Source organism: Coregonus clupeaformis, chromosome 25 (genome assembly GCF_020615455.1).
Source record: "Coregonus clupeaformis isolate EN_2021a chromosome 25, ASM2061545v1, whole genome shotgun sequence".
Lineage (NCBI taxonomy): Eukaryota > Metazoa > Chordata > Actinopteri > Salmoniformes > Salmonidae > Coregonus > Coregonus clupeaformis.
Genome location: NC_059216.1, coordinates 505,055 through 649,233, shown reverse-complemented (window position 1 = coordinate 649,233; position 144,179 = coordinate 505,055). Strand labels below are relative to the sequence as shown.

General features: G+C 43.6%; 3 protein-coding genes across 4 annotated transcripts in view; 1 reads left to right on the top strand and 2 right to left on the bottom strand.

Annotated features, from left to right (window-relative positions):
* Nucleotides 1-29,543: 29,543 nt before the first annotated feature.
* On the top strand, nt 29,544-41,460 carry LOC121538763 (C-C chemokine receptor type 6-like). Its single transcript, XM_041846923.1, has 4 exons — nt 29,544-29,722; nt 39,845-40,198; nt 40,342-40,752; nt 40,870-41,460. Exons 2-4 carry the CDS (start codon nt 39,854-39,856, stop codon nt 41,248-41,250), a joined length of 1,137 nt encoding a protein of 378 aa, XP_041702857.1. The 5' UTR covers nt 29,544-29,722; nt 39,845-39,853; the 3' UTR covers nt 41,251-41,460.
* Nucleotides 41,461-47,967: 6,507 nt separating this feature from the next.
* zgc:113142 (uncharacterized protein LOC503524 homolog) lies at nt 47,968-102,101 on the bottom strand. 2 transcript variants are annotated; one of them, XM_041846925.2, is made up of 5 exons: nt 101,985-102,101; nt 53,946-54,404; nt 49,291-49,443; nt 49,034-49,164; nt 47,968-48,535 (listed from the first exon to the last, which is right to left on the bottom strand). In XM_041846925.2, exons 2-5 carry the CDS (start codon nt 54,373-54,375, stop codon nt 48,170-48,172), a joined length of 1,080 nt encoding a protein of 359 aa, XP_041702859.2. In that variant the 5' UTR covers nt 54,376-54,404; nt 101,985-102,101; the 3' UTR covers nt 47,968-48,169. The 2 variants fall into 2 exon arrangements, with proteins under 2 accessions (XP_041702859.2, XP_041702858.2); XM_041846924.2 differs by lacking the exon at nt 101,985-102,101 and adding an exon at nt 99,690-99,758.
* A 39,790-nt stretch (nt 102,102-141,891) lies between these two features.
* LOC121539146 (peroxidasin-like) overlaps nt 141,892-144,179 on the bottom strand; it is an 87,334-nt gene continuing 85,046 nt past the window's right edge. The window contains exons 22-23 of the mRNA XM_041847426.1: nt 143,243-143,356; nt 141,892-142,156 (exon numbers count right to left, since the gene is read on the bottom strand). Coding sequence (XP_041703360.1) covers nt 141,989-142,156; nt 143,243-143,356 — 282 coding nt within the window. The 3' untranslated portion in view covers nt 141,892-141,988. The remainder of the gene's footprint in view (nt 142,157-143,242; nt 143,357-144,179) is intronic.

Here is a 144,179-nt window from a genome sequence, read left to right as displayed (position 1 = left end):
AAACTTGCGCTGGTTCTGGACCTCCGTCAGACCGGTAGAAAGGTTCCGAACTGCCAACGCGATCTCCTGTAGCTCCGTGCTATGATGGCCCAACATCTTCTCCTGATGGGTAATGGCATGGCGAACAGAGTCCAGGTCCGCTGGGTTCATTACTGGCCGGATCGTTCTGTCACGGTTTACTAAGCCAGAACCCAGAAGCAGACCAGGACAAGGTAAGTGGAAACAAAGGTGAGTGTTTATTTAACTGATCCACGAGTGATGCTGAATAATCCAGGGAACAGAGCGGGCGGCGTGGATGAGTTGTTGAGGGTGCAGTAGTTGGTCCAATGATGGCTCGGCAGCCGCCGACCATCAGGCAGAGGTTGGGTGAAGGTTCCGGACGAGTGACTGCAGGTAGAACAAAAACGGAGGTAAGCATACAACAAGCAAACAAGGTGCAAAACAACAAAACTAATGCTCTAAGCTCTAAGACTGATCCGCTGATAAACATACTGTTCATGGCTAACGATCCGGCAGGGAATGGATGTTAGGACAGAGCCTAAGAAGGGTGATGATCAGGACCAGGTGTGCAGATTGCTGATGGGATGCAGGTGCGGAAATCAAGAGAGCTCCCGCCTAGCAACGTTGCCCGGCAACCAGGCAGGGAGCGTTCCAGAACCCTCGGGAAACTGGAGATCCCGAGCAGAAAAACTAATCCCCAGACAGAAACCGACTCAGACTGCAGGGATCGTTACAAGTTCTTCACAAAGTTGGATCTCAGGAGCGCGTACAATCTGGTGCGCATTAGGGAGGGGGACGAATGGAAGACCGCATTTAGCACCACCTCGGGTCATTACGAGTATCTCGTCATGCCATACAGGTTAATGAATGCTCCTTCAGTTTTCCAATCCTTTGTTGACGAGATTTTCCGGGACATGCATGGGCAGGGTGTGGTAGTATACATCGACGACATCCTAGTGTACTCTTCCACCCGAGCCGAGCATGTAGCCCTGGTGCGCCGAGTGTTGAGAAGACTGTTGGAGCATGACTTGTATGTCAAGGCAGAGAAATGCCTGTTCTTCCAGGAGTCCGTCTCATTTTTGGGTTACCGGTTGTCCGCGTCTGGTGTGGAGATAGAGGTAGACCGTGTGTCGGCCGTGCGTAATTGGCAAACTCCAACTACTGTCAAAGAGGTGCAGCAGTTCTTGGGTTTTGCTAATTACTACCGGAGGTTTATCCGGGGCTTTGGACAGGTAGCAGCTCCCATTACGTCCTTGCTAAAGGGGGGTCCGGTTCGGTTGCAGTGGTCAGCTGAGGCGGACAGGGCATTTGCCAAACTGAAGAACCTGTTCACCTCGGCCCCGGTGCTGGCGCATCCGGATCCCTCTTTACCATTCCAAGTAGAGGTAGACACGTCCGAGGCCGGCATTGGGGCAGTCCTGTCACAACGGTCCGGCACGCCACCTAAGCTCCGCCCCTGTGCGTTCTACTCCAAGAAGCTCAGCTCGGCGGAGCGAAACTATGACGTTGGGGACAGGGAGCTGTTAGCTGTAGTCCAGGCCCTAAAGGTGTGGAGGCATTGGCTTGAGGGGGCTCAACACCCTTTCCTCATTCTGACTGATCACCGTAACCTGGAGTACATCAGGGCAGCTAGGAGATTGAACCCTCGTCAGGCTAGGTGGAACATGTTCCTGACCCGGTTTGTTTTTAAGATCACATACATCCCAGGGTCCCAGAACGGTAAGGCAGACGCCCTGTCCCGGCTGTATGACACAGAGGAGAGGTCCATTGAGCCTACTTCCATACTGCCGGAGTCTTGTTTGGTGGCACCGGTGGTGTGGGAGGTCGATGCGGAAATCGAGCGGGCACTGCGTACCGACCCTACTCCCCCCGAGTGTCCTGTGGGGCGGACGTATGTCCCGCTCGAGGTTCGTGATCGCCTGATTTATTGGGCTCATACATCACCCTCCTCTGGACATCCAGGTATTGGCCGGACAGTGCACTGCCTTAGCGTGAAATATTGGTGGCCAACGTTAGCTAGGGATGTGAGGGTTTATGTCTCCTCCTGCTCGGTGTGCGCCCAGTGTAAGGCGCCTAGACATTTGCCCAGGGGTAAGTTACATCCCCTGCCCGTTCCACAACGACCATGGTCCCACCTATCGGTGGATTTTGTGACCGACCTACCCCCCTCCCAGGGAATACCACCATTTTGGTCGTTGTGGATCGGTTTTCCAAGGCCTGTCGTCTCCTCCCAATGCCGGGTCTCCCTACTGCCCTACAGACCGCTGAGGCCCTATTTACCCATGTGTTCCGGCACTATGGGGTCCCCGAGGATATTGTGTCTGACCGAGGTCCCCAGTTCACCTCCAGAGTTTGGGGGGCGTTCATGGAACGCTTGGGGGTCTCGGTAAGCCTTACCTCGGGGTACCACCCAGAGAGCAATGGGCAGGTTGAACGTGTCAACCAGGATGTGGGTAGGTTTTGAGGTCCTATTGCCGGGACCGGCCGGAGGAGTGGTCTAGGTTCATCCCCTGGGCAGAGATGGCCCAGAACTCTCTCCGCCACTCCTCCACCAATCTAACACCTTTCCAGTGTGTTTTAGGTTATCAGCCGGCCTGGCACCATGGCACGAGAGCCAGATCGAGGCCCCTGCGGTGGACGAGTGGATTCGGCGCTCGGAGGAGACGTGGGACGCTGCCCATGTCCATCTGCAGCGTGCCATCCGTCAACAAAAGGCGCGCGCCGATCGCCACCGCAGTGAGGGACCGGTGTACGCACCGGGAGATCGAGTCTGGCTCTCGACTCGAAACCTGCCCCTCCGCCTGCCCTGCCGGAAGCTGGGTCGGCGGTTTGTGGGGCCCTTCAAAGTCCTGAGAAGATTGAACGAGGTGTGTTACAGGTTACAACTACCTATTGAGTACAAAAATATTAACCCCTCATTCCATGTGTCTCTTCTCAGGCCGGTGGTAGCTGGCCCACTCCAAGAAGATGAGATAGGAGAGACCCCTCCGCCCCCTTTGGACATCGAGGGGGCCCCGGCGTACAGGGTCCGGACCATCTTGGACTCGAGGCGCCGGATGAGTGGTCTCCAGTATCTCGTGGAGTGGGAGGGGTACGGTCCGGAGGAACGGTGCTGGGTGCCCAGGAGGGACATCCTCGATCCATCCCTCCTGACTGAGTTCCACCGTGGGCATCCCACGCGCCCGGGTCCGCGTCCTCCTGGCCGTCCCCGAGGCCGGGGTCGGCGCACGGCTGGAGCCGCGCGTCAAGGGGGGGGTACTGTCACGGATTCTGCCGAGACTGCTCCTCCTCCTGGTTCGGGCAGGCTTCGGCGTTCGCCGTCCCCGGAGTACTAGCTGCCACCGCTCTATGTTTCTTGGTGTGATTGCTTTCGTCTGTCTTTTACACCTGTGTCCATTTGTGTGTTGATTACTTGTCCTATAAGTTCCTTGTTTTGCTTAGGCTAGATTGTGTGTTGTTTTTTGCCTGTCCGTTGTGCTGCGTGTTTTGTTCCTGTTTTCGTGTCATTTTGTTTTACGCACTGTTTGCGTATTTACTCGCCTCTGTTTTTTGTTGAGGCCGTTCTCTGTATTTTGCCATTTGGATTACTTCAGTAAACTTTGTTGGACTAGCTTCGGTGTCCTGCGCCTGACTTCCACACACCCTACACCTCAGCCCTTGACAGATTTGAAAGCGCTTGAGACTGAGGGTATTGAAGTTCCCTTCTTCAGTGGTCGTATACATGGCAGTATTGTCCAAGTAACTGGAGATAATCTTGGTATACATTGCCTGTTTGGTTTTGGGGAATCATTTAGTGCTCGTTATTGTTGCTGTTTGTGCCTCACTGAGGAAGTGGATTTTCAAACTGTGTTCTCTAAGGATGACACAAGAGTGACTTTACGAACAAAACACATGCACTCAGACCATTGTCAAACTATTCAGTCAAACCCAACACTACCTCATGTGTACAGTGTGAAGCATACTTGCTTATTGAGCTCTCTACAGTACTTCAATACTACAGAAAAAATGTCTGTTGATGCATGACATTTTAGGAGTTGCACAATTTGGAGGTAAAACTTGTGTTACAGTATATACACACAAGCCAACTTTGTGACTGCTAAAGATGTGTCCGGTAGAGTTCATTCATTTAACTATGGCTACACAGAGAGGAGGAATCGTCCACCTGCAGTCAAATTGGATGTTGGGAGCAATGATTTGGGTCTAAATGCTATTCAGTCTTAGTCTTCTCTGTAATTTGCCATTGATATTTGGTGATCTGGTACTGAAAGATGATAAATACTGGCAGCTGCTTCTGTTACTACTACAAATTGTCAATATTGTGTTTTCTCCTATAGTAACAGAGGGCATGACTATCTATCTGAAGCACTTCATTGCTGAACATCATAGGCTTTTCAAGTATTTGTTTCCTGATAGAAATCTGTTACCGAAACATCACTTCATGATACATTTTCCTCGTTGTATAAGGAATATTGGGCCCATTCTTCACTCGTGGTGTATGCGCTACGAGGCAAAACATAATTTATTTTAAAAACAACTGAAGAGTTTTAAGAATGTCACTATGGTCATATAATTTGGAAATGTTCAGCCAGGATAGACTAGCTATAGGTCCAGGAAAGATGTCAAGGCTCAGTGACCTGAAAGAAGGCCATGAGATTGCTGCCAAGTTGAATGTCTCAGTGCACACAAATGTTTTTTCAGTTAAATGGGTAAAGCACCATGGTACAGAATATCGTCTTGATTTGGTCATATGTGGTGAAGTAGTCATTGAAATGCCAGTATTCTACTAAATTAAGGCTATTGTTCTGAAAGAGGAAATTGTTTTTTTGGTTGGGTCAGCTCTTGAAACCTTATGTTTTGATGATCATTTGTATGCATTTAAAGTTGTTTTGAAACGAAGTCCACCATGCAAGGCATTTCATGTAAATGACATCATGTACCACAAACCTTTTGATTTGCTCATGTCATATGGAGCAAGGGATTTTTTTGACTACATTGTCCCCTACTGTCACTTGATAACAGTTTAAGTCAGGGCTGAGACTTATGGTTAGGTTGTTAGAAACATATTTGTTTTTAATGTAAATGTCATCATTTTCCAACAAACCTATTGATTTGCTGATGTCATATGGAGCAAGGGATTCTTTTGACTACATTGTACTGTCACTTGATAACAGTTTAAGCCAGTGCTGAGACTTATGGTTTGGTCATAATAAACATATTTCAATGTTGAAACAGCTTTGCTTGAGTTTATTGTGAAATTCCAAGTGCTTTTACAAAATATAATTTCCATTTATATGGGGGAAGATTAAATAAATGAACACTGAATAGAGTAAACACATTTTTACTCTAATATGAGTCACCCTAGATCAACACTAGTGAGTGTCACTATAACACTCAAAGTGTTGATTACCTCTTAGTGTTACATTTTATCAACACCGGCCAGTGTAGTGCAGTGTTAACTTTTTGCACTCCTCAGTGTTAAATCAACACTAGAAAATGTAACACTTTGATCAGTGTACTTTTTACTCTGTGTAGAGTGGGGCCATACAGTGGGGGAAAAGGTATTTAGTGAGCCACCAATTGTGCAAGTTCTTCCACTTAAAAAGATGAGAGAGGCCTGTAATTTTCATCATAGGTACACGTCAACTATGACAGACAATATGAGAAAAAAAAATCCTGAAAATCACATTGTAGGATTTGTTATGAATTTATTTGCAAATTATGGTGGAAAATAATTATTTGGTCAATAACAAAAGTTTCTCAATACGTTGTTATATACCCTTTGTTGGCAATGACACAGGTCAAACATTTTCTGTAAGTCTTCACAAGGTTTTCACACACTGTTGCTGGTATTTTGGCCCATTCCTCCATGCAGATCTCCTCTAGAGCAGTGATGTTTTGGGGCTGTCGCTGGGCAACACGGACTTTCAACTCCCTCCAAAGATTTTCTATGGGGTTGAGATCTGGAGACTGGCTAGGCCACTCCAGGACCTTGAAATGCTTCTTACGAAGCCACTCCTTTGTTGCCCGGGCGGCGTGTTTGGGATCATTGTCATGCTGAAAGACCCAGCCACGTTTCATCTTCAATGCCCTTGCTGATGGAAGGAGGTTTTCACTCAAAATCTCACGATTCATGGCCCCATTCATTCTTTCCTTTACACGGATCAGTCGTCCTGGTCCCTTTGCAGAAAAACAGCCCCAAAGCATGATGTTTCCACCCCCATGCTTCACAGTAGGTATGGTGTTCTTTGGATGCAACTCAGCATTCTTTGTCCTCCTTTACCAAAAAGTTCTATTTTGGTTTCATCTGACCATTTGACATTCTCCCAATCCTCTTCTGGATCATCCAAATGCACTCTAGCAAACTTCAGACGGGCCTGGACATGTACTGGCTTAAGCATGGGGACACGTCTGGCACTGCAGGATTTGAGTCCCTGGCGGCGTAGTGTGTTACTGATGGTAGGCTTTGTTACTTTGGTCCCAGCTCTCTGCAGGTCATTCACTAGGTCCCCCCGTGTGGTTCTGTGATTTTTGCTCACCGTTCTTGTGATCATTTTGACCCCACAGGGTGAGATCTTACGTGGAGCCCCAGATCGAGGGAGATTATCAGTGGTCTTGTATGTCTTCCATTTCCTAATAATTGCTCCCACAGTTGATTTCTTCAAACCAAGCTGCTTACCTATTGCAGATTCAGTCTTCCCAGCCTGGTGCAGGTCTACAATTTTGTTTCTGGTGTCCTTTGACAGCTCTTTGGTCTTGGCCATAGTGGAGTTTGGAGTGTGACTGTTTGAGGTTGTGGACAGGTGTATTTTATACTGATAACAAGTTCAAACAGGTGCCATTAATACAGGTAACGAGTGGAGGACAGAGGAGCCTCTTAAAGAAGAAGTTACAGGTCTGTGAGAGCCAGAAATCTTTCTTGTTTGTAGGTGACCAAATACTTATTTTCCACCATAATTTGCAAATAAATTCATTAAAAATCCTACAATGTGATTTTCTGGATTTTTTTTTCTCAATTTGTCTGTCATAGTTGACGTGTACCTATGATGAAAATTACAGGCCTATCTCATATTTTTAAGTGGGAGAACTTGCACAATTGGTGGCTGACTAAATACTTTTTCCCCCCACTGTATGTACTCATTGACAGTGTTAAATGTAACACTTAAAGTGTTGATTTAACACTTTCATATTTACTGTGTACCAGACTCACGCTTCTAAATATGTTTAAAACTATCGAAAAACATTTCCTCAACCCCATTCCTCAGCTTTCCAAACAAAGTAGCAGAGTAAGGCTGTTTAAAATTAGACTGCACATTTAAATCCTCCAAACATTTAAGAACAAACAAAAAAACTATACAATACAGCTTAACAATTTGCTTTCCATTTTTTTTTTCACCTCTTTTACTCCCCATATCACACCTTGCAGCTGCTGCTGCCGCTTGCAGGTAAATTCCCCATTATATCTCACAGAAGGATGACCCAAACTTCAGATCAAACTTGTCTGCCTTCAACAGTTAACAAAGCCTGTGCAAGACCGAACTAGACGAGCAGGAACTAGACACCTCACTGGTTTACCTGTACAATCTGCCACAGGGGAAAAGATCCACTCTGCTCTAATGTTTAAAATGACATGAATACATCAAAACACATTCTGTCTACAAACACACGTGACCATAAAGGATTATCTGAGTTTAACTTGAGAAACATATGTCTGGTCTGGTGGTGTTTTGTTACAGTGTTAGCTATAGTGTTACCTGGAACTACCATAGAGTTGTTATGCATTGTAGGTCTGACTGGAATACATGATTACCCTGGAGTCGGGATTGTAATCTTCGTAAATACTTGAGGAGCTCACTTTATCTTTACAAAAGTACAAATATGAGAGTGCAGATGGAGAATTACACCCTAACTGCATATTACCTAGACTGGTCCCAGATCTCTTTGTACTATCTTGCCAACTCCTTGTGACTCATTGTCTGGCATGAAAATTCCATTAAGAGTTGGCAAGATAGCGCACCCAGCCCAATCATTTCAGCTAGGCATATATCTGTTGAAATCCAGTAGCCAATCCTAACTACATTGCTAACATACACGCACAACAATTAGCTATTGTTACACTGTGCAGCTCATGGTGCAATCACACATTATTTGATAAAGTACACTGTAAAGGGGTTGCCATGAAATTGACAGTAATTTACAGACAGCTCAGTGTCAAGTAAAATTATGTATTTCATATTACAGTACACCTACTGTAATATACATATGGTATCAAAGCAAGTACTGTGTAATGACACACAGTACAATACCGTAAAATGTACTGTATCAGGCCTATTCTGTCAAAACGTAAATGCTACCATGATCGGAATGAATGGATGGATGAATGAAATTCATTGAGGGGAGGGGTTTGTGTTTCACAGTATTTTACTGTAATTACAAGGGATTGGTGCAAGCAGCTTGGCTGCTAGGTAAAGCGTTTACATATTACAGCATATTAATGAATATATGGTGTTTTATATCACTTGCACTTCTAGAGGCCTTAACAAAGGCTTCCAAACTGGCAGCAACTACAAGGCAAAACAGACCAAAAGGACGTGTCAAATTGCTCAACCATTTAAAGGTTGAAGACTTGCTGCTATGCAATCTGTCCCCTATGTATTTTAAATTGATGGGGCACTATAACCACATAGGAGTTAAATTGGTACAGCACTCTCACTAACGGGTGCAACAAATATAGCCTCAATAGTGATCCAATTGACATTTTAGTCATTCAATATATGTTAATGAGCCAGAAACAACAATACGATGCACCCACTAGTGGTCAAAAGGTTTTTGGTGCTCCAAAGATACCGTACGGTACTGTATTCTGTGGGGTGGAATACAAGGGGCCAGGGTTGTGGTCTAGAAGCACAGTTTAGACTGCTCCTACAGTCTCGCTTCTGTACTGCAGTTTAACTGACACACGGCACAGAAAGACAATTTCCATAGATGGCCACATAGAGAAGTCAGATTAAACATTCCTAATAAGACACTTTAGTCATCACCTATGTGCACAAAACATCCACTGAATTATAAAAATTGTCACCGAGGCCGATTTCCTTTCCATCAAATCAAATCAAATTTTATTGGTCACATGCGCCGAATACAACAGGTGCAGACATTACAGTGAAATGCTTACTTACAGCCCTTAACCAACAGTGCATTTATTTTTAACAAAAAAAAAAAAAAAAAAAAAAAGTGTTGAGAAAAAAAGAGCAGAAGTAAAAAAAAAAGTAACAGTAGGGAGGATATATATACAGGGGGGTACCGTTGCAGAGTCAATGTGCGGGGGCACCGGCTAGTTGAGGTAGTTGAGGTAATATGTACATGTGGGTAGAGTTAAAGTGACTATGCATAAATAATTAACAGAGTAGCAGCAGCGTAAAAAGGATGGGGTGGGGGGGCAGTGCAAATAGTCCGGGTAGCCATGATTAGCTGTTCAGGAGTCTTATGGCTTGGGGGTAGAAGCTGTTGAGAAGTCTTTTGGACCTAGACTTGGCACTCCGGTACCGCTTGCCGTGCGGTAGCAGAGAGAACAGTCTATGACTAGGGTGGCTGGAGTCTTTGACAATTTTGAGGGCCTTCCTCTGACACCGCCTGGTATAGAGGTCCTGGATGGCAGGAAGCTTGGCCCCAGTGATGTACTGGGCCATCACTCACAGCTGAAGATAACATTTTATATTCATCCAATGTCTGCCATGTTTTGGATGACGTGATGACATCGTCACTGCTCGCACTGCCCCCTGTGTGCACTGAATGCTAGTGCGCAAGCGAAGTTGGGCTGGGTAAACAGGATGAAACCCGGATATAGACAGTCCATGAATCGGTGTATGTGAACGCGAGTAGATTACGTTGAAAATAACGGTCGGACGTCTTGGACGCAGTCTCCAGTTCTTTATACCTCAGTGGTGGAATAACAGCACCATTTGAAACACAGCAATTATTTCCCCACCCACCACATTTTCCCACAATGCACCATAATTTACAGTATACTGCAGTAACATGTGAGAATTTTACTGTTGATAACACCCAAAATTACTGTATAAATTACAGTTTTCCGTTTCAGTGTAGCCAGTTCTGATATTGCTTAAGATATAAGACAAAGACAGTGGCATAAAGATTAGGCCATCAGTCAGTTGAGGATCTGGGATAAACCTAATCTATTCTTAATCACATCTCTGATTGTACATAACTTATTTCTCAGTAAAATCCCCAATAATTGATTATAGAGGGCTTTTAGGGTAGGCAAATCATACCGTTGAAATCAGTCTATATATTGATTTGTTGTCAGAAGTATAACTCTCCCTGAGATGAGGTGCCTGTATCATAGCCTAAATGCTGGCCTGCATTTGAATTCCAAGTAGGTGCTGACAGGTATCAATGCAGGTAGGCTGCAGGGTAAGACACGAATGGATGGCATGAAGCATTGGGGGCAAATTAGGATAGGTAGGCCCATTCATTTTGTGTCTTACCTTTAACCACATAATCTAGGCTACCTATAGTGCCTTCAGAGAGTATTCACACCCCTTCACTTTTTCCACATTTTGTTGTGACAGCCTGCATTTAAAATGGATTACATACTGATATGATGTTTTTTATAGTGTAATGATGTCATGTCATAGTATCGTGGGGAACAGGTTAGAGTTACTAGATAAGTGGTTAGGAGACAGACAGTCTACATTCCATTATGTCAAAGGAGATTACTGATGTTTAGGGTAATACCAACAGAGAAAGGGAGTGCTATGATGGTTGCCAGATGTATGTGAAAGGGAGTATAACAAGAGTATAAATGAGGTTAGATTTGTATGTGTGGGCAGTTCAACTGACGAAGGGCAAAGCCATGTCCGTTTGTTAGATGAACCCACGAGCACGTGATCCAATAAATACTTGGTATAAAATCTCCACATAATGTCTAAGTAAATTCTTACATCTTGAACTTCTCAATACCAGAAACTCATCATAACAGATTGCCGTCTTCACGAACAGGATGCAGTCTACAGCTCAACTAACAGGTAAGCAGACTTTAATGTTTTGGGATTATGTCAAAATCTGCTTATCTGTGGTAAAGCTGAACTGTAACGAACGTTTAAAATTCAATATTTTTAAAGGGGGACGATGAGTTGTATTGAGTTATGTAATGAGATGTAAGGAGTTAATTACATTTGACGATAATAGGGTGCTATTATTCTAAACAGGGTTTGGTCTGAGTAAAGGACCAAACATAAAACAGAAGTAGTAGAGTGGGTTTTAACAACATTGGGTGTAGGCTCTTTTATTATGATAAGTTAGATTCGTGTCCTAAAGTAAGGTAGATGGGTTATGTCAGTCCCGTGACGACAGGATAGACATTAGAAAGATGCGAGGTTCGAGTCCTCAGCGATAAACGTCTTTGGTAGACGAACGTAGAAAGATGCGAGGTTCGAGTTCTCAGCGATAAATGTCCTTGGTAGACATGATGAGATTATACAGTGTACGACATCACAAATGTTTAAGGACATTAAGGATATGGTTTGAGGCCATGTATGTAGGCCTACGGTTGAAGGTTACAGTCCTTAGTGCAGCGTTGTGAGGTTCGAGTCCCCAAAAGAGCAGAAATAAAGGTTTGAGTCCTTTATTGTGATGTTTAACTCATAATGGTTAAAAAAAACATTATAAATGAGTGGGTTTGAGGCCCTTTTTGAATTAATATTTTGATGAATTACTCAAAATGGCCAGGAGTTGGAGCCAATGCAATGTAACATATTGAATAATAGCACCAAAATGGCAGAAATAGGCAAACAACATGTTAATACAGATGGGGATTTTATTTAAGTATTTAATTACTAATGATTGCATGAACTAATAAGTAATTAATGACCAGCTTAGTAGAGCGATATCTGGAAAAACAGTCACCAGTAAACGTAAAGCAGAGCTTCATTTAAACTCGAAGCGAGATACAGGAAGTGATACATTTATTACAGGCAAATCAGCAGTTAAGAATAAGTATTTTGTAAAAGTAATGTCAAGTTAAGTAATTGAACGGGACAAAATGGGCGATATTATGAACAAAGTGCAGTAGGTAATTTGAATCTGAAGGGTAAAAAATAAGTTGAGTATAATAATTTGATATAAGTTTGGATAAGAAGTTACGATATATAACTTAATTCATAGAATAATCAAGGAGTGGTATGGATATTGACGTTATTTTAGAGAGCAATTTAGGCTTTATTTTCTGGACAGGCAGAGCAGTGTCCGGGAAATTACAGTCTATTTATTTAATTTTTTTTGGTTCCGCTGGGAAAATGTTTGTAGAGATTTGTGTCGGTTAAGAATGGTTAAAAACACTACGAAGGGATTATTTGATGTGAGTATCTAGAAGTTTCTAACGTTCTATAATAGGAGTTGTGATGATTTGGAAATGGTAATGACAAAATCATAATTAGAGTGCCATGTCTGTATTAAACATGCTCACCCAAACGTAGACATACGTAATGGGTGGGAAAGTAATTAATATGGGTTTTCTAAGTTTATACCGTTGTTGGATCATGTGATAGTGGAATAAACTGACCATAAGTAATGTTGTTTTAGACGTAATGTATAATATAGTACAAAGCCAATATAGGGTTCAATTGAACTAATTATTTACATTTACATTTTAGTCATTTAGCAGACGCTCTTATCCAGAGCGACTTACAGTTAGTGAGTGCATACATTATTATGATATATATATTTTTTTCATACTGGCCCCCGTTGCAAGCTCTATGAACTGAGCTACATCCCTGCCGGCCATTCCCTCCCCTACCCTGGACGACGCTGGGCCAATTGTGCGCCGCCCCATGGGTCTCCCGGTCGTGGCCGGCTACGACAGAGCCTGGATTCGAACCAGGATCTCTAGTGGCACAGCTAGCCTTAGACCACTGCGCCACTCGGGAAGTGGCGCAGTGGTAATTATCATGGCAGAGCTAACGTAGTAAAGTGATGGAACTTCATTTTGTATCAGAGGGTAAGATGAGAAATCATTGTAATGGCGCTATTGGTGGAATTTATTTATCATTTCAATGGCATGGAGTAACAATCTGCATTTATGAGTGTAAATTCCACTGCTGATGTGTTGATTGAATGGGTACGACGGAGTATTTGGTTTGGTGATGTTGAATGTATGATTTGAAGCGTGTGTGGTTTAAATAGCAGGACTCTTGTAGCTCGGTTGGTGGAGAATGGTGCTTGCAACGCCAGGGTTGTGTGTTCGATTCCCAAGGAGGGCTAGTATAACTTTTTAAAAAATTTATGAGCTCACTAATTGTGGGTCGCTCGGGATAGGAGCGTCTGCTAAATGACTAAAATGTAAAAATGTTAATGGGTATGGAGAGAAGAGTGCGTGGTAGTAATTTTTTTGGGCCATTGAATAAGGTTTTGCTAAATTAAACGAGTGAGAATGGTGGAATATGTCTATAAATAAATTGGATCGTGATAAATGGATTTCAATATATGATGGTAAACTACAGCAAGTGTTTGGTGTTACTTGTAGCCTACTTAGAAAGGATAGTTGACTAGATCTCATTCATTCTGATAATGGCGGAGTGATGGTTTCATTGTGTGGCTATGATCTTAGTTGATTACAGGGAAATTGAATGTAGTTTAGGATGCACAGAAAAGCGAATGTCTTATATTCATGGGAAGTGAAGCAAGGGAAGTAAGACAATTATATATATATATATATATTTTTTTTTACTAGGGATAATGTAGCTTTGTTGGAAGTATTATGGACATACTATCATAATAAATAAACTGAACATACATGACGTTACTAGAGCAATTTAGGATGGTTAATGTTGTTACGTTAGTTTTTAAACCCTGTGATAGAGGTTAATGTAGAACACTGTTTGAGAGTGTGTTATTTGGTCTGCTAGTAAAAAATGGTAGAATTTCCATGTTTTTTTCTGCGGGTGTTAGCAACTGGGTCTCGCTGAAACGTGAGAAAGCTGTAAGGAACATAATGGGTTAAGTTAGGTGTACAAGGATCAATGGTTGCTGTGGAGAAGGAAGTCATAGGGGGTTGAATGTTATCGGTGTGAAATGGCTAGCTAGTTAGTGGTGCGTACTAGTAACGTTTAAAGTGATGACGTAACTTGCTATGCGACATGGAAGTAGTTGTTTAACTTGCTTTGCAAGGACCGCAGATTTTGTGGAGCGACGAGTAATGGTGTTTCGATGGTGAATGTTGTGGATATGTGTAGAGGGTCCCTGGTTCATACCCAGAGAGGGATAGAAAGCAAAGCTTTTACATTGTGGATATTGACATAGATTAATAGGTGACTTCATAAACATTTTGTGAAAGGGATTGTCTTACCGACACATAGTAAATAGTATAACATAGTAATTAAAGTTGCATAGCTTTGAATTGGATGTTTTATTTGTTTTGACTATAACTTCACAGTAATTTGTCATCTTTTGAGGTACCGTTATAAGGAAAATTAGCGGTAGAGTATGATAGATATTGTAGATGGTTTAAAAAGTAAGTAAGTTAATTGGGTGATGAGACAGGTTGACTTGATGCTGAATTGGATTGTTTAATAGAAGTAATTATTTATATTTAGGTGAATGAGAATATGTTATTAGGTAGTATTGCTTTGTGGAGACGATTTACTAATGAAGAACATGTCTAGATAGTTGAATAAGGAACGATATTTGATAATTGATAATTCTTATTATTACATTATATAGTTTGTTTAAACAGTGGTGAGTTATGACGACGGTTCATTACTTCTGATAACGATAATCTGTTTATAGTACGTTGAACGATGGGAGATAGTTGTTTGTGGGTTTTGGATTATGAAACAATAGGTTAATATTTTAAAACATCAATGCAACAGTTTGCGATGATTAAATTACTAGAAAGGGGTTATAGGTTTATAGTAGAAGGTGTAGTTAACTTAATAAACGTGGTAGTATCCAGTGTTTTGTGAGGGGGGCGTTTTTTTCTCCAGGATTGATGGAAGTCTCCTATAGCATTATGATAAGGGGAGAGTAGGAGACAACGTAGCGAACAAATTTTAAATAGATGCCTGGGATAAAATATCAAGTCTTACACAAAGTAAGTGAGGGTATTGGCTAATGAATTAAATATGACATTTACAGGGGTGACAGGAACAATGGCAAAGGACACAGATTTTTTTTTTTGTTGATTATGTAAACGATAATGGATCATTTGATATTGGATAATAAGGAGCAGATTTGGGGTTTAATAATTATTGTGAGAATTAAAGAGGATATGATCTGAAGGTTAATCAATTAAACAATCATTGTATACTTGAAGAAATTGGAGTGGTTTTAATATTGTGAAAGGTTTTATATAATATTTTTATGGTGTAGTTATGAGGAATTAGTTTGATATAAACGATTATTGATGAGATAGGACTGTGTATAGCTGTATCATGTTTTGTGTGTACTTACTATTTTTGGATTATTGATTGTAATTGAATGTTAACAACATGTATAATTTCTATTCCAGGAGCAAGGGGATTTCCTTATCTCATTGGAATATTGCCCAGGGCTAGGGTGGAACAGTTAGTAAAATTAGGTAGTCTTATTTTTAGGTCGTAAAAGGGAGCTACTAAATTAAGTATGGCCTGGCTATTTTTGTTTGTTGTTTTTAAATTGGGTTTTTCATATAAAACACAACACACCTAGTATGATGTTTATAAAGGGTTGTTATTTTGAGTGTTAGGAGTTTCAACAGGTTAAAGGTGATATGTCTTAAAGGAGCACACACAGTGGATTTTATGAAGTATTTTATTTTTTGACTGAGTTTTGGGTATACATGATTTCTTATGAGAATAAATGTCATGAGGATTTAATCTACACTTGGGGTACATAACATTTATGAAAGGTTTTGAATGTTGGTAATGTTTAGTATACTTTTGGATGGAACAATTCATTGAATGATTTCAATGACCTCTGCAATCTGTCCTGGCTTTATAGTGTGACTTGATCACCCGCACTGTAAATCCTAGAGGCATGCTGAATTGGGGGTTAGTTATGATAAGGATAAATGTGAAGAAGTTTATAATTTGGTAATAATATATATGAATCGAACCATAAAATAACTAAAGAGAGAGGAAGCTATCCTGAATGGGGGATGCCTGTTGCTAGTTAAGTGTACTAATCTTGGATTACTTTACGGGATAGAAGTAAGTTGAGGTATTATCCAATGTTGTTATTTTAATTTCATTTAAATTAGGGTTTAATAAACAATGTTGGTGTTTTGTTTTTGAAAGCATGAATCACGTTGTGACTCGTGTTCAAAAAAGGGGGTAGTATTGATGGTATGAGGATTTATTGGTATATTTGCATATTGTATTAAGAATATGAGCAGTAGTAAGTAATGTGTTATGGGTTAGATTAAATGTTTTAGGGGAAATGTATTTGTGGTATAAGGCAGAATTTAGAGGAGGCCTTTCTATGACATTAGTGACTATAACAAGCTGCAAGAATGTGCACTTCCTAATCTAAAAGGCTTATCAGGACTGATAAGAAGACAGGATGAAGTAGCATGCTGTGTCTCAACTAACAATGTTATGCAGACTTTCTTTCGAAAAGGTGAAGGCTTCTCTGCCAGACCTACCAGGAGAATCTGGACATTTTCTGCGACTTGGAGACTATGTGGTGGTAAAGGATTAAGGAAGTCATTGATGGACAACACCCAAGTGGGAAGGTTAGTAATAGATGTTGATGGCTACCTTGATGGAGGGGCAAGTAAGAGAGAGATTCCTAGATCTGTATGTACCATTGTAGGACTTTTCTAACGCAGAGGAGGAAGATGGCACTGCTTCGGTGGAGCATTGTTTTGTTTTGTTTGTGTGTTTTTGGAAGCAGGGAATATTGGTACGCTGATAGAAGGACACAATCCACAGAGAGATGGTGATGAATGGAGAAGGACTCTGCATGATCATAGAACTAGTGAAGGATGAAGGTTCATGCATCATCACACAGTCTACACCAACGGAGGTATGGATAGAGGGGAGATTGAACAGGTATCAGGTCAACCACTGCAACAGATGGCTACGAGGAAACTGACGATTAGAGATGAGGATACTGTTGATGACAATTATCAGGTGATGGAGGACGATGTTTGAAGAATGATACTGATGAGATGTGGGTTATGGCTGATTACCTCAGTGGAGGAACAGAGCTATAGACCTCCAAAAATTTCCAGATTTTCCAGATTTTTCAGGAATCAACTGGCTGTCATTTCATTCGGTTATATGTATTTAAAAGGTTTATCTAATAGAAATTGGGAAGTATATTAGGAATTGGTATTAGGAATAATTGTTAAAGCATAATAATTTGTCATATGGTGAATGTTTATATGGAGTTATTGGTTTAGAAATTAAATCAATTAAACTGTTGTGTTTTTGTCTTCTAGTGAGGTAAATACAGATGGTATCTTGATGCATAATAAGGGATAATTTGGCATAGAATGGTGTGTACCTATAAATAAATAAAAGTAAAATTATGAACCGGCTGAAGATGAATATCAGAGGCGTTGAAGAAGTTTTAGTAAAATACCACTTCTACATGCAACTGGTCTACAACAACCAATCGAATACATCAAAGGATTTTATCATGTTTTTATATCGAAGGAGTTGGAAAGGAGTTCACCATTGAGTGAGAATGGAGAAAGATCTGTTCAAATGCAACATTTATCATGTTGTTGGTATAATGGTTGGCAAATGGACATGACATTGAAGTTGTGGAGTTGGTGGTGAATCGAATGAGACATTGTAGTTGTGACATTGTAATGGGAAAGTCATTTTGAAATATGAAGCTGTCTGAAGAACATAATGAAGAGACGCAAGAAGATTTAAGTGCCGGGAGGAATAAAGGGGTTGCTTGTTGATAATAAAATTGGATTTATCTAAATTTGATAATTTGGGTAGTAGGTATATACACTACTAAATTAATAGTATTAAGAATGCATTGAGATAATGATCTGTATTTATTATCAGGATGAGGAAAATCATAATTGAATTATGGATGTTTATAATGTATGATAATATAAGTGTACAATGAATGTTGTAATGGGTGATAAAGTTGAAGGTTTTAATTTTCATTGATAAGGATAAAGTGAATCAATAAGGTTTGTCATTTTAAATTGGTTGAGTTAAGTACAGTGGGGAAAACAAGTATTTAGTCAGCCACCAATTGTGCAAGTTCTCCCACTTAAAAAGATGAGAGAGGCCTGTAATTTTCATCATAGGTACACGTCAACTATGACAGACAAAATGAGAAAAAAAATTCCAGAAAATCACATTGTAGGATTTTTGATGAATTCATTTGCAAATTATGGTGGAAAATAAGTATTTGGTCAATAACAAAAGTTTCTCAATACTTTGTTATATACCCTTTGTTGGCAATGACACAGGTCAAACGTTTTCTGTAAGTCTTCACAAGGTTTTCACACACTGTTGCTGGTATTTTGGCCCATTCCTCCATGCAAATCTCCTCTAGAGCAGTGATGTTTTGGGGCTGTCGCTGGGCAACACGGACTTTCAACTCCCTCCAAAGATTTTCTATGGGGTTGAGATCTGGAGACTGGCTAGGCCACTCCAGGACCTTGAAATGCTTCTTACGAAGCCACTCCTTCGTTGCCCGGGCGGTGTGTTTGGGATCATTGTCATGCTGAAAGACCCAGCCACTTTTCATCTTCAATGCCCTTGCTGATGGAAGGAGGTTTTCACTCAAAATATCACGATACATGGCCCCATTCATTCTTTCCTTTACACGGATCAGTCGTCCTGGTCCCTTTGCAGAAAAACAGCCCCAAAGCATGATGTTTCCACCCCCATGCTTCACATTAGGTATGGTGTTCTTTGGATGCAACTCAGCATTCTTTGTCCTCCAAACACGACGAGTTGAGTTTTCACCAAAAAGTTATATTTTGGTTTCATCTGACCATATGACATTCTCCCAATCCTCTTCTGGATCATCCAAATGCACTCTAGCAAACTTCAGACGGGCCTGGACATGTACTGGCTTAAGCAGGGGGGACACGTCTGGCACTGCAGGATTTGAGTCCCTGGCGGCGTAGTGTGTTACTGATGGTAGGCTTTGTTACTTTGGTCCCAGCTCTCTGCAGGTCATTCACTAGGTCCCCCGTGTGGTTCTGGGATTTTTGCTCACCGTTCTTGTGATCATTTTGACCCCACGGGGTGAGATCTTGCGTGGAGCCCCAGATCGAGGGAGATTATCAGTGGTCTTGTATGTCTTCCATTTCCTAATAATTGCTCCCACAGTTGATTTCTTCAAACCAAGCTGCTTACCTATTGCAGATTCAGTCTTCCCAGCCTGGTGCAGGTCTACAACTTTGTTTCTGGTGTCCTTTGACAGCTCTTTGGTCTTGGCCATAGTGGAGTTTGGAGTGTGACTGTTTGAGGTTGTGGACAGGTGTCTTTTATACTGATAACAAGTTCAAACAGGTGCCATTAATACAGGTAACGAGTGGAGGACAGAGGAGCCTCTTAAAGAAGAAGTTACAGGTCTGTGAGAGCCAGAAATCTTGCTTGTTTGTAGGTGACCAAATACTTATTTTCCACCATAATTTGCAAATAAATTCATTAAAAATCCTACAATGTGATTTTCTGGATTTTGTTTCTCAATTTGTCTGTCATAGTTGACGTGTACCTATGATGAAAATTACAGGCCTCTCTCATCTTTTTAAGTGGGAGAACTTGCACAATTGGTGGCTGACTAAATACTTTTTTTCCCCACTGTAATTTGGTTAGTTATAATTCATAATATGAATGACTGATTTAAGTAAATTATTATTATGTATAAGTATAGAAATGTTTTATATAGATATTATGGGTTAAAACAGTGATACATTAAGGTAATGTCTTAGGATACATTTATATGATTTATGTTGAATAGACATTGTTGAATCATACTGTTTGAAACATGGAAGTTAAGGTGAGGATTGTGAATGAAATCATTAGTATGTTGATTAATTCAGTTACAGTATTAATATATTAGTCATATATTAGTCATTATATACATTGGAAGTAAAAAATACTAAAAGCAGACATTGAATAACCCTTTGAGCATGGTTGTCACGGAATCAGCCGAGGCTGCCCCTCCTCCTTGCTCGGGCAGGCTTCGGCGTTCGTCGTCCCCGGAGTACTAGCTGCCACCGATCTATGTTTCGGTGTTTGTCTAGTTTGTCCTGATTGTTTTCACCTGTTTCCCATTATGTTATATTGTATTCCCTTTATAACCCCCTGTCTCTCATTGCTTATTGTGTGTGATTGTTTTCCGTCAGGTCGGCAGTGCTGGTTGTATGCGTTTATTGTTCCTCCCTGTTTGGAGTTTTGTTTTGTACTTTCTTTACTGTGTTGAGTAAAGTACGTTCTGCCAGTAGTTCGGTGTCCTGCTCGGCACCGCCATGGAACAGGTGGTGAGCACTATTGGGCGATGGGAAAGAGAGGGTCTGCCTACGCCTTCTCCAACGATACCACCACCATCGGCGATGCCCATCGCTTCACCTCCGGGGTCCAGTGGGATTCGGCTCTCGCTCCCGAGGGCTTATGATGGCACAGCGGCCGGGTGTCAGGGTTTCCTGCTCCAGGTTGAACTCTACCTAGCAACCATCCACCCGTTGCCCGCGGGATACGAGAGCGTGTCCGCCCTCATCTCCTGTCTGTCCGGCAAGGCGCTGGAGTGGGCAAATGCCGAGTGGGGGGGAATAGACGCCGCTACTGTCAACTATGCGGAGTTCACCCGCCGCTTCAGGGCAGTATTCGATCATCCACCAGAGGGTAAAGCGGCGGGTGAGCGTCTATTCCACCTTAGACAGGGGAGGAGGAGCGCACAGGAGTTCGCGCTGGACTTCCGGACGCTGGCTGCCAACGCGGGATGGAATGAGAGGGCCCTTATCGACCACTACAGATGCAGCCTGAGGGAGGACGTGCGTCGGGAATTGGCATGCAGGGACACCAACCTCAGCTTCGACCAACTGGTGGACATGTCCATTCGCCTGGATACCCTGTTGGCTACCCGCGGACGTCCGGATTCAGGGCCGTCCATTCCATCCCCCAGCACTTCCGAGCCGACCCCTATGGAGCTCGGAGGTGCTGGTGCTAGGGAGACCAGGAGAGAGACCAGGAGGGAGGCCGTCCCCTGCACCAACTGTGGCCGCAGAGGACACACTGCTGGTCGGTGCTGGGGAGGGTCTCCTAGGAATCGAGGCGGTAGGCAGCGCACTGATGAGTCATTCCAGGTGAGTAGGCACCCAACTCACCCAGAGCTCTCTGTTGCGCATATGTGTATTAAAGTTGTGTTTCTCAAGGTTTCTCCTCACTCCCAGCATAAGGCGCTAGTAGATTCAGGCGCATCTTGGAATTTTATCGATCGGCAATTCACCTATAAGTTAGGGATTCCTATTGTACCTGTTGATGTGCCCTTCCCCATCCATGCCCTAGATAGCCGCCCTTTGGGGTCAGGATTGATTAGGGAAGTCACAGCGCCGCTCAGGATGAAAACGCAGGAGGGTCATGAGGAGGTACTACGTTTGTATTTGATTGATTCTCCTGCGCTTCCCGTGGTGTTGGGGCTTCCCTGGTTAACATCTCATGACCCCAACATTTCATGAGAACAGAGGGCTCTCAAGGGATGGTCTGATCAGTGTTTCGGGCGGTGTGTAGATGTTTCCGTAGGGGCAACGACGGTGGAAAGCCCGAACCAAGTTCCCACCATGCACATTCCACCTGAGTATGCCGATTTGGCACTCGCCTTCTGTAAAAAGAAGGCGACTCAATTACCACCTCATCGACAGGGGGATTATGCGATAGACCTCCAAGTAGGCGCTGCGCTTCCGCGTAGTCATGTGTATCCTCTGTCTCAGGAGGAGACGGCGGCTATGGAGACATACGTCACCGAATCTCTGAGACAGGGATACATACGGCCGTCCACTTCCCCTGCGTCCTCGAGTTTCTTTTTTGTGAAGAAGAAGGATGGAGGTTTACGCCCGTGTATTGATTACCGTGGTCTCAATCAGATCACCATCAAATACAGCTATCCTCTCCCTCTGATTGCTAGTATGACGGAGTCATTACACGGGGCGCGATTCTTCACAAAATTGGATCTCAGGAGCGCGTACAACCTGGTGCGCATTAGGGAGGGGGAGATGAGTGGAAGACAGCATTCAGTACCACCTCGGGTCACTATGAGTACCTCGTCATGCCATACGGTTTAATGAATGCTCCTTCAGTCTTCCAATCATTTGTGGACGAGATTTTCCGGGACTTGCATGGACAGGGTGTAGTGGTGTATATTGATGACATTCTAATATACTCCGCTACACGAGCCGAGCATGTGTCCCTGGTGCGTCGAGTGCTTGGTAGACTGTTAGAGCATGACCTGTATGCGAAGGCGGAGAAATGTCTGTTCTTCCAGGAGTCCATCTCCTTCCTGGGACATCGGTTGTCCGCGTCAGGGGTGGAGATGGAGATTGACCGCGTTTCTGCCGTGCGTAATTGGCAGACTCCCACCACGGTGAAGGAAGTGCAGCGGTTCTTGGGTTTTGCCAATTACTACCGGAGGTTTATCCGGGGCTTTGGACAGGTAGCAGCTCCCATTACCTCCCTGCTAAAGGGGGGTCCGGCGCGTCTGCAGTGGTCGGCTGAGGCGGACAGGGCGTTTAGACATCTGAAGGACCTGTTTACCTCGGCTCCGGTGCTGGCACATCCGGATCCCTCTTTGGCGTTCCAAGTTGAGTTGGATGCGTCCGAGGCTGGGATTGGCGCTGTGCTGTCTCAGTGCTCGGATACGCCACCAAAACTCTGCCCCTGTGCTTTCTATTCTAAGAAGCTCAGTCCGGCGGAGCGCAATTATGACGTGGGGGACAGGGAGCTGTTGGCTGTGGTTCAGGCCCTGAAGGTGTGGAGGCATTGGCTTGAGGGGGCTAAACACCCTTTTCTCATTCTGACTGACCATCGTAACCTGGAGTACATCCAGGCAGCGAGGAGGCTGAACCCTTGCCAGGCAAGGTGGTCTATGTTTTTTTCCCGATTTGTATTTAAGCTCACCTATAGACCAGGGTCACAGAACGCTAAGGCAGACGCCCTGTCCCGACTATATGAGAGGTCCATTGAGCCCACTCCCATACTCCCAGAGTCTTGTCTGGTGGCACCGGTGGTGTGGGAGGTTGATGCGGACATCGAGCGGGCGTTACGTACCGATCCTACTCCCCCACAGTGTCCAGAGGGTCGGAGGTACGTGCCGCTCGAGGTTCGCGATCGATTGATATATTGGGCTCACATGTCACCCTCCTCTGGTCATCCTGGTATTGGTCGGACCACTTTAGCTAAGGACGTGAGGGTTTATGTTTCCTCCTGCTCGGTGTGCGCCCAGTGTAAGGCGCCTAGACACCTGCCTAGAGGGAAGTTACAACCCCTACCCGTTCCACAACGGCCGTGGTCTCACCTATCGTTGGATTTTGTCACAGACCTTCCCCCCTCCCAGGGGAACACGACGATCTTGGTCGTTGTGGATCGGTTTTCGAAGGCCTGCCGTCTCATTCCTATGCCAGGTCTCCCTACTGCCCTACAAACTGCTGACGCCCTGTTCGCACACGTTTTCCGGCACTACGGGGTGCCTGAGGATGTAGTGTCTGATCGGGGTCCCCAGTTCACCTCTAGAGTCTGGGGGTCTCTATTAGCCTTACCTCAGGTTTTCACCCCGAGAGTAATGGACAGGTGGAGAGAGTGAACCAGGATGTGGGTAGGTTTCTGAGGTCCTATTGCCAGGACCGGCAGGAGGAGTGGTCAGGATATATTCCCTGGGCAGAGATAGCCCAAAACTCACTCCGCCACTCCTCCACTAACCTTACGCCTTTCCAGTGTGTGCTGGGTTATCAGCCGGTCCTATCACCTTGGCATCAGAGCCAGATCGAAGCCCCTGCGGTGGACGAGTGGTTTCGGCGCTCAGAAGAAACCTGGAACGCTGCGCATGTCCATCTGCAGCGGGCTATCAGGCGGTAAAAGGCGAGCGCCGATTGCCACCGCAGTGAGGCTCCGGTGTATGCACCGGGAGATCGGGTCTGGCTCTCGACCCGAAACCTGCTCCTTCGCCTGCCCTGCCGGAAGCTGGGTCGGCGGTTTGTGGGGCCATTTAAAGTCCTGAGGAGATTGAACGAGGTATGCTATAGGTTACAACTGCCCATTAATTACCTCATTAACCCCTCGTTCCATGTCTCTCCTCAGGCCGGTGGTGGCTGGTCCACTCCAGGAGAGTGAGATACGAGAGGCTCCTCCGCCCCCGTTGGACATCAAGGGGGCTCCGGCGTACTCAGTCCGTTCCATCTTGGATTCGAGGCGTCGGATGGGGGGCCTGCAGTACCTCGTGGAGTGGGAGGGGTACGGTCCGGAGGAACGGTGCTGGGTCCCTAGGAGGGACATCCTAGATTCCTCCATGTTGAGGGACTTCCACCGGAGTCATCCGACTCGCCCTGCTCCGCGTCCTCCTGGCCGTCCCCGAGGCCGGGGTCGGCGCACGGCTGGGGCCGCGCGTCAAGGGGGGGTACTGTCACTGCCCCTCCTCCTTGCTCGGGCAGGCTTCGGCGTTCATTGTCCCCAGAGTACTAGCTGCCACCGATCTATGTTTCTGTGTTTGTCTAGTTTGTCCTGATTGTTTTCACCTGTTTCCCATTATTACATTTACATTTTAGTCATTTAGCAGACGCTCTTATCCAGAGCGACTTACAGTTAGTGAATACATATTTTTTTTTATACTGCCCCCCCATGGGAATCGAACCCACAACCCTGGCGTTGCAAACGCCATGCTCTATCAACTGAGCTACATCCCTGCCGGCCATTCCCTCCCCTACCCTGAACAACGCTGGGCCAATTGTGCGCCGCCCATGAGTCTCCCGGTCGCGGCCGGCTGCGACAGAGCCTGGATTCGAACCAGGATCTCTAGTGGCACAGTTAGCACTGCGATGCAGTGCCTTAGACCACTGCGCCACTCTCAATAACCTGTCTCTCATTGGTTATTGTGTGTGATTGTTTTCCGTCAGGTCGGCAGTGCTGGTTGTATGCGTTTATTGTTCCTCCCTGTTTGGAGTTTTGTTTTGTACTTTCTTTACTGTGTTGAGTAAAGTACATTCTGCCAGTAGTTCGGTGTCCTGCGCTTGACTTCGTTTCCCGCATACACGTCACCTTGACAATGGTAAAGTTATTAATTACTCTTTGGATGGTGTATCAATACAGCCAGTCACTACAAAGATACAGTCGTCCTTCCTAACTCAGTTGCCGGAGAGGAAGGAAACTGCTCAGGGATTTCACCATGAGGCCAATGATGACTTTAAAACAATTACAGAGTTTATTGGCTGTGATAGGAGAAAACTGAGGATGGATCAACAACATTGTAGTTACTCCACAATACTAACCTGATTTACAGAGTGAAAAGAAGGAAGCCTGTACAGAATTAAAATATTCCAAAACATGCATCCTGTTTGCAACAAGGCACTAAATTAATACTGCAAAAAATTTTTTGAAAAACAATTAACTTTTTGTCCTGAATACAAAGTGTTATGTTTGGGGCAAATCCAATACAACACATTACTGAGTACCACTCAATATTTTAAAGTATAGTGGGGGCTGCATCATGTTATGGGTATGCTTGTAATCGTTAAGGATTGGGGAGTTTTTCAGGATAATAAATAAACGGAATGGAGCTAAGCACAGGCAAAATCCTAGAGGAAAACCTGGTTCAGTCTGCTTTCCACCAGACACTGAGAGATGAATTCACCTTTCAGCTGGACAATAACCTAAAACACAAGACCAAATCTACACTGGAGTTGCTTACCAAGAAGACAGTGAATGTTCCTGAGTGCCCGAGTTACAGTTTTGACTTAAAGCTACTTGAAAATCTATAGCAAGACCTGAAAATGGTTGTCTAGCCATGATCACCAACCAATTTGACAGAGCTTGAAGAATTTTGAAAAAAAGTATGGGCAAATGTTGCACAATTCAGGTGCGGAAAGCTCTTCGAGACTCACAGCTGTAATCGCTGCCAAAGTATTGACTCAGGGATGTGAATACTTATGTAAATGAGATATTTTTGTATTTCATTTTCAGTACATCTGAAAGAAATTCTACAAAGATGTTTTCACTGTCATTATGGGGTATTGTGTGCAGATGGGTGAGAAAAACAAATCCATTTAATCAATTTTGAATTCAGGCTGTAACAACAAAATGGGGAATAAGTCAAGGGGTATGAAAAAGTTCTGAAGGCACTAAATGGTGTAGCCTGGTAAACAAATCAAGGTGATAATAGGCCTACCCCAGTGCGCACAAATTTCCATAAGGTAAATAAAGGTTTAATTTACATGTTACTGCTGAAGCTGTCGAGCTCGTCTGCACCGTTATAGAACAGTGGGTCGTCGATGCTCCCTGCCTCCTTTGAGCGTTTCTCCCTGAGCTGCAAGGACAAGAACCGTTTCTTTTTCTTTTTCTTCTCACTTGCTGGGCTCCTATGTAGAATATCACCGGGCAGCGTCCCATCCCGGGGGCTGACAGGTCCGGGACTCGACGGTAACGTTGCTGATCTCGGGCCTGGGCTCACAGGCTCTCCTTCTACATATGAAGTTGCATCTTTAAATGTATGCTTTTCCCCGTCCTTGTATTCTTTATCCGGTGACTTTGTTTTATGAAACATATTCTTTATTTTAAATGTTCCAGATTTACTCATGGTTGTCCGAAATACTGCTTTTTTAAAAAGTCAATACATTTAATTGAAAAAAAACTATACTAAATAAGCAACAAAAAAAGGTAATTGAACCCGATCCATGCAGACTATTTGTAGACTACAGTGATTGAAAAAGCGCATACCAAGTGCCCAAGCGCGCGTTTCCATATGCTCAGCGATCAAGATCCTCTACCTGTCTCAGTGGAATGCCTAAATGTTTCAACTCCCTCACTGCAGTGTCGTCTTCCGGGTCCTAACAGAGTTCACGCACACAGGTAGTCTTGGTTCACTTTCAGAGCCACCTGCAGCTACAGGTAAAATGTGTTCATATCTGTCCACAGTGATATATAACATAACAATTATAATGACGAGTCATTTTCATAGATAAGTCACACATTGTTCATACAGAGTTGTATCCACTTTTCTGCACAGCCTGGCCTCAGAGCCCCTATTAATCATCTAGTAAATTACTTGAAACAGTAGAGGTTGGACGGGTGGGTGTAATCCGCGACAGTTTAGCAATCTAAAGGTTGTATGTTCGAGTAACGTCTGGGACAACTGTAGCATTTTAGCTAACCCTTCCACTAACACTTATTATACATTTATAAAACAGGTGGTCCTAATCCTGGACGCTGATTGGTTAAAACCGTATTCCAGCAGGTGTCTAATCCACAAATTACCACCTGGTAAAGCTATGACGTTGAAATACCTATTTACTCTGTTCCATCAACCCAACCAGACAATTTATACACTTGATCTCCACTGTAAAAAGCATCTAGACATTATCTCCCATTTCTTTTAGACTAGCAATTGGTTTTCAATAGAGATTTGTATACAACTTGCGGTCTGTCTCTGACATTTGCAACATTGAAATTCGATCTCATAGTCCCATAGTAATGAACGTGCAGGGGTTGGGATGAGACAGACAGGCAGGCAGGCACCTTTTCTCAACCATTTGAAATCATGAATCATGAAATAAATGTCAATAGGTAAAATGAAATGCAGCTAGTTTGCAGTCTTTCCAGCTTCAGTTTGAAGTGATTGTGTTAGCTGTGTTGTTAGCTAGCTCCTCTGAACAACAGTGTCCTGACCAGAGCGCACATTTTCTATGCCAGGTGAAATCGCGCATCATTAGCTAATTTTTATGAATGTATCCAAATAAATGACACTAGAAAATAAATGCAAATGCAGCTACTTTGCTGTTATTCTGGCTGCACTGTTTGACGTGACTGTAAATTAGCCATAGTTGGCTAGCTAGCAAGCAAGCAAGGGATAAGAACGTTGCCAGCCAGTATGGCAATAGAACATTTAGAACCAACAACTGGGTCATGTCCATAGATACACAACAAAAATACCTAACGACTGGGTCACGTCTCTGGCAACCGAACCGATAGAACGAACGTCCAGCGGCTTGGGTAGCAACCCTAGATTTGTGTCAGGACTATATCTCGTGGAAGGATGAAATAGTATGAATAAATTAATTAAACAATTAAACTAACAACACCCATGCCAATATATCCTCCAAACACCAGCTTCTCGGGCATTATCATTTAATTAACCCAATTCACATAACCTGCTACGTAAATTCACCTAACATTTGTCGTTTTAGTTCCCCTAACCACCAAAGTAAACTCTCCCCTTAATTCTCCTTGGTTGTTATAGTGCAACAAGCAACCTGGTCTCAGATAAAGACGTGCAATACTATATATCCTCCAAGATGTATGATAAATTACACCATTCAATTCGTATGCTATTGTATGACCGGGTAAGACGTACGATAATATACGTCCTCTAATTCTTATGATATCGTTCAACTGCTATTCCATTCATAATGTGACCTAATTTAACATTTACTAAATGGAATGTCACAGATTTACAACCCTGCAGGGTGCTGGCACTCAATATTGCAAATAGTGGGATAAACTATTTTTGGCCATACACCTTTTGTCCTTTACTTGTAGGCCAATGCCAATACAATATCTAAAGATTCAATTTATAAAGGATGTTTTTGTTTGGCAAAAAGAAAATGGTATACTTTGTGTCTCACATTTTATTTTTTTATCGTTATGCTATATCCAAACAGGGTTAAGTGGGAATTGTGTGGCATAAAAGCCTAATTACTGGGCAAAACCTGTCTCAATAGTTGTAAAAGCGGCACACATTTTAGGCATGTTAGCCCTCCCTGCTGGCCATATTGGGGAAGTTCAAGTTCAAATTAATTTACAGTAATTCATTCACAAGGCCCCCATCCCTATTCACTTTTGGAAAGGATTTAATAAGTATAAGTAATGTGATAAACTCCACTGAGCCCATCAGAGGAAAAGGTGGAGCTTTTGCCATAGTGCTTATTCCCATCATATCCTTTCAGATGCTGTGTCTAGGGTGTTGGGCTAGGGGTCCATGTTTGCATGTATGTAAATTCATCTCATTTTAAACATGACCAGTGCTTTATGTGTATGCTCAAACTGTAAAAGTTTGATTTTAATATGAAGCTGGGAATGTCCTAGGGATGCCATACTGTGTACTTTATTTCAGAGTGTGTTACATAAAAGCCTGTGTGTATCTTTGAACACAGGTGGGATTTAGATGTGCATGAGACAAGACCGAAAGAGGAGAGATGAGATAAGCAACGATCAGATAAGCTAGGCAGAAGCTGTTAGCTGTGACACTGTGGGGTTTCCACCTCCCAGGAAATACACAATCAACCACACTGAACCTCTGTGTCCACCTCCCCCCCCCCCCACACACACACACACAAACAAACAGTAACTTCAGTCTGCCAAGAGAGTCAGGTAGCCTGTTGTTGTAGATGCTATAACTGGAGTACTCTCAATTCAAGCTCATATTCTAGGCCAGCCTTTGTCTGATTTGATGTGGAAGACTTTATTTTGGGGTTAACCTGACTAGAAAGTACTTCATCAATTGTTTTGTATCCCGGCAACCTGTTCTCTCAAGGACTTGTCTACAGGTATGGGCTGATAATTCATTGTGTATTTAAAATAATGTAGTTCTCAGTAACATCTGAAAATAAAAATGTCTGGCAATGAATCTGGCGCGTCAAAACTCTGGCAAACCAAGGCAGTAGTATTTAGATTTCAAGCAGGGTTGAGTAGGTTACTTTCTAAATGTAATCAGTTACAGTTACTATGTAGTTAGCTGTCCAAAATTGTAATCAGTAACGTAACTTTTGGATTACCCAAACTCAGTAACATAATCTGATTACTTTCAGTTACTTTTGGATGACTTTCCCCTTAAGAGGCATTAGAAGACTAAAAAGGATCCATAAAACACATTTGGTGAGTCATCATAGTGGTCTCTGACTTGTGGTCTGATACGATCGAACAAACTTTAAAAAAAGGTCCAATGCAGGCGTTTTTATCTCAATATCAAAACATTTCCGGTACTTTGGTTAGATGACATGAAAATAGAGCTCTTTGGCCATGCACATCAAAATCCACAAAGAAATGGTTAATTGGCCACAGAATCAACATTTTGGAATGGCCACCTCAGTCTCCAGACTTGAAACCCATTGAAAACCTGTGGTTTGAATTGAAGAGGGCAGTCCATAAGCGCAGATGGAGGGTGTCAAGGATCTGGAAGGATTATGTATGGAGGAATGGTCTAAGAATCCGGCCCAATGTGTTCTCCAATTCATCAAACATTTTATTTGAAAGGCTCAGTGCTGTTATTCTTGTAGTTTTGAAAGGTATTGAAAACAGGGGTGTCAATAATTTTGACCGCTACCTTGTTGAGAATAAAACTATTACACATTTTTTAATTTTTTTAGGGGTAGATTAGCTTTGATATTGAAGATAGATTGTGGCTTCCATTAATGTAATTGTCTGTATCATTTCCAATCCCCCATATTTTTTTTCTAAACACACACTACCAGTCAAAAGTTTGGACAAACCTACTCATTCAACGGTTTTTCTTTATTTGTAGTATTTATTACTTCGTAGAATAATAGTGAAGACATCAAAACTATGAAATAACACGTATGTAATCATGTAGTACCCAAGAAAGTGTTAAACAAATCAAAATATATTTTATATTTGAGATTCTTCAAATAGCCTTGATAACAGCTTTGTGGCACTCTCAACCAGCTTCATGAGGTAGTCACCTGGAATGCGTTTCAATTAACAGGTGTGCCTTCTTAAATGTTAATTTGTGGAATTTCTTTCCTTCTTAATGCGTTTGAGCCAATCACTTGTGTTGTGACAAGGTGTGTGTGTGTGTGTGGGGGGGATATACAGAAGATAGCCCTATTTGGTAAAAGACCAAGTCCATATTATGGCCAGAACAGCTAAAATAATCAAAGAGTAACGAAAGTCCATCATTACTTTAAGACACGGTCAGTCAATACGGAACATTTCAAGAACTTTGAAAGTTTCTTCAAGTGCAGTCGCAAAAAACATCAAGCGCTATGCTGAAACTGGCTCGCATGAGGACTGCCACAGGAATGGAAGACCCAGAGTTACCTCTGCTGCAGAGGATAAGTTCATTAGAGTTACCAGCCTCAGAAATTGCAGCCCAAATAAATGCTTCACAAAGTTGAAGTCACAGACACATCTCAACATCAACTGGGGACTGTGTGAATCAGGCCTTCATCAAATCAAATCAAATTTGATTGGCCACATGCGCCGAATACAACAGGTGCAGACATTACAGTGAAATGCTTACTTACAGCCCTTAACCAACAGTGCATTTATTTTAAAATAAAAAAGTAAAATAAAACAACAAAAAAAGTGTTGAGAAAAAAAGAGCAGAAGTAAAATAAAATAACAGTAGGGAGGCTATATATACACAGGGGTACCGGTGCAGAGTCAATGTGCAGGGGCCGGCTAGTTGAGGAAGTTGAAGTAATATGTACATGTGTGTAGAGTTAAAGTGACTATGCATAAATAATTAACAGAGTAGCAGCAGCGTAAAAAGATGGGGTGGGGGGGCAGTGCAAATAGTCTGGGTAGCCATGATTAGCTGTTCAGGAGTCTTATGGCTTGGGGGTAGAAGCTGTTGAGAAGTATTTTGGACCTAGACTTGGTGCTCCGGTACTGCTTGCCGTGCGGTAGCAGAGAGAACAGTCTATGACTTGGGTGGCTGGAGTCTTTGACCATTTTTTGGGCCTTCCGACACCGCCTAGTATATAGGTCCTGGATGGCAGGAAGCTTGGCCAGAGTGATGTACTGGGCCGTACGCACTACCCTCTGTAGCGCCTTACGGTCGGTTGGCGAGCAGTTGCCATACCAGGCGGTGATGCAACCGGTCAGGATGCTCTCGATGGTGCAGCTGTATAACATTTTTAGGATCTGGGGACCCATGCCAAATCTTTTCAGTCTCCTGAGGGCGAAAAGGTGTTGTCGTACCCTCTTCACGACTGTCTTGGTGTGTTTGGGCCATGATACACTGCTCAAAAAAATAAAGGGAACACTTACACAACACAATGTAACTCCAAGTCAATCGCACTTCTGTGAAATCAAACTGTCCACTTAGGAAGCAACACTGATTGACAATAAATGTCACATGCTGTTGTGCAAATGGAATAGACAACAGGTGGAAATTATAGGCAATTAGCAAGACACCCCCAATAAAGGACTGGTTTTGCAGTTGGTGACCACAGACCACTTCTCAGTTCCTATGCTTCCTGGCTGATGTTTTGGTCACTTTTGAATGCTGGCGGTGCTTTCACTCTAGTGGTAGCATGAGACGGAGTCTACAACCCACACAAGTGGCTCAGATAGTGCAGCTCATCCAGGATGGCACATCAATGCGAGCTGTGGCAAGAAGGTTTGCTGTGTCTGTCAGCGTAGTGTCCAGAGCATGGAGGCACTACCAGGAGACAGGCCAGTACATCAGGAGACGTGGAGGAGGCCGTAGGAGGGCAACAACCCAGCAGCAGGACTGCTACCTCCACCTTTGTGCAAGGAGGAGCAGGAGGAGCACTGCCAGAGCCCTGCAAAATGACCTCCAGCAGGCCACAAATGTGCATGTGTCTGCTCAAACGGTCAGAAACAGACTCCATGAGGGTGGTATGAGGGCCCGACGTCCACAGGTGGGGGTTGTGCTTACAGCCCAACACCGTGTAGGACGTTTGGCATTTGCCAGAGAACACCAAGATTGGCAAATTCGCCACTGGCGCCCTGTGCTCTTCACAGATGAAAGCAGGTTCACACTGAGCACGTGACAGATGTGACAGAGTCCGGAGACGCCTTGGAGAACGTTCTGCTGCCTGCAACATCCTCCAGCATGACCGGTTTGGCGGTGGGTCAGTCATGGTGTGGGGTGGCATTTCTTTGGGGGGCCGCACAGCCCTCCATGTGCTCGCCAGAGGTAGCCTGACTGCCATTAGGTACCGAGATGAGATCCTCAGACCCCTTGTGAGACCATATGCTGGTGCGGTTGGCCCTGGGTTCCTCCTAATGCAAGACAATGCTAGACCTCATGTGGCTGGAGTGTGTCAGCAGTTCCTGCAAGAGGAAGGCATTGATGCTATGGACCGCCCGTTACCCAGACCTGAATCCAATTGAGCACTTCTGGGACATCATGTCTCGCTCCATCCACCAACGCCACGTTGCACCACAGACTGTCCAGGAGTTGGCGGATGCTTTAGTCCAGGTCTGGGAGGAGATCCCTCAGGAGACCATCCGCCACCTCATCAGGAGCATGCCCAGGCGTTGTAGGGAGGTCATACAGGCACGTGGAGGCCACACACACTACGGAGCCTCATTTTGACTTGTTTTAAGGACATTACATCAAAGTTGGATCAGCCTGTAGTGTGGATTTCCACTTTAATTTTGAGGGTGACTCCAAATCCAGACCTCCATGGGTTGATAAATTTGATTTCCATTGATAATTTTTGTGTGATTTTGTTGTCAGCACATTCAACTATGTAAATATTTTTTTTTTTATAAGATTATTTCATTCATTCAGATCTGGGATGTGTTATTTTAGTGTTCCCTTAATTTTTTTGAGCAGTGTAGTTTGATACATTCTATTGGTTGCAAGAATTTTGTATAATAATTTAAATTGAAATATTTAGTTTTGAATCCTGCGTCATTTTATGTGCCATGGAATCGGTACATCGAAAATCTATTCCCAACTATTTTGCAATCTATATGGCACAGCTTTAAATGTTTTGTTCCTGAAATGAAACTGGTATACTTTTTTATTTTATTACAATTTTCTTTAGCCAATTTTGGTATTTAACGCAGGGCCGACAGACAAGTTCCTTACTTTCTCCCCCTTCAATTTGCCTCTTCCATTTTTTCGGTAATGTTGCAATTAATTTGTTGTAATTTTGAGTAGAGCAGACATTGCCATATATTTTTGTTTGCTGCATGTGTGACATAACTATTACATGTTAATGAAAATCTCTCTGAGCAAACGATTAGTATAAAATAATACAATTTCCCAAAACATTTTTGCATACAATAAAGCTCAGAATTTGAATGATTTATTTTAAACAGTCATTTTTGCTCATCTTTATCAAGGGTGTCAATCATTTCAGACCCCACTGTATATATAATATGGTGTAGTTCAATGTTTTACAGGCTTGAACTCTTTTCAATAATGTTTATCGTCCTTATCAAACAGAAGTGAAACCATAGTACTCATAGTGTTGACTCCTGATAATAGTCTGTGAGCTGATTCTCAATGTGCTTATCTTTGATTACGACCAGCAGGCTCCACTAGCACCACTTTTACCGCTTTTAGTCACATGCCCTGTACAATGTGTCTTAGTATCTCCAGCCCTGGGTCTGAAGGATCTGGGGCCGGTTTCTCAAAAGCATCTTAAGGCTAAGTTCATCGTTAAAACCATAGGAACCTATGGTCCTAAGATGAATGTAGCCTTAAGATGCTTTTGTGCTTTAGATCAGACAAAACACAGTTGTTACTCACCTACACAGGCCTTGATGTACTCTCAGTCACAACAGAACATGGGGTCATTCACAACCAGCAGATGTTCTCAAGCTCTGACATGTTCGTTTCACAGTAAATAGGGTTGCCACTCTGCAGCTGAACACATTCACTGCTTGGCCTCAAAGACGTAACATGGTAAATGTACATATATGACACTCAAATTAGTATACGTTAAGTTTGATATGGTTACATAAGACATCAAAAGGAGGGAGGATGGCTGGGCATATAACTTGAGCGTCTAGGAAATCAAAGGTTGCGTGTTCAAATCACATCATTTTAGCTAATTAGCAAATACTTACTACATTTTAGCTACTTAGCATGTTAGCTAACCTTTCCCCTTATCTTAACCCCTAACCTTTACCTGAACACCTAGCCTAGCTAAAGTTCGCCACCTAGCTAACATTAGCCACAACCAGGGGCGCAAATTTGGTTTTAGAAGTGGGGGGGACATAACCTGGCAGGGGGTCTAAAGCTAATTTCCTGCATTTCTACACAATGTAATATGACCCTTTTGGAGTCACTTTTATTGTAAATAAGAATAGAATATGTTTCTAAACACTTCTACATGAATGTGGATGCTACCATGATTATGGATAATCTGAATGAATTGTGAATAATGATGAGTGAGAAAGTTAGACGTACAAATATCATACCTCCCAAAAAATGCTAACCTCCCCTGTTATTGAAATGGTGAGAGGTTAGCATGTCTTGGGGGTATGATATTTGTGCGTCTGTAACTTTCTCACTCATCACTATTAATGATCCATTCAGGATTTTACATAATCATGGTAGCATTCACATTCGTGTAGAAGCGCCAAAATAAGAACATTTGCTTCACTGTCCCAATAATTCCGTAGGGCACTGTAATTCATATCATAGGCCTAATATTACTGTAGAGCTCTTTTTATTTGAACACAATATACACAAACGTATGTGAACACCCCTTCAAATTAGTGGATTTGGCTATTTCAGCCACACCCATATAAAATCGATCTACAGTGCTATGAAAAAGTATTTGCCCCCTTTCTAATTTTCTGTCACGTTCGTCATATAAAAAGGACCAAGGCGCAGCGTTGCGAGCGAACATATTACTATTTATTTAAACGTTCACACGAACAAAACAATAAACAACGAAAACGTGACGTCTAATGGTACAACACGAAACCACACTAACAAAATCCCACAAACACAAGGTGAACACAGACAGTTTAAATATGGCTCCCAATCAGAGATAACGAGCCGACAGCTGACACTCGTTACCTCCGATTGGGAGTCATTTGACCAAATAAGGGAAACACAAAACCAATGACCACCCAACCAAAATAAAACACAACCAAAACGAACACACCCTGGCTCAAAATACAAAGTCCCGGAGCCAGAGCGTGACAGTACCCCCCCCTAAAGGCGCGGACTGCGACCGCGCCTCAAAACCCCAAATAGGGGAGGGCTGGGTGGGTGTTGCTCCTCGGAGGCGGCTCCGGCTCCGGGCTTGACCACCACCCTACTTCAATCCCTGCATAATGGCCCCGATCCGATCTGACCCAGCTGGCTGGATCAGGACTGACGACGCGCACCCCTGGCTTAGCGCGTGAGGCAGGAACGGACCGGACCTGGCTGACGATACGCACCCTAGGCTTGGTGCGTGGAGCCGGAACGGACCTCACCAGGCTGATGACTCGCATCCCTGGCTTGGTGCGAGTAGCAGGAATGGGCTGGACCGGGCTGATGACTCGCACCCTTGGCTTGGTGCGAGTAGCAGGAACAGGCCGGACCAGGCTGACGACTCGCACCCTTGGCTTGGTGCGTGGAGCCGGAACGGACCTCACCAGGCTGACGACTCGCATCCCTGGTTTGGTGCGAGTAGCAGGAACGGGCTGGACCAGGCTGACGACTCGCACCCTTGGCTTGGTGCGAGTAGCAGGAACAGGCCGGACCAGGCTGACGACTCGCACCCTTGGCTTGGTGCGAGTAGCAGGAACGGGCTGGACCAGGCCGACGACTCGCATCCCTGGTTTGGTGCGAGTAGCAGGAACGGGCTGGACCAGGCTGACGACTCGCACCCCTGGCTTGGTGCGAGTAGCAGGAACGGGTTGAACCAGGCTGGCGACTCGCACCCCTGGTTTGGTGCGAGTAGCAGGAACAGGCCGGGTCGGGCTGACGACGCACACCGTAGGCTTTGTGCGTGGAGCAGGGACAGGCTGGGCTGGGCTGGCGACGCACACCGTAGGCTTTGTGCGTGGAGCAGGAACAGGCCGGGCTGGGCTGGCGACGCACACCGTAGGCTTTGTGCGTGGAGCAGGAAGAAGCCGGGCTGGGCTGGCGAAGCGCGCCTCAGACTCGGTGCGGAGCGCAGGAACGGGCCGGGCTGGGCTGGCGACGCGCACCACAGACTCGGTGCGGAGCGTAGGAACGGGCCGGGCTGGGCTGTCGACGCACACCGTAGGTTTGGTGCGGGGAGCAGGAATAGACCGGACCGTACTGGGGACACACACCACTGGCTCTACACCGGGATCTGGAACGGGCCGGACCGGACTGGCAACACACGCCAGTACCTCTCGCCGTGCCTCTACACCTACCATCCCCTCTTCTACCAGTGGCCCCCGTAACCTGGCGGCCTCCTCTGCAACCCCGCTGGACCGCTCCATAGCGGCCTCCTGCTGCCCCGACGTCGTGAGCCCCCCCCTAAAAATTTTCTGGGGGTCTCTCCAGGCCTCCAACATTCTCTCCCACCTCTCGCTCCTCTGTCTCCAACCCTCCTCACTCAACTCCTCAATGGGCTTGACCCAGTCGAAGCTGCCACGGAGATCATTTGGCGATGGCCCTTGGACACGCTGCTTGGTCTGGTCTTGGTGGGATTTTCTGTCACGTTCGTCATATAAAAAGGACCAAGGCGCAGCGTTGCGAGCGAACATATTACTATTTATTTAAACGTTCACACGAACAAAACAATAAACAACGAAAACGTGACGTCTAATGGTACAACACGAAACCACACGAACAAAATCCCACAAACACAAGGTGAACACAGACAGTTTAAATATGGCTCCCAATCAGAGATAACGAGCCGACAGCTGACACTCGTTACCTCCGATTGGGAGTCATTTGACCAAATAAGGGAAACACAAAACCAATGACCACCCAACCAAAATAAAACACAACCAAAACGAACACACCCTGGCTCAAAATACAAAGTCCCGGAGCCAGAGCGTGACAGTTTCTCTACTTTTGCATATTTGTGATACTGAATGTTATCAGATCTTCAATCAAAACCTAATATTAGATAAAGGGAACAAATAACACAACAATTACATATTTATTTCATAAACAAAGTTATGCAACACCCAATTCCCTTGTGTGAAAAAGTAATTGCCCCCTTACACTCAATAACTGGTTGTGCCACCTTTAGCTGCAATGACTCCAACCAAATGCTTCCTGTAGTTGTTGATCAGTCACTCACATCGCTGTGGAGGAATTTTGGCCCACTCTTCCATGCAGAACTGCTTTAACTCAGTGATGTGTGGGTTTTCAAGCATGAACTGCTCGTTTCAAGTCCTGCCACAACATCTCAATTGGGATTAGGTCTGGACTTTGACTAGGCCATTCCAAAACTTCCAATTTGTTGCTTTTTAGCAATTTTCATGTAGACTTGATTGTGTGTTTTGGATCATTGTCTTGCTGCATGACCCAGCTGCGCTTCAGCTTCAGCTCACAGACGGATGGTCTGACATTCTCCTGTAGAATTCTCTGATACAGAGCAGAATTAATGGTTCCTTCTATTAAGGCAAGTTGTCCAGGTCCTGAGGCAGCAAAGCATCCCCAAAGCATCACACCACCACCACCATGCTTGACCTTTGGTATGATGCTCTTACTGTGGAATGTAGTGTTTGGTTTTCGCCAGGCATAATGGGACCCATCTCATCCAAAAAGTTGACTCAAGTTTGCCAAAAAGCACCTGGATGATCATCAAGACTCTTGGAAGAACGTTCTATGGACAGATGATTCAAAAGTATAACTTTTTGGACGACATGGTTCCAGTAATGCCTGGCGAAAACCAAACTCTGCATTCCACAGTAAGAACATCATACCAAAGGTCAAGCATGGTGGTGGTGGTGTGATGGTTTGGGGATGCTTTGCTGCCTCAGGACCTGGACGACTTGCCTTAATAGAAGGAACCATTAATTCTGCTCTGTATCAGAATTCTACAGGAGAATGTCAAACCATCCGTCACTGTGGAGTTGTCAACCGTGATGGAAAGGTCTTTGAGCGGGCAGGCCTTCTCCGGGAGGAAGAGCAGTTCCATCTTGTCGAGGTTGAGCTTGAGGTGGTGGGCCGACATCCAAGTTGAGATATCTGTCAGGCATGCAGAGATGTGTGTCACCTGGGTGTCAGAAGGAGGGAAGGAGAAAAGTAGTTGAGTGTCATCCGCATAGCAATGATAGGAGAGACCATGTGAGGATATGACGGAGCCAAGTGACTTGGTGTATAAAGAGAAGAGGAGAGGGCCTCTTTGAAGTCAGAGGGGACGCAGACAGTGGTCAAGGATGAGTTGATGAGGGAAGTGAGAAGGTCTCCAGAGATGGTCTGGAGAAAGGAGGAGGGGATGGGGTCGAATGGGCAGGTTGTCGGCCGGTCAGACCTCACTAGTCGCAGGATGTCATCTGTAGAGAGAGGGGAGAAAGAGGCTGTCTCATCATTGTTGGTAATCAAGCCTACTACTGTTGTGTCGTCTGCAAACTTGATGATTGAGTTGGAGGCGTGCTTGGCCACGCAGTCATGGGTGAACAGGGAGTACAGGAGGGGGCTGAGCATGCACCCTTGTGGGGCCCCAGTGTTGAGGATCAGCGAAGTGGAGATGTTGTTTCCTACCTTAACCACCTGGGGGCGGCCCGTCAGGAATCCAGGACCCAGTTGCACAGGGCGGGGTTCAGACCCAGGGCCTCGAGCTTAATGATGAGCTTGGAGGGTACTATTGTGTTGAATGCTGAGCTATAGTCAATGTGTAAAATAAGAAATGCCACATTGTAGCTACAGGCTTACAATAGTTCACAAATACTGTGATGTTTATCTCTTTTTTTTGTCATGGACTTGATTGTACAACATGAAAGAGTAATTTAATGACTAAATCATGATAGAAGGCTACTATTTTCTACAGCAAGATATTTTTTCTCCACAGGTGATAAACATGGAGGTGATGAATGAGACATGCACAGATGCATATGATTATTATGACAACCCAGAAGACTGCACTAAAGATTATCCAGATGATAACGAATATATCTGTAACCTGAATCCCAACCGTGATATGGAGATAGTCATACAGACCTTCGTCCATTCCATCATCTGTGCATTCGGTCTCTGCGGCAATGCATTGGTGATAGTCACATATGCCTTCTACAAGAAAGCCAAGACCATGACGGACGTGTACCTTCTGAACGTGGCGGTGGCAGACCTGCTGTTCATCGTGGCCCTGCCTCTCATCATTTACAATGAGCAGCATTACTGGAGCATGGGCTCAGTGGCCTGCAAGGTACGAAGTTTTCACAGTTCCTAATGAAGTTCCCAATACAGGTTCTAAAGTTCAAAAGTTGGTCATGTTACTGTGAAGTGAAAGTCACATTTCCACATTGCATGGACAATAATGTTTTTCTTCTTTTTATTTTAATTTCTAAGGTTTTGCGAGGAGCCTACAGCATCAACCTGTACAGTGGCATGCTCCTGCTGGCCTGCATCAGTGGAGACCGCTACATCTCCATCGTCCAGGCCAGGCGCTACTTTGGCCTCCACTCCCGGACCCTGATCTACAGCCGCCTAATCTGCACAGCCATCTGGGCTCTGGCCATAGCCCTGTCCGTCCCCACAGTCATCTACAACGAGCGGGTTGAGGAGACCATCTGGCCGGAAGAGACTATAACCGTGTGCCAGGCGCAGTTTGAAAGTAACAGGACTGCCCGGTTGATTAAGGTGCTGGTGCCTAGCCTGCAGGTGGCCATGGGGTTCTTCCTGCCCCTCCTGGTCATGGTCCTCTGCTATGCCAGCATCGTCTGGACCCTACTGAGGGCCCAAAGCAACCAGAGACAGAAGGTTCAGTCATAGTTCCAGTCATAGAATTAGAATGTTTAATTCTAAGAATATATTTGTGTCCAAGTTAATGTTTCTTATAGGGCCAATTAAGTTGATCTCATCTTATCTTCTCTTCAGGCGGTGCGTGTGGTCCTAGCCGTGGTGGTGGTCTTCATCGTGTGCCACCTGCCCTACAACGTGGCACTGCTCTATCATACGGTGGCGCTGTTCCAGCAAAGGGAGTGTGAGGTAGAGAAGGTCATCCTCACCACCCTCACCATCACCAGGAGCCTGGCCTACCTCCACTGCTGCCTCAACCCCATCCTGTACGCCTTCATCGGGGTCAAGTTCAGGAGCCACTTCAGGAAGATCCTGGAGGACCTGTGGTGCCTGGGCAGGAAGTACATCTACCCCTCTAGACGCTCCTCACGCATGACCTCTAACCTCTATATCCCAGCACACAAGTCCACCAACGGATCCAACAAATCCAACGAGAATGGCTCGTCGTTTACCATGTGAAGATGGGAGTAGGTAGAGATTGCCTCCAATTACTATGGGTGATGATAACATAGTTAGTCAGGAAATCCAGTGGTGAGTATTTGTTTGCTACTGTAGCTACATAATTTCCTACAGTATTTGCTGTATTAGTCCAAATGAATGCTCATCGCTACTGTATATTGAAATTGCTCTAATTACAGAAAATTGCTTACGGTTGTGAGTGTGACTAAATAAAAGCAGGCCATTCTACCTGAGAATTGTTGCTTGGACACTGTCTCGTTGGCCTAACGTTATATCCTAATTTGACTTTGGTGCAGGTCATGTTCTTCACATTACCGTCTCTGATAAACACATACTATATCAAATAAAATGAAAGTATATTTGTCACATGCACAGGATACAGAAGGTGTAGTGAAATGGTTACTTGCATAGCGGAGTCTTTTGTTTAGACAAGTAGCTAGCTAGCTAAACAATTAACCATAATCCCAACTCATAACGTTACTACCCTGCATGAAGATGCAGGTAGCTAGCCAACCAGTTTCAATGTTAGCTAGCTAGCTAACATTAGGCTATAACTAGCAATGCAAATGGCTCTGAGATACGAATAATATTACTACATAGATCATACATGTAACGTTAACTAGCGAGCCAGCCTGCTAACATTAGCCAGCTAGCTAAGAATATGTTTTAACTTGAAATGAAAACGACTTTCTAACAAAATTAGAAACGTATAATATCTGAAAATGTAGCTAGCTAGACTCTTACCCGTATACATGGATGGACGCTTCTCCCTCTCTGTCACAGATGCCATGGTTGCCCTTAGTTTGAAGATGTAATCCGGAGACAGGTGTTTTATACAACAGCCTTCTGTGTGTTTTCTTTTCGACTCCCTCTGCATATTTGCAATCAAACGCCAGAATGTTCTATCATACTCTAATTCCACCGGGCATTCCACTGATTTCAAAACTCAGTCCTCCAGAAAGCGGAGCAACACTTTTGCAGTTCTACTATGTGATATCTTTCAAAAAAGGTTTACCTACACATACTGACCAGCTCATGTTATAGACAGAAGCAAGCTACATGGCAGACCAATCCGAACTCATCTATCAGCATGTCCAGCCCATCCATTATCTTAGCCAATCATGGCTAGCGGGAAGGTTCCTGTCTTTTTCCGTGGCTAAACCAACTAGGCTCGTAATTTAACAATTGTATTTGTATTTACAGATGGCATACAAGTTTGTTATTAAGGCACATGAAAGTTGACATGAACTAGAAGGTATTTCTGCCAAAAAACTGTTTTTTTTTCAAGTTTACGTTCAAATGCCTTTCCTGTGCAGTAGTGATGCGCGACATATGCCTAGTTTCCTGATACAAGTCACATTTTTGGGACCAGGGATGTACAGTACTTGATGTCAAATTCATACGGTGCCAGCTTGGCAACCCATCTCTGCTCACAAGCATTGAGCTTCGCTTTTGTCAGGATGTATGTCAAGGGATTGTTATCCGTCCAATTCGGTGAACTGCTGCCCCCATAGCCAATGACGGAACTTGTCGCAGATAGCCCATTTCATGGCAAAGAACTCAAGCCTGTGTGCAGGATAACTCGTCTGGGCATAACTGAGTGACTTGCTCGCGAAGGCTATTGGCCTCGCTGTAGATCCCCCTTTTTGTACCTGGGATTGCACAACACCTAGGCCATTGCTGGACACCTCCACAGTTGGAAGGGTTAATTGAAGTTGGGGTGAGCCAACAAGACCTTATCCAGCAAGGCTTGCGTTAGCTGGAGGAAGACCTGCTTGCACTCTGTTGTCCAGTCAGCTGCCTTCAATTTCCTGACAGGTGAGCGTCGCTTCTTCATCTTGCAGCGTGGAGCCTTGTGCCCAGTTGTCAACCAAAAGTGAGGCTTTGCGATGGTCGAGCAGTATTCAATTAACTGTTGGTAATACACCACCATCCCGAGGAATGACTTGAGTTTATTCTGAGGGGATGTCAGTTCCATCTTCCATCAGGTCAACTTCCATCATGCCTGCAATGGCCTTCACTTTCTCAGGATCTGTAGCTACGCCATCCGCACTGATGATGTGCCACAAGAACATCACAGACCTCTGCAAAAAGTGACACTTTCGGGTCGAGCTTCAAATTGTGAGCCTTAAGACGTTCAAAGACCATTTCCAGTCGCTGCAGAGCCAGGTCTTCAGTGGGCGCCTAGACCAAGATAAAGGTAACACAGCAGGCTAAGAAAGTTCTGATCTCCGAAGATGTTTAGCATCATCCTCATGAATGTTGCAGGACTGTTACATAACCCCTGTGACATACGGTTGTATACATACAATCCAAATGGCGATGTAAATGCTGTGAATCTCCGGTCATCCTTATGCATTTCCACATTGTAGTAGCCAGAGGTAAGGTCCATTGTCGAGAAAAAGGCATTTCCACCTAAAGCAGCCAGCGCGTCAGCCTGGTGAGGGGCTGGGTGAGCGTCTTTGATGGTGCAACATGCAGAAATCAGTAGCGCTGCTATAGACGACATAGAAAAGGAGAGAAATTCAAATGAATGGCCTCATGTATTATTGCTTAATTGAAATTGCTATGGGTTTTTAAAAGAATTACATTATTTTGTATATTTTGTATTGTGAAATGTTGAATTATTCCTCTGTGTTTATCAATGCCAATTTCGCAGCATTATAGGCTTTTTTTGGTCAAAATGTAGCAAAGCATTACTAAAACATAAAACATGTAACTGGATGCAACCTAATACAAATACTGTATGTTAGGTCTCTAAATTAAATGTATGCCTAGGACAGATTTATCTCACAAAAAATTTAAATAAGCATTCACTAACATTTCCATGGGATGATTTGCATATACTAGTCTTTTCAGCAAAAGTAACTTGGTGCCTGAGGGAGCTTTTCCAACAGAAAGACCAGACATGGAAGAAGGGTGTGATCTTATTGGGTGATAGGAAGGAATAAATCCCTAATTGATCCCTGTGCCATACATATCATTACAGCCTTGGCATACAGTGTACTGTTTTTATCATAACAAGCACAGTACTCCGATCCCTTCCACATTTCCAATATCACTACAAGACACATTAAGACCTTTCTCTTTATTCTACTAACATCCTGTTTTTGATTCAACCACCAAGGTTATTTAGGAGCTTTTCAGGGAAAGGGGACATTTCAACAACATAGTTTTGGTTTGTGCAAAATTATAGGAGCGAAAGTAAAGACTGCAGTTATCCACATGAAAGTGTTTGTGTTGAGCATAGTTAAAAAGTATACAGTGGGGCAAAAAAGTATTTAGTCAGCCACCAATTGTGCAAGTTCTCCCACTTAAAAAGATGAGAGAGGCCTGTAATTTTCATCATAGGTACACGTCAACTATGACAGACAAATTGAGAAAAAAAAATCCAGAAAATCCCATTGTAGGATGTTTTATGAATTTATTTGCAAATTATGGTGGAAAATAAGTATTTGGTCACCTACAAACAAGCAAGATTTCTGGCTCTCACAGACCTGTAACAACTTCTTTAAGAAGCTCCTCTGTCCTCCACTCGTTACCTGTATTAATGGCACCTGTTTGAACTTATCAGTATAAAAGACACCTGTCCACAACCTCAAACAGTCACACTCCAAACTCCACTATGGCCAAGACCAAAGAGCTGTCAAAGGACACCAGAAACAAAATTGTAGACCTGCACCAGGCTGGGAAGACTGAATCTGCAATAGGTAAGCAGCTTAGTTTGAAGAAATCAACTGTGGGAGCAATTATTAGGAAATGGAAGACATACAAGACCACTGATAATCTCCCTCAATCTGGGGCTCCACGCAAGATCTCACCCCGTGGGGTCAAAATGATCACAAGAACGGTGAGCAAAAATCCCAGAACCACACGGGGGGACCTAGTGAATGACCTACAGAGAGCTGGGACCAAAGTAACAAAGCCTACCATCAGTAACACACTACGCCGCCAGGGACTCAAATCCTGCAGTGCCTGACGTGTCCCCCTGCTTAAGCCAGTACATGTCCAGGCCCGTCTGAAGTGCATTTGGATGATCCAGAAGAGGATTGGGAGAATGTCATATGGTCAGATGAAACCAAAATATAACTTTTTGGTAAAAACTCAACTCGTCATGTTTGGAGGACAAAGAATGCTGAGTTGCATCCAAAGAACACCATACCTACTGTGAAGCATGGTGGTGGAAACATCATGCTTTGGGGCTGTTTTTCTGCAAAGGGACCAGGACGACTGATCCGTGTAAAGGAAAGAATGAATGGGGCCATGTATCGTGAGATTTTGAGTGAAAACCTCCTTCCATCAGCAAGGGCATTGAAGATGAAACGTGGTTCGGTCTTTCAGCATGACAATGATCCCAAACACACCGCCCGGGCAACGAAGGAGTGGCTTCGTAAGAAGCATTTCAAGGTCCTGGAGTGGCCTCCAGATCTCAACCCCATAGAAAATCTTTGGAGGGAGTTGAAAGTCTGTGTTGCCCAGCGACAGCCCCAAAACATCACTGCTCTAGAGGAGATCTGCATGGAGGAATGGGTCAAAATACCAGCAACAGTGTGTGAAAACCTTGTGAAGACTTACAGAAAACGTTTGACCTGTGTCATTGCCAACAAAGGGTATATAACAAAGTATTGAGAAACTTTTGTTATTGACCAAATACTTATTTTCCACCATCATTTGCCAATAAATTCATAAAAAATCCTACAATGTGATTTTCTGGATTTTCTTTTCTCATTTTGTCTGTCATAGTTGATGTGTACCTATGATGAAAATTACAGGCCTCTCTCATCTTTTTAAGTGGGAGAACTTGCACAATTGGTGGCTGACTAAATACTTTTTTTCCCCCACTGTATATTAAAAGACGCATCTTCCTGACCACCTCCAGAGATAGTCAAACTCGCATTGTGTCTGCACATCTTACAAGTGTAGACTGCTCTGGACAGTGAATGAATTTAAATCATCATTATCCTGCCCTCTAAAATAATTGACAGGTGACACCATTGACTTATAGCATCAATATGTGTCTTAAAATAAATACAGATGTTGAAAGAATATCTGTCAAACAATTTGCATACAGGGAGGGTCCAGGATATCTGGTCACAATGCGGACACAGTGGACAGATGACACATTTATGTACCGTGTAGATGCAACGGCTACAATGTGGATAAGATCAGGACAAAGGACTGTCGTGATGTGACTTTCATTTTCACTCTATTAAATGAATCATGTAACAATTATCTCATTAGGATTTTGGGGCACCAGGGAAGAAGTTGTTTAACGAGTTACCATCTCCCGAATTAAACTCTTAGAAGATATATAGATATATAAACTACCAATCAAAAGTTAGGACACACCTACTCATTCAAGGGTTTTTCTTTCTTTCTTTTTATTTTTTACATTGTAGAACAACAGTGAAGACATAAAAACTATGAAATAACACATATGAAATCATGTAGTAAGCAAAAAAGTGTAACAAATCAAAATATATTTCATATTTGAGATTCTTCAAATATCCACCCTTTGCCTTGATGACAGCTTTGCACACTCTTGGCATTCTCTCAACCAGCTTCATGAGGTAGTCACCTGGAATGCATTTCAATTAACAGGTGTGCCTTCTTAAAAGTTGTGGAATTTATTTTCTTCTTAATGCGTTTGAGACAATCAGTTATGTTGTGACAAGGTAGGGGGGGTATACAGAAAATAGCCCTATTTGGTAAAATACCAAGTCCATATTATGGCAAGAACAGCTCAAATAAGCAAAGAGAAACGACAGTCCATCATTACTTTAAGACATGAAGGTCAGTCAATAAGGAACATTTCAAGAACTTTGAAAGTTTCTTCAAGTGCAGTCGCAAAAACCATCAAGCGCTACAATGAAACTGGCTCTCATGAGGACCACCACAGGAATGGAAGACCCAGAGTTACCTCTGCTGCAGAGGAAAAGTTCATTAGAGTTACCAGCCTCAGAAATTGCAGCCCAAATAAATGCTTCACAGAATTCAAGTAACAGACACATCTCAAAATCAACTGTTCACAGGGGACTGTCTGAATCAGGCTTTCATGGTCGAATTGCTACAAAGAAACCACTACTAAAGGACACCAATAATAAGAGACCTGCTTGGGCCAAGAAACACGAGCAATGGATATTAGACCGGTGGAAATGAGACGCGGTGTGGGTAAACGGATGATCTCCGCATGTGTAGTTCCCACCATAAAGCATGGAGGATGTTTTATGGTGTGGGGGTGCTTTGCTGGTGACACTGTGATTTATTTAGAATTCAAGGCACACTTAACCAGCATGGCTACCACAGCATTCTGCCGCGATACGCCATCCCATCTGGTTTGGGCTTAGTGGGACTATCATTTGTTTTTCAACAGGACAATGACCCAACACACCTCCAGGCTGTGTAAGGGCTATTTTACCAAGAAGGGCTTACTGAAGAGCTCAGTGACTTTCAACGTGGCACCGTCATAGGATGCCAGCTTTCCAACAAGTCAGTTTGCAAAATGTCTGCCCTGCTAGAGCTGCCCCGGTCAACTGTAAGTGCTGTTATTGTGAAGTGGACAAGTTTAGGAGAAACAACGGCTCAGCCGCGAAGTGGTAGGCCCGACGAGCTCACAGAACAGGACCAGCGAGTGCTGACGCACATAGCGTGTAAAAATAATCTGTCCTCGGTTGCAACACTCACTACCAAGTTCCAAACTGCCTCTGGAAGCAATGTCAGCACAATAACTGTTTGTCAGGAGCTTCATGAAATAGGTTTCCATGGCCGTGCAGCCGCACACAAGCCTAAGAATTTGGGACACATGCAAGTGTGTAACACAAAATAAGTGAGAAGCGTGACGTAAAAATATTGCACATTAGAACATAACACAAAGCCATACACTTTTTCTACTGTCACTCCAGCTTAATACAGGTATTCTCTATTTGGAATAAAGCATTGCTTTTCTTTTGTTGTACATGGGACTGAGGTAGAAAACTGCATCAGTGACACATGTCGGCAGATAGGGAAAGGCATAGAAGAACAACATATCCAGCTTAGAGACCAACAGGTACCTGCGTTTAGGTCTGTCCGCTGTGAGGGCGTCCACCATAGCGTCTATGACCAGGCTGCTGTCCTGGTTGCCAGCCATACATGTGGACATGTGGTAGTCATTGGCCAGGTCCACATACTGTCTGTTGAACATCTGTTGATGCTCCTCGTCCAGTTTCTCCCAGATTTCTGTCCCTGTTCTCCTCCTCAGGATGTTGGTAGCAGGACCAAAGTTACCTGGCTGGATGATGCTCACCTGAGATCATCAACACAACGTTAAAGGTGCACTCTGCAGTTCAAACAATAAGCAGTCACACCGCCAGTATTTTGGTGAAGACCTGAGGGATTGGGCTGGAGAAATGTAACCTTTCTCAAATTCATAAACAGAGCTATGGATGCAAGGATTGGCCATCCATGATATCAAAGTTATAGATTTAACCATGTTTTGAAGTTATACAGTGTTTGTTTACAATTACTTTGTAACCACAAAGTAGTAAAACAAACGTATATTTTGGGGTCTGATGGGGGTACCACAGTTGAACTACGCTCATGAGGCATTTATGAGTTATATTCTTCAACAATAAATGGGTATACTCTATATCATTAACTTAAAATGTCCAAAATGGATATAGCAATCACAGATTGACGCTTTGAGGAATGTGTTGGTTACAATCAATGTAAAAAAAATCAACAAGATTATTAAAAGACACACACACACACAGTAAGTATCATGATTACCAAGACTTTTCTTTACCTTTACTCCAAAACCGGCCATCTCTACCCGTAAGCAGTCTGCAAACGCCTCCAGTCCTCTCTTGGACATACTGTAGGCCCCCATGGTTAGACAGTTGAACGCAAAGATGCTTGAGACATACACCATCCGTCCTACGGAAATCAATGAACATTACACATTTTAGAACACTGTGGAGTAATATGAACATTGAATGTTATAAATCAAGAACTGTGATCACCATTATGAAATGGTGATGGTAAAATAATTATTAAACGTACCTTTTGAGGCACGAACCAATGGGAGGAAAGCAATGGAGGTCCTGATGCTGCCAAATAAGTTGACCTCAGCCATATTGCGATAATCATCAACGGTGTTCCACTCCGTCTCTGACCAGTCTGAGATGCCAGCATTATTCACAACTGCCCATAGCCCTTCAAACGAAACAAATCAACTTACATTAACAATGTGTGTGAAACTTGTTAATCAGTTTTGTCATTAGTGTCTCACATTTCAGCCTGGAGTCAGACATATGCGTGTTCGAGTTGCGTCGGGGGACAACTATAGCATTTTAGCTAACCCTTACCCATACCCGTCGCTATGGGCGGGCCATAGGGGGCCGGGCCCACCCCCTTTAAATGCTTGTGCCCCCCCCCCCCCACTTGAGGGAATTTATTATTAAATATACATACTGTAGGCTAATAATAATTGTGCCCTGCCCTCCCATGCATTTCATATGCCCCCCTTAAGACTGAGGTCTGGCGACGGGTCTGCCCTTACCCTAACCTAGAGCTGGGCCAATAAACCTAAAATTACAGACACCACCTTCCTCTTACCGAAGCATTTTGCGTATGCTGGTAATTTTGCTATACAACGTTCCTGTAGAGTGTTCTAAAACCATTATTTGGTCATCAGTAATAGCCTACGCATCATGTTGATTCCTGCTATGAAGGTATCTGCCTGTCCCTGTTTCGCTGTTGGCTACTCACTCCCTCTCCCCACTGTGCGCACGGAGGAGGGAGAGATGCATTCTGAGAAGCACAAGCATATGACCGTTGTTCCAAATGCAATTGCGGGAAAAATACAGTTTTCAAAGCAACTACTGTTGTTACAGTTAGAGAGGACAGTCACAGCTTTGTTTGAGTATATATATTTATTTATCACCTCTTAAAACTGCAATATGTAGCTTCAAACAGCTGAAAGTACAATATTGTTTGTTATGGAAAATGTATTTCACAGCGGTTTAGACAGTACAATGATTCTCTACGCTATACTTGCTTGTTTTGTCACAAACTGAAATTGGGCGAACTACTCTATTTTAGCAACAAGGAAATGGCGGAGTGATTTCTGCATAGTGCTATTGGAGTAGGCTGTAGTATGGTTTTGATACGCCCGCGGAGCAGAGCGCGCGATTTGCAGTGAATAGGCCTACTTCAAGTAGCCTAGGCCTAGTGCTGGAAAGTTTTTGTAGGACATTAGCCTACATTTACTGATAGATTAAAATGAATAAATTAGCCTACATGGCTATATAGCAAAAATAGCATATTTAAAGTCAGCAAACTAGCTAGGTGTTTTGAGTTCCCACTACCTCAGGTGGTGAATAATATTGCCTACAGGGCCAATATGCACAAAGATGTCTCCAAATTCTCTGAAGAGCCAAAAATAAATCTGATAATTCTGGATCATTTTTGACAGGTTGCACATCACAATAGCAATCATGCATTCCCTGTATACAGTGGGGGAAAAAAGTATTTAGTCAGCCACCAATTGTGCAGGTTCTCCCACTTAGAAAGATGAGAGAGGCCTGTAATCTTCATCATAGGTACACGTCAACTATGACAGACAAAATGAGGAAAAAAAATCCAGAAAATCACATTGTAGGATTTGTAATGAATTTATTTGCAAATTATGGTGGAAAATAAGTATTTGGTCAATAACAAAAGTTTCTCAATACTTTGTTATATACCCTTTGTTGGCAATGACACAGGTCAAACGTTTTCTGTAAGTCTTCACAAGGTTTTCACACACTGTTGCTGGTATTTTGGCCCATTCCTCCATGCAGATCTCCTCTAGAGCAGTGATGTTTTGGGGCTGTCGCTGGGCAACACAGACTTTCAACTCCCTCCAAAGATTTTCTATGGGGTTGAGATCTGGAGACTGGCTAGGCCACTCCAGGACCTTGAAATGCTTCTTACGAAGCCACTCCTTTGTTGCCCGGGCGGTGTGTTTGGGATCATTGTCATGCTGAAAGACCCAGCCACGTTTCATCTGCAATGCCCTTGCTGATGGAAGGAGGTTTTCACTCAAAATTTCACGATACATGGCCCCATTCATTCTTTCCTTTACACGGATCAGTCGTCCTGGTCCCTTTGCAGAAAAACAGCCCCAAAGCATGATGTTTCCACCCCCATGCTTCACATTAGGTATGGTGTTCTTTGGATGCAACTCAGCATTCTTTGTCCTCCACACACGACGAGTTGAGTTTTTACCAAAAAGTTCTATTTTGGTTTCATCTGACCATATGACATTCTCCCAATCCTCTTCTGGATCATCCAAATGCACTCTAGCAAACTTCAGACGGGCCTGGACATGTACTGGCTTAAGCAGGGGGACACGTCTTGCACCGCAGGATTTGAGTCCCTAGCGGCGTAGTGTGTTACTGATGGTAGGCTTTGTTACTTTGGTCCCAGCTCTCTGCAGGTCATTCACTAGGTCGCCCCGTGTGGTTCTGGGATTTTTGCTCACCGTTCTTGTGATCATTTTGACCCCACGGGGTGACATCTTGCGTGGAGCCCCAGATCGAGGGAGATTATCAGTGGTCTTGTATATCTTCCATTTCCTAATAATTGCTCCCACAGTTGATTTCTTCAAACCAAGCTGCTTACCTATTGCAGATTCAGTCTTCCCAGCCTGGTGCAGGTCTACAATTTTGTTTCTGGTGTCCTTTGACAGCTCTTTGGTCTTGGCCATAGTGGAGTGTGACTGTTTGAGGTTGTGGACAGGTGTCTTTTATACTGATAACAAATTCAAACAGGTGCCATTAATACAGGTAACGAGTGGAGGACAGAGGAGCCTCTTAAAGAAGAAGTTACAGGTCTGTGAGAGCCAGAAATCTTGCTTGTTTGTAGGTGACCAAATACTTATTTTCCACCATAATTTGCAAATAAATTCATAAAAAATCCTACAATGTGATTTTCTGGATTTTTTTTTCTCAATTTGTCTGTCATAGTTGACGTGTACCTATGATGAAAATTACAGGCCTCTCTCATCTTTTTAAGTGGGAGAACTTGCACAATTGGTGGCTGACTAAATACTTTTTTTCCCCACTGTATGTGTGATGAAATAGCCTATATATGATTCAAAGAGTAAGCTAACATCTCCATTGTCTTACTTGGCACTGTAGAAAAAAATATTCTAGAGCCCTGCAGATTAACTGTCCATTAAAACAAATTTGTATCATTGTATTTACAGTTATTGAGCAAAATAGTTACATTTGTCGCATTACTTTTTGTCCATATTATCATCCACCTCTAGCACCTCCCCAAAAATAATTTATCGGAATTTATTCCAGATTTATCATTATCGCAAAACATAGGTCAACATATCAGGATATGGATTTTTGTCCGTGTCACCCAGCTCTACCGTAACCCTAATTCTAACCTTAACCCAATTCACCTAACCGTGATATCTAGCAATCCAAAGGTTGCGTGTTTGAGTGACACTATAAGTCCTCTAATTCGTATGATATTGTAAGACCGCTATTCCATTCATAATGTTACCTAACTTAATTTAATATATCATGCTAAATGGAGGTATGTACAAAATCCTAGAAATTGCCCTGAGCCCAGGTTGCACATTTGATGTTTTAGTTGACAACAGGTGCTTTTGAGATGGAAAAGGTTGACTTTTAATGTTAATAACAGTCAATGCATCATTAATAAAGCCCTGGAGAAAGAAAAAAAAAAAGGACTCGGAAGAGCAGGAACATCAACCTCTGAATAGTCTTAGTCATGGGTCAGCAACAGGTGGCCCGCAGGCCAAAAACAGACCCCAATGAATTTCTTTAAGGTAAAGAAAAGTGGCTAAAATCACCAGGAATTGAGCCAAAATGTGTTCAATTTAAGAAATCTGTTCTAAAGTATTCCCACAAATAAAATAAAAAAAGAGACGTGATCTTGTATGACATGATTCTTTTCAAATAAAATGTGTTATTGGGCTTAGTTGTGATCAATTTGCAGTGTACAATTATTATAATTAGGCTATTTTCCGCCCATGACTATCCACAATCTAGTTTCCTACCCCTGCTTCAATCTGGAGTGCCAGTTTGCTCAGGGCGTTCGTAAATTCAGAGCGTTGTCAGATTGTCCGTTCATAAATTCAGAGTGTTTCCCTCTCGGAGCGTTCAGAGATTACACTGGACGCTCTGGCGGAGGAGTAGGGTTGATCCGAGAATTCTTACCTTACAACGGTAGTCAACGTTGGCTAGCTTGCAAGCTACTTCCAGAAACAAATGAGAGAACACCTCACTCTGACCATTTTACTCCTCCTAGGAGAGCTGGTTAGGCTGTTTTCATTTTATCTTGAGCGTTGGTGACTAACTGTGTTGCTGGCAACAATTTAATTACGCTTTTTTGACGACGTTTACTGACACCGGCCATATTCAACTGGTGTTTTGCGTTCGTAAATTCATCAATTATTCTGCGCTCTGGCACACTCAGACGAGTGTGCTCTGAAATCAGAGTAGATAGCCAGAGCGAATTTACGAACGCACCCTTAGTCTTAAGAGTTTATTTTGAAAAGGACATTAGATCAATTATTGCGTTATTAGATCAATTATGTGTCGCTAACCTCCTACCCAGACTAACTGTGCATAGAATGAAGGAGCAATAATGCAGCCCCGAAAAAACTTAAGTAGCCTACTTGTAACAAAGCTCACCTTTCTCTGGCAGGTTTGATTGGACGACAGTCCTTGCCTGTGTCACATCTTCATTTTTAGTGACGTCTAGTTTGAGAATGTTCATGTTGATGGAGCTCTCTCTGTGCAGAGTTTGGGCACCGTCTCCGTTGGGAAACAGACAACCGGCAAAGACCACAAACCCCCGAGCATCCAGCCCCCGGGCAAGATGATGACCGAATCCGCTGTCACAGCCCGTTATCAGTACCGCACGGCCCGCTCCTATCACCCCTTGGTTCCTGCGGCGGCGTGACAAGAGCATGATGGCCAGGAGAAAGATTGCACAAACGGATGAGACAATGATTCTTCCAAAGGGGAAGGAAGTGAGAGCAGCCGTATCCATGCCAACGATGTTTAGAAGGTTTCCAATAATGCTTCCCATCATTGCAAACGTGTCAGCAACAGCGTCCATTCTCAACCAGGGGTGTAGGCTATTTATTCCTGAAAGACAAAAAAAATGTTTTTTGTGCAAAGAATGTTGGGATGTTCTCTATGCTTTAGGACAGGGATGTCAAACAAACAAACAAAACGTGCTTGTGTTTCTAGCTCCAACAGTGCAGTAATACCTAGCAATAAAAAAAGAATACACATAATCCCCAAAAATTCAGAAATATCAGAATGAACTATATATATATATATATATATATATATATATAATAAAATAATGGTGTGTATAGACAGTATATGAATAGAAAAGATGCACAGCAGTAGTTATATAGGATGAGTCATGACTAGAATACCGTATATCCATATGAAGTGGGTAAAACAGTATGTAAACATTAATAGAGTGACCAGTGTTCAATGACGATGTACATAGGGCAACAATCTCGAAGGTGCCGTGTAGAGTACCGGGTGGTAGCTGGCTAGTAACAGTGACTGAGGTTCATGGCAGGGTACTGGGCGGAGGCCAGCTAGTGGTGGCTGTTTAACAGTCTGATGGCCTGGAGATAGAAGCCGTTTATCTCTCGGCCCCAGCTTTGATGCACCTGTACCGCCTCCGCCTTCTAGATGGTAGCGGGGTGAACAGGCCGTGGCTCGGGTGGCTGAGGTCCGGGGGAGTTGAGTTCGGGATACATGGTTTGGCCCATTGGAGTCCACTCCTGGCCATCCAGGCCAGATCACTGCCTCTGATTGGCCAGTGGAGGTCACCGTAAATTTTCAGGAGCCAGAATTTATGAGCCCTTTATGACCCCTTTGCCTACAGCGACTGGACATAGCCTACCCTTTAAAGTAGATCAGTTGACAAAGAGTAAGAATACCACAGCAGTCCTATAATGCATATTATAAACTGGGTGGTTCGAGCCCTGAAAGCTGATTGGTTATCAGCCATGGTATATCAGACCATATACCACAGGTACGACAAATCATTTATTTTTACTGCTCTAATTAAGTTGGTAACCAGTTTATAATAGCAATAAGGCACCTCGGGGGTTTGTGGTATATGGCCAATATACCACGGCTAAGGGCTGTATCCAGGCACTTAGCCGTGGTATATTGGCCATATACCACACCTCCTCGGGCCTTATTGCTTAAAATATAATTTAACATTGTGCCAAGACTATAGATGTTATTTTACCAAATAGCGTCATCATGTGGTCTACTTTTTCCTGTGAAAAATCGCACAATGAATAGGCACTTCAGATAATTACTTAGAAAACACACTGCATCTTGCGCATGGTGGATCAACAAAGTGGTTATCTGCTAGACTCTGAGAAAGCCTGTTCTAGCAGTAATCGCCTGTGAAAAACCAGTTAGAGATACTTGGAAGGGGCCGATAACAAGCCAGTGAAAGGTCATTTCTTATGGTGGGGTATCTTTCACCAATGTTTACAATGCTGGCCTTCTGCGAACATGAGGCCATTTCAATGTAAAAGGACCCATAAAAACCAACGAAGTTCATAGGAGCATGTCAAATCTGGTGTCAAATGAAAGCTAAGAGTCTATATTTGAAAAATGTCCTATCCTAAATATTAGGAATAAGCAAAGACTTTGATTTCTGTTCAAACAGATAGAAAAGGGGTCTTGGAAAACATCTACCAGAAAATGTATTAAAGTATTAGAAATACATAAAAACAGAATAATGTTATAAAATACCCCTGCCAACTAATATCAACATATATTTAGTTTTGGAGAAATTATTTGCCTTGTGTAAGATTAAGAAACATTGCCCTGTGCCTTGAAATTCCGTTACCAAAAACACATATCTTTAAGATGCATATGTTCTAATATCTCTCCCTCATGAGGAGGGAGGATAATGAAAGTTCACAGAAGTAATAAGTAAAGGTGTTTTTACTGATATCTATTTGGTTTATGAATCATTAAGAGATTAAAACTTGAAATTCTGTTCCCAAATTGGTAGCGGAACTTCCCAAAAATCTGTAACAGAATTACTGCAATTGAACTGGCTACAATAGGAAATCATAGTAGTCAAATACCACAGTTGGATCACTTGCTACAGTCCTCCCTTCCACTGACATATGGTTACGTTCAACTCATAACGGTTGTCTTTCTCTTTCTGACACCTACCCATGGGCCCCCTCTCTTTACATTTACTGTAACCAGCATCCTTACCCACTAAGCACCGACCGACACCGGACATCCATGGACGTTGAAAAGTAATTGGTTTGGTGAGTCCAAATTTTAGGTTTTTGGTATGGTCCAGACCAGCTTTAATTTCAACGTCGATAGATGCTGATTTGGACCTTGGGTCTTGATTTGGCCCAATCATAGACGTCTATGTTTCACAAGTTTGGACATCAAAGTACAGCACAGCACAGAACAGTAGAGCTCAGTAGAGTAGAGTAAAGTACATTATAACGTACTCAACTCGTGTTCTCTACTGAACTATATATTTTACTTTACTGTGCTCTCTACACTTGTGAAACATAGACGTCTATGATTGGTTCAGATTTGGTCCGGTCCAACCAATTTTGGTTTTGTTTGGAGGCAGAGCTCATTAAAATAACAGCTAGTGTGTATCCATAATGATGTCTGTTTGTGTAGTACAGATCAGGGACCCACTTCCTGTAGTTCAATAACCAAAATACAATTTTTCAAAGTCAATATGTCATGTCATAGCAGACACCCCATTCTTTCTGGAGACATATTTGAATCTTCATTCGGAGCAGATATTTAAAACAGAGTTTTTGGAAAACATGGTCAAAAAATGAGGGAGATTTTACCAAACTTTGCATCTGCACATACATTTTTAAATGAAAAATCGGAGTCTCAGCGCAATTCTGTTACCATGGAATTGCCCATGAACTTGTGTTGGGTTTAGGGTGCTCTCGATATTATGGCAATGTGATGTTTTGTCAAGTTGTTACGTTCCCAAAAGACAAACTCAAAATGTTGCTCACAACAAAGGGAACTAACAAAGAAAATCACTTTAAACAACCAAAACAAAAACAGAAAGGGGTTCTGAAAGGCACCCATGTGGGTGCCCACTGAAAGTTGGCAAAGCCCCTAGTAAGGGGTTCTAAAAGACATCCACCATGGATGCCCACTAGGTTTGCCTCCGAAAAGACAAACTAATAGAAAAACCCACAACAACTTAGGATAGGGAGTAAAAAGAATATGGAGCAAAACAATCAAGGAAAACACCAAAACTCAGGCTACTTTCAAACAAATAGATTGAGCTCGAAATCGCACCACAGCTGACGTAATGTGCAGCTCTCCCCAACATCTATCAAGCTCAATTGGAGCACTGGGCCAGCCACTCTTAAATAGCATCTGGGCCAACACAGGTGAAACACCTCCCACTAACAAGATGGCAACCAGCACAGGTGTAACACATACTGACTGACAAGGTGACACCAATCAGTGCGCCCTAAGTGCTAAAGTCCAACCTCAAAACATAAATGGAAAAACCAAAGCCTGTAACAGTGTCTAACTGAAATGTGCACAAATGCAGTTTTACTTATTTGGCATTGCATGAATCTATTAAAGGCAGAATATAACATATTTACTAAAACACTATATTTATAAGTATTTCTGTGATTGAGTACCTTCACACCCCTTGACTTTTTCCACATTGTTGTTACAGACTGAATTTAAAATTGATTAAATTGAGATTTTGTGTCACTGATCTACACACAATGACCCATAATGTCAAAGTGGAATTATGTTTTAAAAAATGTTTACAAATTAATTAAATGAAAAGCTGAAATGTCTTGAGTAAATAAGTATTCAACCATTTTGTTATGGCAAGCCTAAATAATAAAATGTGCTTAATAAGTCACATAATAAGTTGCATGGACTCACTCTGTGTGCAATAATAGTGTTTAACATGATTTTTAAATGACTACCCCATCTCTGTAGCCCACACATACAATTATCTGTAAGTTAAGTCGAGAAGTGAATTTCAACCACAAAGACCAGGGAGGTTTTCCCATGGCTCACAAAGGGAACCTATTGGTAGATAAGTAAAAAAAATACAGACATTGAATATCCCTTTGAGCATGGTGCGGTTATTAATTTTACACTTTGGCTGGTGTATCAATACACCAAGTCACTACAAAGATACAGGCGCCCTTCCAAAATCAGTTCCTGAGAGGAAGGAAACTCAGGGATTTCACCATGAAGCCAATGGTGAATTTAAAACAGTTAGAGTTTAATGGCTGTCATACAAGACAACTGAGGATGTATCAACATTGTAATTACTCCACAACACTAACATAAAAAAAGAAAGTAGCCTGTACAGAACATAAATATTCCAAAACATGCATCCTGTTTGCAATAAGGCACTAAAGTAATACTGCAAAACGTGTCAAAGAATTCAACTTTTTGTCCTGAATACAAAGCATTATGTTTGAGGCAAATCCAACACATCACTGAGTACCACTCTTCATATTTTCAAGCATGGTAGTGGCTGCACCCTGTTATGGGTATGCTTGTCATCGGCAAGGACTAGGGAGTTATGTAGGATAAAGAGCTAAGAACATGCAAAATCCTAGAGGAAACCCTGGTTCAGTCTGCTTTCCAAAAGACACTGGGAGACAAATTCACCTTTCAGCAGGACAATAACCTAAAACACAAGACCATAAATACACTGGAGTTGCTTTCAAATATGGCATTGAATGTTCCTAAGTGGCCTAGTAACAGTTTTGACTTAAATTGGCTTGAAGATCTATGGCAAGACTTTAAAATGGCTGTTTAGCAATGATCAAAAACCAACTTGACAGAGCTTGAATAATTTTTAAAAGAATAAATGGGCAACAATTGTACAATCCAGGTGTGCAAAGCTCTAAAAAGAGACTTACCCAGAAAGACTCACAGCTTTAATTGCTGCCAAAGGTGACTAACATGTATTGACTCAGGGGTTGAATACTTAGTGTTTTATTTTCCATTAATAAAAAATAAATAATCTCCTTCATTTTGAGTATTTTCTGTAGTTCGTTGACAAAAAAAGACAATTAAATCCATTGTACTCCCACTTTGTAACAAAATATGGAAAAACTCAAATTAACCAAATGAATGAGCACAGCTAAAATGATTAAGAGCCAGGCGTTAACTCATATCAAATTAAAGTTTATTGGTCGCATACACAGATTTGCAGATGTTATCGCAGGTGCAGAGAAATGCTTGTTTCTCTAGCTCCAACAGTGCAGTAATATAAAAAACAACACACATATTATCCCAAAAAATGTATAAATATCAGAACTAGCAATAGAGTCTGGAAAATATACACTGAACAAAAATATTAAACGCAACAATAAACATTTGAGTTAAAGTTCATTAGGAAATCAGTCATTTTAAATAAATAAATTAGGCCCTTACCATGACCCCACCGCCACCATAGGGCACTCTGTTCACAACGTTGACATCAGCAAACCGCTTGCCCACACGATGCCATACACGCTGTCTGCCATCTGCCCAGTACAGTTGAAACTGGGATTCATCCATGAAGAGCACACTTCTACAGTGTGCCAGTGGCGATAAAAGGTGAGAATTTTCCCACTGAAGTCGGTTACGATGCTGAACTGCAGTCAGGTCAAGATCCTGGTGAGGCCGTTGAGCACACAGATGAGCTTCCCCGAGACGGTTTCTGACAGTTTGTGCAGAAATTCTTTGGTTGTGCAAACCCACAGTTTCATCAGCTGTCCGGGTTGCTGGTCTCAAGATGATCCCGCAGGTGAAGAAGCCGGATGTGGAGGTCCTGGGTTAGCGTGGTTACAGGTGGTCTGCGGTTGTGAGGCTGGTTGGATGTACTGCCAAATTCTCTAAAACAACGTTGGAGGCAGCTTATGGTAGAGAAATTAACATTCAATTCTCTGGCAAGAGCTCTGGTGGACATCCCTGCAGTCAGCATGCCAATTGCACGCTCCCTCAAAACTTGAGACATCTGTAGCATTTTGTTGTGTGACAAAACTGCAGTGGCCTTTTATTTTCCCCAGTACAAGGTGCACCTGTGTAATGATCATGCCGTTTAATCAGCTTCTTGATATGCCACACCTGTCAGGTGGATGGATTATCTTGGCAAATGAGAAATGCTCACTAACAGGGATGTAAACAAATTTGTGCACAAAATTTAAGAGAAATACGCTTTTTGTGCATATGGAACATTTGTGATATTTTATTACAGCTCATGAAACATGGGACCAACACTTTACATGTTGCGTTTATATTTTTGTTCAGTGTACATATGAAGTGGGTAAAACAGTATGTAAACAGACTCCGACTGATACAGATGATTTATGCTTTTCACCACTTGGACTGTTAAGTGTGGAAAGCGACCTGTTGAAGTCGATAAATGACAAACTGGGCATACTGAGTTGGTCAGTAATGATGTAAAAGAGTTGAAGGCGAGTCTGGAAATGAGTGATGGAAAAGTTGCGATAATGGAGAGAGATACAAAAAAACTAAAAGGGACAGTCACTAGGATGGAAACGGACGTTAAGGAACTTAAAAAGGAGAACAACTTTCTGAAAGAAGCCTTACTAGATATACAAACTAGATCGATGAGAGAAAATCTAGTACTTACGGGTATCCAGGAAAAGGAGGGAGAGATTACAGAAAGAATAGTGAGGGACTTCTTTCTTACAGCGCTGCAGATTCCACTCGAGGCTGTCGATAAAATCCAACCCGAACATGTACACCGTTTCGGACACAGGCGGCAGAGATATGAGCATCCAATCGTTGCTAAATTTGCCTTTTTTAAGGACTTGCTTGCACGAAAATAGGCATGAATGATCAGTTCCCGAGGGAGATTGCAGAACGGTGTTCTGTACCCAATCTTCAAGGAAAACAAATTAAAAGGGAAGCGTGTTGCTCTCGTTTTTGATAAACTGTATATTGACAACCAAATGTTCCGCGACACAATGACTACTCCATGGCTAGTCTGAAAGTTCTAATAGAGGAGTCGAATAATGGAACACCCAATACTAGTCATGGTAGGGATTGTAATAATAAAACATATTTATAGTAGGTATAGTCATTTATAGAGGGATAAGACAGTATTACAAGAAAAGATAACAAGCTAAATAATACATCTTCAAATACAATTAAATTAGAACACAAGTACTCAATCTACATAGTGGAGAGAAAAACATAGCAAACAGAATACCTAGAAGGCACAGTGTGGGGATAGGTGTGGATGGAAGGCGTGGTGTGCGTTTTGGGGTTTGAATAAGTGTTGCGTTAAGTGAGAGAGAAAGGAAATGGTTGCATATCCCAGAACCAACATGTGTCTGTGAGCAGGGGTTGTGAGAGAGAGCTTTCAATTTTGTGCAGATGAAGGATATACATTTTAAAGTATAGTATACATCTAATATATTTTTTATTGTCCTATCATGATGGAACGATCCCCAACCCTATATCCTAGACACCCACCTGAGCGACCCATACACCAAAGAGAAGTCCCCATCTGTTTTATGGACCTGCTGTGAGTTTCCTATATGCAGCCAAAACAGGAAAATAAATGCGGTCAGAGACCTACTTGAGCAGCACCACCCCCTCAAGATTCTGAGCCTGCCTGGCAGGGTTGGTCCTACAAAGCTAGAGCCCCCTGATGGGAGAGCATTATATACAAGGAAATTCTCAAAGCTTCTAATGAGAACCTTGACGACCTTTTACCTAGCCGGTGGGGATTCCGGTGGGGTACCCACACCCAGGTAGTGGCAGTGCTGGCAACACTGGCTGCAGTAACCCATGGGGAGGGGGGGTCACACTCATACAATCAGAGAGGGGGCTTATCATTGTGGCCCAGTTGGCACAAAATAATCAAAGGTCTGACAGCACGGAGATGCTTTGGAAAAATGGTTACAACGGGGGACCAGAGTGTTTGTGTCTCAGGTGAAGAGGGTGGATCTGATCTCCATCACCTAGGACTTGACATAGATTAATCAAATCTCACATTGTTTTCAATTTCTGCTCAATCTTGCATGCTTTCTCAATCAGCTGTAACTGTATATGCATTCGTAAATCAGTTCCTTTCTTGAGTTGGGTTCTGGGATGTAACAACCGTTGAGCATCTGATTTTATGGTTGATTGTGGAGGAAATGGGTTGAGTGTGTTAGAGTATGTGCGTGTGTGTTTATCCCACATCTGTTGCAAGGGAGTTAGGATATTAGGGAGAATATAGGATGAACCACAATTGTTAGCTAAAATAATAATTGCTTGTCAAAAATGAAATGTAATACAATGGCAATCCGGGTTATATGTAAAAATCCTACGCATGAACTGCCGACATTATTACGCATATTAATTGATAATGATGGAAAATAAGATATGCAAGCTATTTAAATAAGTATATTTTGATAGATAGATAGATGACAGCATTGGAAATGCTTTTGGTGGTTAACCTGCTCAACTTGGGATGGGGAGGGACTTTAGCGGGGGAATTAGTGGAGAACAATTGGAGGGTTACTTAGTAGCAATGCAAATATCATGGTACAGCTATATTGACACTCAATCATTACGGTATTTTTTATTGGTAAATTTACAAACATATATAATGATAAATAGACTTGAAACTTGTATCTCATTATGGTGTATGGTGAAATAAGTATAGCCAGTTATAATTGTAATGGCTTAGCAGATAACAAAAGAAGAACAATATTTACATGGCTCAAAGAGAAGGAATATAATATCTATTGTTTACAGGAATCTCATTCAACAATTCTAGATGAAGTTGCATGTAAAAAGGAATGAGGGGGGAGAAATATACTTCTCCCATGGGCAAAGAAACTCAAAAGGGGTGATGATATTAATTAATAGTAATTTCGATCAGAATGTGCAAATTGTTCAAATAGATACACAAGGTAGATGGATTATTTTAAATATGTTATTCGACCATAAACAGATATGGCTCATTAACCTTTATGGACCAAATAATGATCCACACTTCTTTGACAACATATATAATAAATTATCAACCCTGCAAGCAATTCAAGACAATATTATTATGGTGGGGGATTATAATACTGTTTTATTAAGCTCAATGGACCGTAAAGGAAATCACACCACAAACAATCACCCACATGCTCTTAAGGAAATTGTGAATGTCATGGATACATTAGAACTACACTGCTCAAAAAAATAAAGGGAACACTTAAACAACACAATGTAACTCCAAGTCAATCACACTTCTGTGAAATCAAACTGTCCACTTAGGAAGCAACACTGATTGACAATACATTTCACATGCTGTTGTGCAAATGGAATAGACAATAGGTGGAAATTATAGGCAATTAGCAAGACACCCCCAATAAAGGACTGGTTTTGCAGGTGGTGACCACAGACCACTTCTCAGTTCCTATGCTTCCTGGCTGATGTTTTGGTCACTTTTGAATGCTGGCGGTGCTTTCACTCTAGTGGTAGCATGAGACGGAGTCTACAACCCACACAAGTGGCTCAGGTAGTGCAGCTCATCCAGGATGGCACATCAATGCGAGCTGTGGCAAGAAGGTTTGCTGTGTCTGTCAGCGTAGTGTCCAGAGCATGGAGGCGCTACCAGGAGACAGGCCAGTACATCAGGAGACGTGGAGGAGGCCGTAGGAGGGCAACTACCCAGCAGCAGGACTGCTACCTCCGCCTTTGTGCAAGGAGGAGCAGGAAGAGCACTGCCAGAGCCCTGCAAAATGACCTCCAGCAGGCCACAAATGTGCATGTGTCTGCTCAAACGGTCAGAAACAGACTCCATGAGGGTGGTATGAGGGCCCGACGTCCACAGGTGGGGGTTGTGCTTACAGCCCAACACCGTGCAGGACGTTTGGCATTTGCCAGAGAACACCAAGTTTGGCAAATTCGCCACTGGCGCCCTGTGCTCTTCACAGATGAAAGCAGGTTCACACTGAGCACATGTGACAGACGTGAGAGTCTGGAGACGCCGTGGAGAACGTTCTGCTGCCTGCAACATCTTCCAGCATCACCGGTTTGGCGGGGGGTCAGTCATGGTGTGGGGTGGCATTTCTTTGGGGGGCCGCACAGCCCTCCATGTGCTCGTCAGAGGTAGCCTGACTGCCATTAGGTACCGAGATGAGATCCTCAGACCCCTTGTGAGACCATATGCTGGTGCGGTTGGCCCTGGGTTCCTCCTAATGCAAGACAATGCTAGACCTCATGTAGCTGGAGTGTGTCAGCAGTTCCTGCAAGAGGAAGGCATTGATGCTATGGACTGGCCCGCCCGTTCCCCAGACCTGAATCCAATTGAGCACATCTGGGACGTCATGTCTCGCTCCATCCACCAACGCCACATTGCACCACAGACTGTCCAGGAGTTGGCGGATGCTTTAGTCCAGGTCTGGGAGGAGATCCCTCAGGAGACCATCCGCCACCTCATCAGAAGCATGCCCAGGCGTTGTAGGGAGGTCATACAGGCACGTGGAGGCCACACACACTACTGAGCCTCATTTTGACTTGTTTTAAGGACATTACATCAAAGTTGGATCAGCCTGTAGTGTGGTTTTCCACTTTAATTTTGAGGGCGACTCCAAATCCAGACCTCCATGGGTTGATAAATTTGATTTCCATTGATAATTTGTGTGATTTTGTTGTCAGCACATTCAACTATGTAAAGAAAAAAGTATTTAATAAGATTATTTCATTCATTCAGATCTAGGATGTGTTATTTTAGTGTTCCCTTTATTTTTTTGAGCAGTGTAGTAGATATATGGAGGCTTAAATATCCTGATCTAGTGAGATATACATGGCGGAGACTCAATCAAGCTAGTCGTCTTGACTTCTTTCTTATGTCATTCTCGTTGGCACCAAAAGTTTTTAAAAAGTGTTGATAGGGGACAGAATGCGGTCGGACCATCATATAATTGGCATATACATTACTCTTACTGAATTTCCACGTGGGCGAGGATATTGGAAATGTAATCAAAGCCTATTGGATGATAATTTATTTTTAACTAGGATAAAGGAATTTATAAAACAGATTTTTTCCGACATAACATAGGTACAGCAAATCTCCCTATTGTATGGGACGCCTTTAAAATGTGCCTTTAGAGGCCATGCAATTCAGTACTCATCTCAAAAACAAAAGCAATTTAGGTCAAAAGAGTGAATACTAACAAAGGAAATAGAAGGTCTAACAGAACAGATAGATGGCAATAAAAACTAACAGAGGCTCAGAATAAATTGTTTTTCCTCTAAAAAGAAATGGAGAAACTTATTCAAGAAAGATCAAGTGTAATATATTATAAAAAATAAAGCAAACTGGATGGAATATGGGGAAAAATGCACCAAATTATTTTTTAATCTTCAACATAGGAATGCTACCAAAAATAATTTTATGAAACTGGTTACAATTGACGGAGTCACCCATGATTCACCAAATTATATTTTGAAGGAGGAAACAAAGTACTTTAAGCATATGTTTTCGTTTCAGTCACCTCCATATCTCCTCTAACTGAAGCTAATTGTAGAGATTTTTTTATATTGATAATGTAAAATTAACAGCCAAACAGAAAGACTCATGTGAAGGTGAAATTACAGAGGAGGAACTTCTGGATGCAATTAAGGACTTTAAGTCTGGGAAAACTCCAGGGTTGGATGGCATACCAGTCGAGGTATACCAAAAAAAAATTGATATACTAAGAGGACCGTTATTAGCATGTTTTAACCACTCCTATGTAAATGGTAGATTATCAGACACTCAAGAAGGTCTGATTTCATTATTACTGAAACGGGATACAAGTGGAAAATATAAAGATCCAGTCCATTAAAAAAAAATTGGAGGCTCCTTACACTTCAGTGTTGTGATGCAAAAATTCTAGCAAAATGTATAGCGCATAGAATTAAAAAAGGTATTGTCGGACATTATTCATTCTAAATCAGACAGGTTTTTTTACATGGAAGATACATTGGAGATAATATAAGGCAAGTACTGGAAACAATAGAACACTATTGAAAATCTGGGAAACCAGGCCTGCTATTCATAGCAGACTTCGAAAAGGCATTTGATAAAGTACGACTGGGGTTTATATATAAATGCCTGGAGCATTTCAATTTTGGAGAATATCTTATAAAATGGGTCAAAATCATGTATAGTTACCCTAGGTGTAAAATAGTAAATAATTTGCTATTTCTCAGAAAGTTTTAAACTGTCGAGGAGTGAAACAAGGTTGTCCACTATCGGCATATCTCTGTACGCTAGGTTGTCCACTATCGGCATATCTCTTTATTATGGCCATTGAGATGTTAGCTATTAAAATCAGATCTATAGAAATCCAGGGCTTAAAAACAAAAGGTGTCATTGTACGCTAATGATTCATGTTTTCTTTTAAATCCACAACTAGAATCCCTCCACAGCCTCATAGAGGATCTAGATAAATTTTCTAACCTCTCTGGATAACAACCAAATTATGACAAATGTACTATATTACGTATTGGATCACTAATAATTACATTTTTTACATTACCATGTAGTTTAAAATGGTCTGATGGTGATGTGGATATACTCGGAATACATATCCCAAAGGAAATAAATGATCTCACTCAAATAAAAATTTATAGAAAGTTAGCAAAAATAGATAAGATCTTCCTACCATAGAAAGGTAAATACAGTGAGGGAAAAAGGTATTTGATCCCCTGCTGATTTTGTATGTTTGCCCACTGACAAAGAAATGAACAGTCTATAATTTTAATAGTAGGTTTATTTGAACAGTGAGAGACAGAATATCAAAAAAATCCAGAAAAACGCATGTCAAAAATGTTATACATTGATTTGCATTTTAATGAGGGATATAAGTATTTGACCCCCTCTCAATCAGAAAGATGTATTGCTCCCAGGTGTATTTTATACAGGTAACAAGCTGAGATTAGGAGCACACTCTTAAAGGGAGTGCTCCTAATCTCAGCTTGTTACCTGTATAAAAAACACCTGTCCACAGAAGCAATCAATCAGATTCCAAACTCTTCACCATGGCCAAGACCAAAGAGCTCTCCAAGGATGTCAGGGACAAGATTGTAGACCTACACAAGGCTGGAATGGGCTACAAGACCATCGCCAAGCAGCTTGGTGAGAAGGTGACAACAGTTGGTGCGATTATTCGCAAAAGAACTGTCAATTTCCCTCGGCCTGGGGCTCCATGCAAGATCTCACCTCGTGGAGTTGCAATGATCATGAGAACGGTGAGGAATCAGCCCAGAACTACACGGGAGGATCTTGTCAATGATCTCAAGGCAGCTGGGACCATAGTCACCAAGAAAACAATTGGTAACACACTACGCCGTGAAGGTCCCCCTGCTCAAGAAAGCACATATACAGGCCCGTCTGAAGTTTGCCAATGAACATCTGAATGATTCAGAGGAGAACTGGGTGAAAGTGTTGTGGTCAGATGAGACCAAAATGGAGCTCTTTGACATCAACTCAACGTGTTTGGAGGAGGAGGAATGCTGCCTATGACCCCAAGAACACCATCCCCACCGTCAAACACAGAGGTGGAAACATTATGCTTTGGGGGTGTTTTTCTGCTAAGGGGAAAGGAAAACTTCACTGCATCAAAGGGACGATAGACGGGGCCATGTACCGTCAAATCTTGGGTGAGAACCTCCTTCCCTCAGCCAGGGCATTGAAAATGGGTCATGGATGGGTATTCCAGCATGACAATGACCCAGGGCATTGAAAATGGGTCATGGATGGGTATTCCAGCATGACAATGACCCAAAACACACGGCCAAGGCAACAAAGGAGTGGCTCAAGAAGAAGCACATTAAGGTCCTGGAGTGGCCTAGCCAGTCTCCAGACCTTAATCCCATAGAAAATCTGTGGAGGGAGCTGAAGGTTCGAGTTGGCAAATGTCAGCCTCAAAACCTTAATGACTTGGAGAAGATCTGCAAAGAGGAGTGGGACAAAATCCGTCATGAGATGTGTGCAAACCTGGTGGCCAACTACAAGAAACGTCTGACCTCTGTGATTGCCAACAAGGGTTTTGCCACAAAGTACTAAGTAATGTTTTGCAGAGGGGTCAAATACTTATTTCCCTCATTAAAATGCAAATCAATTTATAACATTTTTGACATGCGTTTTTCTGGATTTTGTTGTTGTTATTCTGTCTCTCACTGTTCAAATAAACCTACCATTAAAATTATAGTCTGATCATTTCTTTGTCAGTGGGCAAATGTACAAAATCAGCAGAGGATCAAATACTTTTTGCCCTCACTGTAACTGTCCATTTGTGGAAAAATCACCCTCATTAACTCTTTAATTTTATCCCAGTTGACCTATTTGCTTATGGTCTTGCCTACGCCTAGCGAACAGTTTTTTAAATTATATGGAGAAAAAAATATTCCATTTTATTTGGAACGGCAAGCAAGACAAAATTAAATGGGCCTATTAATATAATGAATATGAATTCGGAGGACAGAAATGATTAAATATTAAAGCATTAGACCTATCACTAAAAGCTTCAGTCATACAAAAGTTATACTTAAATCCGAACTGGTTCTCTAGCAAATTAGTAAGATTGTCTCACCCAATGTTCAAGAATGGCCTTTTTCCCTTTATTCAGATTACAACCTCTCACTTTCAGTTATTTGAAAAGGAAATCATCTCCCAAATATCACTATTTCTAAAACAAGCCATAGAAATTTGGTTGCAATTTCAATTTAATCCTCCAGAAACAACAGAACAAATATTGTGGTTAAACTCAAATATAATAATTGACAAAAACACTTTTTACAAAAAAAATGAAAAAAAGGTATAATCTTCGTAAATGATATCATCGGTAGGACTGGTGGAGTTAGGTCGCACATGCAGCTAACAAAAACATATGGAAATGTCTGCTCTACCCAAAATTACAAACAAATAATTGCAGCCTTACCACAAAAATGGAAGAGGAAAGTGGAAGGGAGAGAAAGTAAGGAACTTGTCTGTCGGCCTTGCATTAAAGAATATAATTGGTTAAAGAAAACTGTGATAAATAAAAAAGTATACCAGTTTCATTTAAGGACCAAAGGATTGACAGCCGTCCCATATAGATTGCAAAATAGTTGGGAAGAGATTTTTGACGTACCGATCCCATGGCATAGTGTTTATGAACTGATACGCAAAACGACACCGGATTCAAAACTTAGAATCTTTCAATTTAAATTATTATGTAAAATTCTTGCTACCAATAGAATGTTATTTATATGGGGGATACAATCTTCCCAGCTCTGCAGATTTTGCTGCGAAGAGACAGAATCATTAGATAATTTGTTTTGGTACTGTCCATTTGTAGCTTGTTTTTGGACACAGGTCCAGGAATGGCTAAAGGATTGCAATATTTACCTTGAGCTAACCTTGCAGATAGCATTACTGGGTGATCTGAAGAGTCATAGTCAATCGATCAATAATATAATAATATTTTTAGCAAAAATGTTTATTTTCAATTTACAATCTGTAGAAACAAATGAAAATAGAAAGGTTCAGAACTTTTGTAAAACATCACAGTACAGTTGAAAAATATATGGCAAATAGAAATCCTATATGGATGTTAAGAGATAGATGGGTGGTGTTGAATGGAGTTGAAGGATGGGACTAATAACAACAACTAATAACAAGATACATTATTAGTTAAGCATACTGTGTCCATAATAAGTATATAGGTTGTAGGTTGGGAGCTTTTGTGAAAGAGCACAGTTAGAAAGGTATGGCATATAGAAGCAAACCGGATGGACATCATGAAAATGATTGGAGAGGTTGAGAGAAGAGTTAGTGAAAAAAATATATATATAATTATTGTAAAATTGACTGTGTCCATAAAATGTATATAGTAAGTATAAGCTGGAAGTAGAGGCCTAAGCATTGTTGTTCACTAGTTTACTCCAATTAGGGAAATGGTGGTGGGGTTGGAAAGTAATAAAAGGAGATATATATATACATATATATACACACATATATACACACACACATATTATACATACCCACACACACATACATACATATAAACATGGGGGATTGGAAGTGATGCAGACAATTACACTGATGGAAGTTACAATCTGCAATATTAAGCTGATCTACCCCCCCACAAAAAAAAAAAAAAAAAAAAAAAGGTTGTAAACATGAATAAACTAACCAGTGTTCAATGACTATGGACATAGGGCAGCAACCTCTAAAGGTGCCAGGTAGAGTACCGGGTGGTAGCTGGCTAGTAACAGTGACTGAGGTTCAGGGCAGGGTACTGGGCAGGGGCTGGCTAGTGGTGACTGTTTTAACAGTCTGATGGCCTTGAGATAAAAGCTGTTTATCAGTCTCTCGGTCCCAGCTTTGATGCACCTGTACTGTCTCCAACCTTCTAGAGGGTAGCGGGATGAACAGGCCCTGGCTCGTGGCTGAGGTCTGGGGGAAGGTAGTTCAGGAACTATGTTTGGCCCCTGGCCAGTGGAGTCCGGCCCCTGGCCATGCAGGAAAGATCACTGCCTCTGATTGGCTAGTGGAGGTAACCGGAAATATGGAGGACCTAGAGTTTATGACCCCTTTGTCTACAGCGACTGGACATAGCCTACCCCTTAAAATAGATCAGTTGACAAAGAGTAAGAATACTTCAGCAGTCCTATAATGCATAATATAAAATTGGGTGGTTTGAGCCCTGAATGCTGATTGGCTGACAGCCGTGGTATATCAGACAGCATACCACAGGTATGACAAAACAATTATTTTTACTGTTCTAATTACGTTGGTAACCAGTTTATAATAGCAATAAGGCACCTCAGGGGTTTGTGGTACAGTGGGGGAAAAAAGTATTTAGTCAGCCACCAATTGTGCAAGTTCTCCCACTTAAAAAGATGAGGCCTGTAATTTTCATCATAGGTACACGTCAACTATGACAGACAAATTGAGGAAAATCACATTGTAGGATTTTTAATGAATTTATTTGCAAATTATGGTGGAAAATGAGTATTTGGTCACCTACAAACAAGCAAGATTTCTGGCTCTCACAGACCTGTAACTTCTTCTTTAAGAGGCTCCTCTGTCCTCCACTCGTTACCTGTATTAATGGCACCTGTTTGAACTTGTTATCAGTATAAAAGACACCTGTCCACAACCTCAAACAGTCACACTCCAAACTCCACTATGGCCAAGACCAAAGAGCTGTCAAAGGACACCAGAAACAAAATTGTAGACCTGCACCAGGCTGGGAAGACTGAATCTGCAATAGGTAAGCAGCTTGGTTTGAAGAAATCAACTGTGGGAGCAATTATTAGGAAATGGAAGACATACAAGACCACTGATAATCTCCCTCGATCTGGGGCTCCACGCAAGATCTCACCCCGTGGGGTCAAAATGATCACAAGAACGGTGAGCAAAAATCCCAGAACCACACGGGGGGACCTAGTGAATGACCTGCAGAGAGCTGGGACCAAAGTAACAAAGCCTACCATCAGTAACACACTACGCCGCCAGGGACTCAAATCCTGCAGTGCCAGACGTGTCCCCCTGCTTAAGCCAGTACATTTCCAGGCCCGTCTGAAGTTTGCTAGAGTGCATTTGGATGATCCAGAAGAGGATTGGGAGAATGTCATATGGTCAGATGAAACCAAAATATAACTTTTTGGTAAAAACTCAACTCGTCGTGTTTGGAGGACAAAGAATGCCGAGTTGCATCCAAAGAACACCATATCTACTGTGAAGCATGGGGGTGGAAACATCATGCTTTGGAGCGGTTTTTCTGCAAAGGGACCAGGACGACTGATCCGTGTAAAGGAAAGAATGGGGCCATGTATCGTGAGATTTTGAGTGAAAACCTCCTTCCATCAGCAAGGGCATTGAAGATGAAACGTGGCTGGGTCTTTCAGCATGACAATGATCCCAAACACACCGCCCGGGCAACGAAGGAGTGGCTTCGTAAGAAGCATTAAGGTCCTGGAGTGGCCTAGCCAGTCTCCAGATCTCAACCCCATAGAAAATCTTTGGAGGGAGTTGAAAGTCTGTGTTGCCCAGCGACAGCCCCAAAACATCACTGCTCTAGAGGAGATCTGCATGGAGGAATGGGCCAAAACACCAGCAACAGTGTGTGAAAACCGTGTGAAGACTTACGTTTGTCCTGTGTCATTGCCAACAAAGGGTATATAACAAAGTATTGAGAAACTTTTGTTATTGACCAAATACTTATTTTCCACCATAATTTGCAAATCAATTCATTAAAATCCTACAATGTGATTTTCTGGGAAAAAAAATTCTCAATTTGTCTGTCATAGTTGACGTGTACCTATGATGAAAATTACAGGCCTCTCATCTTTTTAAGGGGGAGAACTTGCACAATTGGTGGCTGAATAAATACTTTTTCCCCCCACTGTATATGGCCAATATACCACATCTAAGGGCCAGATCCTGTCACGCCTTGTTGTGTCGTGCATAAGATAAGCACCTCAGCCATGGTATATTGGGCATAATACCACACCCCCTCAGGCCTTATTGCTTAAATATAAAATAAAATTGTGCCAAGACTATCGATGTTATTTAACCAAACAGTGTCATCATCATCACACTGTCTACTTTTTCCCGTGAAAAATTAATAAGCACTTCACATAATTACATAAATAAACTGCATCTTGCGCATGGTGGATCTGTGCTGGTTGATCAGCAAAGTGGTTATCTTTTGGCTCTGAGACAGCCTGTTTCAGCAGTAATCACCGGTGAAAAACGAGTTAGCGATACTTGGAAGGGGCACATAACAAGCCAGCGAATGGTAAAAGGTACCCCACCATAACAAATGATCTGTTTATGATGATAGCCTTCTCCGATCATGAGGCAATTTCCATGTAAAAGGACCCATGAACACCAAGTATGTTTTTGTCGAGCGTCTAACTGAAATGTACACAAATGCAGTTTTACTCCTTTGGCATTGCATTAATCTACCAGGTATAAAGGCAGAATATATATATATATATATTTTATATATATATATATTTTGGAAAACTAGGTATTTTCTATGTTTGAGAGACAGCTTCTACTCCCAGGCCATAAGACTGCTGAACAGCTAATCAAATGTCTACCCGGACTATTTGCGTCGACCCACCCCCCCACCTTTTTTCTTTACGCTGCTGCTACTCACTGTTTATTATCTATGCATAGTCACTGTACCCCTACCTACAGTGAGGGAAAAAAGTATTTGATCCCCTGCTGATTTTGTATGTTTGCCCACTGACAAAGACATGATCAGTGTATAATTTTAATGGTAGGTTTATTTGAACAGTGAGAGACAGAATTACAACAAAAAAATCCAGAAAGACGCATGTCAAAAATGTTATAAATTGATTTGCATTTTAATGAGGGAAATAAGTATTTGACCCCCTCTCAATCAGAAAGATTTCTGGCTCCCAGGTGTCTTTTATACAGGTAACAAGCTGAGATTAGGAGCACACTCAGTGCTCCTAATCTCAGTTTGTTACCTGTATAAAAGACACCTGTCCACAGAAGCAATCAGATTCCAAACTCTCCACCATGGCCAAGACCAAAGAGCTCTCCAAGGATGTCAGGGACAAGATTGTAGACCTACACAAGGCTGGAATGGGCTACAAGACCATCGCCAAGCAGCTTGGTGAGAAGGTGACAACAGTTGGTGCAATTATTCGCTAAAGAACTGTACAATCTCCCTCGTCCTGGGGCTCCATGCAAGATCTCACCTCGTGGAGTTGCAATGATCATGAGAACGGTGAGGAATTAGCCCAGAACTACACGGGAGTATCTTGTCAATGATCAAGGCAGCTGGGACCATAGTCACCAAGAAAACAATTGGTAACACACTACGCCGTGAAGGACTGAAATCCTGCAGCGCCCGCAAGGTCCCCCTGCTCAAGAAAGCACATATACAGGCCCGTCTGAAGTTTGCCAATGAACATCTGAATGATTCAGAGGAGAACTGGGTGAAAGTGTTGTGGTCAGATGAGACCAAAATGGAGCTCTTTGGCATCAACTCAACTCGCCGTGTTTGGAGGAGGAGGAATGCTGCCTATGACCCCAAGAACACCATCCCCACCGTCAAACATGGAGGTGGAAACATTATGCTTTGGGGGTGTTTTTCTGCTAAGGGGACAGGTCAACTTCACCCCATCAAAGGGACGATGGACGGGGCCATGTACCGTCAAATCTTGGGTGAGAACCTCCTTCCCACAGCCAGGGCATTAAAAATGGGTCGTGGATGGGTATTCCAGCATGACAATGACCCAAAACACATGGCCAAGGCAACAAAGGAGTGGCTCAAGAAGAAGCACATTAAGGTCCTGGAGTGGCCTAGCCAGTCTCCAGACCTTAATCCCATAGAAAATCTGTGGAGGGATCTGAAGGTTCGAGTTGCCAAACCTCAGCCTCGAAACCTTAATGACTTGGAGAAGATCTGCAAAGAGGAGTGGAACAAAATCCCTCCTGAGATGTGTGCAAACCTGGTGGCCAACTACAAGAAACGTCTGACCTCTGTGATTGCCAACAAGGGTTTTGCCATAAAGTACTAAGTCATGTTTTGCAGAGGGGTCAAATACTTATTTCCCTCATTTAAAATGCATATAAATTTATAACATTTTTGTTATGCGTTTTTCTGGATTTTTTTGTTGTTATTCTGTCTCTCACTGTTCAAATAAACCTACCATTAAAATTATACACTGATCATGTCTTTGTCAGTGGGCAAACGTACAAAATCAGCAGGGGATCAAATACTTTTTTCCGCTCACTGTACATATACACATTGACCCGGTACCGGTACCCCCTGTAAATAGCCTCGTTATTGTTATTTTATTGTTGCTCTTTTATGTTTTACTTTAGTTTATTTAGTAAATATTTTTCTTAAAACGGCATTGTTGGTTAAGGGCTTGTAAGTAAACATTTCACGGTAAGGTCTACACCTGTTGTATTTGGTGCATGTGACAAAAAACAACTAGCAAATCAAAATACATTTTATAAGTACCTAAATGATATTACATGTGCTTCCAAGGATTGCACATTTTATTTTTTTAAACTAGGCAAGTCAGTTAATAACAAATTCTTATTTACAATGACGGCCTACACCGGCCAAACCCAGACAACGCTGTCTCTATAGGACTCCCAATCACGGCCGGTTGTGATACAGCCTGGAATCAAACCAGGGGGTCTGTAGTGACGCCTCAAGCGCTGAGATGCAGTGCCTTAGACCGCTGCGCCACTCGGGAGCCCATACTGCTGGTTCCATACCTTTAAACACGTTTATACAACGGGTGGGTCTAATCCTGAATGCTGATTGGTTAAAAACGCATAACAGCCGGTGTCTACTCCACAAGTTACTACCGGCTACATCTATGACGTTAAAATACCTATTTACTGTGTTCCATCTGACTGCGTAATCCATTATCATCAGCCCAGCCAAGCAATTTATAAACTTGATCTTCACTATAAAAGAATCTAGACATTATCTCACATTTCTTTTAGACTAACATTTAGTTTTCAACAGCGGATATTTGTATAAACCTTGCTGCCTGTCTCCGACATTTGCAACATTGTTTCAATATTCAAATTCGATCTCCAGCTGCCCCATAGTCGGGACGAGTCATACAGGCAGGCAGTGTTTCTCAGCCAGTCGAAATCATGAATCAGCTGGCATCATATGTATATACAGTGCATTTGGAAAGTATTCAGACCCCTTGACTTTTTCCACATTTTGTTACAGCCTTATTCTAAAATGGATTAAATGTGTTTAGACATTTTAGCAAAAAAAAAACAAATACCTTATTTACATAAGTACTCAGACTCTTTGCTGTGAGACTCGAATTTGAGCTCAGGTGCATCCTGTTTCCATTGATCATCCTTGAGTTGTTTCTACATCTTGATTGGAGTCCACCCATGTTAAATTCAATTGATTGGACATGATTTGGAAAGGCACACACCTGTCTATATAAAAAGGTCCCAGAGTTGACAGTGCATGTCAGAGCAAAAACCAAGCCATGAGGTCGAAGGAATTGTCCATAAAGCTCCGATACAGGATTGTGTTGAGGCACAGATCTGGGGAAGGGTACCAGAACATTTCTGCAGCATTGAAGGTTCCCAAGAACACAGTGGCCTCCATCATTCTTAAACATAATAAGTTTGGAGCCACCAAGACTCTTCCTAGAGCTGGACGCCCGTCCAAACTGAGCAAATCGGGGGAGAAGGGCTTTGGTCAGAGAGGTGACCAAGAACCTGAAAGTCACTCAGAGAGCTCCAGAGTTCCTTCCAGAAGGACAACCATCTCTGCAGCACTCCACCAAATCAGGCCTTTATGGTAGAGTGGACAGACGCAAGCCAGTTCTCAGTAAAAGGCACATGACAGCCCGCTTGGAGTTTGCCAAAAGGCACCTAAAGAACTCAGACCATGAGAAACAAGATTCTCTGGTCTGATGAAACCAAGAATGAACTCTTTGATCTGAATGCTAAGCGTCACGTCTGGAGGAAACCTGGCAACATCCCTACGGTGAAGAATGGTGGTGGCAGCATCATGCTGTGGGGACGTTTTCAGCGGCAGGGACTGGGAGACTAGTCAGGATCGAGGCAAAGATGAACGGAGCAAAGTACAGAGAGATCCTTGATGAAAACCTGCTCCAGAGCGCTCAGGACCTCAGACTGGGGGCGAAGGTTCACCTTCCAACAGGACAACGACCCTAAGCACACAGCCAAGACAACGCAGGAGTGGCTTCGGGACAAGTCTCTGAATGTCCTTGAGTGGACCTGCCAGAGCCCGGACTTGAACCCGATCGAACATCTCTAGAGAGACCTGAAAATAGCTGTGCAGTGACGCTCCTTATCTACCCTGACAGAGCTTGAGAGGATCTGCAGAGAAGAACGGGAGAAACTCCCCAAATATACAGTAACAGTTAAAAGTTTGGACACACCTACTCATTCAAGGGTTCTCTTTATTTTTACTATTTTCTACATTGTAGAATAATAGTGAAGAAATCAAAACTATGAAATAACACATTTAAATAATGTAGTAACCAAAAAAGTATTAAACAAATGTAGCCACCCTTTGCCTTGATGACAGCTTTGCACATTCTTGGCATTCTCTCAACCAGCTTTATGAGGAATGCTTTTCCAACAGTCTTGAAGGAGTTCCCACATATGCTGAGAACTTGTTGGCTGCTTTACCTTCACTCTGCGGTCCAACTCATCCCAAACCATCTCAATTGGTTTGAGGTCGGGTGATTGTGGAGGCCAGGTCATCTGATGCAGCACTCCCATCACTCTCCTTGGTCAAATAGCCCTTACACAACCAGAATTTTTTTTGTATTCATTGTCCTGTTCAAAAACAAAATGATAGTCCCACTAAGCACAAACCAGATGGGATGACGTATCGCTGCAGAATGCTGTGGTAGCCATGCTGGTTAAGTGTGCCTTGAATTCTAAATAAATCGCAGACAGTGTCACCAGCAAAGCGCACCCACACCATCACGCCTCCTCCTCCGTGCTTCACGGTGGGAACCACACATGCGGAGATCATCCGTTCACCTACTCTGAGTCTCACAAAGACACAGCGGTTGGAACCAAAAATCTCACATTTGGACTCAATGGACAGATTACCTCTGAACAGTTGATGTTGAGATGTGTCTGTTACTTGAACTCTGTGAAGCATTTATTTTGGCTGCAATCTGAGGTGCAGTTAACTCTAATAAACATATCCTCTGCAACAGAGGTAACTCTGGGTCTTCCTTTCCTGTGGCGGTCCTCATGAAACCAGTTTCATCATAGCTCTTGATGGTTTTTGCGACTTTTCAAAGTTCTTCACATTTTCTGGATTGACTGACCGTCATGTCTTAAAGTAATGATGGACTGTCGTTTCTCTTTGCTTATTTGAGCTGCTCTTGCCATAATATGGACTTGGTATTTTACCAAATTGGGCTATCTTCTGTACACCCCCCCCTACCTTGTCACAACATAACTGATTGTCTCAAACGCATTAAGGAGGAAAGAAATTCCACAAATTAACTTTTAACAAGGCACACCTGTTAATAGAAATGCATTCCAGGTGACTACCTCATGAAGCTGGTTGAGAGAATGCCAAGAGTGTGCAAAGCTGTCATTAAGGCAAAGGGTGGCTACTTTGAAGAATCTCAAATATAAAATATATTTTGATTTGTTTAACACTTTATTGGTTACTACATGATTCCATATGTGTTATTTCATCGTTTTGAGGTCTTCACTATTATTCTACAATGTAGAAAATAGTAAAAATAAAGAAAAACACTGGAATAAGTAGGTGTCCAAACTTTTGACTGGTACTGTAGGTGTGCCAAGCTTGTAGCGTCATTCCCAAGGAGACTCGAGGCTGTAATCGTTGCCAAAGGTGCTTCAACAAAGTATTGAGTAAAAGGTCTGAATACTTATGTAAATGTGATATTTAATTTAAAAACCAGTTTTTGCTTTGTCATTATGGGGTATTGTGTGTAATTTAATCAATTTTAGAATCAGGCTGTAACGTAACAAAATATGGAAAAAGGGGTCTGAATACTTTCCAAATGCACTGTATACAAAGAAATGTATACAGTGCACTCACAGGCGGCCCAGTCCTCGCGCTGCAGTCAGAGCAGGAGATGTTCACCCCTCCGCGGCCAGACTGCAAATGAATCGCACATGTGGGAAGCCGCCGCTGGCTGATCCCGCCCTGAATGTAAATGTAGGGTGTTTTTTACTCACTTTCTCTCCCACGACGTTATTCCTCTCTCTTACAGCACCCATCACAATTACATACACATGGCCAATTATGCAAATTAGGTGATGACGTCATTTAGCGACTTTTAGGACAGCCAATAGGTACTTTCCTTACTGAGGAGTTGGCAACACTGGCTGTGTTGTTGGCTAGCTCCTCTGACCAACAGTGTCCTGATGAGTGAGCACATTTACTATGCCAGGCGAAATCGCGCCTCATTAGCTCATTGTTATGGATGTATCCAAATAAATGTCACTAGAAAACAGCTTAAACAAATGCAAATGCAGCTACTTTGCTGTTATTCTGGCTGCACTTTTTGGCGCGACTAAGTTAGCCGTAGTTGGCTAGCTAGCAAGAAAGGGATAATAACTTTGCCAGCCAGCATGGCAATGGGTTGCGACTGGGTTGCGTCTCTAGCAACAGAACCGATAGAACGAATGACCAGCCGGCTTGGGTAGGAACCCTACATTTGTGTCGGGACTATATCTTGTGGAAGGATGAAATAGTATGAATAAATTATTTCAATATGTTGCTAACCCGTTGTATAAAAGTGATAATGCCCTCGAAGCCGTTGTTTGGAGGATATATTGGCACGGTTTGCAACACCTGTGCCAATATATTCTCCAAACATTGGCTTCTCGGGCATTATCACTTAATTGGAACCAGATCAATTGACTAGCTCAACAATTAGAATGTGACATGGAAGTTGAAGAGGTAATAGTAGTGGTAAAAGCTGTAGTAGTAGATGGTCATGCATTGAATGCTTCCAAATTTCTTGAAAAGGGGTATGGGCAGAGTTTATCCACCATTTCTGTATCCAATACCCCACTCCTAATTGAGATTACTGGGGTTGGCTATTGTGAGCAGAGACACTGTGGCCCAATGAATGTATTGGGGATCTGTGTTTCAGCTCGTTTACTGCGACCTGCACGCTGTCTGAAACCAAACGGTCATTAGGACAGAGCCGAGAGATTAGGAAGAGCGATTTTGCTGAGTAATTTGGTCAGGCTCACTGGATAAATTCCTGTCCAAAATTGCCAACGCATTAGGATAAAATTGGGGAGAGAAGCAGGGATTTAAATCAATGTTTTCTCTCTAATCCTCTTGGTCTCTTCCAGTGTTATCACTACAATGTCAGTCTGGCCTACAATACTCACTATGAAGGAAACTATCCATCTTTCTCAATCTAGTACCTTCGACAGGGAACAATGACCTATAATGTGACCAAGTCACAGTCAAACAAGCATGGGTATTTTGCCACATCAAGTCATTTTAAGCATTAACTGGTTGTTGGAAAAGTTAAATGCTTGTATTTATTGCTGTTTATACAGAGTGCACGTTGTGTTACTTTCAATACACACTCTCTATAGTCACATAAGACTATATGCTTATGCTTGGCCCTCCTATGTTGAACATAATAAACAGCTCTCTATCCACCGGATGTGTACCAAACTCACTAAAAGTGGCAGTGATAAAGCCTCTCTTGAAAAAGCCAAACCTTGACCCGGAAAATATAAAAAACTATCGGCCTATATCGAATCTTCCATTCCTCTCAAAAATTTTAGAAAAAGCTGTTGCGCAGCAACTCACTGCCTTTCTGAAGACAAACAATGTATACGAAATGCTTCAGTCTGGTTTTAGACCCCATCATAGCACTGAGACTGCACTTGTGAAGGTGGTAAATGACCTTTTAATGGCGTCAGACCGAGGCTCTGCATCTGTCCTCGTGCTACTAGACCTTAGTGCTGCCTTTGACACCATCGATCACCACATTCTTTTGGAGAGACTGGAAACCCAAATTGGTCTACACGGACAAGTTCTGGCCTGGTTTAGATCTTACCTGTCGGAAAGATATCAGTTTGTCTCTGTGAATGGTCTGTCCTCCGACAAATCAACTGTACATTTCGGTGTTCCTCAAGGTTCCGTTTTAGGACCACTATTGTTTTCACTATATATTTTACCTCTTGGGGATGTTATTCGAAAACATAATGTTAACTTTCACTGCTATGCGGATGACACACAGCTGTACATTTCAATGAAACATGGTGAAGCCCCAAAATTGCCCTCGCTAGAAGCCTGTGTTTCAGACATAAGGAAGTGGATGGCTGAAAACTTTTTACTTTTAAACTCGGACAAAACAGAGATGCTTGTTCTAGGTCCCAAGAAACAAAGAGATCTTCTGTTAAATCTGACAATTCATCTTGATGGTTGTAAAGTCGTCTCAAATAAAACTGTGAAGGACCTCGGCGTTACTCTTGACCCTGATCTCTCTTTTGACGAACATATCAAGACTGTTTCAAGGACAGCTTTTTTCCATCTACGTAACATTGCAAAAATCAGAAATTTTCTGTCCAAAAATGATGCAGAAAAATTAATCCATGCATTTGTTACTTCTAGGTTAGACTACTGCAATGCTCTATTTTCCGGCTACCCGGATAAAGCACTAAATAAACTTCAGTTAGTGCTAAATACGGCTGCTAGAATCCTGACTAGAACCAAGAAATTTGATCATATTACTCCAGTGCTAGCTTCCCTACACTGGCTTCCTGTTAAGGCAAGGGCTGATTTCAAGGTTTTACTGTTAACCTATAAAGCGTTACATGGGCTTGCTCCTACCTATCTTTCCGAGTTGGTCCTGCCGTACATACCAATACGTACGCTACGGTCACAAGACGCAGGCCTCCTAATTGTCCCTAGAATTTCTAAGCAAACAGCGGGAGGCAGGGCTTTCTCCTATAGATCTCCATTTTTATGGAACAGTCTGCCTACCCATGTGAGAGACGCAGACTCGGTCTCAACCTTTAAGTCTTTACTGAAGACTTATCTCTTCAGTAGGTCATATGATTGAGTGTAGTCTGGCCCAGGAGTGTGAAGGTGAACGGAAAGGCTCTGGAGCAACGAACAGCCCTTGCTGTCTCTGCCAGGCCGGTTCCCCTCTCCACTGGGGTTCTCTGCCTCTAACCCTGTTGCAGGGGCTGAGTCACTGGCTTGCTGGTGCTCTTTCATGCCGTCCCTGGGAGGGGTGCGTCACTTGAGTGGGTTGAGTTACTGACGTGATCTTCCTGTCTGGGTTGGCCCCCCCCCCTTGGTTTGTGCTGTGGTGGAGACCTCTGTGGGCTATACTCGGCCTTGTCTCAGGATTGTAAGTTGGTGGTTGAGGATATCCCTCTAGTGGTGCGGGGGCTGTGCTTTGGCAGAGTGGGTGGGGTTATATCCTTCCTGTTTGGCCCTGTCCGGGGTTTCTTCGGATGGGGCCACAGTGTCTCGGACCGCTCCTGTCTCAGCCTCCAGTATTTATGCTGCAGTAGTTTATGTGTCGGGGGGCTGGGGTTAGTTGGTTATACCTGGAGTACTTCTCCTGTCTTATCCAGTGTCCTGTGTGAATTTAAGTATGCTCTCTCTAATTCTCTCGTTCTCTCTTTCTCTCTGAGAACCTGAGCCCTAGGACCATACGTCAGGACTACCGGGCATGATGACACCTTGCTGTCCCCAGTCCGCCTGGCCTTGCTGCTATTCCAGTTTCAACTGTTCTGCCTGCGGTTATGGAACCCCTACCTGTCCCAGACCTGCTGTTTTCAACTCTTAATGATCGGCTATGAAAAGCCAACTGAGATTTATTCCTGATTATTATTTGACCATGCTTGTCACTTATGAACATTTTTGAACATCTTGGCATGGTTCTGTTATAATCTTCACCCGGCACAGCCAGAAGAGGACTGGCCACCCCTCATAGCCTGGTTCCTCTCTAGGTTTCTTCCTAGGTTTTCGCCTTTCTAGGGAGTTTTTCCTAGCCACCGTGCTTCTACACCTGCATTACTAGCTGTTTGGGGTTTTAGGCTGGGTTTCTGTACAGCACTTCGAGATATTAGCTGATGTAAGAAGGGCTATATAAAATAAAATTGATTGATTGATTAATGCAGAAATAAGGAAGAACCTAGCAAATACTCATATGTGGCAACCTATTCTCACACGTTTCATGAAATACAGTGCCTTCAGAAAGTATTCACAGCACTTGACTTTTTCCACATTTTGTTGTGTTAGAAGGAATTTAAAATATATTAAATTGAGATTGTGTCACTGATCTACACACAATACCCCATAAAGTCAAAGTGGAATTATGTTTTTAGAAAGGTTTACAAATTAATTAAAAATGAAAAGCTGAAATGTCTTGATTGAATAAGTATTCAACCAATGTCTAGCCTAATTTCAGGAGTAAAAATGTGCTTAACAAGTCACATAATAAGTTGCATAAACTCACTGTGTGCAATAATAGTGTTGAACATGACTTTTAAAACAACTACCCCATCTCTGTACCACACACATACAATTATCTGTAAGGTCCCAAAGTAGAACATTGAATTTCAAGCGCAGATTCAACCACAAAGACCAGGGAGGTTTTCCTATGTTTCGCAAAGAAGAAGCAGACATTGAATATCCCTTTGAGCATGGTGCAGTTATTAATTGTACACTTTGGATGCTGTATCAATACACCCAGTCACTACAAAGATACAGGCGTTGCCGCAGAGGAAGGGATTTCACCATGAGGCCAATGGGGATTTTAAAACAGAGTTTAATGGCTGTGATAGGAGAAAATGGAGGATGGATCAACATTGTAGTTACTCCACAATACTAACATAAATTACAGAGTGTAAAGAAGGAAGCCTGTACAGAATATAAATATTCCAAAACATGCATCCTGTTTGCAATAAGGCACTAAAGTAATACTGCAAAAAATGTGTCAAAGAATTTGGTCCTGAATACAAAGCGTTATGTTTGGGGTTAATCCAACACATCACTGAGTAACATTCTTCATATTTTCAAGCATGGTGGTGGCTGCATCATGTTATGGGTATGCTTGTCATTGGCAAGGACTAGGGAATTATGTAGGATAAAAAGAAACTGAATAGAGCTAAGCACAGGAAAATTCCTAGAGGAAAACCTGGTTTCGTCTGCTTTCCAACAGACACTGGGAGACAAATTCAACTTTCAGCAGGACAATAACCTAAAACACAAGGCCAAATATACACTGGAGTTGCTTACCAAGATGACATTGAATGTTCCTGAGTGGCCTAGTTACAGTTTTGACTTGGCTTGAAAATCTATGGCAAGACTTAAAAATGGCTGTCTAGCAATGATCAACAACCAACTTGACAGAATTTGAAGAATTTTGTAAAGAATAATGTTAAAATATTATACAATCCAGGTGTGCAAAGCTCTTAGAGACTTACCCAGAAAGATCCACAGCTGTAATCACAGCCAAAGGTGATTGTAAAATGTATTGAATCAGGGGTTGAATACTTATCTAATTAAGATATATTATTGTTTTATCACCCAGATTGATTTATTGAAACTAATTGAGACAGCATGTAAAATCTTTGTGAAACAAAAGCCTTTCATTCTGACATGTTCAATGGCAGCCTGTGCTAACTGATTATAGCAAAACAACCAACCAGTCTATTAGGCTTGGGCGGTATACCGTATACAGGGGTATTTGGAAATAGTCACAGGACGGTTTTTCAATAGCATCAATACCGTTGAAACTATTCCTTTGAAGCTTTTCAATAAATTGTAATATTTGTAGCTACTTTAAATAAATAGATGCAGTCAACTTGTGCAATGCGTTAGGAGATAAAGCAGATCACACATTACAAAGCTTACCATAGTTCCCCAGAACAGTTGGGCCACTCACGTGCTTGTTTGTAAACAGCAAAACGGGAGAAAGCGGAAGCAGGTGAGCCCAGCTGTGTATTGACAGGGCTCGCGTTTTATATTGAAAGTCAGTGTTTTTTTTAATCAATAGAGTGATCAGGGACGTGCAACTATAGCTCTCCTTCACGGAAAATACACAACACAGTCGTCAGAAAATAGCTTTATTTTCATCAGATGACAACAGAAGTGGAATGCTTTTTGGCTGGCAGTCACACAAGTAAATGAGATTTTTGCAAGAACTATGCATAGAAAGAATGAATTCATCTTGAATTTGACCGGAGAAAACTAGACTGACTACACCGAGAAAAGTCAGTCAATGTGCCGTCTGCTGATAGAAGGCCTAGTCCATAATTCTCATTTGAGTGGAGATGTGCAACTGAAGCACAAAATGTCTGATGCCGAGCAGAAATTACAATAAGAAGCATTTTAGATCTGCGTTAACAAAACGCAACATGAGATTTTACACGTTGTACAGTGGGGGAAAAAAAGTATTTAGTCAGCCACCAATTGTGCAAGTTCTCCCACTTAAAAATATGAAAGGCCTGTAATTTTCATCATAGGTACACGTTACTATGACAGACAAAATGAGTTTTTCTCTCTCCAGAAAATCACATTGTATGAATTTATTTGCAAATTATGGTGGAAAATAAGTATTTGGTCAATAAAAAGTTTCTCAATACTATGTTATATGTTGGCAATGACACAGGTCAAATGTTTTCTGTAAGTCTTCACAAGGTTTTCACACACTGTTGCTGGTATTTTGGCCCATTCCTCCATGCAGATCTCCTCTAGAGCAGTGATGTTTTGGGGCTGTCGCTGGGCAACACGGACTTTCAACTCCCTCCAAAGATTTTCTATGGGGTTGAGATCTGGAGACTGGCTAGGCCACTCCAGGACCTTGAAATGCTTCTTATGAAGCCACTCCTTCGTTGTCCGGGCGGTGTGTTTGGGATCATTGTCATGCTGAAAGACCCAGCCACGTTTCATCTTCAATGCCCTTGCTGATGGAAGGAGGTTTTCACTCAAAATCTCACGATACATGGCCCCATTCATTCTTTCCTTTACACGGATCAGTCGTCCTGGTCCCTTTGCAGACAAACAGCCCCAAAGCATGATGTTTCCACCCCCATGCTTCACAGTAGGTATGGTGTTCTTTGGATGCAACTTGGCATTCTTTGTCCTCCAAACACGACGAGTTGAGTTTTTACCAAAAAGTTCTATTTTGGTTTCATCTGACCATATGACATTCTTCCAATCCTCTTCTGGATCATCCAAATGCACTCTAGCAAACTTCAGACGGGCCTGGACATGTACTGGCTTAAGCAGGGGGACACGTCTGGCACTGCAGGATTTGAGTCCCTGGCGGCGTAGTGTGTTACTGATGGTAGGCTTTGTTACTTTGGTCCCAGCTCTCTGCAGGTCATTCACTAGGTCCCCCGTGTGGTTCTGGGATTTTTGCTCACCGTTCTTGTGATCATTTTGACCCCACAGGGTGAGATCTTGCGTGGAGCCCCAGATCGAGGGAGATTATCAGTGGTCTTGTATGTCTTCCATTTCCTAATAATTGCTCCCACAGTTGATTTCTTCAAACCAAGCTGCTTACCTATTGCAGATTCAGTCTTCCCAGCCTGGTGCAGGTCTACAATTTTGTTTCTGGTGTCCTTTGACAGCTCTTTGGTCTTGGCCATAGTGGAGTTTGGAGTGTGACTGTTTGAGGTTGTGGACAGGTGTCTTTTATACTGATAACAAGTTCAAACAGGTGCCATTAATACAGGTAACGAGTGGAGGACAGAGGAGCCTCTTAAAGAAGAAGTTACAGGTCTGTGAGAGCCAGAAATCTTGCTTGTTTGTAGGTGACCAAATACTTATTTTCCACCATAATTTGCAAATAAATTCATTAAAAATCCTACAATGTGATTTTCTGGATTTTTTTTTTTCTCAATTTGTCTGTCATAGTTGACGTGTACCTATGATGAAAATTACAGGCCTCTCTCATCTTTTTAAGTGGGAGAACTTGCACAATTGGTGGCTGACTAAATACTTTTTTCCCCCACTGTATTTAGCTAGAAGCCTCCATGGAAATGAGCTATTACTTTTTCTGGGGGGTTTTCGCCCCCTTATGTACTAAGCCGGTAATACTGTAAATCCCGGAATGAGAGAAGGATGGTATGACAATATGAAAATCTGGAAACCGCCCAACCCTACAGTCTATCACATGCTAGCGACCGGCTTATCAGGAGGGGGTCTTCAACTTTGCTGTAGTCTTGGGACATGCAACAACTTTGATGTCTTAGGCCCTTTTTACATTGACAAAAGATGAAGGTTCTCGAGAGGTATGGGAAAAAATCCAGAGAACAGTCTAACTGTAATGTAAAGCTGCAATTTTCTCACGTCTCGACCGCTACCTCTGGAGGGAGCGCACGACCTTTGCCAGACAGTTGCCCCCCTCCAAGCAGGGCAGTGTAAACAGAATTGTCTTGTTGAGCCCAACACTCCTACAGTAAAAATCGTAATAACAGAGCAATGTTGTTGAAACAGCTAAAATGTTGACATTTTCTTTGAGAATTTTTTTATTGCGTTTTTACCTGAAATTGCAATATCCTGTTACATTCTGAAATTGGTCACTGAAGCTAAAAAAATAAATATATACATTTTAGAAAATGTCAGTGCTTGGCTGGATGGCTGCACTGAGCCACGTAAAATTCCCCAGGTTTTCAGATTTGCTTTTATATAATTTAAATGATATTTATAAAAACGAAGCAAGGTTTGTTTTAATGTTGTAAGGTAGGCCTACTGTACTTTTATATTCGTATGAGAGGGGTAATCGTTCATTTGTGATTGATTAACATTACTTGAAGGATGTTGTCAGCTTTAGCTAGCTAGTAGCTGTGCTTTTGTCTTGAAGGTAAAATGTAAATGAGGGTACTGACAAATATAAACCCTTTAATTGTCTGCACATGCTTGTGAATTGTTGCATTATTAAGAGTATAATGTGGTTAAAGAGCGACTGCCCCTAAAAAAAAAAATCTAATCCCTTTGAAAACGGCCTGTGGCATCGATACAAGTCAGAAACTTTTATTCTAGTGTCAAAATTCACTACAAAGTGTAGATAGGATAATTTTGGTCATAAAGTCAGTCTCGTTGAAAACAGAGTTTAGAACCTCAGTGCGTCACGAGTAAATCAAGGTTGGGATTGGATTACGTCAACAAATCATGCCCCCTTTTGCCAAGCTCCATGTGCAAATCACCCCTCCGCCCACTTTGCATCACGCAGACATGCCCTCGCTGTGAGCATTCCTATGAATGGAACAGTCAGTCTATGGCTGTTGCGGTGACGTATTACCGTCACACCGGCAGTCATGAGTCATGACCACAGTCAAATTCCACGTGACTGTTGAGTCACGGTAATCTCTTTATCTAATATTAGGTTTTGTTTGATACATTCAGTATCACAAATATGCAAAAGTAGAGAAAATTAGAAAGGGGACAAATACTTTTTCATAGCACTGTATATGCAAAAAACACATTTCCAATTCACACGTGCATACTAATACACACTTGTGTGAAATAGGACAAATATAAGCACCCACCATATTACTCTGAACAAAAATATAAACACAACATGTAAAGTGTTGGTCCCATGTTTCATGAGCTGAAATAAAAAAAATCCCAGAAATGTTCCATGCACACAGAAAGTAGAAAACATGGTAGTGCAGTTTTCCACTTGTTAAGTCAGTCACTGACAGTCACTCAATTATCCCATGTCAGCTAAAAAAAAGGTTGATTGCTAGGTAAGGTAGTCACCGAATTACCGACTGGGCACGCAGGGAATGTGCCTAAGGGCCCTGACCTCCAGAGGGCCCCCATTGATTTTGTTAGTCACTCTCACACAGATAGTGGTGTGAAAAAGTGTTTGCCCCCTTCCTGATTTCTTATTTGTTTGCATGTCACACTTAAATGTTTCAGATCAAACACATTTAAATATTAGTCAAAGATAACACAAGTAAACACAAAATGCAGTTTTGAAATGAAGCTTGTTATTATTAAGGGAAAACAAAATCCAAACCCACATGACCCTGTGTGAAAAAGTGATTGCCCCCTACAACCTAATAACTGGTTGGGCCACCCTTAGCAGCAACAACTGCAATCAAGCGTTTGCGATAACTTGCAATGAGTCTTTTACAGCGCTGTGGAGGAATTTTGGCCCACTCATCTTTGCAGAATTGTTGTAATTCCGCCACATTGGAGGGTTTGAGCATGAACTGCCTTTTTAAAGGTCATGCCACAGCATCTCAATAGGATTCAGGTCAGGACTTTGACTAGGCCACTCCAAAGTCTTCATTTTGTTTTTCTACAGCCATTCAGAGGTGGACTTGCTGGTGTGTTTTGGATCATTGTCCTGCTGCAGAACCCAAGTTCGCTTCAGCTTGAGGTCACAAACAGATGGCCGGACATTCTCCTTCAGGATTTTTTGGTAGACAGCAGAATTCATGGTTCCATTTATCACAGCAAGTCTTCCAGGTCCTGAAGCAGCAAAACAGGCCCAGACCATCACACTACCACCACCATCATCTTTTACTGTTGGTATGATGTTCTTTTTCTGAAATGCGGTGTTACTTTTACACCAGATGTAATGGGACACACACCTTCCACAAAGTTCAACTTTTGTCTCGACAGTCCACAGAGTATTTTCCCAAAGGTCTTGGGGATCATCAAGATGTTTTCTGGCAAAAATGAGACGAGCCTTAATGTTCTTTTTGCTCAGCAGTGGTTTTCGTTTGGGAACTCTGCCATGCAGGCCATTTTTGCCCAGTCTCTTTCTTATGGTGGAGTCATGAACACTGACCTTAACAGAGGCAAGTGAGGCCTGCAGCCCTTTGGATGTTGTTGTGGGGTCATTTGTGACCTCTTGGATGAGTCGTCGCTGCGCTCTTGGGGTAATTTTGGTCGGCCGGCCACTCCTGGGAAGGTTCACCACTGTTCCATGTTTTCACCATTTGTGGATAATGGCTCTCATGGTGGTTCGCTGGAGTCCCAAAGCTTTAGAAATGGCTTTATAACCTTTTCCAGACTGATGGATCTCAATTACTTTCTTTCTCATTTGTTCCTGAATTTCTTTGGATCTCGGCATGATGTCTAGCTTTTGAGTAACTTTTGGTCTACTTCACTTTGTCAGGCAGGTCCTATTTAAGTGATTCCTTGATTGAGAACAGGTGTGGCAGTAATCAGGCCTGGGTGTGGCTAGAGGAATTGAACTCAGGTGTGATAAACCACAGTTGAGTTGCTTTATAACGGGGGTGGGGAAAACACTTTCACTCAGGGCCATGTAGGTTTGGATTTTGTTTTCCCTTAATAATAACAACCTTCATTTCAAAACTGTATTTTGTGTTTACTTGTGTTACCTTTGACTAATATGTACATTTGTTTGATGATCTGAAACATTTAAGTGTGACAAACATGCAAACAAATAACAAAATCAGGAAGGGGGCAAACACTTTTTCACATCACTGTATATGAACATGGCAAAACGTGTCAAATTTCAGGAAATCTGCCAAAATAATTCACCAGCCGATGGCAAGATGTGGATAATTGCAGGATATTACCTTTGAAACTGCAACAGTTCTCCCCGCCCCATGGCAAAATGAGTAGAACTGCATGACATTTGTTTTAGAACTGCAAAATGTTCTCCACCCCATGGCAAAATGTGAAGAATTGCTGGAAATTAACTTTAACACTGCAAAATAATGTATCCACTGCCAACAGGGGGGGTACTAAAATGTTTTGCCCGTGAGGTGGGGGGCCCGACCAAATCTTGCTTAGGGCTCCCAAAAGGCTAGACGCGGCCCTGTCTAAATGCCTTTATTTCATATGCATACTGAAGTGAGTTTACACACTGTATTTATCTTTCATTGAAGAAGAATTCCCAGGGGCTGTTTAATCTATGAAAGGTTTTGTTGGTGAAGCGGCATGCAATGAATGGGAAGGCGCAAAATGTGTTTTACATTGCGTGCCATTTTTTTGTGATGGGTGGAGAAAACTTGGCTGTACTCCTTTCTTCCCCTAATGGATAAAATAATGCTCAGAGAGCCTGTCGGGGCGCGCAACAACCTCTTCCTACGCCAAAGTTATCCACTAACCACGTCTCCAGGTCTGCCCCAGGTTCTCTTATATTGAGGTGGAGTTGGTCGCACAATTTGCTAGCAACAACATTGAGTCACCATTATTCGATACTGAAAATTCTTACCTGTACCTATGTTTGTCCTGTACAATGGCCGAAGACGTAACATGCGTTTCCCAAAACACTGCGCAAAGATTTTATATTTGTATTTTCTTACTTAGCCTTAATATGCTTTTGGGAAACCAGGCCCTGGTCAGATCTTCAGATTTGAGTTGTTCTTCCAAGCTATGCACAAATAGCCTGCAGAGGAGGGTAGTGGGGGATGGGTGCAGGATCACTCGAGTGACCTACCCCAAAGGACTGTGAATTGGTGATAACATATGGAGCCAGATACCTGCCAAAAGGTTGAACGTACGTATCGTTAGATCTTAAGAAAACCCATGGGTGAAACATGAACGTAAACGTGAAATTTCATCTGTGAACATACAAACACAATATTACAATTACGGACTAACACATCTTGTGTTGCAATTCTGACTTACGGACTAACATTTTAGGCTTGAACAAATCTTGTGTTGGTATTCTGACGTACAATAATACCTTTCAGAGTTTTGGCAGTTTCAACTCACCAACAAAAAACACGTACACCAAACGGCCTGTGAGGAGTGCTACCCGAACAAGCATAACACAGTATAAAAAAAATATATAGTTAGGGAAACCGAAAAGAGGTATCCTGCACGTTTTCAAGTTAAAAGTCTCCATTCTCTATTACTCCTCAGTTGAGTTTACTTCACATTTAGGTAGATAGTGTAATGGATTTGTTTGCAGCGCAAGTCACGATAGCACTAGCTGTATTATGCCCACAACAGTGAAGTTTCTGTCTGCTAGGTGTATCTCTACAGCATGGGCATACAGTGGGGAAAAAAAGTATTTAGTCAGCCACCAATTGTGCAAGTTCTCCCACTTAAAAAGATGAGGCCTGTAATTTTCATCATAGGTACACGTCAACTATGACAGACAAATTGAGAATTTTTTTTCCAGAAAAACACATTGTAGGATTTTTTATGAATTTACTTGCAAATTATGGTGGAAAATAAGTATTTGGTCACCTACAAACAAGCAAGATTTCTGGCTCTCACAGACCTGTAACTTCTTCTTTAAGAGGCTCCTCTGTCCTCCACTCGTTACCTGTATTAATGGCACCTGTTTGAACTTGTTATCAGTATAAAAGACACCTGTCCACAACCTCAAACAGTCACACTCCAAACTCCACTATGGCCAAGACCAAAGAGCTGTCAAAGGACACAAGAAACAAAATTGTAGACCTGCACCAGGCTGGGAAGACTGAATCTGCAATAGGTAAGCAGCTTGGTTTGAAGAAATCAACTGTGGGAGCAATTATTAGGAAAAGGAAGACATACAAGACCACTGATAATCTCCCTCGATCTGGGGCTCCACGCAAGGTCTCACCCCGTGGGGTCAAAATGGTCACAAGAACGGTGAGCAAAAATCCCAGAACCACACGGGGGGACCTAGTGAATGACCTGCAAAGAGCTGGGACCAAAATAACAAAGCCTACCATCAGTAACACACTACGCCGCCAGGGACTCAAATCCTGCAGTGCCAGACGTGTCCCCCTGCTTAAGCCAGTACATGTCCAGGCCCGTCTGAAGTTTGCAAAGTGCATTTAAATGATCCAGAAGAGGATTGGGAGAATGTCATATGGTCAGATGAAACGAAATAGAACTTTTTGGTAAAAACTCAACTCGTCGTGTTTGGAGGACAAAGAATGCTGAGTTGCATCCAAAGAACACCATACCTACTGTGAAGCATGGGGGTGGAAACATCATGCTTCGGGGCTGTTTTTCTGCAAAGGGACCAGGACGACTCATCCGTGTAAAGGAAAGAATGGGGCCATGTATCGTGAGATTTTGAGTGAAAACCTCCTTCCATCAGCAAGGGCATTGAAGATGAAACGTGGCTGGGTCTTTCAGCATGACAATGATCCCAAACACACCGCCCGGGCAACGAAGGAGTGGCTTCGTAAGAAGCATTTCAAGGTCCTGGAGTGGCCTAGCCAGTCTCCAGATCTCAACCCCATAGAAAATCTTTGGAGGGAGTTGAAAGTCCGTGTTGCCCAGCGACAGCCCCAAAACATCACTGCTCTAGAGGAGATCTGCATGGAGGAATGGGCCAAAATATCAGCAACAGTGTGTGAAAACCTTGTGAAGACTTACAGAAAACGTTTGACCTGTGTCATAGTTGACGTGTACCTATGATGAAAATTACAGGCCTCTCATCTTTTTAAGTGGTAGAACTTGCACAATTGGTGGCTGACTAAATACTTTTTTTCCCCCACTGTATCTCTGGGTGACGTGGACATCCCCATGCATGCACCTTATCAATATATGATTAATTCAATATTGCACCATCCCATTCTTTGGGCTCTGTCTGCAACCGTAACTAGTGGTATTTACCAGGTATAATGGAACATAGAATAATAGATGTTTGGTGAATCTATGAATTATATATGACTACTGGAGTCTTTGCCATTCAAATGTTTTTTTATAGAATTGTTTGATATTTCATCACTCAAAATCTTGCCAAAGCATATTCTGTAGGAGGGGTTAATATGAATCAAAAATTATTTGACATGATTTATATTTACATAATTTAGCAGACGCTCTTATCCAGAGCGACTTACAAATTGGTGCATTCAACTTATGATAGCCAGTGGGACAACCACCTTTTTTTTATCGTTGTTTTATTTATTTTTTTATGGGGGGTGGGGGAAGAAGGATTACTGTAAACTATTCCAGGTATTCCTTAAAGAGGTAGGGTTTTAAGTGTCTCCGGAAGGTGGTCAGTGACTCCACTGTCCTGGCGTCGTGGGGGAGCTTGTTCCACCATTGGGGTGCCAGAGCAGCAAATAGCTTTGACTGGGCTGAGCGGGAACTGTAGAGGTAGGGGAGCTAGCAGACCAGAGGTGGATGAACGTAGTGCCCTCGTTTGGGTGTAGGGTCTGATCAGAGCCTGAAGGTAAGGAGGTGCCGTTCCCCTCACAGCTCCGTAGGCAAGCACCATGGTCTTGTAGTAGATGCGAGCCTCAACTGGAAGCCAGTGGAGTGTGCGGAGGAGCGGGGTGACATGAGAGAACTTGGGAAGGTTGAACACCAGACGGGCTGGTGAATCGGGTCATGAACATATGGACTTTGAAATGAACAAGGGAGAGGTTAAACGTAGGCTAAGTCTGGTATAAGCGTATTCTCACACTTTACAATAACTCTGTTGTAGTGGTCTTAGGTAGTCTTCGTATACGCTATTCCCTCCATCTCGACACTGCTGCCCAGTTGAAGAGCTTGTGATCTCCATGCAGCACCACGCGCCTTTGGAAAAGCTCCCCTCTGCCTCAGAAGATGCCCTTCTGGAGGCATGCAGTCATAGAGTCATCATACCCTAATGTAGGCCTATTTACCTACTAGCCAAATAAAGTGCAGAGCATGCATGATGCGTGCAACTTGTCATTCCAACATATTTGAACATTTAATTCATCCTTCATTCAGTTCAATCAGTCAGTATTTCATAAAATGTCATTTCTCTGAGTTGCAATAGGAACTAAATCAAAGAGAAGAGAACAGTCTTATCCATTTGTTTATTAAAATCCATGTGTATTCAAAATTATCTAAATTCTCCAATTTTCTTTAGCCTATCACTTTAATAATCCAATGTTTAATGTAGGCCTATCCAAATAGAAATTAGGCCTTCAACCTGTAGGCATTGCAATTTAGGCCATCATTTTATGTACTGGTGTCTTGCGGATTAATTTTAGAACTCTATTTGTGTTTTATAACTGTTTATATTATAGGGCTCCCCTTAAAGAGACCCTAGCTCACAGGCCTCTAAATACATTTTTAACAAAATAGTTGAAGAAGCACGTGCAGTGGCTGATAAGGAAACAGATCTGGCAATAAGAATAGGCTATAGATAGTCTTGACCATTTGTGACCCCTTGGCTATTTCGCTCAGGACAGGTTATAGCCAAGACTTAATATGTTGTTTAGTCTCGTTTATTGATATGGATATAGTCTCTGTGTGAAGGGGATGTGCAAAGTAAATGGCAATAACAAGCCTACATACAGAGTGGAATTCACTAATACAACAGTCAAAATGCCTAATATAAATAATAATATAAGGCCTATAAAGTGTTTTATATTAGGTTACATGATCACCACAATAGCCCCACTGAAAATAAATTATGCAATTATATGGCCATTAAATAACACACAACAGCATGGCATATTTAGATAGCGGAATAGGCCTAGCCTAAATCATATTTACTTTCTATTTTGCAGCTCAGGCGATTATTCTAGACAAGGCTCTTCTGTTATCATTCTCACACAAGTAATTTGCTAAAGGCCCACGCCTATACTACCATATGTGAATTAATTGCCCCCCATCTATCCTCAGAGTTCGTACTGCTTGGTGACCTAAACTGGGATATGCTTAACACCCCGGCCATCCTACAATCTAAACTAGATGCCCTCAATCTCACACAAATTATCAACGAACCTACCAGGTACAACCCTAAATCCGTAAACATGGGTACCCTCATAGATATCATCCTGACTAACTTACCCTCTAAATACACCTCCGCTGTCTTCAACCAGGATCTCAGTGATCACTGCCTTATTGCCTGCGTCCGTAACGGGTCCGCGGTCAAACGACCACCCCTCATCACTGTCAAACGCTCCCAAAAACACTTCAGCGAGCAGGCCTTCCTAATTGACCTGGCCCAGGTATCCTGGATGGATATAGATCTCATTCCGTCAGTAGAGGATGCCTGGTTGTTCTTTAAAAGTAATTTCCTCTCAATCTTAAATAAACATGCCCCATTCAAAAATACAGAACTAAGAACAGATATAGCCCCTGGTTCTCCTCAGACTTGACTGCCCTTGACCAGCACAAAAACATCCTGTGGCGTACTGCATTAGCATCAAATAGCCCCCGCGATATGCAACTTTTCAGGGAAGTTAGGAACCAATATACACAAGCAGTTAGGAAAGCAAAGGCTAACTTTTTCAAACAGAAATTTGCTTCCTGTAGCACTAACTCAAATGTTTCGGGACACTGTAAAGTCCATGGAAAATAAGAGCACTTCCTCCCAGCTGCCCACTGCACTGAGGCTAGGAAACACTATCACCACCGATAAATCTACAATAACCGAGAATTTCAACAAGCATTTTGCTACGGCTGGCCATGCTTTCCACCTGGCTACCACTACCCTGGCCACCAGCTCTGCACCCTCCGCTGCAACTTGCCTATGCCCCCCCCCGCTTCTCCTTCACACAAATCCAGACAGTTGATGTTCTGAAAGAGCTGCAAAATCTGGACCCCTACAAATCTTCTGGGCTAGACAATCTGGACCCTTTCTTTCTAAAACTAGCCGCCGAAATTGTCGCAACCCCTATTACTAGCCTGTTCAACCTCTCTTTCGTAACGTCTGAGATCCCCAGAGATTGGAAAGCTGCCGCGGTCATCCCCCTCTTCAAAGGGGGTGACACTCTAGATCCAAACTGTTACAGACCCATATCCATCCTGCCCTGCCTTTCAAAAGTTTTTGAAAGCCAAGTCAACAAACAGATCACCGACCATTTCGAATCCCACCGTACCTTCTCCGCTATGCAATCCGGTTTCCGAGCTGGTCATGGGTGCACTTCAGCCACGCTCAAGGTCCTAAACGATATTATAACCGCGATCGATAATAGACAGTACTGTGCAGCCGTTTTCATTGACCTGGCCAAGGCTTTCGACTCTGTCAACCACCGCATTCTTATTGGCAGACTAAATAGCCTTGGTTTCTCAAATGACTGCCTCGCCTGGTTCACCAACTACTTCTCAGATAGAGTTCAATGTGTCAAATCGGAGGGCCTGTTGTCTGGACCTATGGCAGTCTCTATGGGGGTGCCACAGGGTTCAATTCTTGGGCCGACTCTTTTCTCTGTGTATATCAATGACGTCGCTCTTGTTGCTGGTGACTCTCAGATCCACCTCTACGCAGACGACACCATTTTGTATACATCTGGCCCTTCATTGGACACTGTGTTAACAAACCTCCAAACGAGCTTCAATGCCATACAACACTCCTTCAGTAGCCTCCAACTGCTCTTAAACACTAGTAAAACTAAATGCATGCTCTTCAACCGAACGCTGCTTGCACCCGCCCACCCGACTAGAATCACTACTCTCGACGGGTCTGACCTAGAGTATGTGGACAACTACAAATATCTAGGTGTCTGGTTAGACTGTAAACTCTCCTTCCAGACTCACATTAAGAATCTCCAATCCAAAGTTAAATCTAGAATCGGTTTCCTATTTCGCAACAAAGCCTCCTTCACTCATGCTGCCAAACATGCCCTCGTAAAACTGACTATCCTACCGATCCTTGACTTCGGCAATGTCATTTACAAAATAGCCTCCAACACTCTACTCAGCAAATTGGATGTAGTCTATCACAGTGCCATCCGTTTTGTCTCCAAAGCCCCATATAATACCCACCACTGTGACCTGTATGCTCGTGGCCTGTATGCTCTTGTTGGCTGGTCCTCACTACATATTCGTCGCCAAACCCACTGGCTCCAGGCCATCTATAAATCACTGCTAGGCAAATCCCCGCCTTATCTTAGCTCATTGGTCACCATAGCAACACCCACCCGTAGTCTGCGCTCCAGCAGGTATATCTCACTGGTCATCCCCAAATCCAAAACCTCCTTTGGCCGCAATTCCTTCCAGTTCTCTGCTGCCAATGACTGGAACAAATTGCAAAAATCTCTGAAGCTGGAGACACTTATCTCCCTCACTAACTTTAAGCATCAGTTGTCAGAGCACCTTACCGATCACTGCACCTGTACACAGCCCATCTGAAATTAGCCCGCCCAACTACCTCATCCCTATATTGTTATTTATTTTGCTCATTTGTACCCCAGTATCTCTATTTGCACATCATCTCTTGCACATCTATCATTCCAGTGTTAATACTAATTGTAATTATTTTGCACTATAGCCTATTTATTGCCTTACCTCCATAACTTGCTACATTTGAACACACTGTATATATATGTATTTCTGTTGTATTTTTGACTTTGTTTTGTTTTATCCCATATGTAACTCTGTGTTGTTGTTTTTATCGCACTGCTTTGCTTTATCTTGGCCAGGTCGCAGTTGTAAATGAGAACTTGTTCTCAACTGGTTTACCTGGTTAAATAAAGGTGAAATAAAAAAAATAATAATAATAATCTACTGGTATAACGTCGTTATTACATGCAGTTCTAAAACAAGCTCTAGACTTTTATTTTCTAAATGAAACCGGAAGCTGCAAAGAAACTAACGTCTGGGCTATAGTTGCTTGATGGACTAGCTGACTTCGACTCGCTATGTTCGGTTCATGTACTTTGCAGATGCCACATTGCTGACAAAAGTTTGTACGCATAAAAAAATATGTAACCGAGTAAAGGGAGACGTAAAGTAAGAATTGAACGTGTAAATGTTCATTCATAGCCGTAACATGTTTACAGATCTATTTTAACATTTACATTTCATGTTTCACGTATGGATTTTCTTAAGATCCTAACGATATGTACGGTCAACCTTTTGACAGGTACCTGGCTCCATAATAACACTACTGTCAGGGGGAATATTCAACATGACCTACTTTGACTGGTAGCCTAAAGCATTGTTTAATTTGTAACATGCTTACATGCGTAAAGTTACTCACCAGCTGGTCGACGTGACGTCGACATCTTGGCGATGTTCCTGTGACCCGTGTACCTGGCGCGCACCCGTGATAACACCGGTGCCTACGGATAGGCTTCTTCTTCTTTGGTATTATGCGCAAACACATTATAGTTTTTATTTTATTTATTTAACTTGGCAAATTCTTATTTACAATGACGGCCTACCCCGGCCAAACCCTCCCCTAACCCGGACGACGCTGGGCCAATTGTGCGCCGCCCTATGGGACTCCCGATCACGGCCGGTTGTATACAGCCCGGAATCGAACCCGGGTCTGTAGTGACGCCTCTAGCACTGCGATGCAGTCCCTGATGCTTTGAACACACAGACAGTGTCTTTGCGCAAAATAGTATGCAGCATCATCTAGATATGTGTGTAACAAAAGTCCAACATTCACCTTCTGCTACCATTTCTGTCAACCCGTTTACGCATACATTCGATAACTCCAACAGAACTCACAGCAAATGCCTCTACAACGCAATGCTGCAGGGCAAACGCAGCGTTCCATTGGAAATGAATGTACTTCTGGTGTACCAAAACGCAATGATGCAGTCGGTGTGTTCAAAGCGACCGCTGCGCCAGTCGGTCCCCAAAATTATAGGTGCATGCCGCCACCTACTGTATTGGCTGTGTATCCGCCTACTATGCTCCTAAGAAGGTTCTAACAATGAATGATTTAGCCTTCAGATTTTAGTTGTTCTTCCAAGCTATGCACAAATAGCCTGTGGGGGATGGGTGCAGGATCACTCGAGTGATCTAGATTTTAGATTTGAGTCATTTAGCAGACGCTCTTATCCAGAGCGACTTACAGTTAGTGAGTGCATACATTTTTCATACTGCCCCCCGTGGGAATCGAACCCACAACCCTGGCGTTGCAAGCGCCATGCGCTACCACCTGAGCTACAGGAGGCCTACCCCAAAAGGCTGTGAAATGGTGATAACACCACTGTCAGGGGGAATTCTCAACATTGCCTACTTTGACTGGTAGCCTAAAGCATTGTTTAATTCGTAACATGTTTACATTGGTAAAGTTACTCACCAGCTGGTCGTCGACTTCTTGGCGATGATCCTGTGACCCGCGTACCTGGCGCGCACCTGTGATGTACCAACGATATCACCCGTTTCTACAGGTAGGCTTCTTCTTCTTTCGTATTATGGCGGTGCACAAACAAATAGTATTGGTGCATGGCGCCATCTACTGTATTGGCTGTGTATCAGCCTACTTTTCGGTATATTAATTCATTACACTTTGGGAAAAAGTGCCCTACCAACTAACCCTGCACCCATTAACCTTAGCCTACAGTTTCCGCGCACCCGTGTAAATCTAATTGACAAAATACAAAAATCACCATTAAAATCCATCTGTTTAAACTAGAGATATCTGTTTTTTGCATGGGCTGCGTCTCAATCAACCACATCTGCCGATATCGCCCTTCCGCATCTGTGGTGAAAGGTGGCAGAGGTAGAGTGGTCATCAGACCATGAGACATCCTGAAAATCTGTCTTCTCACAAAAACGTTTCTATTTATATTTTTTCAGGATATTTGTTGTTCCATGTAGTGAATCTGTTATTCAATGAGTTTCTATTGGCTAATAGCAGTAATGCCAAATTCAATTTCATCCAATATTCATTTTTTTGGGACCTTACGGGAATTTTAAATTCAAAATCAAATAGCTAAATGATTCTTGGTATGACCATCTCAAAACAATTCCATATGTTAGCTTAGAACCCCCCAGTTTAGACAGGGCTTAGACTCTACAGCAGGGCTGCCCAACCCTGTTCCTGGAGAGCTACCTTCCTGTAGGTTTCGCTCCAACCACAGGTGTTACTAACCTGATTAATCTTATCAACCTGCTAATTATTAGAATCAGGTGTGCTAGATTAGGGTTGGAGCAAAAACCTACAGGACGGTAGCACTTCAGGAACAGGGTTGGGCAGTCCTGCTCTAGAGGGTTAAAGCCTCACCACTATTCCACTACTTTGGCCCTCTCTGATCCTACTCCAGGCCAGCAGCCTAGGAGGATGGGACACTATCTTTCAAAACCTCTGATTTCCAGCACCATGGGTACCCCTACAGCAGGGTTCTTCAATTCCGGTCCCGGAGGGCCGAAACACCTCTGTTTTTCATCCTCTCCTTCTAATCAGGGGCTAATTCAGACCTGGGACACCAGGTGAGTGCAATTAACTACCAGGTAGAAATAAAAAACAGAAGTGTTTCGGCCCTCCAGGACCGGAATTGAAGAACCCTGCCCTACAGTTTACACACACAACTTTTTCCACCGATACTACACATTACTTTGTTTCATGTCCTCCTACACATTTCTCGCATCTAGGAATCTCCCTCCTACACACTGCTGCCACATGACCATAAGCTTAACACCTAAAATACCCTAATGGATTCGGGACAAAAGCTCTCACGGAATAACTGACACATCCTAACTTGACTTTATCTGGTAAAGACTCTGCATCAACTACCATTCCTAAGAAACAAAACGGAGGGGAAAAAATGCATATGCCCAATTCCAAATCGACCCCATGTAACCTCTGCCCCTATATGCACTTGTAGAGATCTGTTGACACGTAGTAGAGATTACTTCAAAAAAGGGAGGAAGAAAGAATGCACTTTTAAAGAATGACCAGTGGTGCCGTGCCCGAGGCTGTGGTTGTGTATCTGCACTAAAGACCAGTTCCTAAACCCGCCACTGGAGGTCCCCAGACAGCAAAATATCCAAAATAATCCATGAGCATATTTACCCAGCAATGAGAATACATAACTGTAGTAATTTGACAAGGAATGCCCACACGCATTTCAATATTACTTTCCTTTACTTTCAACCCAATAAATAAAAGGTGTACAGCCATGTACAAATGGTACAAAAACAGCAGAACGATACAGCCCACTCAGCCTGTGGTAGAATCACATTGTACAGATCTGACTCTTGGTGATGACATCATCAAAAGGGGAAAGGTCACGGTCAATGCCAATAATAACCATGCACACATGAATAGCAATCATACTATACTGCAGGTAAGTACAACACATATTCAATGTAATTATTTATATAGTGTCCACACTATAACAATAACAATACATATTATACTATCAGTAGCAGGAAGAAGTAGAGGTAGTATTCAGTTCATGCAGGATAGTATCTTGCTTTCCTGCCTGTCAGTTCGGTCACATATCCACATTCCATGGTTAAATAAGTATGATCTTGACATAGCGTATACTGCAAAAGGGAGATTTTCACAGGAATACAACCCCTCTAAAGCCAAATTAGCTTGTAATGATCACAGTGTGGTAGCAGCTAACGATCTCAGGCAGCAACATACCTCACAAGCATTCCCACAGAACAATCCACCTGTGGCCCATTAGTCAGACAGGCCCAATTAAGAGGACCCCCCACTCCAGTGGACCAGGTCTCAGCTCAGATACGGCAGAGTTCCTCCAGCTGCTGCCCAGTAGGACTGGTCCTCTGCCTGCTGGGAGCGGATATAGCCCAGGACTCAGCCCCCCGAACCAGAGTGGCACAACAGGTGCAGCAGCACGGAGGTGGTAAAGAAAGAGAGAGCGAGAGAGAGAGAGAGACAGAGAGAGCTATCTGGAAAAGGGGACCTCTCTCTCTCTCTCTCTCTCTCTCTGGTACCCCTCTGCATGGCAGGTCGTATCCAGCTCAAGTCCATATCCCCCTCCTCCCGATCATCATGACAGCAATAGAAGGAAGTGCAGCCCACTGCAGAGGGCTACCCAGTCAATTGGCTGTGACTCAGTTGTCTGTCATACTGATTGTAGCCTTTGTGCAAAGAACAGCACCTACAGATGTAGGATCTTACTTTGAGACAGTTTGCTACAGCATGAAAATAATCCTGCAGCAAAGGAAATGTGATTTATTATGTGGATTATAATTCATGGACATTTTTTCGTAAGGGAAAATCAAGTGTGAATTTTCAAAGTGGAAATTACAAACTTCAGAAGCCTTTTTAAACCTCAAATGCACTACTAAGTTTTACATTTCCTAACGTGAATTCAAAGTGAAAGCAATTTAGGTTAAAAGTTGGGTGAAAACCCCCTGAAATTCTCTTATATTGATGACTTCCTTTAAATCCAATCAGTTTTCCATGTTGATTCAGCGTCATCGCATTGAAGTTTTGGTTGAAATTATGTGGAAACAATGTTGATTCAACCAGTTTTTGCCCCAGATTCAGTCCTGTACAGTACCTTATCTATATTCCCCAGGATTCCTTACTGACAGACTGCACTGTGGACCTTTACTGTACCAGCAGCCCCCATGACTTACCGCTGCTCTTAACCCCCCTCTGGTATGAATTCTAAGGCATCAGTATGAGGAGGGGCCCACCGGTGTGTCTGTGCATGTGTGTGTAAGAAAGAGAGAGAGGGTGTGTATCATGTACATGCAAAGTGTGTATGTGTGTTTATCTACTGTACAGTATGTGCTATAGGGGTGTTATTGAGTGTGTGTGTGTGTGTGTGTGTGTGTATATGTGTGTGTGTGTGAGAGAGAGAGAGACAGTTTCTGAAACCTGTGTCTGATCCACTGAGCAGGGGTAGGGGGGTCCCCCAGGCCAATCCTGAAGAGAAAACATTTCAGGAGAGGAGAACGTTTTCTCATTCCATGCCAACATGACATTTGCACAAGCTGCCCGCTTGTTTTTGTGGAAAGGGGATAAAATCAATTTTTATTTGCCACATGCGCCAAATACAACAGGTGTAGACCTTACAGTGAAATGCTTACTTACAAGCCCTTAACCAACAATGCAGTTTTAAGTAAAAAATAGATAAGTTAAAAATAATAGTCAGGGTAGCCATGATTAGCTGTACAGGAGTCTTATGGCTTGGGGGTAGAAGCTGTTAAGAAGCCTTTTGGACCTAGACTTGGTGCTCCGGTACCGCTTGCCATGCGGTAGCAGAGAGAACAGTCTATGACTATGGTGGTTGGAGTCTTTGACAATTTTTAGGGCCTTTCCCTGACACCGCCTGGTATAGAGGTCCTGGATGGCAGGAAGCTTGGCCCCAGTGATGTACTGGGCTGTACGCACTACCCTCTGTAGTGCCTTGCGGTCGGAGGCCGAGCAGTTGCCATACCACGCGGTGATGCAACCAGTCAGGATGCTCTTGATGGTGCAGCTGTAGAACTCTTTGAGGATCTGAGGACCCACGCCAAATCTTTTCAGTCTCCTGAGGGGGAATAGGCTTTGTCGTGCCCTCTTCATGACTGTCTTGGTGTGTTTGGACCATGATAGTTTGTTGGTGATGTGGACAGCAAGGAACTTGAAGCTCTCAACCTGTTCCACTACAGCCCCGTCGATGAGAATGGGGGCATGCTCAGTCCTCTTTTTTTCCCTGTAGTCCACAATCATCTCCTTTGTCTTGATCACGTTGAGGGAGAGGTTGTTATCCTGGAACCACACGGCCAGGTCTCTGACCTCCTCCCTATAAGCTGTCTCATCATTGTCGGTGATCAGGCCTACCACTGTGGTGGTGTCTGGAAACTTAACGATGGTGTTGGTGTCGTGCCTGGCCATGCAGTGATGGGTAAACATGGAGTTCAGGAGGGGACTGAGCACGCACCCCTGAGGGCCCCCCGTGTTGAGGATCAGCATGGCAGATGTGTTGTTACCTACCCTTATCACCTGGGGGCAGCCCGTCAGGAAGTCCAGGATCAAGTTGCAGAGGGAGGTGTTTAGTCCCAGGGTCCTTAGCTTAGGGATGAGCTTTGAGGGCACTATGGTGTTGAACGCTGAGCTGTAGTCAATGAATAGCATGCTCACGTAGGTGTTCCTCTTGTCCAGGTGGGAAATGGCAGTGTGGAGTGCAATAGAGATTGCATCATCTGTGGATGTGTTGAGGCGGTATGCAAATTGGAATGGGTCTAGGGTTTCTGGGATAATGGTGTTGATGTGAGCCATAACCAGCCTTTCAAAGCACTTCATGGCTACAGACGGGAGTGCTACGGGTCGGTAGTCATTTAGGCAGGTTATCTTAGTGTTTTTGGGCACAGGGACCATGGTGGTCTGCTTGAAACATGTTGGTATTACAGACTCAGTCAGGGACATGTTGAAAATGTTGGTGAAGACATTTGCCAGTTGGTCAGCGCATGCTCGGAGTACACGTCCTGGTAATCCGTCTGGCCCTGCGGCATTGTGAATGTTGACCTGCTTAAAAGTCTTACTCACATCGGCTACGGAGAGCGTGATTACGTAGTCATCCGGAACAGCTGATGCTCTCATGCATGCTTCAGTGTTGCTTGCCTCGAAGCGAGCATAGAAGTGATTTAGCTCGTCTGGTAGGCTTGTTTTACTGGGTAGCTCGCGGCTGTGATTCCCTTTGTAGTCTGTAATAGTTTTCAAGCCCTACCACATCCAACTAGTGTCGGAGCCGGTGTAGTACGATTCAATCTTAGTCCTGTATTGACTCTTTGCCTGTTTGATGGTTAATCGGAGGGCATAGCGGGATTTCTTATAAGCGTCCAGGTTAGAGTCCCACTCCTTGAAAGCGGCAGCTCTACCCTTTAACTCAGTGCGGATGTTGCCTGTAATCCATGGCTTCTGGTTGGGGTATGTACAGACGGTATCACTGTGGGGATGACGTCATCGATGCACTTATTGATGAAGCCAGTGACTGATGTGGTGTACTCCTCAATGCTATCGGAAGAATCCCGGAACAGATTCCAGTCTGTGCTAGCAAAACAGTCCTGTAGCTTAGCATCTGCATCATCTGACCACTTCCTTATTAACCGAGTCACTGGTGCTTCCTGCTTTAGTTTTTGCTTATAAGCAGGAATCAGGAGGATAGAGTTATGGTCAGATTTGCCAAATGGAGGGCGAGGGAGAGCTTTGTACGCGTCTCTGTGTGTGGAGTAAAGGTGGTCTAGAGTTTTTTTTCCTCTGGTTGCACATTTAACATTCTGGTAGAAATGAGGTAAAACAGATTTAAATGTCCCTGCATTAAAGTCCCCGGCCACTAGGAGCGCTGCCTCTGGATGAGCGTTTTCCTGTTTACTTATGGCCTTATACAGCTCATTGAGTGCAATCTTAGTGCCATTATCGGTTTATGTTGGTAAATAGACAGCTATGAAAAATATAGATGAAAACTCTCTTGGTAAATAGTGTGGTCTACAGCTTATCATGATATACTCTACCTCAGGCGAGCAAAACCTTGAGATATCCTTAGTATTAGATTTTATGCACCAGCTGTTGTTTACAAATATACACAGCACGCCACCCCTTGTCTTACTGGAGTCAGCCGTTCTATCCTGCCGATATAGCGTATATCCCGACAGCTGTATGTTATCCATGTCGTCGTTCAGCCATGACTCAGTGAAACATAAGATAATACAGTTTTTAATGTCCCGTTGGTAGGATAACCTTAATCTTAGGTAATCCAATTTATTTTCAAATGATTGAACATTGGCTAATAGGATTGATGGGAGCGGCAGTTTACTCGCTCGCCATCGGATCCTTACAAGGCACCCCGACCTACGTCCATGATATCTCTGTCTCTTTCTCATGCGAATGACGGGGATTTGGGCCTTGTTGGGTGTCTGTAGAATATCCTTTGCGTCCGACTCGTTGAAGAAAAAATCTTCGTCCAATACGAGGTGAGTAATCGCTGTCCTGATATCCAGAAGCTCTTTTTGGTCATAAGAGACGGTGGCAGAAACATTATGTACAGAATAAACGGCAGCCATCTACTCCGGCGCCATTGGTCCATTGCAGCCGTGGCGATGCACAGTTCCCGGGTTCCCATCCTTTAGAGACGTTTGTCTGGCAGTAGTGTGTGTGTGTTTGGAAGTGCTATATGGGAGAAATGTGCAGGACACGACATAGTGCTCCTACCTGTCTCCATGAGCTATGGTACGCCTGAGGGCTTGTCTAGTCACCATGTTCCCACGTAGATGGGAGGTAGAGGGATATGTGTGTGTGTGTCTGTGTCTGTGTGTGTATGGCTAGCTGGCTGGCAGTCTGATGTTTCCACAGAGAGATGGGCTATGCATACAAACAGACGCCGCCAGGCTTGCAGAAATAGAGTCCTTCTAATCCTTTTTACTCTCCGGCATGCAATAAATCTCTGCTCCCCTGGACTGTCAGCGGGATGCAGGTTGACATGTATTGTCATGAATCTGGAGGCAGAACTGAGCAATTTCCGCTAGTTTGCTTTTGGTCTTAATTTATGGTTAGGGTTAGCAGTGTGGTTTAGGTTAGGGTTAGGTTTACAATCAGATTTTATGACTTTGTTTCTGTGCCAGCTAGTGACCATTCTGCAGAGCTGCCTCCAGGGCAAGATTCATGACAATAAAGGCCAACCTCCCAACAGGACAGTCAACCACTGGCAGCTCAAGTGAACACACCGAAACACTGGATGTTCCAGGACCAAGGTAAGGACCACCAGATGTTGGGGTAGGTGTGAGTGTGTGTGTGTGTGTTGGGGAGTTCTTTCTGTCAAAATAAAACAAATACATCCACTTGGTATATTAAAACAAGGATCCCCTGGGTTGATCATGTTGCAAATGTGGAAAGCAGCCATGCTTCACTGACACCAGCTCAGAACCAGTGTGGTCCAAGAGGTGAGCGTTTGGGCTGAGCTGAATTAGATTGTTTCATGTATACAGATATAGGATCTTAATTTGAGACAGTTTGCTACAGAAGGAAAATAATCCTGCAGCAACAGGAAATGTGAATTATTTTGTGGATTATAATACATTGAAATTGTTGAAGCGTTGATACATTTTTCGTAAATGGAAACTACAAACTTCAGAACCATTCCCAAACATTTTTTAAATAGATTTTTCCACTAATGTACAGAAATTCACATTATGAATAGAACTATATACAGTACCAGTCAAAAGTTTGGACATGTCACGACTTCCTCCGAAGCTGCCTCCCCTCCTTCGGCGTTCGTCGTCACCGGCCTTCTAGCTCCATATCTCATCATTCCATTTGTCTTGTTTTGTCAATTACACACACCTGGTTCATATTCCCCTCATTAGTACATGTATAAGTGTTCCCTCTGCCCCCTTGTCCTTGTGGGTGATTGTTTCATGTGAGATGAGTGTAGCTCGGTGGAGCTACCTGTACTTTGTATTGCCGGGGTATATTTTCCCCGTGTGCCTGTATTAGTTCCAGTGCACCTGTTTTGCGCACTGGACTGTTGACGCTATCCAGCGTAACTGTGTACTAGGGAATAAACTCTGTATTCTGTGATTTACCCTCCTGCGCCTGACTCCTTCAAATCACACTCTCACAGAATCACCCACCCGCTATGGAGTCAGCGGGAGAGGAGCGCATGCCTGGAGTCGTGGCACAGGTCCAGGAGCATTCAACGATGCTAGCCAACTTGGGAGAAGCGATGGATCGGGTTCTTCAGGTCAGAACGCTTGGAGAGGAGAGGACCCGATCTGTCGAGACCAGCTGGGCAACCGGATCCAGCCACCCACACCCCAGCACCCAGAGGGATCCATATATACCGACCACGGGAGTTCGACGGGGCAGCTGCTCTCTGCGAAGGATTCCTCCTCCAACTGGAGCTCTACTTCTCCAGCATCAGGCCGGCCCCATCGGAGTGGGAGAAGGTGTCCGCCCTCATCTCCTGCCTCTCGGGGAAAGCCCTGGAGTGGGTCAACGCGGTCTGGAACGACGGAGGAGCCGCATTGGACAACTACGGGGAGTTCGCTCGCCTCTTTCGGGCTGTCTTCGATCACCTGCCCGAGGGTCGAGAGGCGGGCGAGCGGCTGGTCCACCTGAGGCAGGGGATGAGGACTGCGCAGGACTTCGCCTTGGAGTTTCGGACTCTAGCAGCTGGGTCCGGGTGGAACGAGTGGGCCCTTATCGACCACTTCCGGTGCCATCTGCGGGAGGACGTCCGAAGGGAGCTAGCCTGCCGGGACACCATTTTGTCCTTCACGCAACTGGTGGACATGGCCATCCATTTGGACAACCTGCTGGCAGGTAGAGGACGTCCTGGAGGGGGTCTGCCCATTCACACCCCGGCCGACTCGGATCCCGAGCTGATGGAGCTAGGTAGAACCGCGATCCGAGAGAGCGGAGGACGACAGCGCCAGTGTCACTCTGGTGGCACGAAAGGACATTACACCTGTATTTGTTCCAGTGCGCCTGTTTTGCGCACTGGACTGTTGACGCTATCCAGCGTAACTGTGTACTACGGAATAAACGTTGTATTCTGTGATTTACCCTCCTGCGCCTGGCTCCTTCAAATCACACTCTCACAGGACACACCTACTCATTCAAGGGTTTTTCTTTATTTTGTACAATTTTTTACATTGTAGAATAATAGTGAAGACATCAAAACTATGAAATAACACATGGAATCATGTAGTAACCAAAAAAGTGTTAAACAAATCAAACTATATTTGAGATTCTTCAAATAGCCACCCTTTGCCTTGATGACAGCTTTGCACACTCGCATTCTCTCAACCAGCTTCACCTGTAATGCTTTTCCAACAGTCTTGAAAGAGTTCCCACATATGCTGAGCACTTGTTGGCTGCTTTTCCTTCACTCTGCGGTCTGACTCATCCCAAACCATCTCAATTGGGTTGAGGTCGGGGGATTGTGGAGGCCAGGTCATCTGATGCAGCATTCCATCACTCTCATTCTTGGTCAAATAGCCCTTACACAGCCTGGAGGTGTGTTGGGTCATTGTCCTGATGAAAAACAAATGATAGTCCCACTAAGCCCAAACCAGATGGGATGGCATATCGCTGCAGAATGCTGTGGTAGCCATGCTGGTTAAGTGTGCCTTGAATTCTAAATAAATCACTGACAGTGTCACCAGCAAAGCACCCCCACAACATAACACCTCCTCCTCCATGCTTTACGGTGGGAAATACACATGCAGATATCATCCGTTCACCCACACCGCGTCTCACAAAGACACAGCGATTTGAACCAGAAATCTCCAATTTGGACTCCAGACCAAAGGACACATTTCCACCGGTCTAATGTCCATTGCTCGTGTTTCTTGGCCCAAGCAGGTCTCTTATTATTATTGGTGTCCTTTAGTAGTGGTTTCTTTGCAGCAACTCGACCATAAAGACCTGATTCACACAGTCCCCTCTGAACAGTTGATGTTGAGATGTGTCTTGTTACCTGAACTCTGTGAAGCATTTATTTGGGCTGCAATTACTGAGGCTGGTAACTCTAATGAACTTATCCTCTGCAGCAGAGGTAACTCTGGGTCCTCCATTCCTGTGGCGGTCCTCATGAGAGCCAGTTTCATCATAGCACTTGATGGTTTTTGCGACTGCACTTGAAGAAACTTTCAAAGTTTCTTGTCACAACACAACTGATTGGCTCAAACGCATTAAGACAGAAAGATATTCCACAAATTAACTATTAAGAAGGCACACCTGTTAATTGAAATGCATTCCAGGTGACTACCTCATGAAGCTGGTTGAGAGAATGCCAAGAGTGTGTAAAGCTGTCATCAAGGCCAAGGGTGGCTATTTGAAGAATCTCAAATATCAAATATATTTGTTTAACACTTTTTTGGTTACTACATGATTCCATATGTGTTATTTCATAGTTTTGATGTCTTCACTATTATTCTACAATGTAGAAAATAATAAAAATAAAGGAAAACCCTTGAATGAGAAGGTGTGTCCAAACCTTTGACTGGTAGTGTATATAAATAAATAAAATAAATGCAAAAGGGATCCATTAAGTACAATCACATAACAACATGCATAGAGTTATGTCATAACCACATTTTGTAGTTAATGTGCCATTACTGATCCTCAAACTCATTTTCCCTCATTCTTAACAAATAAGTCATCTTTTCCATATTATAGATTTCTTGTATAATGTCTAACCAATCCTTTAGTTTCGGAGGATCTAATTCATACAATTTTCTTGTTATAGCTTTCTTATTAGCTGCAAGAAGGATCCTAATCATATACCAATCACATGCCCTTATTTCATCCTGTACATTTCCTACGTAGATAACAGAGAAAGTCCTAGGGACACCATAGCCCAGGATGTATTTCATAGTAGAACATACATTATCCCAAAACACATCCAATTTCTTGCATTCCCAGAAGATAGGATAGTGGTTAGCTTCCATGTGCCCACACATTTTCCAACACATTTGTTGCTTACAAAGTTGTTTACTCTTAATTTTAGGTGTAATAAAGAAACAAGTCAGGTTCTTCCAGCAGAACTCTTTCCATATTCTTGAATTAGTGGTGGCCTGTTGTGTTTTATAAATGTTCTTCCACTCATCTTCTGAGATTACAGTTTGTATTTAATTTTCAAAATTTTCCTTAATGTACAAGGTTGAGTTTTCTTTACTTTCCATCAAGCTGTGGTAGAATACTGATATTACCCTACATTTACTTCCTTATATGCTTTACTAATAGCTCTCAAAACCCCATTTGGGTCCATGGGGGAGTTTGGCTGCTTTGCCTCCTCTATATAGTAATCCCTTCATTGTAAGTATCTAAAAAATCCTGGTTTTCCAAATTGTATGTTGCCTTTAGATCCTGAAAACTAATAATTTCCCCATTCTCAGCAATAGTACACAATGCCATTATACCCTGATTAACCCACTGTTTAAACCTTTGATCATACAGTGGGGGAAAAAAGTATTTAGTCAGCCACCAATTGTGCAAGTTCTCCCACTTAAAAAGATGAGAGAGGCCTGTAATTTTCATCATAGGTACACGTCAACTATGACAGACAAAATGAGAAAAAAAAATCCAGAAAATCACATTGTAGGATTACTTATGAATTTATTTGCAAATTATGGTGGAAAATAAGTATTTGGTCAATAACAAAAGTTTCTCAATACTTTGTTATATACCCTTTGTTGGCAATGACACAGGTCAAACATTTTCTGTAAGTCTTCACAAGGTTTTCACACACTGTTACTGGTATTTTGGCCCATTCCTCCATGCAGATCTCCTCTAGAGCAGTGATGTTTTGGGGCTGTCGCTGGGCAACACGGACTTTCAACTCCCTCCAAAGATTTTCTATGGGGTTAAGATCTGGAGACTGGCTAGGCCACTCCAGGACCTTGAAATGTTTCTTACGAAGCCACTCCTTCGTTGCCCGGCGGTGTGTTTGGGATCATTGTCATGCTGAAAGACCCAGCCACGTTTCATCTTCAATGCCCTTGCTGATGGAAGGAGGTTTTCACTCAAAATCTCACGATACATGGCCCCATTCATTCTTTCCTTTACACGGATCAGTCGTCCTGGTCCCTTTGCAGAAAAACAGCCCCAAAGCATGATGTTTCCACCCCCATGCTTCACAGTAGGTATGGTGTTCTTTGGATGCAACTCAGCATTCTTTGTCCTCCAAACACGACGAGTTGAGTTTTTACCAAAAAGTTCTATTTTGGTTTCATCTGACCATATGACATTCTCCCAGTCCTCTTCTGGATCATCCAAATGCACTCTAGCAAACTTCAGATGGGCCTGGACATGTACTGGCTTAAGCAGGGGGACACGTCTGTTACTGCAGGATTTGAGTCCCTGGCGGCGTAGTGTGTTACTGATGGTAGGCTTTGTTACTTTGGTCCCAGCTCTCTGCAGGTCATTCACTAGGTCCCCCCGTGTGGTTCTGGGATTTTTGCTCACCGTTCTTTAGATCATTTTGACCCCACGGGGTGAGATCTTGCGTGGAGCCCCAGATCGAGGGAGATTATCAGTGGTCTTGTATGTCTTCCATTTCCTAATAATTGCTCCCACAGTTGATTTCTTCAAACCAAGCTGCTTACCTATTGCAGATTCAGTCTTTCCAGCCTGGTGCAGGTCTACAATTTTGTTTCTGGTGTCCTTTGACAGCTCTTTGGTCTTGGCCATAGTGGAGTTTGGAGTGTGACTGTTTGAGGTTGTGGACAGGTGTCTTTTATACTGATAACAAGTTCAAACAGGTGCCATTAATACAGGTAACGAGTGGAGGACAGAGGAGCCTCTTAAAGAAGAAGTTACAGGTCTGTGAAAGCCAGAAATCTTGCTTGTTTGTAGGTGACCAAATACTTATTTTCCACCATCATTTGCAAATAAATTCATTAAAAATCCTACAATGTGATTTTCTGGATTTTATTTTCTCAATTTGTCTGTCATAGTTGATGTGTACCTATGATGAAAAGTACAGGCCTCTCTCATCTTTTTAAGTGGGAGAACTTGCACAATTGGTGGCTGACTAAATACTTTTTTCCCCCACTGTATGTGCCAGATTTAAATTTGACATCATATGCACATCACCATCTCATCACCCTAATTCCTCTCTCCAATTTGTGTTTCCGGACCATATCAAACCAAATACCTAATGTGAATGTTGTTATTGTGTCCAATATGTCCTCCATGGTCTTAAATAATTCCCTTATCTCCCACCAAAGTTTGAATTGGCTTTCCCATTATGCTCCTCTCTATATCATTCCATCTTGCACAGTAACTTTTATCACCAGTAAAATATGGATCTGAGTTGTGCTGCATAGAAATATTCTCTCAGGTTGGGTATTGCCCTCCCTTCTTTATCCTTGGGAAGTTGCAATGTGCAATATCTAATCCTAGGTTTCTTACCATCCCAAATAAATCTCGATATCAGTTTGTCCCATACTCTAAATTGACTTTGAGGTATTATAATTGGAAGAGATTGGAATAAGTACAACAGTCTGGGTACAATATTCATCTTCACTACTTCTATTCTGGAGCTAAAATCCATTGGGAGTATGGACCATCTCTCAACATCTCTCTTGATATCTACATTTAAATGGTTGTAGTTAGTTTTATATATATTTGAGGTATTTTTGTTTAAAATCACACCCAATATTTAATTGATTTCAAATTCCAGTTCAAACCAAATTTTGTCTTGGTTTCTAGAGAAAGGTAATAGTTCAATGTAAGGATCTGCGTTTTAAGCACATTTAATTTATATTCAGAATAATGACCATATTCATCAGCTTAGGGAAACTTGCCTCTGAGTTATTCAAATACACTATGACATTGTATGCAAATAGTCCAATGATATGTTTCTCTTCTCCCACAGTGATACCCCCTAGGTTCTCTCGCTGTCTAATTGCCTGCGCTAGAGGCTCTATATACAGGGCGAAAAGGGTGGGCGACAAGCAACAACCCTGTCTTGTGCCCCTTTTGAGGTTAATCTTATTTCTCAAGTTCCCATTCACCTTTATTCTAGCTGTCGGATTCTGATAAATCTTTAAATCCAAACCTTTCCAGAACTTGATATAGAAATGTCCAATTCACACAATCAAAAGCCTTCTCTGCATCTAGGCTAACCAAAGCTGCACTTGTCCCCCCTTTTTGAACGGCATTGATAATATGTAAAGTCCTTCTGATATTGTCTTGTGTTTGACGAACCTTAATGAATCCGGTTCGGTCTTCATCATTCAAATCTGGCATGAACTTCTCAAATATCTTGGATATAATTGAGGTATACAGTTTATAATCCACATTTAAAATTGACCCCAGGGTGGTAGCTATTACATAATTCTTTGAGTATTACTGAAATAATAGCTTCCTTCCACGATGGGGGAGTAAGGCCCTCCTTTAAGGTCCAACTGAAGGATGAAAGGTTTTGTACCACTCTGATGGGAAGCCGTCACTCCCTGGAGATTTGTTGTTCTTAAGTCTAGTAATTGCACTCACCACCTCTTCCTCTGTAATGGGTGCCATGAGAGCGCCATTCAGTGTTTTCCCAATATATGGCAAATCCAGAGAATTGAGAAACTCCTTCATTATATCACAACTCAGGATATGACCCAGATGCAGACACAAGAGGTGGATGGTTCGGTTCTCAGAATATGTATTATAACCAAGGGGCAGGCAAAAGGGCAGGTCGAGGGCAGGCAGAGATTCATAATCCAAGGCAGAGTCAAAAAGGGACAGAACGGTAGGCAGGCTCAGGGTAGGCAGAAAGGTCAGAACCGAGAAGACTAGAAAACAAGAACTAGAGAACTGGAGAAAACGGGAAACACTGGTAAGACCTGACAAAACAAGATGAACTGGCAACAGACAAACAGAAAACGCAGGTATAAATACACAGGGGATTATGGGGAAAAATAGGAGACACCTGGTGGGGGGTGGAGACAAGCACAAGACAGGTGAAACAGATCAGGGTGTGACACATGATTTCCTCATCTGTTGCGGGTGGTTGAGTATACAGGTTTTTGTAATAGTCCTCAAATATATTCGATATGTCTATGGGTCCATGTTTAATTTGTCTAGTTTGTGGATCTCTTATCTTATATATTGTATTTTCTATCTGTTGTTTGCGTATGTGTCTAGCTAGTAGTCTAGTAGCTTTAGGGCCCACCTCATAAAATGTCTTGTTACTAAGAATATCATCTATTTTTCTTGTTTCTTTAATTTGTTGTATTATTAATGGATCAAGTGATATTTTATGTTTGTGTTCCATATCTTTCAACTATCAAATTCTAATATATAGCCAATCTAGCTTTCTTCTGGAATGACGTAAGTGTGATTAGTTTCCCACAAATGACCACCTTCACTGCATCCCATAGAATATTAGGATTCACCTCACCATTGTCATTTTCCTCAATACGTCTCCTTATTTCCATTTTTATTTGATCTACCATTGCCTTGTTGTTCAAAATGCCGACATTCAATCTCCACACAGTATTTTTTCCCCTACAGTTTAGATGTACGGCCATAGAAATGACACTATGGTCTGATACATCAGATGATACCCCAATCCCACATTCCTTCACTCTATATCTATCTCCTCTGTTTATAAGAAAATAATAAACAGAGGATATACTAGAATAGACTGTGATGGACAGAGTAAATGGTATAATCCCTTTCCAATGGGTGGAGGTCCCTCCAGATATCAATCAGTCCCAGTTCTATCAATAAGATGTTAATTAACTTTGTAAGGTGCATTTTATTTCTCTTAGTACTGGTTGTGTCCAGATTATGATTTAACACCACGTTTAGATCGTCCGCACAAATTAAAATCCCCTCTGCTTCTGATGCAATGGTTTTAAATGAATGTGTAAAAAATAAACTTGTCACTCTCTGGAGGGGCATAAACATTAACGAACATGATCTCTATGTTCTATTTTCCCCTTTACCACCGTAAATCTCCCCTCTTTGTAATTAATTTCCTTAATAATTTTAAAATCAAATGAGTTTGGAATAAGGATCGCTACCCCCCTCTTGTGTTTCTGTGTAAAAGAGCTGTAGAATGTGTTTTTAAACCAAACTTTTTCAGTTTTTCATGTTCCAATTGTGATAAATATGTTTCTTGGAGGAATATGGCCTGTGCTTTCTAGTTTTTTATTTTTGCAATAACCTTACTTTTCTTAATAGGATTGTTGAAAACATTCACATTTAGGGACACCAACTTAATGTAATTAGTCATCTGTTGCTGTGACGAGGTGTGAATGAAGGAGTCAGGCGCAGGAGGTAACACACCGAAGTCCAGAGTTTATTCCGTTTACATAAATCCAAAGCACCCAGCGTCAAAACGAAACTATAACAAGGGAAAATATTCCACCTTGGCAAATACAACAGGAAGAGTAGCTCAACCGAGCTACACGCTCTCACAATAAACAATCACTCACAAAGACAAGGGGAACAGAGGGAACACTTATACACATACTACTTAGGGGAATGAGCACCAGCTGTGTGTGATTGACAAGACAAGACATGACAAGTGGAGTGATGAGAATGGGATCGGCAGTAGCTAGTAAGCCGGTGACGAAGAACGCTGAAACCTGCCCGAACAAGGAGGGGAGGCAGCCTCGGCGGAAGTCGTGACAGTACCCCCCTCTTGACGCGCGGCTCCAGCAGTGCGCCGACCCCGGCCTCGGGGACGGCCAGGAGGACGCGGAGCAGGGCGAGTCGGATGGCGACGGTGGAAATCCCTCAACAGGGAGGGATCGAGGATGTCCCTCCTTGGGACCCAGCACAGTTCCTCCGGACCGTACCCCTCCCACAAGATACTGAAGGCCTCCACCCGACGCCTCGAATCCAGTATGGAACGGACCGAGTACGCCGGGGCCCCCTCGATGTCCAGAGGAGGTGGAGGAACCTCCCGTACCTCAGACTCCTGGAGTGGACCAGCTACCACCGGCCTGAGGAGAGACACATGAAACAAGGGGTTAATACGGTAATCAGGGGGGAGTAACAGCCTGTAAGTAACCTCGTTTTTCCTCCTCAGGACTTTAAACGGCCCCACAAACCACGGGCTCAGCTTCTGGCAGGGCAGGCGGAGGGGTAGATTCCGGGTCGAGAGCCAGACCCGATCCCCTGGTACGAAAACCGGGGCCTCCCTGCGGTGGCGGTCAGCGTTCGCCTTTTGACGACGCACGGCGTGCTGGAGGCGAACGTGGGCAGCGTCCCAAGTCTCCTCCGCGTGCCGAAACCAGTCATCCATCGCAGGAGCATCGGTCTGGCTCTGGTGCCACGGTGCCAGGACCGGTTGGTAACCCAAAACACATTGGAAGGGTGTTAGGTTAGTGGAGTAGTGGTGGAGAGAGTTCTGAGCGTATTCTGCCCATGGCAGGAACACCGACCACTCCCCCGGCCGGTCCTGACAGTAGGTCCGCAGGAACCTACCCACATCTTGATTCACCCTTTCCACCTGCCCATTACTCTCGGGGTGAAATCCAGAGGTCAGGCTGACCGAGACCCCCAGACGTTCCATGAACGCCTTCCAGACTCTAGACGTGAACTGGGGACCTCGGTCGGACACTATATCCTCTGGTACCCCGTAGTGCCGGAAGACGTGAGTAAACAGAGCCTCCACAGGTTGTAGGGCCGTGGGGAGACCGGGCATAGGAAGGAGGCGGCAGGACTTCGAAAAGCGATCCACAATGACCAGGATAGTGGTGTTACCTTGGGAGAGGGGAAGATCAGTTAGAAAATCAATACTAAGGTGAGACCATGGTCGTTGTGGACCAGGTAAAGGTTGTAGCTTACCCGCTGGGAAGTGTCTAGGTGCCTTACTCTGGGCGCACACTGAGCAGGAGGAAACATACAACCTCACGTCCTTAGTCAAGGTAGGCCACCAGTACTTCTCGGTCAGGCAGCGCATTGTACGACCGATACCTGGATGACCAGAGGAGGGTGACGTGTGTGCCCAGTAGATCAGACGATCACGGATAAGCGCAGGCACTTACTGCAGCCCAGCTGGACACTGCGGTGGAGATGGCTCTGTGTGTAATGCCTGCGCTATATCCGCGTCCATCGCCCATACTACCGGCGCCACAATGCATGAGGCCGGGAGTATGGGGGTGTTGTGTCTGGGCCTCTCCTCTGTGTCATACAGCCGAGAAAGTACGTCTGCCTTCACGTTCTTCGTAACCGGAATGTATGAGAGTGTGAAATCAAACCGGGTGAAGAAGAGGGCCCACCTGGCCTGGCGAGGATTCAGCCTCCTCGCTGCCCGAATGTACTCCATGTTACGGGGGTCCATCCAGACAAGGAAAGGGTGTTTTGCCCCTTCGACCCAATGCCTCCACACTGTCAAAGCTCGGACAACAGCCAGCAGCTCCTGATCACCAACGACGTAGTTCTGCTCCGCCGAGCTGGGCTTCTTCGAAAAAAAGGCACAGGGGCAGAGCTTGGGTGGCATGCCTGAGCGTTGGGATAAGACAGCGGCTATCCCTACCTCGGGCGCATCCACCTCCACTACGAATGGTAGTGATGGATCGGGGTGAGCCAGTGCCGGGGCGGAGATGAACAGACCCCGTAATCTACTGAAGGCCAAATCAGCCTCAGCAGACCAGCGGAGCCGGGACGGCCCATCCTTCAACAAGGAGGTAATGGGAGCTGCGACCTTGCCAAAGCCCCGAATAAACCTCCGATAGTAGTTGGCAAAGCCAAGGAAGCACTGCACCTCCTTCACCGTGGTTGGAGTCGGCCAATTACGCACGGCTGAAATGCGATCTCCTTCCATCTCCACTGTGGTAGTAATGCGGTATCCGAGGAAGGAGATTGACTGCTGGAAAAACTCACACTTCTCTGCCTTGGCATAAAGATCATTTTCCAGCAGTTGGACCAGTACCTTGCAAACCAGAGACACATGCTCGGCGCACGTAGAGGAATACACCAGGATGTCATCGATGTAGACAACCACACCGCGACCAAGCATGTCCTGACACACCTCGTTCACAAAGGACTGGAAAACGGATGGAGCATTCATCAAACTGTAGGGTTCCGGAAATGGTTGATCAGGGCCCGCTCGTTCCACCTGGACCCCGCTGCCAGCGTCCGGAACTCCAGCGCGTAGTTCTGTGCGGTCCTCGTCCCCTGCCTCAGATGGACCAGTCGTTCGCCCACCTCTCGACCCTCAGGTATTCATAATGCCTCGAGGTTGTGCTGTATGCTGTTTTCGACTCATCCCCTTCCCGAATACGCACCAGGTTGTAGGCACTCCTGAGGTCTAATTTGGTGAAAAAGCGGGCCCCATTCATTGACTCAATCACTGAAGGAATGAGGGGAAGAGGATAACTAAATCGTAACGTCACCTTATTCAGTGGTCGATAATCAATGAACGGGCATAAACCGCCATCTTTCTTCTTCACAAAAAAGAAACTTGAGGAAGCAGGTGAAGTGGAGGGACGTATATACGCCTGGCGCAGGGACTCTGTGACGTATGTTTCCATAGCCTCCGTTTCAGCCTGCGACAGGGGATACACATGACTCCTGGGAGGTACAGTGTCTACCCGAAGGTTTATCGCGCAATCCCCCTCCCGATGAGGTGGTAATTTAGTCGCTTGCGTCTTGGGAAACGCGAGCGCCAGATCATGGTATTAGGGGGGAATGCGCACGGTGGGAGTACCATCTGGACATTCCACCGTGGTCGCACCAACGGAAACACCTAGACACCTACCCCACACTCACACGACCACCCCGTAAGAACCCTCTGTGGCCATGAAAAATTGGGGTTGTGAAGGGCTAACCATGGACTAAGACTACAGGGTAAGCAGGAGACTCAATAATCAAAAAAGTGATCTGCTCAACATGCGTCTCCTGTGTAATCATGGTGACTGGTACAGTAACTTCCTTAACCAACCCGGACCCTAATGGTCGACTATCAAGCGCTCTGATGGGGAGTGGAATGGATAGGGGAACCAATGAAATGCCTTGACGGCGTGCAAATGCCCTATTCATAAAGTTCCCAGCTGTGCCTGAATCGACTAGCGCCTTACACTGGGAAACTACCAGGTGATCGGGAAAGGAGATAGGGTACAGTGCGCCGCAAAGGGCTCTGAATACGTTTGGGTGTTCGTTACCTGGGGTGATGCGTGAGTACCCTGCCTACCGCCTCCAAACCCAAAAGAACGTTGACTGCGACGTGAGGTGGATTGTCCCTTCGTGCCACCATATTGGCGTTGTCGCTGTCCTCCAGCACTCTCTCGACCGGCGGCTCCCCCCAGCTCCATCTGCTCGGGGTCAGAGTCGTCCGGAGTGGGAACGGGCAGACCCCTACCAGGACGTCCTCTGGCTGCTAGCAGATTGTCCAGCCGGATGGCCATGTCCACCAGTTGGGAGAACGATAGCATGGCATCATGGCAGGCTAGCTCCTGTCAGACGTCCTCCCTTAGGTGGCACCGGAAATGGTTGATCAGGGCCCGCTCGTTCCACCTTGACCCCGCTGCCAGCGTCCGGAACTCCAGCGCGTAGTTCTGTGCGGTCCTCGTCCCCTGCCTCAGATGGACCAGTCGTTCGCCCACCTCTCGACCCTCAGGCGGGTGATTGAAAATGGCCCGAAAGAGGCGAGCAAACTCCCCGTAGTCCTCCAACGCGGAACCTCTCTCGTTCCACACCGAGTTGGCCCACTTCAGGGCTCTCCCACAAAGGCAGGAAACGAGGACGGATACCTTCTCCCGCTCCAGTGGTGCCGGCCTGATGCTGGAGAAATACAGCTTGAGTTGGAGCAGAAATCCCTTAGATCGCGCTGCCGTCCCATCAAACGCCGGTGGCCGGGATATCTGGATCACTCCAGGGGCTGGGGTGTAGGTGGCTGGATCCGGTTGACCAGCTGGTCTCGATAGATCGGGTCCTCTCCTCTCCAGGCGTTCTACTACCTGAAGAACCCGATCCATCACTTCCCCCAAGCTGGCCAGCATCGATGAATGCTCCTGGACCCGTGCCACAACTCCAGGCATGCGGTCTTCTCCTGCTGACTCCATTCAGCGGGTGAGTGATTCTGTGACGAGGTGTGAATGAAGGAGTCAGGTGCAGGAGGTAAAACACTGAAGTCCAGAGTTTATTCCGTTTACATAAATTCAACGCACCCAGCGTCAAAACGAAACTATAACAAGGGAACATTTTCCACCTTGGCAAATACAACAGGAAGAGTAGCTCAACCGAGCTACTCGCTCTCACAATAAACAATCACTCACAAAGACAAGGGGAACAGAGGGAACACTTATACACATACTAATTAGGGGAATGAGCACCAGGTGTGTGTGATTGACAAGACATGATAAGTGGAGTGATGAGAATAGGATCGGCAGTAGCTAGTAAGCCGGTGACGACGAACGCTGAAACCTGCCCGAACAAGGAGGGGAGGCAGCCTCGGCGGAAGTCGTGACAGTTGCATTATTTTTGTACATCAAAATGATATTGGAACCCTGGTAACAAAAAACATTAAAACCCTGAACATCTGCGTACAAAATCTAAATAAAATAACAGAAAGTAGACCTCCAAAACATGGGTTGCCCGATGCAGCCCTCACCACACACCCCCTGTGTGGTTTGAGGAGAAAAATCCATGCAATGTGGAGGCCCCTATCTAGCAGTGTGGAGATTCTCCCTCTACACACTCTAGCTATGACCAGTTTCTGACTCACACCCGCCGGTCTTCGTTACTATTCAAAAGAGTCAGTGTTCCGTTTGAAAGACTCACTTTGTTTGTGAATTTCCAAATAAAACCTTGTTGCAGTTCAAGTAAACAGTCGGCCTTACAGTCTAACTTTTGAGCGATAATTTTCTGGAATAACGTTACATCCATATGTTAATCCTCGAGTGACCCTATCCAAGGCTGGGTTATAGCCTATAAACAATGACAGTTTAAGCCCCAAAACAAATTAGCCGGGCTGAGGTTACAGGTTATTTGGCTATCTTTAAATTGCTCGGTCAAGCCGGCCCAACACTATGTTAGCTAACCAGCCAGCCATAGTTGCTATCCATCTACCCTAGCTAGCTAAACCATCATCTAAATCAAATCAAATTTTATTTGTCACATACACGTGTTTAGCAGATTTTATTGCGGGTGTAGCGAAATGCTTGTGCATCTAGCTCCGACAGTGCAGTAATATCTAATAAGTAATATCTAACAATTTCACAACATATACCCATTACACACAAATCTAAGTAAGGAATGGAATTTAAGAATATATACATATATGGACAAGCAATGACAGAGCGGCATGGACTAAGATACAGTAGAATATTATAGAATACAGTATATACATATGAGATGAATAGTGCAAGATATGTAAACATTATTAAAGTGACTAGTGTTCCATTTCTTAAAGTGGCCAGTGATTTCAATAGGCAGCAGCAGCCTCTAATGTGGTAGTGGTGGTTATTTAACAGTCTGATGGCCTTGAGATAGAAGCTGTTTTTCATTCTCTCGGTCCCAGCTTTGTTGCACCTGTACTGACCTCGCCTTCTGGATGATAGCGGGGTGAACAGGCAGTGGCTTGGGTGGTTGATGTCCTTGATTATCTTTTTGGCCTTCCTGTGACATCGGGTGCTGTAGGTGTCCTGGAGGGCGGGTAGTTTGCCTCTGGTAATGCGTTTGGCAGACCGCACCACCCTCTGGAGAGCCCTGCGGTTGCGGGCGGTGCCAGGCGGTGATATAGCCCGACAGGATGCTCTCAATTGTGCATCTGTAAACGTTTGTGAGGGTTTTAGGTGCCAAGCCAAATTTCTTCAGCCTCCTGAGGTTGAAGAGGCTCTGTTGCGCCTTCTTCACCACACTGTCTGCGTGGGTGGACCATTTCAGTTTGTCAGTGATGTGTACGCCAAGTGTTATCCACCTACCTCATATTTCAGCCCTAAGAAATTCCCTATACCCGTTATTACAAATCACCTATGTATCCTTAGAATTAGGTCTCCACTTGAATTCCTGCAATCTGTCCCTTACTTGTTGTAACTTCTCCTCTCCAACGACTCTGGCTGTATTCCGCTCCCCTCCCACACACCTCCACGTCAACAGTCGTTGTAGTTGTCCCTCACTGTTGGGCCCGTCCTCTCCTCCGGCCAGTACTTCGACACTGAATCCCCTCTTCCTCATATCCTGCTCTGCCTCAGCTGCACTGCTGTAGACCGTCGGTCCGGATTCCCAGTGGATTCTCTTCTTGTCCAGGGGGGATTGAAAGCGTATTTCTTTTTCTTTAAGAGCTCTCTTCAGTCCAGCATAGGATTTGCTTCTCTGAATCACCTCATGAGTGTAATCGTGGTCGAATGACAGTATGCGGGTTCCATGCTTAATCTTCTTCTGCCAGCTCTCCTCTAAATAATTTCCTTGGTATTTTATTGAAGAAGTTGACAACAACGGCTATGGGGTAGATCAGTGCTTAGTTTTTGAGGAAGTGCTCTGTGTGCTCTCTGGATCTGAAGATCTGTGTCTGTCGGCAGAGAAGTTCGTTTTTGAGTAGACCTATGAATTGGGGCATATCTCTTCCCTCTGCCTCCTCAGCAATGCCGTAAATACGGATATTGTTGCGCCTGGACCTTCCCTCAAGGTCCGTCAGCTTCTCTTGTATTCGTCGTTGTTGTTTCAATGACAGGAGTAGAGCTTCGCCAATTTCCATGTTTTGTTCTTCCGGCTGTCTGATCCGTGTCTCTGCCACTTTCACAGCTGTACTGTGGGTGTGAAGTTCCTCTTTAGTTTCCTGGAGCCTCACTGCAACGTTGTGTTTGAATTCCTCTATCTTCTTCTTTATTTTCTTCTTAACTTCGTCCTTGAATGTAGGTTCCCTCTCATTTTGGTTCCCCCACTCATTTATACGGAAGCTTTATCAACTAAATCACCAAAAGTATATGGACACCTGCTCGTCGAACATCTCATTCCAAAATCATGGGCATTAATATGGAGTTGGTCCCCGCTTTGCTGCTATAACAGCCTCCACTCTTCTGGGAAGGCTTTCCACTAGATGATGCAGGGACTTGCTTCCATTCAGCCACAAGAGCATTAGTGAGGTCGGGCACTGATGTTGGGCGATTAGGCCTGGCTCGCAGTCGGCGTTCCAATTCATCCCAAAGGTGTTCGATGGGGTTGAGGTCAGGGCTCAACCAATCTCGACAAACCATTTCTGTACGGACCTCGCTTTGTGCCTGTGGGCATTGTCATGCTGAAACAGGAAAGGACCTTCCCCAAACCGTTGCCACAAAGTTGGAAGCACAGAATCGCCTGGAATGTCATTGTATGCTGTAGCGTTAAGATTTATCTTCACTGGAACTAAGGGGCCTAGCCTGAAACATGAAAAACAGCCCCAGACCATTATTCCTTCTCCACCAAACTTTACAGTTAGCACTATGCATTCGGGCAGGTAGCGTTCTCCTGGCATCCGCAGTTTGGAACTCGATAGTGAGTGTTGCAACTGAGGACAGACGATTTTTACGCGCTACGCGCTTCAGCAATCGGCGGTTCCATTCTGTGCTCTTGTGTGGCCTACCACTTCGTGGCTGAGCCGTTGTTGCTCCTATATACTTAAGTATCAAGAGTAAAAGTAAAAGTATAAATCATTTCAAATTCCTTATATTAAGCAAACCAGACGGCACATTTTTCGTGTTTTTTTTAAATTTACGGATAGCCAGGGGCACACTCCAACACTCAGACATAATTTGTTTAGTGAGTCAGCCAGATCAGAGGCAGAAGAGATGACCAGGGATATTCTCTCAATAAATTTGTGACCATTTGGACCATTTTCATATTCTGCTAAGCATTCAAAATGTACTTTTGGGTGTCAGGGAAAATGTATGGAGTAAAAAATACATTATTTTCTTTAGGAATGTAGTGAAGTAAAAGTAAAAGTTGTCAAAAATGTAAATAGTAAAGTAAAGTACAGATACCCAAAAAAACTACTCAAGTAGTACTTTTAAAGTATTTTTACTTAAGTACTTTACACAACTGTACATCTAAAGCACTTAACTCATTAATTGGGCCTGAGAAACCTGGAGCAGTGTGTAATTGGAATACGGTGTGTGTGTGTGTGTGTGTGTTTCTAGTCTGCAGAATCCATCCCTGGGAGCAATCTTAAAACGGGACACACGCATGCATGCACGCACACACACACACACACGCTAATCTCTGACCCGATCTTCGCCCTTTGTTATCATATCAGTATCAGAGCATACTGGAAAAGCCAACAGGAGAGCTGCCATAGAAAACAAGTGGGAGAGGATCGGATACAATATTTATTGACTCTAGTGATATTGCAGAGTTTGACAGCCAGGGGTTGGTGACACAAGATCCAGTTTCATTATTAGTCTACTGGTGCACTCTAACAGAAATAATAGACTCTGTAATACATTTTCTTTTGCGTGTTTGATACCTGACAACCCGACAACACTATCCTCCTGGTAGGGGATCTGGCTTGGCCTGTGAAGGGAAATGTGTTTACACATAATCTGAATTCCCGCTATAAAAGCTTCACACAAGTTTGAAACAACTGAGACATTTCCAAACCTCTTTGGCACTCTCATCCTTTCTCTAATTCTCACACCTCAAAACACAAGATTTCCCACAAACAGTCTACTCTCCTTTATTAACCCAGTATCTCACATTCCTCCAGATTGTGGATGAGAGGGTGTACTGCAGTCGGACCTGTCCCCTCTGCTGCTGCAGAAGGGAGAGGCTCTGTCTCTGTGTTTTATGGGTTTTCTCCCACCCCGGCTGGGCCTATTAGGGCCATTTCAGGCCTAGGATAGGAGAGCTTATTAGAAGCTCTGCCTGGCAGGCAGGCAGGCAGGCAGGCAGGAGATTATTACTGGCGCAGTCTGAGCCCTGTTGGAGTCTGCAGAGGAATGCAGGGCAAGTCAGTCACAGTCACTCCTCAGACAAGATTAACTTTGTTTTTAACGGCAACAATTACTTCTTGTACCTCTCCCTCTCCTACCTCCCACCACCACCACTACTTCCCCCCTCTCCCCCACCTCTATCACTCAGTGGAAGATTGTATATAATGTCAGAACACTACCCGTCCTTGAACACTGACCTGTTTTTGCAGTTAGGTTTACAGGATATATTCTGTTTAGGCAATTAGGATTAATAGACTACGGAAAGAAAGTTGGCATTTGCATAGGGCTGAAAATCCTGAGGGAGGAAGGGGGAATGGGTCAGATGTAGCACTCTCTCTGGGTTCGAGTTTCAGCCGTAAATCTAATTACTGTAACCGACATTGGGAATTACAAAAAATCTGGAAATATAATCAAGGCCTGAACTGGAAAAAGGAATGTACGTTGCCATATAATGCTAACAAGAGCTCCTCTCCCCCGAGACTCGTCTAGTCTACTTTCTGTGCCAAAACGGATCTACTGACATTCTCCCTCAGAACATTAAACCAACATAGTTACTGTACATACAGTACACACTACAGAAGGGTTTCGTGCCATTTTGGAAAACAATAAAAAGCTTCAGCTGGATGACAACCAATCAAAGGCCCTGGTGCTTTGAAGCTAACAGCAGGATCCAGAGTTCTTCTCCCTTTCATTACATGGCATAGAGAATGAGACTGACGTTCCTGGGGAGAGAGGGAGGGTGGGAGGAAAACTCCCCACCTTGGTCAGGCAACACAGAAACCCGGTCTTCCAAATTAAATTCCAGGTCCTGATTAAGAAAGTAGAGTCGAGGTTGTGGAGAGCCAGGGCTGTACAGCTGCAGGCTGTGTAGGGTAGGGGTGATGTCCTGTGTTTGTCTGTAGGTCTGTCTGTCTGCTTCACACTGTCTGGCTATGTCTGGAGAAAGGCCTGGAAAACCTACAGCACTTCCTCGCTTACATAATCCCACCCCGTCCCTCTGCCTGCCTGCCCAGCCGCCTGCCTGCTGATTTCCCTCCAAAGTCAACATTGGGGCTTCGTTCAGCGCTAAGTGGCCAGGAGAGAGGCTTCAGTGCGCGCAGGGATTAGGACTATGGGAGATACCGGAAAGAGTAAACTATGAAGGGATATGGGGGAGAGAGACCACATGCTGGTGATTCCCCCCCCCCTCCCTTCCCCTCCCCCCAACATGCCCTCTAGGGGGCCTCCTATCTGATGAGTGGGACCCAGTGGCGTGTATCCATGGATGCAAAGGACAGCCAGGTTCCCCCACCCCTCAAAATAATAAATAATTATATTTCGTCTCACTTTCATAATTTTCCTTCAATTCGCAAGAGGCTGAATGCATCTCACTGGAGAAAGCATCCGAGCTTGCGAAACATGGCCCCTCTGTTTCTGTATGTACAGTGAGGGAAAAAAGTATTTGATCCCCTGCTGATTTTGTACGTTTGCCCACTGACAAAGAAATGATCAGTCTATCATTTTAATGGTAGGTTTATTTGAACAGTGAGAGACAGAATAACAACAAAAAAATCCTTAAAAACGCATGTCAAAAATGTTATAAATTGATTTGCATTTTAATGAGGGAAATAAGTATTTGACCCCCTCTCAATCAGAAAGATTTCTGGCTCCCAGGTGTCTTTTATACAGGAAACGAGCTGAGATTAGGAGCACACTCTTAAAGGGAGTGCTCCTAATCTCAGCTTGTTACCTGTATAAAAGACACCAGTCCACAGAAGCAATCAATCAATCAGATTCCAAACTCTCCACCATGGCCAAGACCAAAGAGCTCTCCAAGGATGTCAGGGACAAGATTGTAGACCTACACAAGGCTGGAATGGGCTACAAGACCATCGCCAAGCAGCTTGGTGAGAAGGTGACAACAGTTGGTGCGATTATTCGCAAATGGAAGAAACACAAAAGAACTGTCAATCTCCCTTGGCCTGGGGCTCCATGCAAGATCTAACCTCGTGGAGTTGCAATGATCATGAGAACGGTGAGGAATCAGCCCAGAACTACACGGGAGGATCTTGTCAATGATCTCAAGGCAGCTGGGACCATAGTCACCAAGAAAACAATTGGTAACACACTACGCCGTGAAGGACTGAAATCCTGCAGCGCCCGCAAGGTCCCCCTGCTCAAGAAAGCACATTTACAGGCCCATCTGAAGTTTGCCAATGAACATCTGAATGATTCAGAGGAGAACTGGGTGAAAGCGTTGTGGTCAGATGAGACCAAAATCGAGCTCTTTGGCATCAACTCAACTCGCCGTGTTTGGAGGAGGAGGAATGCTGCCAAATGACCCCAAGAACACCATCCCCACCGTCAAACATGGAGGTGGAAACATTATGCTTTGGGGGTGTTTTTCTGCTAAGGGGACAGGACAACTTCACCGCATCAAAGGGACGATGGACGGGGCCATGTACCGTCAAATCTTGGGTGAGAACCTCCTTCCCTCAGCCAGGACATTGAAAATGGGTCGTGGATGGTTATTCCAGCATGACAATGACCCAAAACACACGGCCAACGCAACAAAGGAGTGGCTCAAGAAGTAGCACATTAAGGTCCTGGAGTGGCCTAGCCAGTCTCCAGACCTTAATCCCATAGAAAATCTGTGGAGGGAGCTGAAGGTTCGAGTTGCCAAACGTCAGCCTCGAAACCTTAATGACTTGGTGAAGATCTGCAAAAGGAGTGGAACAAAATCCCTCCTGAGATGTGTCCAAACCTGGTGGCCAACTACAAGAAACGTCTGACCTCTGTGATTGCCAACAAGGGTTTTGCCACCAAGTACTAAGTCATGTTTTGCAGAGGGGTCAAATACTAATTTCCCTCATTAAAATGCAAATCAATTGATAACATTTTTGACATGCGTTTTTCTGAATTTTTTTGTTGTTATTCTGTCTGTCACTGTTCAAATAAACCTACCATTAAAATTATAGACTGATCATTGCTTTGTCAGTGGGCAAACATACAAAATCAGCAGGGGATCAAATACTTTTTTCCCTCACTGTATAGCCCATCTATCTGATGCTGTTTGGTCAAAAAGAGTATGAATTTGTTGCCACCCATAGTATTGAATGCAAGGGAAGCCAACAAGTATTTGGCCGCCCTTGATAAACAAATTACATAACATAATAGCCAATCAGCGTTGAGTTAAACTGAGTGAACTCAACTGTGAATGGTCCTGGCACACCAAAAAGAAGTGTCAAGGGAAGCCAGTTTGGATTTGGCTTCACATCAATCACATCAAAAGCCAAAAGTCATTGACAGAGAAAATAATTGAATTGTTGCATCTCGTTTTGTTGTTGTCCTCTGGTGGCTAGCTAGCTAGCTAAAATTGTCCCTTTCCTAAATTAGCCTTGGATGGAGATAGGGATTTGGTCTTGTGGTTTTATTTAATTCTCCCTACTGGCCAATGATTACAATGGCGATTCTGACCATTCGAACCATAAATTCATACATTGTGCCCCTTGCCTGAGAGGATGGAAGTTTAATATGTAGCTAGATGTAGTAGGCTTGCTATTAGCCACCGTTAGTGTCTTCACCATTGTCCGTGGCCTGTGCTATCGACCCAGAGCATATTGGATTTTCTGCCAGCCTATAGGGAGGAGGTCAGAGACCTGGCCGTGTGGTTCCAGGATAACAACCTCTCCCTCAACGTGATCAAGACAAAGGAGATGATTGTGGACTACAGGGAAAAAAGAGGACTGAGCATGCCCCCATTCTCATCGACAGGGCTGTAGTGGAACAGGTTGAGAGCTTCAAGTTCCTTGGTGTCCACATCACCAACGAACTATCATGGTCCAAACACACCAAGACAGTCGTGAAGAGGGCACGACAAAGCCTATTCCCCCTCAGGAGACTGAAAAGATTTGGCATGGGTCCTCAGATCCTCAAAACATTCTACAGCTGCACCATCGAGAGCATCCTGACTGGTTGCATCACGGCCTGGTATGGCAACTGCTTGGCCTCCGACCGCAAGGCACTACAGAGGGTAGTGCGTACGGCCCAGTACATCACTGGGGCCAAGCTTCCTGCCATCCAGGACCTCTATACCAGGCGGTGTCAGAGGAAGGCCCTCAAAATTGTCAAAGACTCCAGCCACCCTAGTCATAGACTGTTCTCTCTGCTACCGCACAGCAAGCGGTACCGGAGTGCCAAGTCTAGGTCCAAAAGACTTCTCAACAGCTTCTACCCCCAAGCCAGAAGACTCCTGAACAGCTAATCATGGCTACCCGGACTATTTGCACTGCCCCCCCACCCCCATCTTTTTACACTGCTGCTACTCTGTCAATTATTTATGCATAGTCACTTTAACTCTACCCACATGTACATATTACTTTAACTACCTCAACTAGCCGGTGCCCCCGCACATTGCCTCTGCACCGGTACCCCCCTGTATATATAGCCTCCCTACTGTTATTTTATTTTACTTCTGCTCTTTTTTTCTCAACACTTTTTTGTTTTATTCTACTTTTTTATTAAAAATAAATGCACTGTTGGTTAAGGGCTGTAAGTAAGCATTTCACTGTAATGTCTGCACCTGTTGTAGTCGGCGCATGTGGCCAATAACATTTGATTTGATTTGATCATCGCAACTAGCTAGCTGCAACCGAATGGCTGTTGTAGCCAGCTAGCTACTTGCTATTAGTCACTGTTAGCGGTCTAAACCATTGTCCGTGGCCTGCACTACCCACCAGCCAGCTCTAGCTCTAGCCTGGAAAATTTGTCGGCCAGTCTGCACAGCGTGCTATCGACCCAGAGCATATCGGATTTTCTGCCGGAATCACTGCACCCTAGCGCCGAATCATCGCAACTAGCTAGCTTCAACCGAATGGCTGTTGTCGTGGCTAATTACTATTGACCCTTAGCAAACACCAGTTAGCCTTGAGCTAGCCTCAAGCCAGGCCCATCTCCTGGCTATCTACCTCTCTGTCAACCGGACGGGACCTCCTAGTGTTGACACGGAGCCCCGCTGATCCAACACGACTGGTCATCTGACGAAATCGTCTGATGTGGTTTCAACAGGCTTCCCGTTATGACGTTGACCACGAAGATCCATCTACTTTCCCCGGCCCGCTAGCACACGCAAACTACAACTGTGCTCCCTGCTAGCTGTGCTGAAGCACCAATTTGAACTGCTCTCGGACTCACATATTGCTGTTCACTTGCGCGCCAGTGCTGTAGCAGCCCCCAAACTACCTCCGAACTCTCCTATTGCTGTTCACCGGACCTTATGATAACTCAGCTATACAGCTGATGCCTGCTGGACTGTTCCTTTATACGGTACCGCATCCTGTTTATGTTTAGCCTCAGCCCAAACTTTGTCGTCATTACCAGCTGTTGTCTTAGCTCTCTCGAATAACACCTGTGATTGCTTTATGCCTCTCTCCCATGTCAATATGCCTTGCTTATTGCTGATTCGGTTATTTCTTATTGTACTATTTCACTGTGGAGCCCCCAGTCCAGCTCAACCTGCCTTGATAGCTCCTTTGTCCCACCCCCCATACACGCGGAGACCGACTCAATCGGTGCCTCCAGTGATGCTATCTCTTTCATCGTTACCCAACGCTTAGGTTTACCTCCACTGTACTCATATCCTTCCATATCCTTGTCTGTACATAATGCCCTGAATCTATTCTGCAACGGCAGGAAATCTGCCCCCTTTTTTCTCTGTACCCAACACACTAGAAGACCAGTTCTTAAAGCCTTTAGCCGTATCCTTATTCTACTCCTCCTCTGTTCCTCTGGTGATGTAGAGGTTAACCTAGGCCCTGTAGCCCCCAGTATCACTCCTACTCCCCAGGCGTTATCATTTGTTGACTTCTGTAACCGTAAAAGCCTAACCCTACAAATCAGCTGGGCTAGACAATCTGGACCCTTTCTTTCCAAAAAAGCTGCCGAAATTGTCGCAACCCCTATTTCTAGCCTGTTCAACCTCTCTTTCGTAACATCTGAGATCCCCAGAGATTGGAAAGCTGCCGCGGTCATCCCCCTCTTCAAAGGGGGTGACACTCTAGATCCAAACTGTTACAGACCTATATCCATCCTGCCCTGCCTTTCGAAAGTATTTGAAAGACAAGTTAACAAACAGATCACCGACCATTTCGAATCCCACCGTACCTTCTCCGCTATGCAATCCGGTTTCCGAGCTGGTCATGGGTGCACCTCAGCCACGCTCAAGGTCCTAAACAATATTATAACCGCGATCGATAAAAGACAGTACTGCGCAGCCGTCTTCATCGACCTGGCCAAGGCTTTCGACTCTGTCAACCACCACATTCTTATCGGCAGACTAAATAGCCTTGGTTTCTCAAATGACTGCCTCGCCTGGTTCACCAACTACTTCTCAGATAGAGTTCAATGTGTCAAATCGGAGGGCCTGTTATCTGGACCTCTGGCAGTCTCTATGGGGGTGCCACAGGGTTCAATTCTCGGGCCGACTCTATTCTCTGTGTATATCAATGATGTAGCTCTTGCTGCTGGTGATGCTCGGATCCACCTCTATGCGGACGACACCGTTTTGTATACATCTGGCCCTTCATTGGACACTGTGTTAACAATCCTCCAAACGAGCTTCAACACCATGCAACACTCCTTCCGTAGCCTCTAACTGCTCTTAATCACTAGTAAAACTAAATGCATGCTCTTCAACCGAACGCTGCTTGCACCCGCCCACCCGACTAGAATCACTACTCTTGGCGGGTCTGACCTAGAGTATGTGGACAACTACAAATATCTAGGTGTCTGGTTAGACTGTAAACTCTCCTTCCAGACTCACATTAAGCATCTCCATTCAAAAGTTAGATCTAGAATCGGCTTCCTATTTCGCAACAAAGCCTCCTTCACTCATGCTGCCAAACATGCCCTTGTAAAACTGACTATCCTACCAATCCTTGACTTCGGCGATGTCATTTACAAAATAGCTTCCAACACTCTACTCAGCAAATTGGATGTAGTCTATCACAGTGCCATCCGTTTCGTCACCAAAGCCCCATATACTACCCACCATTGTGACCTGTACGCTCTTGTTGGCTGACCCTCACTACATATTCGTCGCCAAACCCACTGGCTCCAGGTCATCTATAAATCACTGCTAGGCAAATCCCCGTCTTATCTTGGCTCACTGGTCACCATAGCAACACTCACCCGTAGTCTGCGCTCCAGCAGGTATATTTGTCTCCCGAGTGGCGCGTGTCTCCCGAGTGGCGCAGTGGTGCCACTAGAGATCCTGGTTCGAATCCAGGCTTTGTCATAGCCGGCCGCGACCGGGAGACCCATTGGGCGGCGCACAATTGGCCCAGCGTCGTCCAGGGTAGGGAATGGCCGGCAGGGATGTAGCTCAGTTGGTAGAGCATGGCGTTTGCAACGCCAGGGTTGTGGGTTCGATTCCCATGGGGGTCCAGTATGAAAAATAAAAAAATAATGTATCTACTCACTAACTGTAAGTCGCTCTGGATAAGAGCGTCTGCTAAATGACTAAAATGTAATGTAAATGTATATCTCACTGGTCAAAGCCAACACCTCCTTTGGCCGCCATTCCTTCCAGTTCTCTGCTGCCAATGACTGGAACGAACTGCAAAAATCTCTGAAGCTGGAGACTCCTATCTCCCTCACTAACTTTAAGCATCAGTTGTCAGAGCAGCTTACCGATCACTGCACCTGTACACAGCCCATCTGTAATTAGCCCACCCAACTACCTCATCCCCATTTTGTTATTTATTTTGCTAATTTGCACCCCAGTATCTCTATTTGCACATCATCTTTTGCACATCTATCATTCCAGTGTTAATACGAAATTGTAACTATTTTGCACTATTGCCTATGTAGTATCTGAGGAATTATGACTTTGCTAATGTTTTCAAAGTGGAACCTGAGAGGATGTTTATTCAGTTTTAGGGGGAGCAGTTTTAGAGGGACACCCTAAAGCAGAGGAAGTCTGTTAGGTGTCCTCCTGGGATTGGTCTGTAGGGGAACACCCATATCAGATTACATAGAATATATACCACAGTTGGGACAAAGGAAGACAGAATAATCAGATTTGAGATGGGCCGATTATTCTCCAGGTATCTGCAGGTATCTGTAAATCGACGCTGTAACCCTTTGTTATGAATAAACCTTTATGATGAAAATACAGCGTCAGCGGGTTCTCCTTGGTCACACAGCATAATTAGCAACGTTTACTCGACACAACACCTATTTATTGCCTTACCTCCATAACTTACTACATTCGCACACACTGTATATATATTTTCTGTTGTATTTTTTACTTTGTTTTGTTTACCCCATATGTAACTCTGTGTTGTTGTTTTTATCGCACTGCTTTGCTTTATCTTGGCCAGGTCGCAGTTGTAAATGAGAACTTGTTCTCAACTTGCTTACCTGGTTAAATAAAGGTGAAATAAATAATAATAAAAAATAAAAAAGTTAACTAGCTGGCTCATCGTTGCCCATGAAAGGAAGTTAGGCTAGCGAGCATCCATTTTAGCCAGGTAGCCTAGGACAACAAAAACTAAAAGCGTGTACTGTATGACAGAGTCATAGACCGTTTTGGCAACATGAAAGAGAGAAGGATGGCATTGGTTTATGGTGAGTCAACATGTTTTTTCTACTTGCATGCACACACACGCACACACACAGAAATCAGTGCCATCAACAGCCACATCATATTAGGTTAGGTTGATTGGATTAAATCGTTTTGGGTATCTTTTAGTTGTCACTGTATTAGACTAAGCATAGGTAATTTGATGATGTTGAAACGTTAAAGTTGAAATGGTGCTGGAATAGTGGAGGCAGCTCCTGTTTTCTTAGCGACTTGTGGTAACTCTCCATGGTTCTAAATTAATAGTTGTTTAGTAGTCCGTAAATGTCGGAAACATTAACTTGATTGACCATGCTGTAGGTCATGTAACTGTTTGTTACATGCAATATGCTTTGCGAACTTCACCAGACAGATGTTGGTCTCTGGTTTCGTGATGAAACTCAGGTGTGGTTGAATTTATTCTGGCAAGGGCATATGAACTAACAGGTTATAGAGCAAACAATGCAATTATAACAACACATACAGTGGGGAAAAAAAGTATTTAGTCAGCCACCAATTGTGCAAGTTCTCCCACTTAAAAAGATGAGAGAGGCCTGTAATTTTCATCACAGGTACACGTCAACTATGACAGACAAAATTAGAAAAAAAATTCCAGAAAATCACATTGTAGGATTTTTAATGAATTTATTGGCATATGATGGTGGAAAATAAGTATTTGGTCAATAACAAAAGTTTCTCAATACTTTGTTATATACCCTTTGTTGGCAATGACACAGGTCAAACGTTTTCTGTAAGTCTTCACAAGGTTTTCACACACTGTTGCTGGTATTTTGGCCCATTCCTCCATGCAGATCTCCTCTAGAGCAGTGATGTTTTGGGGCTGTCGCTGGGCAACACAGACTTTCAACTCCCCTCCAAAGATTTTCTATGGGGTTGAGATCTGGAGACTGGCTAGGCCACTCCAGGACCTTGAAATGCTTCTTACGAAGCCACTCCTTCGTTGCCCGGGCGGTGTGTTTGGGATCATTGTCATGCTGAAAGACCCAGCCACGTTTCATCTTCAATGCCCTTGCTGATGGAAGGAGGGTTTCACTCAAAATCTCACGATACATGGCCCCATTCATTCTTTCCTTTACACGGATCAGTCGTCCTGGTCCCTTTGCAGAAAAACAGCCCCAAAGCATGATGTTTCCAACCCCATGCTTCACAGTAGGTATGGTGTTCTTTGGCTGCAACTCAGCATTCTTTGTCCTCCAAACATGACGAAGTTGAGTTTTTACCAAAAAGTTCTATTTTGGTTTCATCTGACCATATGACATTCTCCCAATCCTCTTCTGGATCATCCAAATGCACTTCAGACGGGCCTGGACATGTACTGGCTTAAGCAGGGGACACGTCTCGCACTGCAGGATTTGAGTCCCTGGCGGCGTAGTGTGTTACTGATGGTTGGCTTTGTTACTTTGGTCCCAGCTCTCAGCAGGTCATTCACTAGGTCCCCCCGTGTGGTTCTGGGATTTTTGCTCACCGTTCTTGTGATCATTTTGACCCCACGGGGTGAGATCTTGCATGGAGCCCCAGATCGAGGGAGATTATCAGTGGTCTTGTATGTCTTCCATTTCCTAATAATTGCTCCCACAGTTGATTTCTTCAAACCAAGCTGCTTACCTGTTGCAGATTCAGTCTTCCCAGCCTGGTGCAGGTCTACAATTTTGTTTTTGGTGTCCTTTGACAGCTCTTTGGTCTTGGCCATTGTGAAGTTTGGAGTGTGACTGTTTGAGGTTGTGGACAGGTGTCTTTTATACTGATAACAAGTTCAAACAGGTGCCATTAATACAGGTAACGAGTGGAGGACAGAGGAGCCTCTTAAAGAAGAAGTTACAGGTCTGTGAGAGCCAGAAATCTTGCTTGTTTGTAGGTGACCAAATACTTATTTTCCACCATAATTTGCAAATAAATTCATTAAAAATCCTACAATGGGATTTTCTAGATTTTTTTTTCTCAATTTGTCTGTCATAGTTGACGTGTACCTATGATGAAAATTACAGGCCTCTCTCATCTTTTTAAGTGGGAGAACTTGCACAATTGGTGGCTGACTAAATACTTTTTTGCCCCACTGTAGGTTGTAATATCAATTTTTTTTCCTTGGCTTCCCCAGTGATTTTACCCTCGCACCGCTACTGGTGGGACTACTGAGGATGTCTATGTGGTTGGTCCCATTTTGTCATGGCAATAATGGCTTTTCCTGACTGGGAAGAGGAGGCCTTTTATCTGGCCTTCCACTGGAAACCTTATTTCCACCTCCAGTTTCATTCCCTCCATCTCTCTGGCTGTGTGAGGAGCTTCCACTGGAGGGAGGACAAGGATCAGGCCCTCCTCTGAGAAGATACCAGGAATAGACAGAAGGAATGAGGAAGGGAGAGATAGAGATGGATGATCGGAGAAGGAGAGAGAGAAATACAGAGACAGACAGAGAAAGAGAGAGAAAGAGACCACCTGGTTCAGACAGGCCTCAGAGAAAAGACAGGAGTGGACACCAAGCTGACTGCTTTGTGTCAAGACAAGCTTATTTGATCAATACTCTGTCATGGTTCAGCATCATGGATAACTTTCCATTCACTCATTACTTTCTCATTATAAAGTCATTGTAGTCCCAATGTAGGACTATTTATTCCAGTGTGTCAGGATCAAATAGGGTTCAGTGTTGAAGGTAATCCAGGGACAGACCGCTGAAGACATAATCCAGACACAATGTTTGGGATAGCTTTGTAAAAGCCACAATAAATCATTGCATCAGACATCCTACTTCAGAATAAATGTACTTTTAAGTGAACACTTCGGTTGAAAAGATCATAACAACATTCAAAAGCACCGATGGGAAGATGATGATGTATGGAAAATATTACTAATGTTTGATGATCAATGGAGGAGACGTTGTTCAGTAAACATCAGCTGTCTCCTGTTTGGTTAAAGGAGCTTTCTGATGCTTGTTGGTCTGTTTACAACACTCATGGTACGTCCTGAAAACAGAACATCTGTGCACCAGACAAAGGCAGAGAGAACAATTGTGATTAAATCTATAATTACATCAGGTTTCAAAAGGAATTGTTAGCTCCGACAAAGGAAACATTTTTCCTGGTCAGGTCACATGATCAGGAACAACTATTGGCCCTACAGATGAGGTAACCAAATACATTGGTAGTTCCCAAACCAGAACAATTCTAGAGACTAATTAACTAGAGATAAATAAAAGCACAGTCATTCTCCAACCAGTAACCGTGAATCTAGTTCTATTTAACTCCACAGTGCCACAACACAGATACCCACAGACAGACAGACAGATATCCCTTAGTTACACAGGGCATAGGGTTTCCACGACAACAGTTATTAATTAAACATGACTCTCTTGTGTTCTTCATTCACGTCTAAAAGCCAAATCACAACTGACTAGGAATGGCTACATAGTACAGTACAGGATTGATGGCATTGGACAAAAACTGGATCAGGTCTTAAGACATGACAAGACACTATCATCAATCTTCTTTACACGAGGCAGTATTGTACATGTTTACCCATAATGAGATTGTTTGGAAACGTATCTAAAGAGAGTAGCAGCACCCACCAGGGAAATAACAGAAACAAACATGGTGGTTGTATTTAAAATGTGGCCTATTTTTTATTATTGTCGAGAGGCATACATTACAGTGCAAACAATTCTTTGGCAAACTTACAATACAATTGTCAGATAGGTATCCACTTTGACCACTCACTTTGGGACAGTGTAGGTAAAGCATGTTCAGTCTTGCAGAGCAGTGCATTCCGGTGACAGTGGGGGGTTTGGGGAACAAAGGGGAGACAAGTAAGATGAGGGTTAGAATGAAAATAAAAAAGCCAACAAAAGGTACTCAGTACAACATGGCTGAAGATGACATGACAACCAGCGATGCAGAGGAACTGAGGTCACAGTGCAATGGGAGCCAAACCTGTGGGTGCATGCATATACAGACGCAGACACACACACACTGGACAGACGCAGACACACACTGTACAGACGGAGACATACGCATACGCATGCACACGCACACACACACACACACACACACACACACACACACACACACACACACACACACAGAAGCAGGAGTAAAAGCCAAGGTACTGCAGAGGAAAGGAGAGGGAGGAGAAAAGAAAAGATGAAACACTGAATATTAAACTGTACAGGTCTACTATACATAATGCAGTATGTATTCCATGTGGTATGATACCAATGTGCCAACATTGCTATTGAGCTCCACCACAACCACATGATTGCCTTGACATTCTTGGAGAAACCCCAAACCCCTACAGCATACTGCACATACTTGTATCTGATTTATGGGCCTCTGTGTGTGTGTGTGTGTGTGTGTGTGTGTGTCCGTCAATAGGACACACTGTTGGTGATTTCTAACAGTAGGGAGCCTCCAGAAAATAAAGCAGTGCCAGATATTTGATTGACACCATCTGCCGTTCCACCCTACCCTCCCATCTGGCTTCCATTAGAGAGGAATGGGGGTCAGAGAGATAGAAGTCTGCGCTTCACACACCCGGCCAATGACGTCACCTCGCCTCCATATCCTAGGAACCTAAGAGATGAGAGCCAGGCGAGGTTTCTCACCCGCATTAAAACTACAGAGACGCTCCGAGGAGCTGTCAGAAAAACCTGATGATTGGTCACACACACACAACTCTCCAGCACACAGAGGAGAATAGTTACATCATATGGGCTGAGTGCTTGGGAAGGGGAAAGGAATGCATGTGAGTGAGTGTCCTTCTGTAAACTGGAGCTGAGAAGCTGTGTGTTCGGTTATAAGAGGACCAGATAGTTTGATTAGGGAGGTATGGCTGCAGTCCTTCAATGTCTATGTGTAAGTATGGGTTAATGCTGGACAGAGGGGTAGAGGGGACACTAGGGGTAGGACTTAGAGTACTGCTGTGGTAGGTTAGCAGTAGGCACTGAGGGAGGGGGCGAACACTGAAAACGTCAGGACAAAAACTACTACATCTCTACAGTGGTAACAAATGGCCTTTCACTGCTTTAACAACACGGAGTGTGAGAAAGCATTACATCTTCAGAGAAAAATGGTATTATGCCTTCTAGTAAGGAGTGGTTAAGTCATATAGGAACATCTCCCCCTCCAACCCCAACCCCAACCCACATTCCTCAAGTTTGTATAAGTGTTGACATGGCCTTTGGGAGAGGAGATAACATATCTAAATAACAGATGTTATTTAGTTCACCAACAGTTGCCATTGGAGCAAGATGTGATAACAAGGTAAAAATCAGTAGACATCTTTGCATTGCAAAAGGATTTTGTAGGGCTTCACATTATCTTCATATGTTAGCAAGTGATACAAAAGGGAGAAATACATATTCATAATATGATATAAAGCACCATAAACATTTTGAAAAGGGGAAGTAATTTTGTACATAAAATGTATTTAGAGTGAATAAAAAAAGATTCTCTCAAATGTGATTTTTTTAAGAACAAAAGGCACATAATGAGTGTATATATGTTGCTTTGCATATTGTAAAAAAAAAAGAAGAAAAAAAAGAAAACAATACTTTGAAGGGTTGCATTTAGTGACTAAATCGTTAAGACAAAGGGGAAAAATAGCACCAGTTTTTCGGCATCTCTAACCTGAGAAAGCGTTTTGAGACAACATGGCCAACCCATGGTCAATCTAATGGCTGCAGTGCCATTCCCTCCTCTTTTCACCACACACTTGTTTTAGCCGTTTTGTGGGGCCTTCAAATGCAGTGGTGAGGTAACACTTCAGATCAGAGACCTCTATCTGAGGCCCTGTTTGGGAGACCACGAGTGAGGAAGGGGGGTTGTCCATCTGTCCATCCATCCATTTATTCATCCATCCATTCATCCTTCCAGAAGGAAGCAGATCCATAGTGACTGCTCTCCTGTTGCCAGTGGATTTGAAACCAAGCCTCAGGCAGTTTGTCGGCCATGGGGACATGACAATCCAAATAAAAAAATAATACAAATTATGATTTTTCTAAAAACAATTTTAAAAATGAGGCAATTGGGTGCAGGTGGCTGTAAGGTAAGCACACCGTCAGGGTCTCTCCTTCTGTGTGTGTACAGTGAGGGAAAAAAGTATTTGATCCCCTGCTGATTTTGTACGTTTGCCCACTGACAAAGACATGATCAGTCTATCATTTTAATGGTAGGTTTATTTGAACAGTGAGAGACAGAATAACAACAAAAAAATCCAGAAAAACACATGTCAAAAATGTTATGAATTGATTTGCATTTTAATGAAGGAAATAAGTATTTGACCCCTCTGCAAAACATTACTTAGTACTTGGTGGCAAAACCCTTGTTGGCAATCACAGAGGTCAGACGTTTCTTGTAGTTAGCCACCAGGTTTGCACACATCTCAGGAGGGATTTTGTCCCACTCCTCTTTGCAGATCTTCTCCAAGTCATTAAGGTTTTGAGGCTGACGTTTGGCAACTCGAACCTTCAGCTCCCTCCACAGATTTTCTATGGGATTAAGGTCTGGAGACTGGCTAGGCCACTCCAGGACCTTAATGTGCTTCTTCTTGAGCCACTCCTTTGTTGCCTTGGCCGTGTGTTTTGGGTCATTGACATGCTGGAATACCCATCCACAACCCATTTTCAATGCCATGGCTGAGGGAAGGAGGTTCTCACCCAAGATTTGACGGTACATGGCCCCGTCCATCGTCCCTTTGATGCGGTGAAGTTGTCCTGTCCCCTTAGCAGAAAAACACCCCCAAAGCATAATGTTTCCACCTCCATGTTTGACGGTGGGGATGGTGTTCTTGGGGTCATAGGCAGCATTCCTCCTCCTCCAAACACAGCGAGTTGAGTTGATGCCAAAGAGCTCGATTTTGGTCTCATCTGACCACAACACTTTCACCCAGTTCTTCTCTGAATCATTCAGATGTTCATTGGCAAACTTCAGACGGCCCTGTATATGTGCTTTCTTGATCAGGGGGACCTTGCGGGCGATGCAGGATTTCAGTCCTTCACGGCGTAGTGTGTTACCAATTGTTTTCTTGGTGACTATGGTCCCAGCTGCCTTGATCATTGACAAGATCCTTCCATGTAGTTCTGGGCTGATTCCTCACCGTTCTCATGATCATTGCACCTCCACGAGGTGAGATCCTGCATGGAGCCCCAGGCCGAGGGAGTTTGACAGTTTTGTGTTTCTTCCATTTGCGAATAATCGCACCAACTGTTGTCACCTTCTCACCCAGCTGCTTGGCGATGGTCTTGTAGCCCATTCCAGCCTTGTGTAGGTCTACAATCTTGTCCCTGACATCCTTGGAGAACTCTTTGGTCTTGGCCACGGTGGAGAGTTTGGAATTTGATTGATTGATTGCTTCTGTGGACAGGTGTCTTTTATACAGGTAACAAACTGAGATTAGGAGCACTCCCTTTAAGAGTGTTCTCCTAATCTCAGCTCGTTACCTGTATAAAAGACACCTGGTAGCCAGAAATCTTTCTGATTGAGAGGGGGTCAAATACTTATTTCCCTCATTAAAATGCAAATCAATTTATAACATTTTTGACATGCGTTTTTCTGGATTTATTTGTTGTTATTCTGTCTCTCACTGTTCAAATAAACCTACCATTAAAATTATAGACTGATAATTTCTTTGTCAGTGGGCAAACATACAAAATCAGCAGGGGATCAAATATTTTTCCCTCACTGTATGTGTGTGTGTCAGACACTAGGGCATGGGGCCCCTGAGGGTTACACATGATGGCTACCCGACGCCTGGCTCCCTGTCTTGGTCTGGCTGTTACTGGCTGCTCCCTCTCCCTGGTTGAGACACACGGGGCAGCACAATCCTTTTAGCTTCACAGGCCCCTTGCACTCCACCGGCGGACAAGACTCCACGAAGCATGTCACCTGGGCATCCTGGAGGGAGGGAGTGGGGGAGGAAAGAGAGGGAGGGAAAGAAAGACAGAAATAGAGAGCGGAGAGAGAGGGGGGTGGTCAGGTTTGTCATGAGAGACCTTCCCCTCTGCCAGCAGTTGGAACAGTGAGAGACTGGAGATTCATGAAGATAAAGAGATGAAAAGAATCGGTCAAGCTGAAAAGTGACACACTGTACATGGGTCTGCGGTGCCAGGAGGTTAGTACTGCGGTGCCAGGAGGTTGGTACTGCGGTGCCAGGGGGTTAGTACTGCCAAATAGTAGAAGGGTGAAATGCTGGCCATGGCGCCAGACCAGGGCAGAATGGGACAGGACAGATGGATCCTGGCACTGGCATGGTGCTGAGTGGAGTAGTGATGGCACGCCAATGGCGCTGGCAATCTGATCCATCTAGCCCGCCTCCGGGCAGTGTGAAAAGTTGTAGAAAGAGGCTGCTAATGGCAAACAGGCCTGATAAGCTGGGTGTGAATGTGAGAAGTGAATATACTGTACACTTTGCACTGTGTGCGTGTTGAGGAGTGGGTGGTGAATAGACTGTGGTTGTGCAAGTATTTGTGTGGTCTGTACACGTGTGTGTGGTCTGTACATGTGTGTGTGGTCTGTACATGTGTGTGTGGTCTGTACATGTGTGTGTGGTCTGTACATGTGTGTGTGGTCTGTACATGTGTGTGTGGTCTGTACGTGTGTGTGTGGTCTGTATAGACATGTACACAAGTTTGTAGAGGCACAAGCTTGATGTAGTTATTGCATGCTAGGAATATGGGACTAAATACTTAACTTTTGACTACTTTAATACACATACATGTATAAGTGAATTTGTCCAAATACTTATGACACCTTCAAATGGACTAGATACATAAAGTGATTTAATTTCTAAATGGTAAAACAGATACTGTATGTATGGAAAAACCCTCAAATAAAAAGTGACATTCTGTACTTTCACCTCATATGAAACATTTTGGATCTCAAGTATAAGTATAGAGCCAAATTAAAAATTACAGCTTCACTGTCCAAATAAATACGTAGGGGGGTGTACGTGTGTGTGTGTGGGGGGGGTGGGGTACATACTCTGCACTCGCATGTGGAACACGGATCCTTCTTCCACCTCTCTCCGTCCGATCGCTCACGACCCTCCGCATCAGTGCAGTCTGTCTTACTCAGACGAGCTTCAAGTCTTTTAATCTGCAGACAGACAGGAGGGGTTAATGGAAGCTAAGGAAAGGAGGTAGCACCCCATGAGGCAGTGATGCCATATTTCTCTGCTAACTAATGCCCAGAGCAGCACACAAAACTAGCCCTCCCCACAAAGCATGTACACACACCCACAGCCCAACGTCTTTCCTGTAAATGCGAGTCACGCGAACAAGCTAGAGCAGTTTTATTTAACCATCCACTTACAATAAATACCCCCCCCCTTAGCATTCAAAGACCCAGGCAGCACACAGAGGGGCCAAGGGCGGGACACAGGGCCCAGTCTGTTTAAATCAACTGTACCGCTTACGACACAAAGTGGAACTGACAGCGTTTTAGAAACATAAAATCTTATAAAAATCTGTTCACATACACACCCAGGAAAAATACAATGCATTTTTTTTTCATTTTCTGACAAGCGAGCACTTAGATATGGTCATTTTCACGTTTTCATACTTTCATAGAATGTTTGGGAAAATGTTATAGAAATATATAGTGGGAAAGCGGCACTACGTCTGGACAATTAATCGACACTGCAGTAAATAAAACCTATCGCCTCGATCACACCTACAGCGTCATTGTGCAAAATGGTACACAGCATCATCTGGATATGTGTGCAACAAAAGTTCAACATTCACCTTCTGCTACCATTTCTGTCAAGCCGTCTACGCATACAATTTGATGCATACGTTCGATACATCCAACGTATGCACCACACAGAACGCATTGCAACGGACTCTGTAATGCAATGCTCAAGGCAAACGCAGAGTTCCATTGGAAATAAATGTACTTCTGGTGTACCAAAATGCAATGA

What these genes read in the sequence shown, in the direction of transcription:
- LOC121538763 (XM_041846923.1), top strand. Translation starts at nt 39,854, where the DNA reads ATGGAGGTGATGAATGAGACATGCACAGATGCATATGATTATTATGAC. An exon ending in TGGGCTCAGTGGCCTGCAAG is followed by an intron (nt 40,199 to 40,341) that starts GTACGAAGTTTT and finishes TTAATTTCTAAG; the next exon opens with GTTTTGCGAGGAGCCTACAG. An exon ending in AAAGCAACCAGAGACAGAAG is followed by an intron (nt 40,753 to 40,869) that starts GTTCAGTCATAG and finishes TCTTCTCTTCAG; the next exon opens with GCGGTGCGTGTGGTCCTAGC.
- zgc:113142 (XM_041846925.2), bottom strand. Translation starts at nt 54,375, where the DNA reads ATGGACGCTGTTGCTGACACGTTTGCAATGATGGGAAGCATTATTGGA. An exon ending in ATTGGTTCGTGCCTCAAAAG is followed by an intron (nt 49,165 to 49,290) that starts GTACGTTTAATA and finishes TGATTTCCGTAG; the next exon opens with GACGGATGGTGTATGTCTCA. An exon ending in TGGCCGGTTTTGGAGTAAAG is followed by an intron (nt 48,536 to 49,033) that starts GTAAAGAAAAGT and finishes TGATGATCTCAG; the next exon opens with GTGAGCATCATCCAGCCAGG.